The sequence below is a fragment of the Heptranchias perlo genome, chromosome 15 (genome assembly GCF_035084215.1).
Source record: "Heptranchias perlo isolate sHepPer1 chromosome 15, sHepPer1.hap1, whole genome shotgun sequence".
In the NCBI taxonomy this organism is placed as follows: Eukaryota; Metazoa; Chordata; class Chondrichthyes; order Hexanchiformes; family Hexanchidae; genus Heptranchias; species Heptranchias perlo.
In genome coordinates, this window is record NC_090339.1 from 30,120,521 (window position 1) to 30,264,639 (window position 144,119).

General features: G+C 44.7%; 2 protein-coding genes across 2 annotated transcripts in view; one reads left to right on the forward strand and one right to left on the reverse strand.

Moving 5' to 3' along the window:
• Nucleotides 1–16,942, forward strand: part of si:ch211-153b23.4 (uncharacterized protein LOC335392 homolog) — a 17,707-nt gene extending 765 nt beyond the window's left edge. Inside the window, exons 3-9 of the mRNA XM_067996999.1 lie at nucleotides 3,235–4,917; nucleotides 7,286–7,385; nucleotides 8,054–8,202; nucleotides 8,622–8,734; nucleotides 9,818–9,907; nucleotides 10,009–10,131; nucleotides 12,565–16,942. Of these exons, the coding sequence (XP_067853100.1) occupies nucleotides 3,235–4,917; nucleotides 7,286–7,385; nucleotides 8,054–8,202; nucleotides 8,622–8,734; nucleotides 9,818–9,907; nucleotides 10,009–10,131; nucleotides 12,565–12,735 (2,429 nt within the window). The 3' untranslated portion in view covers nucleotides 12,736–16,942. The remainder of the gene's footprint in view (nucleotides 1–3,234; nucleotides 4,918–7,285; nucleotides 7,386–8,053; nucleotides 8,203–8,621; nucleotides 8,735–9,817; nucleotides 9,908–10,008; nucleotides 10,132–12,564) is intronic.
• Nucleotides 16,943–30,979: 14,037 nt separating this feature from the next.
• srpx2 (sushi-repeat containing protein X-linked 2) lies at nucleotides 30,980–97,642 on the reverse strand. The gene is made up of 11 exons (XM_067997000.1): nucleotides 97,595–97,642; nucleotides 97,111–97,252; nucleotides 68,840–68,923; nucleotides 59,630–59,821; nucleotides 48,230–48,406; nucleotides 46,578–46,704; nucleotides 44,499–44,620; nucleotides 41,382–41,561; nucleotides 38,727–38,860; nucleotides 37,077–37,198; nucleotides 30,980–35,865 (listed from the first exon to the last, which is right to left on the reverse strand). Exons 2-11 carry the CDS (start codon nucleotides 97,181–97,183, stop codon nucleotides 35,685–35,687), a joined length of 1,392 nt encoding a protein of 463 aa, XP_067853101.1. The 5' UTR covers nucleotides 97,184–97,252; nucleotides 97,595–97,642; the 3' UTR covers nucleotides 30,980–35,684.
• Between the last annotated feature and the right edge of the window lie 46,477 nt (nucleotides 97,643–144,119).

Sequence of the window (144,119 nt, forward strand, 5' to 3'; positions counted from 1 at the left end):
TCACAGCCAAGTCTAACCAAGTTCTCACCAAAATCTACACACGGCACTTTTAAGCAGAGGTCGCTGAATATAGAGCAGGAGCCATGGTTGTTTTCGCCCTCCCTAGCCCAGGGGCTCAATTGTAGTGCCCCAACCTCTACCCCAGGTAAGATCAGCGAACTCAGAACAGAGCCTGTGACCTTCCTAATCTGTGTGACTGATTACAACATCGGGTGGTGCCACCCACAGGGGGCGGCTACACCTGATACTTTTAAGACGCTTAGCTACATGGGTTTACAATTCAAATGGGTATTTGTGTAAGTCAGGAGCAGGGTGGAGCTCCTGAAAACTCAGTTTTCTAATTGATGCAGGTAGATGGGCATAGCACCACTTCAGCCATTTAATTTACATAACTTTAAAACACATTGCGGGAAAAATTGGATAAGGGCCGTTTTTGGGCGGGAGTAGCGCAATGCCCTATTACCCTGCACCCAATGGCCGCTGCGCAGGCAGGACATGACTTCCTTCAGGCCTGAGGACTTACCTGCAATCTGCCTTGGGAATCAGAGAGTTGAACGATGTGAAATGCAATTTGCACTTTCTACCAGCAGAGGGAGCTCCAATCTCTTAAAGGGAGGATGTCTCTTAAAATTTCTTAAAGGTAGATGGTACCTGTTATTTTCTGAAAATAACAGTCTGCTGTCTGCACAGAGTTTGAATGGAGATCAGACATCGCGCACACAAAACACAGATGCAGGTCCCGTCCCTATGTTTACACACTGATGAGTTATGTTAAAACATTGAATAAAGGTTGCGCACCACTAAATCCTACATTCTCCAATCTGCATGCCAGACCTCACCAATCTGCCGATCAGAGTTTGTACCAGGCTTGCGAGAGTCCGTCCACCAAGGTTCTCTGCTGATGCACTAGAGACCTTGGTGCAAGAGGTGGACAGAAGGAGAGGCATCCTACAACCGCGGTGGGGTGGGGTGGGGTCAAGAGGCCCTCCAGACATATATCCAAAAGGCAGTGAGAGGCATTGGGGGATGAAGTCAATGCCAGGCGGACAGCACCATGAACATGGATACAGGGCAGAAGAAGTTCAATGCTTTGATATGAGTGGTCAAGGTGAGTGAGGTCAACTTTCAAGTAGCATCTCCTACCAATTGCACCACTAGCTGCATCCACTGCTCCATGCACTACACCCCCCATCACCCACCTAACAACAAACTCTATCAGTTCTCAACTCTTCCAATCAGATGCTTCCCCTCACCCTTACACATTACCACTGTTGCAAGCCGCCCAGCAACAACTCTCAGGCCACAGACACTGGCAGCTATTCAACCATGACAGGCACAACACCCAGACACACGTCCCGCTTTCTTGCAGGAGATGCTGGCACATATCAGGAGGCAGCAAATGGCAGTGGCATTTAGCCCCTCGAGCCTGTTTCGCCATTCAATGAGATCATGGTTGACCTGTGACCTAACTCCATCTACCCGCCTTAGCCCCATATCCCTTAATACCCTTGGTTCACAGAAATCTATCAATCTCAGATTTAGAATTCACAATTGAGCTAGCATCAACTGCCATTTGCAGAAGAACGTTCCAAACTTCTCCCACCCTTTGCATGTAGAAGCGTTTCCTAGCCCCGGCTCTAAATGTTAGGCTATGTCCCCGCATCCTAGTATTCAAGCCTAGGAGTCCTCCAAAAACAGTTACAAATGTCTCGGCTGCCATAAGCAATAATCCAGCCACTAACCTGTAAATCCTGCATGGTCCCTTTAAATAGCACTGGTGGGAGTCCTCCTGGCACTCTAAGACACGTTCAGATGGTCGGGGTTAAGACTGTGTGTTGAATTGAGCGTTAAGTCCCAAAATGGTGTCTCACTTTAAATCATCGTTGCACACTGACTGTTTCCATTTTCTCCTTATTTTACATGCAGCCGGTGTTTGTTACCTGCGCCTGCGCTAACTCCTATACCAAGATGGCGTCCAGCACACGTCAAACGCCGAAACAACTGGCCAATTTAGCGCCCATTCTCTCGTAAACGGCTGTAATTGTGTCTTCAGTGGGATAGGGCACCAATCATCACAATTGATGGTATGGAGGGGGCATAGACTTGTTTGTTTTTTTTAAAAAGTCTCCTGATTTAACCACTGAACAGCCTGAACATCAGCTGTTAACATTGTGCTAGCAAGATTTATTTTTTCAGACATCAAACTTCTGACATGAAATTTAAAAATACATTTTTTTTTAAATCCTGTACAGTGAGATCTCAGGCCTATTCATCTAACAATCTCCTCTCTTTCCCACCCCGCAACTGCAAAATTGTATTTAGGATGCTTTGACCTCTTACAAGTGGACTGCTTTGCCCTTAATATTAATCTTAATTTCTAATAAGTCAATCTTGTATTTTTTTTAAAAAAGTTATTTATAGTTGTAATTATAAATGGTAATTGAAGTTTGTTTTGTTTGGAAGATGGCTATTTGGTCTATTCAATGTAGTTTTCTTGTTTTGATGATGTAAGTGTGACTGGGTGAGTGTGTGTATGAACAAGTGTTGGGAAAACTAATCCTAAATGGAATAAAATGCCAATCAGTTGATAGACAAAAACTGCAACAAACCACAAAGGATCACATGCATCATATCAGTGGAGGAAGATAAGAAAGGATAATATCAGATTTAGTGTTGAGTAATGAACCAGAATTAGTTATCAATCTGACAATAAGGGAACATCTTGCATATAGCGACCATAATATGATTGGATTTGATATGGAGTTTGAAAGGCAGAAGGGGAAGTCATAAACCAAGGTTTTAAATTTTAAGTAAGGCAAACTTCGAAGGGGTAAGAAATGAATTGACCACAGTAATCTGGGCTGATCTACTATAGCACTAAAAGGCAATGGCTCTACTCCTGTAATTAAGCAACCATGGTCAACAATTGAGGTAAGAGACAGTATCAAATTCAAAGAAAAGGCTTACACAAATGTAAGAAAAAGTGGAAAGCATGCCGGCTGGGAGAGCTATTAAAATGTAATTAAGAGATACAAAAAGGATATATGAAAAAAATTTTTGCAAGAGGTATGAAAGTTAAGCTTTTATAAATATATTAAGAAAAAGAGAGTGATAAAGGGGAATGTGGGCCCATTAAAGACATATGTGCATGCTTGTGTCCAAGTATGTGTGCATGAATGGGTGTGAAACCTATGCACTCTCCTTTACTATTTTTTTCTGTTTGGTTTTCTGCAGGTATAAGGAAGTGTTCAAGGCATGCTACACTATTTGTGAACCTGTGCCTGACAGTGTCAGCTCTCTGGTGTGGATCCGGCCTTATCCACATCTTGATCGGGGAGAAGGTAGTTCAAGATGATGGGATCAGGAATGCTCTGGTCCCCGGCTATTCAGCTTTCGTCTTGGCACTTGTCATCATCGGGGTGGTGGGGTTAATCCAAAAGGAGTTGATCTTGGCTCTGATTGCTTTTGCTATCTCTCTTGCTACTGCCCATGAAATTGCCACATTATATGATCAATCTTTTGATTATTCCGCAGTAGCTTCAAATTATTTGATTGTGTCCTTTATAGGGCTTTACTTTGGGTTGGGTCGGGCTTCTGCCTTCCTAAGTAAAGGAAAAATCATTTTCCCAGGGACTGGCCTGTCCAAGAAAAAATTCCACCTGAAATCTGTGTCCCAGAATCTCAACACAAATGACACAGTGGTTCTGGGGCACATTACAAATATGCTATCTGCCAGCGTATTAGGTTGCCAGGTTTTGGGTGTAACTTCCAATCTGTTTGTTGGCCAGGTGCCCTGGCTGTGGACAGCAGGTGCCTATCAAATTGTTGTTTGTATTTTGTCTTACAGAGCCATTGACACCCTGACTGCTACATTCTTTGGTTTTACCTCCATATTAACATTTGCAGAGGGCTATGCTTTTCTTTACAGGCTCTGGCAAGATACCCAACCCTTCTCCCCAGTTCCAGTCCCTACTGTTCTTGCTGTCCTTTTTTTCACTTTGGCTCTGTTTATGACTAGTAAAAGCCTTGTTGATGGAATCTATTTGCTTTTTTTTGTTTCCTTTTGTATAGCAGTGGCGGCTCACCCCATTGGCTTCTTTCATGGTGGTGCACAAGGTGTCAGTGTGGCCATATTTGTGGCATCTGCTTGCTTAACTTTCATTTCCCTTTTCAATAGGCTTGGATCCTTTACTATTCCCACAGGAGAGGGGGTCGTGAAGGGTTTACTCACTAGGATGAATACATTAACTCTGAAGTCAGATAAAGACCCCCACAGCCCTTATTTGGGCTACTCCAGATATTCAGATGCTGAGATTCTAGCCCATGCCTGTAATGTTGTGGCTGCCTTTGCCATCACCGCATCAGTCAATGCTTCTGCACCTTTAGCCACGGTGGTCCTGCCCTGGGTAGTCATTCCTGGGGGCGTCCTGCAGATTTTGTGTGGTTCAATCTCTTTCTCTCGGGGTAAAACCCTGGAAAGTTCTGCTTTCATCCTATATGGTCTAATGTGGATAATCTGGGGTTTGACCAGATACGCTGGTCTCTATGGTTCCACTAGGGGGTTTGGTATCTCTGTCGGGATTATTTGCTTCCTGCTTTTTAATTGCTTTGTAGTGATAGGGACCATCTTTCTTAACATAGTGTGGCTTGCCTTCTCTCTCAGCTTTCAGTTGATCCTGATCAGCTTTCTATTGGATGCCATTAATTCAAATCCTTTTGGATATGACATTGGGGTTGCCATCATTTTTGGTTTGGTTAGTTTTTACTGCTTTCTAGCCACCCTCTTCAACCAGAGCTTTGAGAGCCCCCAGTTGCCCATGGGAATTGCCTGGGCGAAGCTGTGTGGGTTTGGGCATGGCAGCTCCATATGCCCTCATTTGCCTTCAAGAAAAACCACCTCAGTCACAAAAATTGCAGGTAAGATTCAGCAGAACACTTAAGAAAAATGTTAAGTACAAACTCTACCAATTCTTTTTTGTGTTCATGAACCATAATATGCTGTGGTAGGGCATCTAACGGCATCTGCCGTTAGTTAGACATGCCCTTGCATGTTTAGGTTTTTAATTTTTTGTGTGGCAAGTTGCTGAAAGTGTGAGCTGATAACATTGCAGCGAGGGAAACAGGGCATCTGGGACCTGAGTGAACAGGGCAACCAACAGTGTATCTCCTTACTCAATCAGATTGAAAGATTGCAAAATTAACAGTGCAAGGACTGAGAAGGAAGTGTAAATTAGAGTGGGTGAATTCAATGTAAAATAAGGTACAGAAAGAGAAATAAAGAGGGAACGAAAAATTGGATTAAGAGACAGAAAGGAAAAGTAAAAAAAATGTAAACATTTAAAATTTTATATTTTTAAAATCTCCAACAATTAAAACCTGAAGGAATGAGACTCCACACTTGTAATAGTTAATTTTCAATGCCAGAGAGGTTGACTGGCAGTAATTAACACTTATCACGGGTACTTAGACTGAAATGGACAAGACTTAACTTTCTGTGGCGAGTTTAGTTCGTACCTACCGCTCAAATACAGAAACGTCACCCCATTCAATGCATTTCAATGGTGAGCCAGTTGGCGAGATGCTTTTTTTGCAAAGCTAATGGCGGAGCAGCGCAACTCAGACAGCAACTTTTGGATATTTTGAGTTTAACCGTGAATCTGCCACTTGCCTGAAGTTGTTGTACTATTTGCACGTAAATAATGGTGAGTGCCATTAGCCTCATTATTTTGACAGCAAATTATGGCCCTATATCTTTAAGGATAGATAGTGAAACCTATGTTAACAAGATTATTTTCTGCATTGAAAGTCCTTAAATTTAACCTCTAAGGCAGGTAGCTGTACTCTGCAAATAACAATTACTTAAACTTAATTACTAGGCTGTTAGTTTAAAACCTGCTTTACTTTTGGTGTGTTTTCTAATCTATTTGAAACGGTTGTGAAATAACAATACACGAACATAAAAATTATTAGGAAGACTAAAAACACCAAAAAGGTATCTAGTTGTCTCTTGAACCTACGTGTACTGCCTACTTCAGTGACTTTCCCTGGTAACTTATTCTACAAGTCTATTAACTTTTATATAAATTATTTGGACATTGATATAAGAGAAATGAAAACTGAGTTTGGTGATGATACCAAATTTGGTGTCTTGGTAAACTGTAGGGAAGGTTACAGAAAAACAGACAGGTTAGCAGAGTGGAAAGGTATGTGGTAGATGTTATTGAGTGCATGGAAATGTGAAGTAGTACATTTTGGGAAAAGAACAGTAAAAGAAAAACACCCTAAATGGTAAGATGCTTTAGAATGGAGGAATAAAGAGGTCTAGGCGTGCAGATATGTAGATCTCTAAAGGAGGGAGGGTAGAAAAGGCCATTAAAAGGCAAATGAGATACTGGGTTTTATACATTGGACATTGAATATAAAAGCAAGGAAGTGATGTTACATTTGTACAAGACATTGATTTAGGCTACGGTTGAATGACTCCATGCAGCTCTGGGCACCCTATTATAGGAAGGATATTAGAGTAATTAAAATGTTACAGTGGAGATTTACTAGAATTGTAAGAATTATAGTTATGAAGAAAAACTTGAAAATTAGGCTTTTCCCACTGAAAAAATGACAGTTCGGGGGCAAATGTAATAGAGGTTTTCAAAATCATAAATGGTTTTGAGACAGGAAATAGTGAAAGGTTGTTTCCATTTGTTGTCAAATTGGTAACCAGGGGACATAGACTCAGGATTATCACTAGCAAAATGAAGAGGGATGTTAGAATTTTCTTTTCCACACAGGGTTGTTGGAACATGAAATTTTGTAGCACAATGTGGCCATAACATTATTTATAAGGTAATTAGATACGGATTTGAAAAGGAAGAATATAAAAGGACATGTGGAAAGGGTAAATCAATAGGGTTAGAGTAGATAGCTCCAGTGGAACAGTTCGCATTAACCCAGGTGTGATGGGCCAATGGGTCTCCATCTGTATTGTAATCTCTGATTCTTTCCATCAACATTTTGCCTGATTTCCAGTCTTTCTCCTAGCTTAATTTTTCACTTGTGCCCCTAGTAGTTAGCGCCTTTCACCATAATGATCAATTTACCAGGATTAATGTTGCCAATTCCCTTCATAACTTTCAGTTAGGACACCTCACGGTCCTCTATTCCCCCCCCCCCCCCCCCCCCCCGCCCCAAAATTTAATCTGAGATAATTGTACTTTGATATGACACTGCTCAATGTTTTCCAGCTTTATGATGGGTTTTCTTTACTTTATAACTTTGTTTTCTGCAGAAATTATGAAAAATGGAGGTGCATGTGGTATTCCAACAGACACCGTGTATGTGTTGGTGGCAGCCTGCAATCGCCCCGATGCTGTGGAAAAGGCTTACAAGTAGGAACTTTTTTGCTTTGGGTGTTATATTTTTGTGGGGGAATACTAGAGATCTTCAGCACTTGAGGTGGAGGGTCATCACAGTAATATATCTTGCAGGACACATTTACTACATTTGGACACTGAAAAGAGCAGTTACCTATCAGGAATGATTTGCTATTCTTATTTATAAAAACTGAGATTAGAAAATTGAACTACAGCAAATATAATACTTGCTTTTTTTTTCAACTTATTGCCAAACCAACATAGTGACATTGCAGCAAATCTCATTTCAATGCTCATTAGGTCAGTGTCAACTTATCCCAAAATTTGAGTTTGGAGCTCCAAGTCATCAAATGAGTGGATTGCACCATATATATAAAGCTTCAATCCATTTGTCGCAGGATGTATGTGCAAAGCAACAATATCCCTCAGATTTAAAAAGTGATCAAAACACCCATAGGAAGCCCAATGTTCCACTTACTTGATTATTCCTATTCAATAAATATTGTGGTATTCATGAGGAATCAAAGATAACCAAGCCAGTCTCCTCCTTAATCTCTACCACTTGTGTGTCAAATGACATACCCCATATAAGTTGCAACATTGATATTTTGAGATTTATAAGAACGGAATAGATGGACACAATATACGTGAGAGATTTTATTTCCTTTTTTTTATATGCACAGCACAAAGAAACAGGCCAAAGAGAGGCCAATGTCTCTATGGATCTCCAATTTAGCACAACTGGAGCCAGCAAAGCATCTGTTGAACCCTCTACTCTGGGACTTCATGCAGACAGTTTGGCCTTCGTCTATCAGTCTTGTCATCCCCAGAGGTAAGATCCCTTTGCTACTTTTAATATTCTCCCATCCTGATTTATTTTTATCCCCATCCTCTGTGTCAAGTGTCATTTTCCAGCACAAATGGCAGATGGACAAACTGTTCTTAGATCTCTCCTAGTGCTGCTCCTCAGCCAGCTTTTTGGAGGTATGAGAGTATGGCCTGGGAGGACTCACTAGCTGCATTTCCTTTCTCAGTTTGGTGAAATGCCTCACCTCTGCTCAAAATTTCCCTGTTTGCCAAAATAAGATCAGGAACATCCCGTGGATGCTCTCACAGACTCAAACCTTATTGTTGGAATCCATATCGTAGGGTGTCAATACTCCATGTTGCAAGAGCAATTTGTTCATGTGTCCAAATCTAAGTTAAATAAATGTGAGAGAATAATTATTAACATGCTATTGTCATTGAAAGGAGAATGGTTGAACTGCTTCGGACTGAAACATGCAGCTAAGTACATAGGAACTCCTCAGAGCATTGCCATTAGGATTCCAGACTGCGCTGTTACTACACATCTCATTGACCAGGTGCGATACTTATCTTTCTAAATAGCTCTCTCCTTATTGAGTGTGTATGCTTTAATTGGTGATTTTTGATATGTTTTATTGCCTTTACTTGATCGCTCAATTCAGTGGCAGCTTTTACAAAATGTCTGTACTTGTTTCAATGGGAAAGGCTCATATCTATGAAGCAATAGCTAGTTCTGGTCACATTAATGTTTAATTTCATGCAGTTATTTTCTAAATATCTCATAATTTGCAGTAAAGTGCTGTATGGTTTGAACTGTGGCAATACTAGGTGAACCTGCAAGGACACTGGGTCCTATTCCATTGTACGTAGCATTTAAGAGGAAATACTAGGCACCTCTGTCAATTACATACAAAATAACGCACATCAGAGCATGATTGTTAAATAGTAGGAAAGATAGTGGATTGAACTAATGTCCTATACAGTGAGGTTGAAGCTTATATTAGTCCTTTCAATCCTGTATGTGTGTGTGTTACAATATATTTATATATCTATCACTACTGCCCCATTTTTCAGTGTGAATAGGATGGCAGTGAAACAAAACTGAGAGAAAAAAAACTTACCACCAAGTTTCTGCCCTTTTGATTTTCGAGCAGGCCTCAATTTTGGCAGCCTGCACTCCTGAAAAGAGCTAGGAGTCCCGTGCATTTATTTTAAATCGGGGTTGCGTGATATATTTAGGACCCTGATGCAATTTTGGGCTTCCATTGGGCAAAACATGTGCTGCGCAAGCCTCAACCATGTGGAAATGAACATAGAGTGGCCAAATCAGTGGCCTTTAAAGAGACTGCTGAGGGCCATTTGGAAAACATGATGGTGAGTTTTTTTACAATTAGTGTGGGTTTGGAGGAGCATGAATTTCATCTAGACTTGATTCAGGCCTCTCCTAACTTCCACACTTTTCAGCAGAAGCCATTACATAATTGAGCAAGACCGTTGCTGATTTTCCTCTCACTTGCCAGGGTGCTGAGGTATTATTGAACCCTTACTGCCTCCCTGGCTGAAATCAGCACCGAACAAGGATTGAGTATGGGACTGGCTTGGTCTGTTATACTAACTAATCTCTTTTTGTACAAGTGCAGGTGGGGCCTATAGCAGTGACATCAGCAAACCCGACAGGAGAAGCAGACACCACTCACCACAATCAAGTCCATGCCAAACTTGGTGACAAGGTAGTGTTTGTTTGCAACATATTCTTTTGACTTCTAAGAATCATTTATGATGTGCAAAATTATAGTTGCTTACACATATAAAATTTTTATTCCTATTACAGGTTGATGGTGTATTGTGTGATGGACCTTCACCTGAGAATATTGCCTCTACAGTTGTGGACTGTACCAAGATAGAGACGGGGACACTGGGTTTCTTTAGAGTTGGTATCGTGCCCAAATCAGAGGTAAGATGTATAACTAATACTTTGAATATGTCACTTTGCTTTGTGTCAGCATGATTCGACTTGACTCCAATTGGATATAGAGACACTTTATTAACTTCACACAATGGTCAACTCATGCAAGTGTCTAAGCAGTAATTAACAGTACAGAACAAGAATTATATTACCCATTCCGTTCTGGGTAGAAAATGCGTCTACTTTTCACGCTTCTTGCTTCTACACTAGCAAATTCTCAGACTCCCCCAGTTATACCCCAAAGGAACGGAACAGCAGCAAAATACATCCAATCAGGTATTTTCCCAAATACTCCATTTAATTTACCCAACACGTACTTGTCCAGGTGAGACAGTGCCTTGTGGCCCCCTTATCTCTCTTAATCCTTAACAAAATGTTCCTCAATCCCTGCAGTTGATGGATCACTCTATAGGCCTTGAAGGTACTGGGAGTACCAGCTAGCTTCAGCATTCCAGAATGTCTGAAGGAGTAGGGGTACCAATATGTCCCTCCTTTAGTTTGCAATAACAAGATTCTCATGGTTATTAGTCATTCTGCAGCTGCAGTAGCTTAATTTAAAAGCAGTCCATGTATGGCACAGTAGTTTCAGATAATGCTTTGACTATATTTAACCCTTTCAAGCCTGGTTCCCCTAAATACCTTCTAACCTATATTTCCTTACATTTGATGTAACACGTTTGTTCTGAAATCAGCTTTAAAGCGGTTGTCTTACCATTAGGGTTCAATTACAAATCTTTAGACTTTTAAAATTAATTACAGATGAGGAAGGCCGTTTGACTCATCTTAGTTTATCCATCCCGAAAGACTCTAAAGTTCACCCCCATTTCATCATCCAATTGATTCTTAAATGCTTCCAGGATTTTCAGCCTCACCACCCTAATCCGTGTATCCATCACTCAGTGTGAAGAACTTCCTGATATCTGTACTAAATTTGTTTTTTACTAGTTTGAATCTGTGTCCTACTCTCATAATTTAGTTTAAAGTAATTTTCCAGATTTACTTGTTCCACAATATTTAGTGTCTTGTACATTTATACATGATCACTTTGCAGATGCCTCCTTTTGAGGTTGAAAAGTACAAGTTTCTCATAGCTCACATCCTTGACATTAGGATCAATCTTGTGGTTCTTCTCTGCACTGTTTCTATTGTTTGAATGCCTCTCGTGTCTGTGGTCCAGAACTGGGCATAGTACGCAATGTGTGATCTGACCAGAGCACCATTCAGTTTGTACTCTACTGATTTGGCTATATTGTTCAACATTCTATTGCTTTGTTGGTTAATGCTTTGCATTGGTTGAACATAATTTAACATTGAATCTGCTAAGACTCGTAGGTCTCTCTCAACTTCATCCTTAGTTATTTCAACACTGTTCAGAGAATGTGCTGCCCATTTTTTTCTCTTGTATGCAGAACTTTATTCTTGTCTGTATTAAATTTCACCTACCATGGTTCTGCCCACTTACATACTTTGTCCAACTCGTTCAGTAATTTCTGACTCTTCCAATTCCACTCAGCCACCTAGTTTGATATCATCTGCAAATTTCACCACTTTGCAATCAGTTTTTGAATCCAAGTATTAATGTAAGTTAGAAACAGTAGTGATCCCAACACTGAGCCCTGGAATACCCAAGTCAGTACCTCTCACCGCACCCCCTCCCCCATCCCCGCCTCCGCATTAGTTTCTACCCTTCAACCAATTTCTTATCTCTTCCCAAGATTTAACCTGAATGTCCACAGCTTTGAGCTTAATAGTCTTTTATGTGGAACTAGCTCAGCAGAGCCACTTGCTCCCCCAGCCCAACTGAATCCCAGGGAACAAGACACAATGAATTGCCACAACTGTTAAATGTGCCATGTTTGCAATGCCAACAAGCTCAGTGTATTCTTTTGCATTTACAATGGCTTCACAACATGTGTGTATATATAAGGGTATTCTTAAAAGTATAATTAATTGTCATTTTCCCCCCCTCCGTTCCTTGAGATGCTTTCTGCTGCTGGGGTACAGTCCAGTGGGTGCTGAGAGCTTGCCCAAGTGGTCATTCTTGATTGCCAACAGACTACTAAGGAGGCCATCACAACCAAACCCAATCCTACTGACATCCACACTGAATAGCAGTCAGGAGTGAGAACCCTGGCTATATTGTTTTCCTTTCTAGGTCAGGGACATTAAGTCTGGTTGTGGCCCCCAAATGCCCATGTCCCATTTCCCCCCCTCCTGCCACACAATTGATATTAGCTGACTCAGCAGAAACCAGGAATCAAACTTCTGGTGTGTAGGCGATGGCATCATATTTACTCGCTAAGCCATCAAAGGAACATTTTAAAATATATATTCTGAGTATAAACTTCCCTTCAGTCCTAGAAGTTTAAACGCTGTGTTTAGTATTTGCCTGTTAATGAGCTATTTACATTTTGATCCAAGGTCTTGCAGTTGTTTGAAGAAGTGCAGAAGAAACATCTAAAGGGCCATACCAATGGTGGATTCAACCAGGATCATTCAGACTTTGGTAGCACACTTCAGCAGCCACAGTCCACAGATACCTATGATAACCCTTCCTTCACAATGGAGGAAGAAGAGGATAAAAAGTTGTAATGTATAGACATTGTAAATAGTCATATTTGTGTTTATAGTTCATTATGCTTTTATAAACTCTAGTACCTGCTGAACAGCCACCTCACAGGTTCCTTTTTCTCTCCCCTTCCTTCTTTCTTGAAGACAGTAAGAGCACCCGACACACTCCAGTACCTCAGCCAAGTGGCCATTCTTAATGAGCCTAGACAGCATGTATGAATAAGCTGTTGAACAAGGGGGACAGGGAAAATACCACAACCTAGCGTGATCCTGTCCTTATCTACCATCAACAAACATGAATATTCCAGCAGGAGTTATTGGATAGCTATCAGGTGCAAGACCTCTGGCTGATTTTCCCTGTCTTAGCACAGGGCTGTTGCAGCTAACTGTAGTGCCCCTGCTGCTCCTCTGGTTGAGGTCAGATAACCCAGGACAAACTGGTGGTTGAACTATAGACATTCGTGGTCTGTGTTGATCAGTATTACTGTAAAGGTGGTACCTGTACCCACGAAGCTATTGGGGAAGCCTGAAGTTCCTTTTCAAACTAAAAGATTTTGATTTTCTGCTCATGGACTATGAATGGGTGATAAATATGGCACATACCTTATACATGATGGTTAATCTATAGAAATCAGGGAGTGTTAGAGTGCATTTAAGGGGTAGTGATGATGTGTTAAACTGAGAGCAGTTTATGCACTCTCTGAATTGCGAGATTATGTTATAGCCTGTTGGTCACTCTAATACAAGTATGTGTAATGTATCTATAATTTGTATTGCTTTAAATCAGAAGTAGTTTTATCATTGTTCACCAGGAATCATGAGGTATGGTGGTACATACAAACAATGAAGTTCAGGAAAAGACCCTTTGGTCCATCCAGCCTGTCCCACTCAATTGTGAGACCTTGTGTATCGTAACATATACACTCCCCACCCCACCCAAAACCACGGGCATCATTTTAGCACCCGCTATCGGGTGCATTCCTGGCGGGGGGGGCTCTAAAAATCGGGGAATCCCGGAGCGGGGTCCGGAGCCCAGCTCCAACCCGCCCACTTCCGGGTTCCCCACTGACGCGCCGACGTGCGCGTGCAGCCCCCGCAAATGGGAATCCCGCAGGCAATTAAAGCCAGCGGGATGCCACTTAAAAGTATTTACTGTGGTATTTCAGGTCATTAACTGACCTGATTAAGTGAATATGTGAGGAGGGGTGGGATTTTATAGACAACTGGGACTGTTTCCCATACTGGGGGAAACACTCCCAGTTGAAATGGACGTGTTGCAGCTATCAGCCTGTGGCAGCTGCAAAGGTCCATTTGACAGGGGGGGGGGGGGGGGGGGGGGGAGACCCTCACTCATTGCAGGAGGCCACTCTGTCACTTGGGACAAAGTTTGGCCTCCACCACCCTCCTCCTGACAATAAAATTCACAAACTTGCACACTCACCCCGGGGTCCAGACACATGTACCTACCTTGCGGACCCCCTCAGATGTACATCTTCCGGATGGGGGCCGCCGTAGCTGCAGTCATGACCTCCTCGGAGGGCGAACAGCATCACCAGCCTCGCCGGCCACGCCGTCCACCTCTGACACGTGGAGCTCCACAACACACTGCTGTGACACATCCACCTGCACAGCAGGAGGGAGGGCAACGGCAGAGAGAGATGCGTCGCAGAGGGCACTACCCTCGCCACAGGGTCTACAGACCGAGGCTCAGCTTCCTGGACCTCTCTGAGCAGCAGTGCACACGGAGGCTCAGAGTCACTCGACACCTACACCACTCTGCAGTGACAGAATGGGTGTCATCAGTTGTGGGTCTTCATTGTGATTCTCAGGAAAGGGCATTATTGCACAAACCAGACAAGATACGCAAAGACGTGGTGCCAATATAATATGTAATGTGAGTTGGTCGGAAATTCAATATAAGGAAAAACCATGACAAACCCTCAAACACCCTTGTGCATCCCCTTCATGCTCACAACACGTTTGCCTTACGCTGCCTACTGCACATATGTGATGCATGCCCTGTGGCTGCAGCACAGGTAGTGGCAGGTTGAGTGAGGCTAACTGTGAAAGAGATGCACGAGAGGGTGAGTATGACATAGAATCTTGAGATTGTATGAGGATTGGGTTGAGTGGTAGTGGCGGGATGAGTACTGGCGAGGTGAGTAAGTGCAGGTAAGATGAGGATGAGGTTTGAGTGGGTGTGAGGGGTGATGTGATAGAGTAGTGTTGGCAGTGCAGAAGGAGATGTGGGGTGGGGGCGGTGATGTAGCAGATGGAATGAGTAAGTGTACTCACTTTGGCTGACCTACTTAGGTCATTGGAGCACCTCCTGCACTGTATGCAGGTGGGCGATATGTTGGTGGTGCAGTTGACCTCCTCTGCCACCTCGAGCCAGGCCTTCCTGGTGGCAGAGGCAGGCCGCTTCCTCCCGCCCACCGGGGGTAATATCTCTGTCCTGCCCCTCCTCCTCACCCCATCTAATGATACCTGGAGTGAGGCATCATTAAACTGGGAGCAGCCTTCCCCCTGGGCTGCTCCATGCTGTAATTTTTCTATTTGTTGCAGCATCTGTCAGTGGAGGACTGCCCCTTTAAATAGAGCTCCTCCAGCTGACAGATCTTACTGCGCATGCGCAGCCCGCCCGACGCGCAGATCAGCAGTGGGGAACCCGGAAGACCAGGTAAGTGGATCCAATTAGGCTGCGATCGCGCGGGGGGCAGACTGATTTCACCGGGCGCGTTGCCCACGCGCCCAATAGACCCCCCCCCCCCCCCCCCCGCCGCGAACCCGCATCCCTGCTAACATCGAGCCCCATGTTTCCTGGGAGAGGCGAAAAACCAGATATAAAAACCCAATTTGGGGGAAAAAATCTGGGAAATTTCTCCCTGACCCCCCTAGGTGATCAAAACTAGTCCAGGAGATCTCTCTGGCCCTGATAATCCTATGCAGTACCTACATTTTTGTAAGAGGTGATCTCCACCCCAGCCAGAAACAGGTCCAGGTCATGCTTGAAGTGAGTATAGCAGCTCTTATGAAGGACCTCAGTGATATAATTTATATGACAGAGAGCGCCGTTTGCTGTTAGAATGTTGTGTAATGTGTTTATATTATAAATGTAGTTCATTGTGTAAAATACAAATTCTACAACAAAATGTTCCTCAGCAATACCACCATGTAAAGCACACTGGAGTGAACAAACTTCTATGCTCTCTCTCTCTCTCTCTCTCACACTTCAAAGTGTCAAAGCTGGAAATTTACAAGCACCTATCAATCTAGAAACTTTCTTCATTGATAACAATTAACTTCTAATTGGCCTCAACAATATTTTGAATTTACAGCCTTAAAAGGGCAAACCAGCTTAAATGCAGCTCCATCTTAGTAGCATGGAATGTGTTACATGGTATAATGCTCCTGTTCTAAAACAGTGCATCATTCAACTAACTAACCACTTGAGAGCTACCTGTATCCTTAAACTTTAAAAGCTGGTTTGGTCTGCTGTAAAGATCCTACATGAAATTAGTTTGATCAGTCTCAGACTAGTAATCTAGTGGTCATAAGCCCACAGGACAAAAGTGCTTCTAATTTGGCAATATCACTCGGAGGCAACAGAATGGTTTGTGAGAAATGGTAGGGGTTGTGCTGAAACATTTTGTTGGCGTAGAGTACAGGCAGATTTACCCTCTCTCTAAATGTGTTGTATCAAAGTTGACTAGGTGTGCTAAAATGGAAGGTGTTCCATTTCCCAATTCTAAAATCCCTCATCTTGATGAGCATTAAATTTATCAGAAAAAAAGTTAGTAATCTACAAGTCCATGTGACATGGGGGAAAAGAAACTTAATTTGAGTTTTTTTGTGGTGAACTCTACTGGAGCCCAAGTACTGAGACAATGGCAATTATCACATGAATCAGATCATGTTTCATTTTGATTTCATTCATAAAATTGGATTTAATGGTCACCGCATTTCAGTCGCAAAGAAGATTCTCAAAGAATTGTAATTTGTTAACAGATATCATATTTCCTGTATTGTCTTTCTCAGTATGGAGCAGTTAAACTATATGAAGAATCCATTACCCTGTGCTGTACCAATGGAAGTAACCACTAGATGATTTTGAGCCTGTTGTATAAAAAAACAAATTAAAATAGGAAAAATGAATAGGTGCAATATTTATTGTACCTTGTCTTGTACGAGCATTTTGTAATAAATACAGATTTTTCTAAACTTATAACTGTGAATTATTGTTATTATATACTTTCTGTCAGTGAAGTAACTGATAGGCATTGTATTACTGAATGAAGAACTGGGTTTTTTGCCCAAGCTATAGTATTTGTTGATGATGCTGAATCTTTACATCTTGATTTCCTCCAAGCCCTACAATGGATCGATGGGTTGTTGTTGGGTGTCCTGATGGTTTCATGGGCACCATCAGTGAAACCCTGTGTTTTTAGGAAAACAGCCACCTGGTGGATGTGTTGGGCCCTCTTGAGTTGTTCCCTCCTTTCCCTGGGGAAAGTGATCTGTTATACCCCTGGCAAAAAAGGCTGCAATGACCTGCTTCTTGCATCTGCGTATGGATGCCTGACTGATCTGGCAAATGTCACCAGTAGCAGCGCAAAAGTTCAAAGTGGTGGTGACTTCCACCACAACAGCAGGACTGTCCTGATGCTGAACCTAGTCTGCAGGCTCCAGTAGATAGTACAACTTGGTGTTAGCCTCCCTGCAGAAGGGTAGATGGTGAAAGTTGATCTCTTCAGACATGCCCAAGTAGTTGTGCCTGTGACATAAATCCTGGCTGACTGCAGCAGAGCCAGACAACTGAGGTGCAAACCCATCAGCCTTTCATCCCTCCACTAGAACTCTTCTACCTCCTCCAAACCATTATAAGTGTGATACCTCATGGGCCTGTATAATTCTCCTTAAAACTATGGTCAAGTTTGCCTTCAAATAAGATGATGACATTTCAATCCAGACCTCAATCATTTTGGGTGGTTGTTGCTTTCTTGAAAAGAACAAGCTCATAAATAGCAAAAAGTTTAGACTGATGCTTAAATACTACCAGATCACAGATATCTCTTGTTTAGGACACACATTGGGTCAGTGATTTACATTAATGTAAATGTGCTGGGAAGAATGCAGGGCGGGGGTCGGAGCAAGTATCAGCATTTTAATTGACTGGTTTAACTTTAAAATTAGCTTAAAATTAGTTGCATTACTTTTAAAACATGAGAGGGAACGATACAGTTGGGGTGATTTTAGGAGGCAAGTGCAGGTGCGTTGGGGGTGGGGGTGGCTCCGAAAATCGCGCAAATCCCATTCGGGCTCGGAAGCCGGCTCCAACCCGTCTGCTTCCGAGTTTCCCAGGAACCCACCTGTTTGCGCGCAGACGACCCGAAACCGGAAGTCCCACCGGCAATTAAAGCCGGCGGGATGACGGGTAAAGAGCCAAATGTACCTCATTGAGGTACTTAAGGCACTTTACCTGTGACAGAGTAAGTGATTAGAAAGTTTTTTAACTTAACCTGGGCGGCTTGCTCACCGCTTCTGATTCACTCCAGATCAGGGAACAAGAAACTAAATAAATTAAATAATAAAGCATACAATGAAGTGAAAACACTAAATGCACCTACCTTTTGAAACCTGCTCCGATATCCAATGTCTCCCGATCCGATGTCCCCCACTCTCCCCACAATGGCCCCCCCCCCCCCCAACCAGTCTTCCCCTCTCCTTTCCCCCCAGGTCTTCCACACTCCTTACCCCTCTTCCCCCCCCCCCCCCCCCCACCGGTCTTCTAGTCCAGCGCCAGATGACATCTGGCTCTCTCTCTTTCCTGCCGCCCCTCGCGTCGCAGCTCCTGATGGCAGCCAGCCTGTCGATCAGGCTAGCTGCCGGGAGGAAAACCCGGAGAGGACATTAACCACAATCAATGTGCAATCACGTCGGAAATGGTAAGTTTGGTTCATACGGGTTTGCCAATCACCACCCCACAGCTGCCAACCCACCTCCCTGCTAATATCGGGGCCGATATCTTTGGTTCAGCAGCTCCCATTATCAACACTGCTACTTCTAAGCATTCAAGAGGCAGCGAAGGAACTAAAAGGGGCAGAAAAGCCCCAAAGACAAAAGTGACATTTTTTTGTAGGCCTTAACCAAGACTGAGGCCTATAAAGGTAAGGAATTGGGATTGTAATGGAGAGAGAAGAGGCCTCAACTAGGTCCTGTCTGTACACTGAGAGAATTTTGAGGACCGCTGCCAGCTTTCTTCGAGGTCCTATAGAGTAGCCGTAAAAAAGGGCAGAAATCTACTGGGAATCTAGGTCCTGACTCCCTGCCAGTATTTTCATACAGCAGGCGGTGAGGGTGCTAGAAGCACTCGTCCCAGCAGGGGTAGGGGAAGGAAAATTCAGGCCAGGGCAGAGAAGCGATAGTAGGCCTCACTGCCCCAATTATGATGCTATCCTACCAGATTTGGGGTAGGAAAATCCAGCCCTCGATGTCCAAAATGGAAAGATGTTTAATTTCCTAGCAGCAGCATCCTTCATTCAGCAGAATTTTTTAAAAATTTGGAAGCCCCCTAATACTACAAATTGAAATCTTTCCTTAACTTTGCTGAAAATCATCCATTGCAGCCCTTCAATGCTTCCAGAATATTTTAGAGCATTTTGCACAATTCTATAACTAAACAACTATTTTCAGCTACAGGAAACTATAATACTTGTTGCAATATTTCAATATAAATATTTCTATTTGTTTAGACTAAATTCATTACATCTTAGGAATTTAAGAAATTATCACATTAAAATTTAAAACCAACTTTTGAATGTGAACTGAAGAGTGTTTAATATAGTTACAATTTTTAAAAAGGAAGACTGAGCGAATTCAGGTGAACATCTTCGCTCGGGATATTTTGGACTCTAATTAAGAATGAAATATATCTGAGTAAAGAGAAACTGGTCAGTAGTCAACAAGGATTTAAAAAATGGGTGATTGTGCTTCAGACCTCATGCAATTCTTTGACAATGTAACAGACATGGTAGATGGTGTCCCTCCTGGTTCAGTTCTGAAGCCACTTATTTTCGTTGTTTATAGGCCTAGAGGAAATGGTGTCAAAATTTGCTGATGATGCCAAAATAAGAGGTATAGTTCATTCTTTAGAAGACCAAAGGAAACTGGAAAGAGATATTGATAAGATGAACTAAAAATTGGTAGATAGAATTTGATGGCAATAAATGTGAGGTGATGCATTTTGGTAAAGGGAAATAGGCTCGGTAGAAAGGTGATAATTAGGTAACACTACAGGTATGATTTTGACCCCGAGCTGGGAAGGGGGCGGGGGGTTCAAATTACGGACGGAAAACCTGGAAGTATGGGTTTCCTGGACATCGTTACGATATTGACATGAGGACATTTTTTTTTGTCAGTTTGGTATCCGACTGGCTGGCCTGATTGACAGGCTGGCCTCAGTTGGATGGGAGAGCAGCCAGGGAGAAGACGTGTTCAGGTAAGTCTTCGAGTAAGTGTTTGTTTGTATGGATGGGATGGGTGGGCATGGAGGTCATGGGGTGGAGGGGAGTCAGTCATGGGGGGAGGGATCGGTGGTCAGTCACAGTGGGGGGGTGTCAGGATCGGGGGGGGGGGGGAAATCGGGGGTCATCGCAGGGTCCGCGATCATTGGAGAGGGAATCGGGATCCGCGATCGGTGGTGGGGGTTAATCAGGGGACATTGTCGTCGTCCGCAATTGTTACAGCGGGGTCAGAGATTGGGGGGGGCGGGTCCGCGATCATTGTGGGGTCACTGCAGGTAGGCTTGTTGGGCCTGGGGAAGCACTCCTGCTCCTCCGGGCCCACAACCTGTACTTGTTAGTTTTGGGCCTTCTCGCCTCCTTTCACATGGTGTAAAAGAGACGGCTCGGGAATCCCGGCCCCAAGGAATTGAAATTGGAAACTCTGGGAAAAATGGAGGCCCATAGTCTCTTGAAAGATTTTAATCACCAATCCACCTCCTGGGAGCGGGTTGGTCGCCGACCCCTCGTCCCGCCATGGTAAAAACCGGAAATGGGCTGGTTGGGGGCAGGTCCGAAATGGTTGCGATTTTGAATGCCCCCCCCCCCCCCCCCCCCGCCCCCAACCCACCTGTTTTTCCCTTTTATAATCGTGCCCTGTAACTGTAGAGTAATCCTGAAGGGATTTGCTTTGGACCTTGTGCTGTTCATAAGTCAAGCAAAGGAGGGTGTTATGATTTTGGGGTTTATGTTAGATATTCTACTTGGGTTCAGCATCACTGTCTTCTCCTGTAAGCAGACCTCAGGTCCCCTACGAACCAGAGCACACACTTATCTGTCCAATATCTGGGTAAATGACAGTGAGACATAGACGTTAACCAGATAATCACCGTACTCCAGTTTACAGGAATGAACCACCTGCTGCTGTTTGATTCTCTGCATCTTTGGTAAGCAAATTGAACAGACACTCAATCAAACTGAGGCATAGACTATAAACCAGGAGGCAATTTATTTAACATAGTGTTCAGTACAAACAATGCCTTTACTGTAATTTACAAACTTGCTATCCTTCTCAATATCATAGAATCATAGAAGTTTACAACATGGAAACAGGCCCTTCGGCCCAACATGTCCATGTCGCCCAGTTTATACCACTAAGCTAGTCCCAATTGCCTGCACTTGGCCCATATCCCTCTTTACCCATCTTACCCATGTAACTGTCCAAATGCTTTTTAAAAGACAAAATTGTACCCGCCTCTACTACTGCCTCTGACAGCTCGTTCCAGACACTCACCACCCTTTGAGTGAAAAAATTGCCCCTCTGGACCCTTCTGTATCTCTCCCCTCTCACCTTAAATCTATGCCCCCTCGTTATAGACTCCCCTACCTTTGGGAAAAGATTTTGACTATCTACCTTATCTATGCCCCTCATTATTTTATAAGATCACCCTAAACCTCCTACTCTCCAGGTAAAAAAGTCTCAGTCTATCCAACCTCTCCCTATAAGTCAAACGATCAAGTCCCGGTAGCATCCTAGTAAATCTTTTCTGCACTCTTTCTAGTTTAATAATATCCTTTCTATAATAGGGTGACCAGAACTGTACACAGTATTCCAAGTGTGGCCTTACTAATGTCTTGTACAACTTCAACAAGACATCCCAACTCCTGTATTCAATGTTCTGACCAATGAAACCAAGCATGCTGAATGCCTTCTTCACCACCCTATCCACCTGTGACTCCACTTTCAAGGAGCTATGAACCTGTACTCCTAGATCTCTTTGTTCTATAACTCTCCCCAACGCCCTACCATTAACGGAGTAGGTCCTGGCCTGATTTGATCTACCAAAATGCATCACCTCACATTTATCTAAATTAAACTCCATCTGCCATTCATCAGCCCACTGGCCCAATTTATCAAGATCCCGTTGCAATCCTAGATAACCTTCTTCACTGTCCACAATGCCACCAATCTTGGTGTCATCTGCAAACTTATTAACCATGCCTCCTAAATTCTCATCCAAATCATTAATATAAATAACAAATAACAGCGGACCCAGCACCGATCCCTGAGGCACACCGCTGGTCACAGGCCTCCAGTTTGAAAAACAACCCTCTACAACCACCCTCTGTCTTCTGTCGTCAATCCAATTTTGTATCCAATTGGCTACCTCACCTTGGATCCCGTGAGTTTTAACCTTATGTAACAACCTACCATGCGGTACCTTGTCAAAGGCTTTGCTAAAGTCCATGTAGACCACGTCTACTGCACAACCCTCATCTATCTTCTTGGTTACCCCTTCAAAAAACTCAATCAAATTCGTGAGACATGATTTTCCTCTCACAAAACCATGCTGACTGTTCCTAATCAGTCCCTGCCTCTCCAAATGCCTGTCGATCCTGTCTCTCAGAATACCCTCTAACAACTTACCCACTACAGATGTCAGGCTCACCGGTCTGTAGTTCCCAGGCTTTTCCCTGCCGCCCTTCTTAAACAAAGGCACAAGATTTGCTACCCTCCAATCTTCAGGCACCTCACCTGCAGCTGTCGATGATTCAAATATCTCTGCTAGGGGACCCGCAATTTCCTCCCTAACCTCCCATAACATCCTGGGATACATTTCATCAGGTCCCGGAGATTTATCTGCCTTGATGCGCGTTAAGACTTCCAGCACCTCCCTCTCGGTAATATGTACACTCGTCAAGACATCACTATTTATTTCCCCAAGTTCCCTAACATCCATGCCTTTCTCAACCGTAAATACCGATGTGAAATATTCATTTAGGATCTCACCCATCTCTTGTGGTTCCGCACATAGATGACCTTGTTGATCCTTAAGAGGCCCTACTCTCTCCCTAGTTACTCTTTTGCCCTTTATGTATTTGTAGAAGCACTTTGGATTCTCATGTCCCCTTTTTGCCCTCCTGATTTCTCTCTTAACTCTACTCCGGCAATCTCTATACTCTTCAAGGGATCCACTTGATCCCAGCTGCCTATGCATGTCATATGCCTCCTTCTTCTTTTTGACTAGGGCCTCAATCTCCCGAGTCATCCAAGGTTCCCTACTTCTACCAGCTTTGCCCTTCACTTTATAAGGAATGTGCTTACCCTGAACCCTGGTTAACACACTTTTGAAAGCCTCCCACTTACCAGACGTCCCTTTGCCTGCCAACAGACTCTCCCAATCAACTTCTGAAAGTTCCTGTCTAATGCCATCAAAATTGGCCTTTCCCCAATTTAGAATTTTAACTTTTGGGCCAGACCTATCCTTCTCCATAGCTATCTTAAAACTAATGGAATTATGATCACTGGTCCCAAAGTGATCCCTCACTAACACTTCTGTCACCTGCCCTTCCTTATTTCCCAAGAGGAGGTCAAGTTTTGCCCCCTCTCTAGTCGGGCCATCCACATACTGAATGAGAAATTCCTCCTGAATACACTCAACAAATTTCTCTCCATCCAAGCCCCTAATGCTATGGCTGTCCCAGTCAATGTTGGGAAAGTTAAAGTCCCCTACTATTACCACCCTATTTTTCTTGCTGCTGTCTGTAATCTCCTTACATATTTGCTCCTCAATTTCCCGTTGACTATTTGGGGGTCTGTAGTACAATCCTATCAAAGTGATCTCTCCCTTCTTATTTTTCAGTTCTACCCATATAGACTCAGTGGGCAAACCCTCGGATATATCCCCTCTCACTACTGCCGTGATGTTCTCCCTAATCAAGAACGCAACTCCCCCTCCTCTCTTACCTCCTGCTCTATCTTTCCTATAGCATCTGTACCCTGGAACATTGAGCTGCCAGTCCTGCCCCTCCCTTAGCCATGTTTCAGTAATAGCTATAACATCCCAGTCCCATGTACCCATCCATGCCCTGAGTTCATCTGCCTTGCCCATCAGACTTCTTGCATTGAAATAAATGCAGTTTAATCTAGACTTCCCTTGGTCTTTGCCCTGCTTTCTCAGACCATCTGTCCGGTCATGTTTTGTACACTCTCCCTTACTGCCTTTTGTTTCTGTCACCACTTTACTTCCTGCATCGGTTCCCATCCCCCTGCCACATTAGTTTAAACCCTCCCCAACAGCACGAGCAAACACTCCCCCTAGGACATTGGTTCCAGTCCTGCCCAGAGATGTTTCTCCTGAGCCAACGCTCAACATAAAATTAAACCTTGAAAGCAGTTGTTCACTTCTTGTGTGGCAAAACCCTACCTCGTATTTGGAATTGCCTGGTCTCTCTGCTGACCTCAGACAGACTGATGGGCTAAGTGCTGGCAATCTGAGATAAGGTCACACTTCCAGCTAAAGAGCTGTCCATCAAAGAGCTACAATGAATCATTGAGCCTTCCCCTTCTCACAGACAGAGCTGTTAATTCAAAATCACAACCCCTAGGATGATCCATGGCTTTAAAACTACTGAAATTGATAGATACTGTAGCCATATGCAACTTTTTAACTTAAATTATGGCTGCAGAGCTAAATGCAAATTTAGGAAATGTGACTACGGGTTATAAGACATTTTTCCTGCAGAGTAGCAGATTGGAATGAACTCCCAGCCTTGCCTTAGAGGGGGTGCAATGAAGGTTCACTAGATTGATTCCTGGGATGAGAGGGTTGTCCAATGAGGAGAGATTGAGTAGAATGGGCCTATACTCTCTGGACTTTAGAAGATTGAGAGGAGATCTCATTGAAACATATAAGATTCTAAGAGGGCTTGACCGGGTGGATGCTGAGAGGCTGTTTCCCCTGGCTGGAGAGTCTAGAAGTAGGGGGCATAGTTTCAGGATAAGGGGTTGGCCATTTAGGACTGAAGATGAGGACAAATTTCTTCACTCAGAGGTTTGTGAATCTTTGGAATTATCTACCTCAGAGGGTTGTGGCTGCTCAGTCGCTGAGTATATTCAAGGCTGAGATCGATAGATTTTTGGACGATAAGGGGATCGGGCAGGAAAGTGGAGTTGAGATCGAAGATCAGCCATGATCTTATTGAATGGTGGAGCAGGCTTGAGGGGCCATAGGACCTACTCCTGCTCCTATTTCTTATGTTCTTATAAACAATTGCTGGACATAAGTCAGGTTATGAAAAGCAGTAAAAGTTACAAGGATGGGTGTAGTCATGGAAGGTCAGTAACGTTGAAGAACACTTTGGTCAGTCCTCTTGGGTACTGGGCAAAGTCATCTTTGGAATGCAACTGGTTGGTGTTGAATAATGTAGATTATAATATTAAATTGATATCCTGGAGTTTATTCTTGAGAGTTGTTGGGAGAAAATGGTCTCAGAAATTTTAGAGTTTTTTCTGATGTTTTCCTCATGATTCATGTCCCTCAGGAGAGTAAATAAATTAGGGAAGATCTATGATTGGGCAAATTAGGTACAGTCCATCAGATGGAGCGGGTTTGATGGGCCAAATGGTCTTCTCGAATTTCATGTTTTCTCAAATTCGTATGATTTAGGAAATGTTCTTGGATTATATACATTTATGTAACTGCAACTTTATAAAAGTCAACTGTGCTTTTACAGAAAATCAGTTTTGATGGTTTTATTGGTGGAAAAAAAGAGTGTAATTCCAAAGGATCATGATAGAAATGACCCTATGAGACTGAATGAACATGTATAGATCAATTTTCAGATTGAAACTGAGAGCACACAATTTGATGAGGCAGATGAAAGTGTTGGGAGGGCTGGTCAAGTTTGAGCTTCAATTACAGAAATCCTCCTTTTGCTGTTGGACAACCCTTTCCTCCGTCTGCAGTAGGTAAATATCTATGTATGAAAACAGCTCACTGGATGTGACAGGTTGAATATAACGTTCTCTGTCTGTGCCATATTTGTCAATCAGGACAACGTTAAAGTGCCTGCTGGATAAATAATAGACTTGTCTGCAAAAGGAACCAGAAGAGAAGCAGAGGTTATTGAAGCTGCAAAACAACTTTTGTCATTTATAAGTACAGAGTATGAGTGTTTTTCATGCAACGAGAACTACTTGATGATGATAAAATGAAAATTAACATAATCTGTAAAATGCAAAATAAAGGAGGTAGATTTTCCTTATCTACGTACATTTTTCCTTTCCCTGGGCTATTTGCATGGCCCTGGAAAATTCCGGGGGGAATTCCCACCTCCTGGTTGGGCCTTGCACCTGAAAAATGAGGCCTGCAGTTGGGCATCAAGCTCCAAGTGGCTCAACCCATCCAGGAGGTGGTTAGAAATGCCAATCCTACCTCCCTTCAGCCTGCACTCAGGACCCTGGCTGGCCATCCAGTCAGCAGGACTCTGGGGGTAAGCCACAGCATCAGGTTCCTGCAGGGAGGTGCCCAGCAAGAAGGTTCCCAGAAAAATGAGGTGGGAATGTACGAATTCCCCTCTTGCCTCATTTACATTTCTGCAATGGGCCTGCCTTACTGTAGGCACTCGTCCAGATCCATTCCCCCAACCCCAGCAGAAACCCCAGAAATTGCTGGAGTAAAAGTCAGGGAAATCTGCAGGTACCTGTGTTTAACCTGTCAGGCTGCAGTGAAGTCGTTGCATGATGAAGTTTTAGATGCTTTAACTCCAATACCCCCATTCTACTATAGGGGTGCCTCCAATGACAAGAGTGCCTGTAATATAAATGACTTGACAATCCTTCCATTGCGCAGGATGAAACCATCCTACAGCAGAGATTTTGCTTCTTGCTGCCAATCAACAGCTTGTGCCAATCATATCTGTTGTCATTTCAGGATGCCCACCCGTACGGGTCAGCAGTGTACTTCTTCAAAAAAAAAAAAAATATCTGCTAGCAACCTGCCTCTAATTATTTATTTTAAAACATGGAGTACGGTAACCAGGAGTGACCTGCTTCTTGCATCTGCGTATGGATGCCTGACTGATCTGGCAAATGTCACCAGTAGCAGCGCAAAAGTTCAAAGTGGTGGTGACTTCCACCACAACAGCAGGACTGTCCTGATGCTGAACCTAGTCTGCAGGCTCCAGTAGATAGTACAACTTGGTGTTAGCCTCCCTGCAGAAGGGTAGATGGTGAAAGTTGATCTCTTCAGACATGCCCAAGTAGTTGTGCCTGTGACATAAATCCTGGCTGACTGCAGCAGAGCCAGACAACTGAGGTGCAAACCCATCAGCCTTTCATCCCTCCACTAGAACTCTTCTACCTCCTCCAAACCATTATAAGTGTGATACCTCATGGGCCTGTATAATTCTCCTTAAAACTATGGTCAAGTTTGCCTTCAAATAAGATGATGACATTTCAATCCAGACCTCAATCATTTTGGGTGGTTGTTGCTTTCTTGAAAAGAACAAGCTCATAAATAGCAAAAAGTTTAGACTGATGCTTAAATACTACCAGATCACAGATATCTCTTGTTTAGGACACACATTGGGTCAGTGATTTACATTAATGTAAATGTGCTGGGAAGAATGCAGGGCGGGGGTCGGAGCAAGTATCAGCATTTTAATTGACTGGTTTAACTTTAAAATTAGCTTAAAATTAGTTGCATTACTTTTAAAACATGAGAGGGAACGATACAGTTGGGGTGATTTTAGGAGGCAAGTGCAGGTGCGTTGGGGGTGGGGGTGGCTCCGAAAATCGCGCAAATCCCATTCGGGCTCGGAAGCCGGCTCCAACCCGTCTGCTTCCGAGTTTCCCAGGAACCCACCTGTTTGCGCGCAGACGACCCGAAACCGGAAGTCCCACCGGCAATTAAAGCCGGCGGGATGACGGGTAAAGAGCCAAATGTACCTCATTGAGGTACTTAAGGCACTTTACCTGTGACAGAGTAAGTGATTAGAAAGTTTTTTAACTTAACCTGGGCGGCTTGCTCACCGCTTCTGATTCACTCCAGATCAGGGAACAAGAAACTAAATAAATTAAATAATAAAGCATACAATGAAGTGAAAACACTAAATGCACCTACCTTTTGAAACCTGCTCCGATATCCAATGTCTCCCGATCCGATGTCCCCCACTCTCCCCACAATGGCCCCCCCCCCCCCCAACCAGTCTTCCCCTCTCCTTTCCCCCCAGGTCTTCCACACTCCTTACCCCTCTTCCCCCCCCCCCCCCCCCCACCGGTCTTCTAGTCCAGCGCCAGATGACATCTGGCTCTCTCTCTTTCCTGCCGCCCCTCGCGTCGCAGCTCCTGATGGCAGCCAGCCTGTCGATCAGGCTAGCTGCCGGGAGGAAAACCCGGAGAGGACATTAACCACAATCAATGTGCAATCACGTCGGAAATGGTAAGTTTGGTTCATACGGGTTTGCCAATCACCACCCCACAGCTGCCAACCCACCTCCCTGCTAATATCGGGGCCGATATCTTTGGTTCAGCAGCTCCCATTATCAACACTGCTACTTCTAAGCATTCAAGAGGCAGCGAAGGAACTAAAAGGGGCAGAAAAGCCCCAAAGACAAAAGTGACATTTTTTTGTAGGCCTTAACCAAGACTGAGGCCTATAAAGGTAAGGAATTGGGATTGTAATGGAGAGAGAAGAGGCCTCAACTAGGTCCTGTCTGTACACTGAGAGAATTTTGAGGACCGCTGCCAGCTTTCTTCGAGGTCCTATAGAGTAGCCGTAAAAAAGGGCAGAAATCTACTGGGAATCTAGGTCCTGACTCCCTGCCAGTATTTTCATACAGCAGGCGGTGAGGGTGCTAGAAGCACTCGTCCCAGCAGGGGTAGGGGAAGGAAAATTCAGGCCAGGGCAGAGAAGCGATAGTAGGCCTCACTGCCCCAATTATGATGCTATCCTACCAGATTTGGGGTAGGAAAATCCAGCCCTCGATGTCCAAAATGGAAAGATGTTTAATTTCCTAGCAGCAGCATCCTTCATTCAGCAGAATTTTTTAAAAATTTGGAAGCCCCCTAATACTACAAATTGAAATCTTTCCTTAACTTTGCTGAAAATCATCCATTGCAGCCCTTCAATGCTTCCAGAATATTTTAGAGCATTTTGCACAATTCTATAACTAAACAACTATTTTCAGCTACAGGAAACTATAATACTTGTTGCAATATTTCAATATAAATATTTCTATTTGTTTAGACTAAATTCATTACATCTTAGGAATTTAAGAAATTATCACATTAAAATTTAAAACCAACTTTTGAATGTGAACTGAAGAGTGTTTAATATAGTTACAATTTTTAAAAAGGAAGACTGAGCGAATTCAGGTGAACATCTTCGCTCGGGATATTTTGGACTCTAATTAAGAATGAAATATATCTGAGTAAAGAGAAACTGGTCAGTAGTCAACAAGGATTTAAAAAATGGGTGATTGTGCTTCAGACCTCATGCAATTCTTTGACAATGTAACAGACATGGTAGATGGTGTCCCTCCTGGTTCAGTTCTGAAGCCACTTATTTTCGTTGTTTATAGGCCTAGAGGAAATGGTGTCAAAATTTGCTGATGATGCCAAAATAAGAGGTATAGTTCATTCTTTAGAAGACCAAAGGAAACTGGAAAGAGATATTGATAAGATGAACTAAAAATTGGTAGATAGAATTTGATGGCAATAAATGTGAGGTGATGCATTTTGGTAAAGGGAAATAGGCTCGGTAGAAAGGTGATAATTAGGTAACACTACAGGTATGATTTTGACCCCGAGCTGGGAAGGGGGCGGGGGGTTCAAATTACGGACGGAAAACCTGGAAGTATGGGTTTCCTGGACATCGTTACGATATTGACATGAGGACATTTTTTTTTGTCAGTTTGGTATCCGACTGGCTGGCCTGATTGACAGGCTGGCCTCAGTTGGATGGGAGAGCAGCCAGGGAGAAGACGTGTTCAGGTAAGTCTTCGAGTAAGTGTTTGTTTGTATGGATGGGATGGGTGGGCATGGAGGTCATGGGGTGGAGGGGAGTCAGTCATGGGGGGAGGGATCGGTGGTCAGTCACAGTGGGGGGGTGTCAGGATCGGGGGGGGGGGGAAATCGGGGGTCATCGCAGGGTCCGCGATCATTGGAGAGGGAATCGGGATCCGCGATCGGTGGTGGGGGTTAATCAGGGGACATTGTCGTCGTCCGCAATTGTTACAGCGGGGTCAGAGATTGGGGGGGGTGGGTCCGCGATCATTGTGGGGTCACTGCAGGTAGGCTTGTTGGGCCTGGGGAAGCACTCCTGCTCCTCCGGGCCCACAACCTGTACTTGTTAGTTTTGGGCCTTCTCGCCTCCTTTCACATGGTGTAAAAGAGACGGCTCGGGAATCCCGGCCCCAAGGAATTGAAATTGGAAACTCTGGGAAAAATGGAGGCCCATAGTCTCTTGAAAGATTTTAATCACCAATCCACCTCCTGGGAGCGGGTTGGTCGCCGACCCCTCGTCCCGCCATGGTAAAAACCGGAAATGGGCTGGTTGGGGGCAGGTCCGAAATGGTTGCGATTTTGAATGCCCCCCCCCCCCCCCCCCGCCCCCAACCCACCTGTTTTTCCCTTTTATAATCGTGCCCTGTAACTGTAGAGTAATCCTGAAGGGATTTGCTTTGGACCTTGTGCTGTTCATAAGTCAAGCAAAGGAGGGTGTTATGATTTTGGGGTTTATGTTAGATATTCTACTTGGGTTCAGCATCACTGTCTTCTCCTGTAAGCAGACCTCAGGTCCCCTACGAACCAGAGCACACACTTATCTGTCCAATATCTGGGTAAATGACAGTGAGACATAGACGTTAACCAGATAATCACCGTACTCCAGTTTACAGGAATGAACCACCTGCTGCTGTTTGATTCTCTGCATCTTTGGTAAGCAAATTGAACAGACACTCAATCAAACTGAGGCATAGACTATAAACCAGGAGGCAATTTATTTAACATAGTGTTCAGTACAAACAATGCCTTTACTGTAATTTACAAACTTGCTATCCTTCTCAATATCATAGAATCATAGAAGTTTACAACATGGAAACAGGCCCTTCGGCCCAACATGTCCATGTCGCCCAGTTTATACCACTAAGCTAGTCCCAATTGCCTGCACTTGGCCCATATCCCTCTTTACCCATCTTACCCATGTAACTGTCCAAATGCTTTTTAAAAGACAAAATTGTACCCGCCTCTACTACTGCCTCTGACAGCTCGTTCCAGACACTCACCACCCTTTGAGTGAAAAAATTGCCCCTCTGGACCCTTCTGTATCTCTCCCCTCTCACCTTAAATCTATGCCCCCTCGTTATAGACTCCCCTACCTTTGGGAAAAGATTTTGACTATCTACCTTATCTATGCCCCTCATTATTTTATAAGATCACCCTAAACCTCCTACTCTCCAGGTAAAAAAGTCTCAGTCTATCCAACCTCTCCCTATAAGTCAAACGATCAAGTCCCGGTAGCATCCTAGTAAATCTTTTCTGCACTCTTTCTAGTTTAATAATATCCTTTCTATAATAGGGTGACCAGAACTGTACACAGTATTCCAAGTGTGGCCTTACTAATGTCTTGTACAACTTCAACAAGACATCCCAACTCCTGTATTCAATGTTCTGACCAATGAAACCAAGCATGCTGAATGCCTTCTTCACCACCCTATCCACCTGTGACTCCACTTTCAAGGAGCTATGAACCTGTACTCCTAGATCTCTTTGTTCTATAACTCTCCCCAACGCCCTACCATTAACGGAGTAGGTCCTGGCCTGATTTGATCTACCAAAATGCATCACCTCACATTTATCTAAATTAAACTCCATCTGCCATTCATCAGCCCACTGGCCCAATTTATCAAGATCCCGTTGCAATCCTAGATAACCTTCTTCACTGTCCACAATGCCACCAATCTTGGTGTCATCTGCAAACTTATTAACCATGCCTCCTAAATTCTCATCCAAATCATTAATATAAATAACAAATAACAGCGGACCCAGCACCGATCCCTGAGGCACACCGCTGGTCACAGGCCTCCAGTTTGAAAAACAACCCTCTACAACCACCCTCTGTCTTCTGTCGTCAATCCAATTTTGTATCCAATTGGCTACCTCACCTTGGATCCCGTGAGTTTTAACCTTATGTAACAACCTACCATGCGGTACCTTGTCAAAGGCTTTGCTAAAGTCCATGTAGACCACGTCTACTGCACAACCCTCATCTATCTTCTTGGTTACCCCTTCAAAAAACTCAATCAAATTCGTGAGACATGATTTTCCTCTCACAAAACCATGCTGACTGTTCCTAATCAGTCCCTGCCTCTCCAAATGCCTGTCGATCCTGTCTCTCAGAATACCCTCTAACAACTTACCCACTACAGATGTCAGGCTCACCGGTCTGTAGTTCCCAGGCTTTTCCCTGCCGCCCTTCTTAAACAAAGGCACAAGATTTGCTACCCTCCAATCTTCAGGCACCTCACCTGCAGCTGTCGATGATTCAAATATCTCTGCTAGGGGACCCGCAATTTCCTCCCTAACCTCCCATAACATCCTGGGATACATTTCATCAGGTCCCGGAGATTTATCTGCCTTGATGCGCGTTAAGACTTCCAGCACCTCCCTCTCGGTAATATGTACACTTGTCAAGACATCACTATTTATTTCCCCAAGTTCCCTAACATCCATGCCTTTCTCAACCGTAAATACCGATGTGAAATATTCATTTAGGATCTCACCCATCTCTTGTGGTTCCGCACATAGATGACCTTGTTGATCCTTAAGAGGCCCTACTCTCTCCCTAGTTACTCTTTTGCCCTTTATGTATTTGTAGAAGCACTTTGGATTCTCATGTCCCCTTTTTGCCCTCCTGATTTCTCTCTTAACTCTACTCCGGCAATCTCTATACTCTTCAAGGGATCCACTTGATCCCAGCTGCCTATGCATGTCATATGCCTCCTTCTTCTTTTTGACTAGGGCCTCAATCTCCCGAGTCATCCAAGGTTCCCTACTTCTACCAGCTTTGCCCTTCACTTTATAAGGAATGTGCTTACCCTGAACCCTGGTTAACACACTTTTGAAAGCCTCCCACTTACCAGACGTCCCTTTGCCTGCCAACAGACTCTCCCAATCAACTTCTGAAAGTTCCTGTCTAATGCCATCAAAATTGGCCTTTCCCCAATTTAGAATTTTAACTTTTGGGCCAGACCTATCCTTCTCCATAGCTATCTTAAAACTAATGGAATTATGATCACTGGTCCCAAAGTGATCCCTCACTAACACTTCTGTCACCTGCCCTTCCTTATTTCCCAAGAGGAGGTCAAGTTTTGCCCCCTCTCTAGTCGGGCCATCCACATACTGAATGAGAAATTCCTCCTGAATACACTCAACAAATTTCTCTCCATCCAAGCCCCTAATGCTATGGCTGTCCCAGTCAATGTTGGGAAAGTTAAAGTCCCCTACTATTACCACCCTATTTTTCTTGCTGCTGTCTGTAATCTCCTTACATATTTGCTCCTCAATTTCCCGTTGACTATTTGGGGGTCTGTAGTACAATCCTATCAAAGTGATCTCTCCCTTCTTATTTTTCAGTTCTACCCATATAGACTCAGTGGGCAAACCCTCGGATATATCCCCTCTCACTACTGCCGTGATGTTCTCCCTAATCAAGAACGCAACTCCCCCTCCTCTCTTACCTCCTGCTCTATCTTTCCTATAGCATCTGTACCCTGGAACATTGAGCTGCCAGTCCTGCCCCTCCCTTAGCCATGTTTCAGTAATAGCTATAACATCCCAGTCCCATGTACCCATCCATGCCCTGAGTTCATCTGCCTTGCCCATCAGACTTCTTGCATTGAAATAAATGCAGTTTAATCTAGACTTCCCTTGGTCTTTGCCCTGCTTTCTCAGACCATCTGTCCGGTCATGTTTTGTACACTCTCCCTTACTGCCTTTTGTTTCTGTCACCACTTTACTTCCTGCATCGGTTCCCATCCCCCTGCCACATTAGTTTAAACCCTCCCCAACAGCACGAGCAAACACTCCCCCTAGGACATTGGTTCCAGTCCTGCCCAGAGATGTTTCTCCTGAGCCAACGCTCAACATAAAATTAAACCTTGAAAGCAGTTGTTCACTTCTTGTGTGGCAAAACCCTACCTCGTATTTGGAATTGCCTGGTCTCTCTGCTGACCTCAGACAGACTGATGGGCTAAGTGCTGGCAATCTGAGATAAGGTCACACTTCCAGCTAAAGAGCTGTCCATCAAAGAGCTACAATGAATCATTGAGCCTTCCCCTTCTCACAGACAGAGCTGTTAATTCAAAATCACAACCCCTAGGATGATCCATGGCTTTAAAACTACTGAAATTGATAGATACTGTAGCCATATGCAACTTTTTAACTTAAATTATGGCTGCAGAGCTAAATGCAAATTTAGGAAATGTGACTACGGGTTATAAGACATTTTTCCTGCAGAGTAGCAGATTGGAATGAACTCCCAGCCTTGCCTTAGAGGGGGTGCAATGAAGGTTCACTAGATTGATTCCTGGGATGAGAGGGTTGTCCAATGAGGAGAGATTGAGTAGAATGGGCCTATACTCTCTGGACTTTAGAAGATTGAGAGGAGATCTCATTGAAACATATAAGATTCTAAGAGGGCTTGACCGGGTGGATGCTGAGAGGCTGTTTCCCCTGGCTGGAGAGTCTAGAAGTAGGGGGCATAGTTTCAGGATAAGGGGTTGGCCATTTAGGACTGAAGATGAGGACAAATTTCTTCACTCAGAGGTTTGTGAATCTTTGGAATTATCTACCTCAGAGGGTTGTGGCTGCTCAGTCGCTGAGTATATTCAAGGCTGAGATCGATAGATTTTTGGACGATAAGGGGATCGGGCAGGAAAGTGGAGTTGAGATCGAAGATCAGCCATGATCTTATTGAATGGTGGAGCAGGCTTGAGGGGCCATAGGACCTACTCCTGCTCCTATTTCTTATGTTCTTATAAACAATTGCTGGACATAAGTCAGGTTATGAAAAGCAGTAAAAGTTACAAGGATGGGTGTAGTCATGGAAGGTCAGTAACGTTGAAGAACACTTTGGTCAGTCCTCTTGGGTACTGGGCAAAGTCATCTTTGGAATGCAACTGGTTGGTGTTGAATAATGTAGATTATAATATTAAATTGATATCCTGGAGTTTATTCTTGAGAGTTGTTGGGAGAAAATGGTCTCAGAAATTTTAGAGTTTTTTCTGATGTTTTCCTCATGATTCATGTCCCTCAGGAGAGTAAATAAATTAGGGAAGATCTATGATTGGGCAAATTAGGTACAGTCCATCAGATGGAGCGGGTTTGATGGGCCAAATGGTCTTCTCGAATTTCATGTTTTCTCAAATTCGTATGATTTAGGAAATGTTCTTGGATTATATACATTTATGTAACTGCAACTTTATAAAAGTCAACTGTGCTTTTACAGAAAATCAGTTTTGATGGTTTTATTGGTGGAAAAAAAGAGTGTAATTCCAAAGGATCATGATAGAAATGACCCTATGAGACTGAATGAACATGTATAGATCAATTTTCAGATTGAAACTGAGAGCACACAATTTGATGAGGCAGATGAAAGTGTTGGGAGGGCTGGTCAAGTTTGAGCTTCAATTACAGAAATCCTCCTTTTGCTGTTGGACAACCCTTTCCTCCGTCTGCAGTAGGTAAATATCTATGTATGAAAACAGCTCACTGGATGTGACAGGTTGAATATAACGTTCTCTGTCTGTGCCATATTTGTCAATCAGGACAACGTTAAAGTGCCTGCTGGATAAATAATAGACTTGTCTGCAAAAGGAACCAGAAGAGAAGCAGAGGTTATTGAAGCTGCAAAACAACTTTTGTCATTTATAAGTACAGAGTATGAGTGTTTTTCATGCAACGAGAACTACTTGATGATGATAAAATGAAAATTAACATAATCTGTAAAATGCAAAATAAAGGAGGTAGATTTTCCTTATCTACGTACATTTTTCCTTTCCCTGGGCTATTTGCATGGCCCTGGAAAATTCCGGGGGGAATTCCCACCTCCTGGTTGGGCCTTGCACCTGAAAAATGAGGCCTGCAGTTGGGCATCAAGCTCCAAGTGGCTCAACCCATCCAGGAGGTGGTTAGAAATGCCAATCCTACCTCCCTTCAGCCTGCACTCAGGACCCTGGCTGGCCATCCAGTCAGCAGGACTCTGGGGGTAAGCCACAGCATCAGGTTCCTGCAGGGAGGTGCCCAGCAAGAAGGTTCCCAGAAAAATGAGGTGGGAATGTACGAATTCCCCTCTTGCCTCATTTACATTTCTGCAATGGGCCTGCCTTACTGTAGGCACTCGTCCAGATCCATTCCCCCAACCCCAGCAGAAACCCCAGAAATTGCTGGAGTAAAAGTCAGGGAAATCTGCAGGTACCTGTGTTTAACCTGTCAGGCTGCAGTGAAGTCGTTGCATGATGAAGTTTTAGATGCTTTAACTCCAATACCCCCATTCTACTATAGGGGTGCCTCCAATGACAAGAGTGCCTGTAATATAAATGACTTGACAATCCTTCCATTGCGCAGGATGAAACCATCCTACAGCAGAGATTTTGCTTCTTGCTGCCAATCAACAGCTTGTGCCAATCATATCTGTTGTCATTTCAGGATGCCCACCCGTACGGGTCAGCAGTGTACTTCTTCAAAAAAAAAAAAAATATCTGCTAGCAACCTGCCTCTAATTATTTATTTTAAAACATGGAGTACGGTAACCAGGAGTGACCACAAAAGACCAATAGGTTCAGAGATGTGTTTCTTAATGTTTATGATTATGTGAAAATTCAGTAATCATTCTACCTTAAGTAACCTTACCAATGGGTTCACCATTGATTTTCCTTATTTAATCAAATGGATCGCATTTAGAAAGAGGATTGATTTTAAGTAAGCAGTGCAATTCTCTTGCAGAGCTTCTAAGCTATCAGAACCAACTTCATTTTAATGTTGATCTATCAAAAATCCAATCTGCATCAGTCTCTTACCTGAGTTGTTCAACAATTTCTAAAGAAAGCGGCTGTTCCTTTATACGTCCTATTACTCTTGGTGGATTTCCAACCAGTTCTATTATTGTTACATGCCTCGGTTCCAGACCACAGGCAGCTTCCTGAACAAGGACAGAAACAATATGATTCAGCAAGAGAGTCTAGTTAGTAATAGAATTTCATTAAAAAACTCTAATTTTTTAGACTTCAACACTGAATCCTCATTCTCTATAGAGACAATATTCTCTTGACAGTCCCTGTCCCAGGAAAATATCCAGTACAGTAACAATTATCTTCTAATAATTGTATAAAATAGGAAGATTAAAATTCAAAAAATCATGGTTAGAGATGTCCATTGTATTAATTAATCTGTGACATGATTAATTACAGTCTCTAAAATTATCTACAGTGATAAAAATACCAGAAATGGTATTTTGCCAAGCCGCTCCCCACCCAATTATTTGGATTTACCTGTTCCCCAAGTCTAGAATCCTCCCCACCCTTCTCTGATGCAAGACACCTTCCCATCCACCCATCAGCTCATTCCTTCTGAGGGAAATCCCTCCTCAATAACCTCCGCAGACTCCCTACCTGTCGTGGCAGCTCCTACTCTACCAGCTAGAATCAGCCATTTGCCACGCGTTTGAGAAGTTGGGGAATTCCTGTCGTTACGGATCTTGCCTGAGTATCTAGGTAGTACAGCAGGAGCAGAATCCTCCATACCTGCTAGGAGACGGTGATAATGTCTGGTGAGGGTTGCCTCCCTAGTCTCTCTACCCATCTCCTATCGTAAGTCCCCTTCCTAATCTCCTTACCCTGTGATTCTGCCTCCTATTCCCCCTCCCATTGCACAACTCTTCCTCCCATCTCCTGTGTCTGCCTCTGTTCTCTATCATGCCTACCTCACCAACATGACTGTGTACCTGGAGATGGTCAAGGAGCAGAATTAAATCTGAGCACTAACAACTAGGTGGATCCAGTACAGAGGCACTTAGTGCAGGAACTGATCAACTATCTCCTCTTCCCATCCATTTTAGAAAAAAAGAATCCTGGATCTTTTGGGACAAATTTAAAGAACAGGGATCACTGAACTTACTCTATGGTGAATTTAAGTTCCTCTGTCAGTTTTCACACAGTGGAAGGGTCACACTATTTGTTCTCCCTCCACTCAGCGGTCTGTGAGGAGCTTTTATTTTATAAGAAGGATCACAAGGTTTTGTCAGTTTGAGAAAGAAATAAGGCTGACTTTGAGCCTGCGGCTCAGATGGTACCTATATTACTAATTGGAAAACTAATTAGGCAAATCTCTATTTCAACATTTGTGTCTGCTGAATAGTATCACTACACTTTGCTACAAACAACATCTTACTGTAAGTTTATTTGAAAAGCTCATCTTAGAGCTTTCATTTGATGTTATCAGTCCATTTTCACACAGGGTGGTGGGAAGAACAGGAGGAGGCTGCAGCAAGTTTTTGTAAAAGGCAGTTGACTTTCTACTGTAAGAAGCTTTTCTAAAGGGGCCTCTTCTTCATGAAAAAGTGTTTGGCAAATTGCTCGTTTGAGAAGATTCATACATAAGCAATAGACAGCAATATAATTAGAGGGTTATCCCTACCTAGCAGGGTTGACGTTCAGATCCTATTTACTGACCTGTAGCATGCTTATTTGCAGCCTGTAGTACATATCAGATGCACTCGGAGAAGATATGATGAGGAGACGCTGCATTTCATAAAACTGGTCCAAGAGAGCAGCCACTGAATTCACATCAACATTAATCTGAATTGCTGCAATTTTATAAAACAAGCAAAATGTTACTATCCAGGTCACACACATGACATGTTTTGTCAATTTTCAGGAAGCCGGCTAAATAGACTGCATGCAAAGATGGAGCCAAGGGGGTGGTTGCAGCAGGGACAAAGTACTCCCTATCTAATGTCCAGTTATGTTACACAGTTGCTATGTGCTGATTTCATTTGTGCTGAACTTACCTTATTAACACTGCTGGGCAGATTTAGCAACAATGGAACAATTGCACACATACAAGAATTCTTCATGTGCTGTTCCCCAAAAGTCATGATGTTCCCCATCCATAGTTACTGCAAATTTGCATTTGCAATGTTATGATTCCAGCCAAAACCTTCCCTGAAGTCATCAATGGCAAAAGAGAGAGCAAAACCCGCCCATGCCCAGAATCAAAATGGCAGTTCAAGTGCTGTTGGAGGAAGCCCTATGAGGTTAATGGGATAAAAGGTGACATGAAAATGACAATAAAGTGTGTATGTGTGTCTATAAAATGTGATTAGGAAACATGCAGTACCATGAGTACAGGGGGCAATCTCAGTATCACCATGGCAGGAAGATATCAACTGGAGACTAGGCACTTTCCCACAGGGAGACAGAAAACACTGATGGAACAATTAGCTCCTGACCGCCATAGCACTCAGTTCAGATCTGCACTGGATATCAGATATTTTGGATCAGGTCACTGGCTACCCTCTCAGCTGCAGCTGGCACTTGGAATGGTGAGGCCAAGGAAGAACAAGAGTGGAATGTATCCCAATCTTTATAAAATGTGACTGCAGGAGGAGATTTGTGCTCTGGGACGAAGTGTTTCAGTCTAAAGAAAGAGACCATGTGGGGGGTTTTCAACTGCCGTCCACAAATGGACAGCTGGCAGAGGAAAATCTGGTCGAGGCATTGGACACCCATTTTCCGCATGATTCAATTTTCAGGCAGCTTTCAAATGACCATCCAGCACTTCTGTCCAAAACAGGTGGGAAACCGTTTAAAAGGATGGCATTGGGCTCTACCTCCAACCCTGCCAACTGCTATACATTTTCAGAGAGGTTGTGCATTGCTTTACTATGAGTTTGATGCTTTGCTAGCATTCTTCTTTTCATAGTAGGACCCCTGAGATCATTGTCAAAATGCTCTTCAGCCCGAGACTGACATTCTCTTAGCCTCTACTCAGGAACCTCCTTTGCCACAACAACCACCTCTTCCTCTGCTTCCTTGTGGGTCGTGCAGCACCCAGTGCCCACTCCTCATCTAGGTTATTGACATTCCACCACCCCCCACCCACCACCACAAGTGACTCTATCTGGGCTGGTGAGTGTGAGTGAGAGGGTGAATGATGGTGTGGGTGAATTTCTGTTGGCTGTCCATGCTGTTGAGAGTCCAGCCATTGGGTCAGTTTCTCTCTTTAGCCATTTGTGTGGAACATTATCAAAAGCCTCTTAGGAGACTGGGATCTGCAGTTGCCTGTGTCTGTTTTGTCTGGGCCTATTAGGAACATAGAATTGTGTTATTTAAGACACTCAAATCTGACAGAGAGAAAGAAGAAACTTTCATTCCTTCAGGCTGAGATTCTTTCAAACATAGATTTCACAGGTGGACTGCCAGAACTCTAAACAAAAGCTCCACCCAGGCCCCACCAGTCCTTCTTCCTTTAAATAAAGCAGCATGGTTTTATAGCTATTTTATTGTTGCTAATTTCACTGATGGTTAATGAAACTGCATAAAGTTGGGCTAAATGAAGTAATGGAGAATAATATTTGTATTTATATAGCTCGTTATCAGCTCAAAGCTCTTCACATCCAGTGAATTATTTTTTGAAGTGCTGTGACTTTTATTATGTAGACTATGCCTTTAAAAGTTATAAGAATGTTATATGGTACTACATACCTACAGCCACTCCTTTTAAAGGAGAAATGCTCCTTGGTAAAGAATGTTAAAAGACAGATTCCAGATATATTTTGGTTTTAATTCTAAAAAGGAAATAAAATTGCCAAACGTTCATGCTATAGCAATTATAGTGTATATTGCAGATCCACCATGATGGTCGGTGTGATTCTGCTGCAATAGAGTCCCTATCAGGCTGTTTCTTTACTGAGCCTATTGAAAAGCCTCCCTATATGGTGATACTTAAGAGTATCAGTAAAAGTCCTATGTGGCTCTTGAAATGGAGGAAATTGCTCCAAGACCTTGCTAAATTAGAACTGGTTAGTTCAGTATCTGTGTGTATTATAGTTATCAGTGTGCAACTGGTAGCAGTTATAATATTGAACAGTGAATTGAACTTGAGTATTAAGAACATAAAAATGATGTTTAAAATGGCTACTGGTTGATGTGCTGTGAACAGAACTTAAATTATGTAGACTATCTGTGTGAGCAATGCAGTTATACTTCACTTTATCTCCAATTACATTGCAAGAAGCTGCAGCACCATCGTAGAGACCTTAGAGCTTATTTCCTGTGGATGGACATGAAATGCCACATTCCCAATATCTAATTAAATCCACTTACGTACACAAGATGGTTTCGCTCCTGACCAGCTTCGATTAAACAGGCACACCCTTTTGAAGATACCCTGACGTTCGTAGCCTCCCTCACATGTGTACGTGCAGGTTGCCCCGTAGTTATTGCCAGCAGATGTACAAGTGATGTAACCGTTGTTAGGGGACTTCAGGAGAGGACACCTTCTAACTGTCAATCATCGAAATAGATAAATATTCAAATTGTAGAAAGTGAGAAACACACTGCAGATGCGTAAGGTGATTGGTAGAGTTACATAGGAATACAGGATTGGAAGAGACCATTGCAGTCCATCTGGCCAATCCTTAAGTTTTAAAAATAGCATACCCCACTCTATCTCTTATATCTCTAGAACACCATTTACCTCTACTTCCTCCCCAGGCAGTTGTCCCATATACTGTCTGCGTATAGTAACACCACTATTCCTGGCCAGTATGGAGATGATTGGGTAATTCCCCCATCAATCACGTTTGGAGACCGCACTGTTGTAAGTGACTAGGATTGATTTTACGCACATAATATGTAACTATCCTCCACTCACTGCATTTTGCTGGAGAAATAATCAATTTGTAATATGTAACCTATTCTCTACTCACTGCATTTTCCTGGAGAAATCACCCTGCTTTTATCGGGAGAAGTTGCTATAGTTTCGGTTATGAGTTCTGTTTGCTGTAGTTCGCAGGACTCTTTTTAAATAGACTCTGTAAATAAACTTTGTTTGCTTTGCTGTTTGCTAAGTAAATAGATTTTGTTTGCTGTATAATAGACTGTTTGCAGTAAGTCCTGCCGTAAGTCCCGCCCCATCTCCAATTCATCGGCTGACACAGTGGTGTCAGTGGACACTCTGCCATATATTCACCACCCTCTGTTAAATAATCAAATCCAAACTGCCTGTTTATCTTCCCTCTTCTGAGTCTGAGGTCATGTCCCTTTGTTAGAGACTTTGTGATCATCTCAAACATACCGCTAGGGTGCAATTGTCTTGAATACCTCAGCAAGGTCTCCCATGAGCCTCATTTTCTCCACAATAAATAATCCAGAAGGTTATTATAAGATAGAGATTATTGTTGGTAATTTTATGGACAAATTCTTAGCTTTATGACATTCTTCTGTCTACTATTTTAGCAGAAGCATTAATCAGTTCATTTTAGACAAGCTGACAGAGGAATGTCCTGCAGACAGGTTAAGCGCTAATCCACTAAAACCGGCAACAATAATTTCTAGCCTTATATTAACTAAATATACAGTAAGGTTCCCCTGATGGCTTAGTGGATAAATATCCTGGCTGGTGTGTCACTGAGCCATACAGAACAAAAAAGGTTCCATGTTTGATCATCAATCTGTGCTGAGCTATCTAATGCCTGCCAAGGCAGCAGTGTGGGTACTACCTAAGTACCCTGGGCTAGGAGGAGTAAAATCAAGGGGATTTCCACTCCAGATTGTTACCCAGTGACCTTTCTGGAAAGTGCAAATGTATGGACATCAGGAGAGAGCAGAATTAGGCTCAGCTTTCACGACTGTGTTGTATGATGGCACCAACATTAATAAGTGACATTCTTAGGAGTTGTTCAGTTCAAATGAGCCATGCAGGGAAACCAACATTAGAGAAAGGAGAAGAGGAAGAGGTTTACACTGGGCCTTCCAAGCCCCTGAAATCGCCCGAGAGGGGTAACTGATCATGGAGAGGATCAATTATCTTTGAAATTTCAGCAAATTGTTCCCTTTGAAGCAAACAAAGCTATTACCTGCAGACTGTCTTCAGTCCCAGGGCCACTCCAGCATCTGCCAGCAGATTGGGCAGGCAAATTGAAGAGTCCCTACTGGAGTATACGGCCTGCACTAAACATGTAAATGACCCCAGCCCCAGGATTTGGGATGGGGGTGTGTGGCCCTGATTAGTCAAAACAGCCTGGTGTCACTCTCTGTGTAGGCTCACGCATGAAGAAAGGCCACTTGGGTGAGATACTGGCTGCCAGAGTCTGTGCAACCATAACCAAGCAAGGGCCAGCAATCAGGAAAGCAGAGGGACAAAAGGCAGAAGCATTGGAGGGAAAAAACATGCTTCCACCATTTACGATAATAAAGTTCCTAAATACCAAACATCCTCCTACTCTGAACTATCTCCAGAGCTTCAGGTTTCTTTTAATCATATGGAACCCACCTTATGTCAGAGTTTTTCTGAGTTCAGAACTTCACCAAGCCTGAAATGCACCAGCCAGTGGCCCCAATCTCACCTGCTTCCTAATTTCAACCACCAATAGAGCAGCTCCTCACTGAAAAATGATTGCTCCATCTTATGGGTATAAATCGCAGTAGAGGGGCTAGTGAGTGAGTCTTCCACCCGCTGCCCTCCACATCTCGCAGTGCATCTGGGGAAGTTCTCAGCCTACACTTGGAATTCTGCACATTACGCCACCCACTAGGTCTAGTAGAACCCAAGCCAGCTGAGAACTGACATAGGTTTACACTGGGCCTTCCAAGCCCCTGAAATCGCCCGAGAGGGGTAACTGATCATGGAGAGGATCAATTATCTTTGAAATTTCAGCAAATTGTTCCCTTTGAAGCAAACAAAGCTATTACCTGCAGACTGTCTTCAGTCCCAGGGCCACTCCAGCATCTGCCAGCAGATTGGGCAGGCAAATTGAAGAGTCCCTACTGGAGTATACGGCCTGCACTAAACATGTAAATGACCCCAGCCCCAGGATTTGGGATGGGGGTGTGTGGCCTTCGCTTTGAGCAGCCAGGAGTTCCGCTCCACTGCATTTGTGCCGGTGGAGTGGGCCCATCGGAATTTCGGCCCCGCCATTCTCTGACTTGTATTTCCGTTTGAAATTGATATCTTATTTTCTCCTTCCAATGCTCTGCTTCTCACCTTATCTGCTTTTCACTGCTTACACAAACTCTCAGCCGGTCTCAGCCTGTCTTTCTCTTAATCGCTAGTTCATATGACTGTACATTTCCAACTTTCTCTAATGTTGGTTTCCCTGCATGGCTCATTTGAACTGAACAACTCCTAAGAATGTCACTTATTAATGTTGGTGCCATCATACAACACAGTCGTGAAAGTGTTAAAATGAAGAGAAGTAATGCATTTAGTAGGTAACCTACCATGAACTGTGACTGTGAATTTGCAGGAAGCTTTGTTCCTTTCTCTGTCATAGGCCACATAGCGAATAATGTGTTCACCCTTTCCAAACTCAGAACCTGAGGGTGGTCCTTTCAGAACTAATCTGTGAAAGAATGACAGGGAAGAGAAGAGGTTTATTATGTGTCCGTTAAATCTAAACAACTAATAAACTTTTATGTTCACACCATCAAAGCCTGAGGCGTGACTCAACAGTGTATTATCTTGCCCAGTTGCTGGCTTGCTTCCATGTATGTAAACAAGGACCCTGCTTAGCAATATCCAATATGGAAGCAGAAAAATTTAAATGCTGCAGCTGCTGGTCTATTAGGATAAGTGTACGGAGTTAATTGATCTCAGCCGGGGAAGGGGAGGGGAGGGGGGAGTACAATTGGCCTCAAAGCCCCTAGGCTAGAAAGAAGTCAATTCTGCCAGGAGTCCCACACCAATCCTTGCTGGAAAATTCATGTGGGTGGATATGGGTTGAAGACCAGAGTGGGCCCAGCTGTGACAATCCTCATGGTCTAGTCATCTGCCAACATTTAACTATCTAGGCTCAGACATGAAGAATGATCACTTGAGAGAGATACTGGAGAGGCACTATCTAGATACCTAGACAAATAACTGCTTCCAGAGGCAACATGACCTTACGCATGAAGTAATCGAAGAAATAGTGGAGGGAAGGGCAAAATGGTGAATAGACAAAGAGGGGAGGAAGGAAAGGATGGAGGAGAAGGAAGGAATGAAGGGAGGGGAATAAAGGGCAATTATAATGTGTTATATCTATTGTATATTAAAATTGGTGAGTGGGTCGCAACATACCATTTCAAAATACATTGAAAAGACCTGTTGACGAGAAAACCCATTATAAATGTATGAACATTTGAATGCAATACCAGCTGGTGGTGCAATTTGGTGCTGCAATTATAGCAGCTTTCAATGTTAAATGTCAGGCAACGTTAGCCGCTAAAACAACAGCTGATAGCATAGTGAGAATTAATAATAAAACGCAGATTGAGTCCGCCTGCAGTTGCAGGTTATGAGCCACCGAGTGTCACTGTGGAACAGCCTAATTCTTAACCTCCATTGTTTTAGCCAGCAGTCATGTTGGAATAGATAAGTAACGAGGTAAGCAGTTAGCTTTAAATACAATTTTTTTCAATGTAAAAAATTTATGTGATCCCTAAATGCTCTCCTAGACTTATTTTGATCCAACCCAGCCGACATATTTTCCTTCTTGGATCAATTTTCCCCAATAGTCCACCCTTGCTCCCTTCACACCTACTGAAAATGCAAAAATAACACAATTTTTTAATGCCCCAATGAGTTGCTCGCAGCATCATCCAGGAGATTAATCTTTAAATCCTGGAGAGTTCAGGACAATCCTGGAAGGTCGGTAATCCTATGACGTACGCCCAGCAACAACATGCTCCCCCAGGCTTGGCCCACAATCCTTGCACCCCTGCAACTTCTCACAGCCCTTTGACTCCCTGCTTTGGTAATTGTCCTATGCCCCTTTCACCTGTTTCTCCTTAGAATTATTTCAGTTCCGCCTCACCAAGAACCATTGAATCCTCTGAACAACCCCCACACATCCCAGCAATTCTGTACACCCCCACCCCCCACACTGACCAGCTTTTTCAGCCTTTCTCCCTCCCTGCTTGAACAGCATTTCATCCCCTGCCCCTTTGCCCCTGAGCAGGACAGTGAATCGATCCAGACTTCTCCCCACTCCTCCCAAGTCTCTCCACTGAGTAAGGCTACTGGCCCGCTGCTCCTCCCTCCTCCACAGAGCATCAAAATGGGCCCTGGGATACTATTGTTCCCCCATCACTAATCATCCACTTAGCCTCCATCCCCTCCTCTTCCTCTTCTCCTTCCCTTCTCTCCCTCTCCCCTCCCCCATTCACCTTCCCTCATCATCCTTCTCTCCCCATCTTCCTCACCCTCCATCTCTTATCCCCCTCCCGCTTGACTCTCTGTGTGCAATCCCATGGAATGTTAACCAGTTTTAAAAATGTAATGTCAAACACTGCAAACTGAGTCTGGTGTCTCACACTAACTTTGTGCTGTGTTTATCAGCCACATCCTTTATCCGCGGTGAGTCCCAGTATACTCGTGTCGTCAGCTGCCCTGGTTCTGCCACCTTCTCCCGGGGCCCTGGGCACTTTATCCTTGGAGGTTCATAATCTGTTAAAATTAAGAAATTGACAATTAGTTTTTTTTTTGTTTTCCAAATGTTTCCCTGAATCCCACCCGTCCTGAAGGCAGTGACCAATGCTGGGCGTTATTCCTCAGGTGCCAAAAGCTCTGTAGCTCCACCTCCAAGTATTCATTTCTCATGTGGGGATCTTGACAGTGAGTGATGTGTGAACTATTCAATGGAGGGGGGCATCACTGGCAGCTCTGATCCAGTTCTCACCTAATGGCCCCCACATGCAGTTTTAGAGCAAGGCCTAACTGGATATTGATCAGGAGTGTAAAACTCAACTGACTTTTTGCTTCGCTAGTCCAGAGACACTAATGTCAATTGTAACAGCCCCATCAATGTATGGCTGAGATCACCTAACTCAGCACAGGCCATGGATCAAGCCTGGGATCTTCCTGGTATATGTGGCTCACTTACGTATAATATTTCAAAAATATATATTTACTGGACTGAGACGATGAAGCCAATTTTGTTTTTAAATAAGACAATTTATGTAATCAGTTACGCTTTCTGATGAGACAGTCCTGGGGCAGTTAATAAAAGGTCTACCTTTGGAGACCTGGTGGCTCAGCTGGTTCTTCCCTCTGACAGATGCCAGACCAGCCAGCTGATTTGATGGGGAATTCCTCTTTCTGGTTCAATGTTAACTTAGTTTGGCCGACTTCAACTCAGTTCCCAGTGGGCACAGGCCCACAATAAGAAAACTGCTCCCAAATCTGCACCAAATTAGCAATCTCGCTCTAAGTGGGTACGAGAATGGCTGGGATTAAAAGTGGGAAAATGCACATCAGTATATTAAGGCACATTGACGGGGCAGAATCAGAGAACTTTTATTCTGCACCTGACCATTTTATATTTGACTTGGGATTATTTGATGCTGACACTGATTGATAAAAAGATTTTGACACGCACAATTCACCAAAAATCTGAAATTTTGAAAAAGCTTTGAAACTTGTTTAAATAAAGAAAAAATGGCTAGAAATTACTCCTTGGATCAATTTTCATTACTTTTTTTATCATGTTCCTCTGTCCACTATTTTAACAGAGATGTTAACCCATTTATTTGAAATAGGTTAATGCCTGCCTTAAAAGGAATGTCATACGAATATATTAAGCATTCCTCTGCTAATATCACCAACAGTAATTTCTAACCTACAATTATCAGTGAAATAATACCAGTGAGAAATTCCAAATGCAATGAGGAAATTTTGAAAACACACAATGCTGCTACAGAGACTTCTTTGGTGAGGGACAAACATCAGCTCTTGAAAACTTCACCGAATTTCTGGTATCCATTTTTACAACATGCTTCTAATTAAAATGTGCGTGTAAAGTAAAAGCAAGGTAAAATGCTGAACAACTGTGTTTGAAGCATAGGGCCAGATGATCCTATCAGAAATTAGTTATTGACACAACTTAGAGTAAAATGCATTCTTTTCTTTTATCCCCTTATAAGCCGCAAGAATTCAGTAATTACAGAGCTAAGTGGCTTCCAGTCCGATTTACCTACACATAAAGGTTCAGTCCCACTCCACTGGCCATTCTCCAGGCACACTCTTGTTCTGTCTCCTTCCAGTTGGTATCCTTGCTCACATATGTATTCACACTGGGAATCCATACGTGTCCCCTTGGAGCATACGTACGATCCATATGGAAATGTTGGAAGTGTGTGACAACGCACCTCTGGGAAGGAAACAGACAATATAAGTTTTGAAGTGGTACAATTGGATGACCAACACTGTTGTGTGGAACAGAGATCATTTATCCCAGTTCACACCGTACATAAAATTCGCGCAATGTCACGCCTCTTTTGTGAATTTGTGGGGTTTCCGATCTAGTTCATTCTGCTTACAGTGTCAACAAAGCAGAGAGTTAGTTTATATGAATGCATAACATTCCTGAACACTATAAATGTTTTGAATCAGGATCATATACGACATAATGCAGAAAAACAATTGGATCATTATTATTGATGTTTCCATTTATCAGCAATGCTGTCATATAGGTTGAACAGGATCTTGAGGTAAAGAAACTGGCATCAGATCTAGATTCATTAATAATGTGGTTATGCACATTTTGCCACACAAATCCTGCTGCTGGGGGTAATACACTTCAAAATTCCTCAGTTGCACTGGTCAGATTACACTCATCATACACAATGGACACCCTGGCTACCTCTGAAACTTAGAACATCGCCACGCTCTGTGTCAGGTATGGCAAACCTGCCTACACATACACTGTAGAGTTTTCAGTTTCAAAGGAAGTTGGAAGTCTCACTGTGTGCAGCCAGTATAATTTAGTGTGCGGGCATTTACCCTCTAGCACACTGTCTGCTTCTGGCAGTACATAAGGGTAAATCGTGGAAGTAAAAAGAAAGAAAACTGCAAATGCTGTAAATTATGAAACAAAAACAGAAAATGAGGGGAATGCACAGGACTTCAGTTAGCATCTGTTAAGAGGCAAGACAGGTTAACATCCTGGGTATAGCCTTTCATCAGTAATGGAAGCTGGAAAATAAGTAAGTGCCCCTAGTATGGATGAAGATAAAAGAGAGAAGATAGGGAGAGATAACAGATACTCCAAACACAAAGAAAAAGCTAATAAAGAAAGAAAGAATTTGCATTTATATAGCGCCATTCACATCCTTAGAACATCCCAAAGCACTTCACAATGTAGGCAAATGTGGCAGCCAATATGCGCACAGCAAGGTCCCACAAACTGCAGTAAGATAAATGTCCTGATTATCTGTTTTAGTGGTGTTGGTTGAGGGATAAATGTTGGCCAGGACACTCCCTGCTCTGCTTCGAATAGTTCCATGGGATCTTTTCCATCCATCTGTTTTTGTTGAGTGATCTACAAATTGCATAATAGAAAACTGTTGGATAATACAAAAGATTGACCTTGAATTTCCTCAGGATTTTGGGTTTACCAGGGCTGTTATTGGGGTGGGCGATTGATCGGCTGCTGTAAGGACACCGGCCTTTCTGGTAAAGGGGCAGTTAAAGGCCTCTTTCTCTGGACTTGCCCGCAGTTCTCCCAAGTGGTTAGCCTCCTTTGCAAAGTTCCTCTCCCCCCACCACCTTGTGGATGCCCCAGATGTGCCACTACTGGTGCAGGTGCCCACCCAGGAATATGGATGGAGTCAAGGCACCTTGGGCCCACATACTGCACCAGAAGCACTAAGATTACAGTGGCAGAGTAGGATGGTGGATTTTCAGGACCATTATCTCAGTGAGGCAATGCAAGGATTTTAAAAAGAAAAGAACGTGCAAAGACATGGGAGAGGCCCACACAAGGGAAAAGGCACAAAAGTGAGGGAAATTAAAAAAAACCTGCAGACGCAAGAGGTCCGAAATGAAACTGACGACGCTGAAAACAATAGTTCCGTCAACTCCAAAATGAGAAAAAAAGACCAACACCCTAGGCACAGGCCTTTACTCTACCACTAGAACTGTGTTTGACAAAGGGTCTACACCTAAATTATCAACCCAGCCCCCCCCCCTCCCTCCAGATGCTAATAGACCCCACATCACCATCATCCCTGCTGCACAGAAACAGAGAGATATAGCTATGTTCTGAAGTTACCAAAGTCAGTGTTCAGGCTGGAGGGCTGCAAAGTGTCCAGGAGAAAAACAAGATACTGTTCTGAAGCTTGCATTGAGGATAGGAAAAGCAGTAGTGATAGTCATTTTCTTAGAATTGGTCCATTAGCAGTTTCCATGATTCCCAGAACCTGTCCAGGCAAGGAGTGACATATTCTTGTAGCCTAAGCTTTGTTTTATTGAGAAACCAAGGTGAAGGGTTAAGGCCTATAGTGCAGGACACCACCAATGCTGAAAGCAATAATGGATAAAAATTCTGGCTGATAGAAAGATTTCCACCAGCACAAAGTGAAAGAGCAGAGCCCAAATTTGGGATCAAATGAAGTCACTAGGTCCCTGCTTGAATAAAACAACACGCAAAGTGGGATTGGGTGCCTGCCTGTGTTCCTTGTTGTCACACAGAATGTGCAACAGTTTCATTACGCCATCGAATATTATGCAACTGATGGCCATATTGGCCAACACGCAAAATCTTGACGTTTACCCTGCTGTGCGCTGAGCAAGCCCATTGAAACTAGGCATTTAAAGATCAGTTAGATTCTGGCCTGGATACCAGGCACCATAGTTTTAAGTGTTAGGTTCAGTGCTGCACTCATACTAGATTTGATAGAAGAGGAAAAAAAAACCAAAGCAGGGATGCTAGGGAGATCAGATTGTACCAGAGCTGCACTGCCCAAAGCCACCATCACTCAAAGTACCAATCTCTACAAGCCCAATCACAACTACCTGGCAATGACAAAGGAGAACTGCCCCACAGGCTTAGATTCAACAGGAAAAAAGAAAGACTTGCATTTATATAGCAGCTTTCATGACCTCAGGATGTCCCAAAGTGCTTTACAGCCAATGAAGTAGTATTGCACTGAAGTGTTATGCCATCTGTTGCAAACAGATTGGCAAACAACCTTAACCACAGGGTCAGCACTGCCAGTGGCTCTAAAGGTCACCACCATGTTCAACTTTTGTAGAGTACCAGAGGGGACATCTGCAAAAAAGCCAATTTTGCGGTCTATAGATTTAGCAAACCGGTCACTAACACATCATTCAGCAGTGTCAGCTTTTCCCAGTGAATAGGGACAGCTGCCTAATCTTGTTGCGTTGCTCGATTCTCCAAAGTATAGGAGGTTATTTATGCTACTCACGTGGCCAACCATGTCCCTGGACACAATTCCTTAGCTTACATGAACTGAAAGATCCTCCACTCCATCAGTGTGTAGCTGATACAATCAACACCAGATCATGCAGGTAAATGCCAGTGCCCCAGGCAGAAGTCACAATTCTTTCACAATGAGACAATCATGTGCCACACTTATTTAGATATGGTTATGACCCCCTTGCATGAACCATGGACACAAGTTGAATGCAGATACAACAAGGCTCATGCAGTTACCAAAATCATCTTAAAGCATTATTAAACGAATCTTGAAGCAGTGTTTCAGAAGTCTCGAAAGATTGTGGTACCTTACAGTACAGCACCACTAGGTTCTCCAAAATTATCATTTGACACATTCAGCATAACTGTATAGGTGTCAAAGGATGAGTGCAAATAGTCAGTGCATCGTCCAGCTACTTGGTAATAGGACATTTGGGATGTGTTATTTTCACAGTTCTCTTCAAATTTGACACCATCTTGGTCATTTATATCTAGGTCTTTGGATATTGGAGACTGTATTAACACTTTTGGGTGACCTTTTCCCAGGCATTAAGCACAGCTTTCCAGTAGGGAGGGTATCCTGGCATTCCAAACAGGGCAGCTCACCTGCTCTGCACCTCATGCAGCAGGACCTCTACTACAGCAGCCACAGGATCTGGCTGCTCTTCAGCTGTGAGGTTCAGACTGCTCTGCCAAGCTCTTCAGGGACATCACCTTGCTAGGTAATACTCCTGGCTCAGCTCTGCTTAAAGACACTGCTGCAGCCTTTTAAATGCTTGCAGCAGTGCTCTCAAATTCCAGCTATGCGGTTGCGAGCCATCAGACTCTGCTCACATTGCAGAGGAGCCTGCCATAAATATTCAAATCAGAGCCATACCAGAAGTCAAGATGGAAATGGTCTTAGGTTAAGCGTCGGGCTGAAGTCCCATCACACTCTGTTTCCACCCCACTAACGCCATCATTGGAATTTTTACCCTTAAAAAAGACTGTATAAATCATGAGTAGTGATTAGGTAACACCAAGTTTGAATTTTGAAAGTCTATTGATTGCAGGAAGAAAGAAAGACTGAAGGAGGTAACCAGTTCTGCAGTTCTCCCTGTGCCACACAAGCAGAAAAAAGCAACATATCAGTAATTGTCCACATAACCTTTGTTTTCAGTTGAGGGCAGAAGAAATATTGTGACAGTGGACCAAAAGATGGGGAGATAATAAAACACCAATCCGGTCAAACATGAACATTCTGGAATGCTATCTCGGTTTTCTTGTGGGGAAGAGACAGCAAGCTTTATGATCCTGCATTGATTTCCTCTTACTATTTGAATTACATTTCCTCATTTATCTGTTCTGGTTTCCTCTTTGTCCTCCATCTCCTCTGCTTTTTAATCTGCCTCTTTCTTTAGTCTTCACTGGGCGAAGATCAGACAGATGACTCATGAAACTCGGCAGCTTCAAGGCCATAGGGTTAGAACAAAAGGAAGCACCAGTGACTACATGAGAGAGATGATGTGTGCCTAGGGGCATGATCAGCACAAGCTGTATAGAAGAGGCTTCCTCACAGTCCTAGTGCCTGCAAACTTTAGGCATCCATTTTATTTGAAGTCTGGTCGAAGCTGGGGATAAATCTGGAAAAGATTTGTTCTAAACTTCCTGTTCTTTCTCCTCCTCATACTTAGCAACTCATGCATAATATTATACTAAGCAAGATGCCTCAGGACAACAATTTCAATTGAGGTTTGAGCTGCTAATTAGTGATGCATTTCACCTTGATGTGATACTTTGTAAAGAAAAAATTATGTATCATCTATCCTGTAGAAAATAGAAACCAAATTTAAAGCCTGAATCAGACAAAACAAATCTCACAATTTTCTTCCCTTCTCTCCGGAAGGCACTGATTTTTTTTGTGGTGGATACAATTCCATAAGTGCCAGAAGCGTTTGTACCTTGGAACTCTTTAATGTTTGAGCTAGGACAGTAGGTTCTGGCAGACTATTCGGCCATAGAAGGCAACACAGCTGAACGAAAGCAACGCATGACATCAACATGCCAGCAGGGATCATTAGGTAGTGATCAGGAACAGGAAATCCAACTGATTTCTTCCCTCGCTGACTCATGGTTGCTGAGGGCAATTGTATCTCCCAAACCGCTGCCCTGGTTGTCTTTCAGTTGATATGTTAAATTGTGTGCTTCTATTTAAAGAGTGAAGATCTGATCTGATATGATTGGGGAAAACCAACTAGGAGAAGGAACTATGCATGAGGGAGTTAAATTAATATCAGTGGAGATATGCCATTTGCCCTAGTAATCCTGCTAGCTGAACATTAATTTAGCTCCTCATGCAATTAGTCTCGTGCTCCTTTTTATATTACAGAAATGCCCGGTGTCACCTAACCACTATTTCTTGATTTGTTTCCTCTTTTCTATGCTTTTTTCCAACCTTGTTGGTGTTCTGCACTGTGGGCCTTAGTATCTCAACAATAAAATAAAAATTGAACATTACATTTTTGAAACAATCAAAATAGGTGTGCAAAACATGTGATCACCTGCACTTTCTGACATCCTCTCCCAACATACTGACCTGGGTGCTCTCTCAATAGTGCAACTACACAATGATGTGATAAAGGCCAACATCATTAACATGGTGGTATTTCAGGGCTTGTGAAAAGCTTTCTAGCTCGCAGTTGAAGAATTTGTAATGTCTTCCCTGGATCTTTCAATTATGCCTGATGAGCAATGATAGAGGGAGGCTAATATGAAGGTATTCCAATTCTGAAGAAGTGTTTTCAGTGAAACATTAAATTGCCTTTTCGGATGCTGACAGATCTGGATTTTCTGATTTTATTGCAGTATTTGAAGTCTTTTTATCTCAGGGGTATATTACAACTGCTGTGTTCTCCCCATTCACATATAGGAACTGATTGGGGCATGGTGTCCTCTATTTGCTTTTTATGCACATGTATAAAGACCATGTATAACTTCACTACAAATAAGTGAGCACAAGAATCTTCCCCACTGTTGCGTATCCTGCCATGTGGTTAATGTTTTCAGTCTTTCCCTTAAACCATAGAATTGGTCCTGGAACATATTCAGAATGTCTGACTGCAATGAATGGCCTCTATTGTTCGGCTACATTGGAGTATGCGCTGATGGAGTTCCAAATTGCAGTTTTTTGGGAATCATCCAAAGATTTTGCCATATTGTCCAAATAAAACTTTACTGTTTTCTTTCATTTTCGAAGACAGTGAACAAAGAGAAACAAGGACCCAGACTTTGCTGTCAAAATAACGGTGAGGCTAATGGTGCTTGCCGTTATTTCTGCGTAAATGGTACAGCAACTTCAGGCAAGGGGCAGATGCATGGTTAAACTCAACTATCCAAAAGTTTCTGTCCGAGATGCATTAGCTTTGTGAAAACGGCATCTTGCTGTCTGCCTCACCATTGAAATACATTGAATGGTGTGAAGTTGCTGTATTTTACATACATTGGATGTACAGCACAGAAACAGGCCATTCTGCCCAACCGGTTCATGCCGGTGTTTATGCTCCACACGAGCCTCCTTCCTCCCTACGTCATCTAATCCTATCAGCATATTCTTCTATTCCTTTCTCCCTCATGTGTTTATCTAGCTTCCCCTTAAATGCATCAATGCTAGTCGCCTCAACTACTCCTTGTGGTAACAAGTTCCACGTTCTAACCACTCTCTGAGTAAAAAAGTTTCTCCTGAGTTCCCCATTGGATTTATTAGTGACTATCTTATATTTATGGCCCCTAGTTCTGGTCTCCCCCACAGGCGGAAACATCTTGGAGATGATTTTAGGGGGTAATTGCAGGTGCGTTTGGGGTGGGGGGGGGGGCTCCGAAAATCGCGGAAATCCCATTCGGGTTCGGAAGCTGGCTTCAACCCGCCGACTTATGAGTTTCCCAGGGACCCACCCATGTGCGCACAGGCGACCCAAAAACGGAAGTCCCACGGCAATTAAAGCCGGCGGAATGACAGTTAAGGAGCCAAATGTACCTCATTGAGGTACCTAAGGCACTTTACCTGTTACAGATGAAGTAATTAGAATGATTTTTAACTAACCTGGGCAGCTTGCCACTGCTTCTGATTCATGCCTGGTGAAACCAGGCGTGAAGGGCCGGATCAGGGAAAAAGAAACTAAATAAATTACATAAAAAACCAGACGGAAGTGAAAACACAAAATTAACCTACCTTTGCAACCCTGCTCCGATGTCCGATATCTCCCATTCCGATGTCCCCCTCTTCACCCCCCCGATGTCTCACTCTTCACCCCCCCGATGTCTCACTCTTCACCCCCCTGATGTCCTCCTGATCTTCCGCTCTCCCCCCCCGATCTTCCCCTCTCCCCCCCACCTCCGATCTTCCCCTCTCCCCCCCACCCCCGATCTTCCCCTCTCCCCCCCCACCCCCGATCTTCCCCTCTCCCCCCCCACCCCGGTCTTCCAATCCAGTGCCAGATCTTCCACTCTCCCTCCCCCATTCTCCCGGTCTTCCAGTCCAGTACCAGACGACGTCTCGCTCTCTCTTTCTTGCCTCCCCCCCTCCCCCTTACGTTGCAGCTCCTGAAGGCAGCCAGCCTGTCAATCAGTCGGAAGCAGTAAGTTTTGTTCATGTGGGTTTGCCATGCGCACCTTCACCCCCCCACTGCCAACTCACCACCATTACAAAATTGAGCCCCTTCTCTACATCTACCCTATCAAACCCTTTCATAGTCTTAAAGGCCTCGATCAGGTGACCCTTCAGTCTTCTCTTTTCTAGAGAAAAGAGCCCCAGTCTGTTCAATGTTTCCAGATAGGTATAACCTCTCTGTTCTGGTATTATCCTAGTAAATCTTTTTTGCGTCTTCTCCCGTGCCTCTATATCCTCTTTATAATATGGAGACCAGAACTGTTCACAGTACCCCAGCCGGCCCAGACTGCTGAGCCCAGGCCGAGATGGTGCAATCTCAATCCAGGCCCTCTCGGCCCAGGGCAGCTTGAGGTCATCCTCCACAGCCATCTGCAGTCTCCTCAATTGAAGGCCAGCAGCCTTCTACCACCCATGCTCCAGCCATGGGGATGTACCTTGTAGGAGCACTAGGAAAGGTAAAGGCACATGAACGACAGGCAGTAAGGGATGCATAAGGGTGAATAGTCTAATTTTGTTTGCATAACTTCATGTGTTAATTTATAAATGTGGATTTGAATTTGCATCTGGTGGTGGTTTTTATTTCTGCGATGAGCTGAGGGAGGAAGCAATGTGTCATCATAAGGAGGATGATTTGATGGTCACGTGGGAGAGAAAAGGTAAGGAATGTGGGACTGTTGGTGAATGGGGAGGTGTCATTGAAATTACTGGAATCGCTCATTAATAATCTGAACACGCTGAGCCCTGGCAGGTAGGGCCTGTCTACCTTGTGGCCTCCCTGACTCTTCATCCACTTCCTGCTGCACTTCCTCCTCCTCCTCCTCCATCTCTTCCTCCTCCTCCTCCTCTTCTTCTTCTTCCACTTGCTCAGGTTCTCGCCTGATAGGCGGTGGCTAGGGCTGTTCCCTCATAATGGCTAGGTTGTGCAGCATGCAGCATACAATGACAAATCTTTGTTACCCACTCAGCTGAGTACTGCAGGGCTCCTCCAGAATGGTCCAGGCAGCGGAAGCATTGTTTGCGGACACCTATGGTGTGCTCTATGATGTTCCGTGTGGCAGCATGGCTCTCGTTGTAGGCCTGCTGTGCACGTGTGCATGCGTTCCAGGCTGGAGTCATGAGTCACTTCATGAGGGGATAACCCTTGTCACCCAGTAGTCAGCCTTTGACTTGCCGTGCTGGCTGAAATACAGGTGGCATGGAGGACTGCCGCAGGATGAAGGAATGGTGACTGCTACCAGGCTAGCGGGCATTGACCTGCATGATGCGCTGTGTGTGGTCGCACACCAGCTGCACACTGAGGGAGTGGAATCCCTTTCTGTTCATGAATATGGCCAAGTTCAGATGTGGAGCACACATGGCAATATATGTGCAGTCAATGGCACCCTGCACCATGGGTAAGCCTGCAATGCGAGCTAACCCTCGAGCTCGCTCTTGCTGTGTGTCTCTGGCAAGAAGGAATGAGATGAATCTGTTTCTGAGTACGTACAAAGCCTCAGTGACCTCCCTCATACAGCAGTGCACTGCAAACTGTGAGATGTTGCTTATATCTCCAGCAGCAGCCTGAAAGGAGCCAGAGCCGTAAAAATTAAGCACCACAGTTACCTTGACAGCCACAGGCAATGCTGTCCTTGCCCTGCTCTGAGGCTGCAGTTGTGGCTGCAGCAGTTGACAAATTTCAGTCACGACCTCTTTAATGAACAGCAGCCATCTGATGCACTGGTCGTTGCTGAAGTTAAGGTAAGAGAATTGGTCCCTGAAGGTCCTTGCTGGAGATGGCCTCCTGCTGAGTGCCCTGTGCTCTCCCCCTCCTCCTCCCCCCTCTTCTAGCAGCGTGTCCTGCCCTACGTGGCCTCACTGCATGCTTCCAGTCATGTTCAATTCCCAGAGGAGGATCTAGCAGGCCACCCATGTATGGAAGCAACTTTTATCAGTACAATATTTTAAATACCACTAAGAGTACTGCAAGACCAGCCAGACCACTCTCTATAGAATATTGAAACTTTAGCCAAGTATAAGAAACTTCCAAAAACACTTTCAATTGCACCAGCAGCCAGAATAAATAATCCAGCAACTAACCTGTAACTCCTTCATGGTCCCTTTAAATTGTGCTGGTAGGGGGTCCTTCATGTTGTTTAAGTCCTGTTCAGCTGTGCGAGGTTGGCTGGAGCGCGGAGTTCCATGATGTCGTTGGCTGCTTCAAAACAGCGTTGCCCTCTGATTGGCATCATAATCTCCCTATTCTATATGCTGCTGGCAGTCGTTAGGTGCGCGTGTGCAAACACCTTTACCAAGATGGTATCCTGCACATTTCACGTTGGAAGTGTGCGTGCACTTCTCGGATGCCATTTTTGGGGCTTAGATGTCCGCGTAACACCTACAAAACGGGTGCTACACAGCCCAATTTCACCCACTTAATCTTCCTCTGCTTCAAATATTGATCCAATTTTCCCTTGAAAGATGTAATAGTGTCTGCCTCGACCATTCCCTGTGACAAAACGTTCAATGCTCCCAACAACCCTCTCTTTAAAGAAATTTCTCCTATCCTGTCTCCACCCTCCTCTTAGCCTTCTCTGCTCCAAATGGAAATAGTATCCCAGTATCTGGTCCTTCCTCATAACTATGGTTTCCCATCTCTGGCATAATACCGATGAATTTACACTGTGCATTCTCCACAGATTTAATGGCCTCGATATTAACACCCCCCAACGACCGGCGGTGGGTTTCGTGGTGTCTGAGTGTCCCGCTGTGGAGAGGTGGGACACTTCATTAACTTATTTAAATCGGGCTCCTACAGTGCAATTGGGAGCCTGATTTAAATTTTACAGTTGCTGCGCAAGGGGTCGGAAAACTCGGCAGTGAAAAAGAGCGGGAGCTGCCGGCGCCACAACGTAAGTGCCTTTTACAGCACTCCTTGTGGGCCCCTCAAAGGAGCCTTCGGCCACTCCTCTGCCGATTGCGGCCGATCCCATCCCCACCCCCCAAGCCCCAATCATCAACCTCCCCCCTCTCCAGCCCCCATGGCCTCTCTTCTCCACCCAACCCCCCCAAGCTCTGATTGCCGTCCTCTCCATGCTGCGATCGCAGCCGACCTCCCCCTCCCCCCAAGCTCTGAATGCCAATCTTCCCCCCTCCCGATTGCCGATTACTGTCCCCAAGATACCCAGCTGCGGACTCCTGCTGTTGGTTTTCCCTCCCAGCTGCCGACCAAGTTGTCAATTTGGCCGTTGCCAGGCGGGAAGTGCATCCAAAAAGTGATAATGAGATCCAGCTGTTAAGTCCCGGAGGACCTCCGTGTTCCCGGCCTTGCCGATATCTTGGCCGTTTTCAGCCACCCTACACCCTCCCCACCTCCCCTTAAATACCGGGGCCAATGACTTTCTATAATGGGGCACCCAAAACAGCACACAGTACTCTAATTGTGGCCCAACCAATATGTCATACAAATTCATCATTACTTCTTTACTTTTGTACTTTGTGCTTTTATGAGTGGAAGACTTTTCCAGACTCACCTTTGCACCTGCTGATTCCGGACCAGCGCCTGGTCACTCTACATTCAACCTGCCTTCGGCCTAACAGCCTGTATCCTCGGTCACAAAACATTTGACAACGTGTTCCCAGCATGCTGTTGTAGTTTGGACCCTTTGGTGAACGACATTCCACATCACCGTTTTCTATGCTTAATGGATAACACCATCTTGGCTCTGGAAAAAGTAAGTTCAGGTTCAAGAGAGCTGGATGTTTAGATTTTCTTACCCTTCTTCTCCTGAAGGTGGCAATTCAAGTTTGGGAATAGTTCCATGGAAGGAGGTACTCTCTGGTACCTCCCCAAGTGCCATTCTTTACGCCTGAGCTGAAATAGTAGTAGTAATAAATGGAGGACATTGCAAACAAGACTGAACCTGCTCTCACCTGACCTCCACAAAGGATGCTAGGCAATAATCAAAAGTTGGAATGCTGGCTGAGCTTGGTTTTTTCCATTTTTCCCCAAATGAGACAAATTGTAATATCTCTTCCTCAACTAGGATCAAGCCTGGGACCCATCTGCACAGCTCAGAACCACAGCGCAGGGTATAATTATCCATCCAGCTATCAGGACAACAAGTTGGACAAAGACTGTTTTATCCATTTAAATGAAGGTACAATAAAAATAACAAAGTTTTAGATGACAATTTTTATCAAACACCAAATTACCAAATCATTTCCTTTCCATTTATCTTCCACTTTGCCTCCAGTTACAAGTTTGTCTGACATGATTCATTTTTCTAGGTTAAAGCATGTCAACTGGCTACACTAGGCCTGAACAAGATATAATGCAGCACGAGAAAGGCAAAAATGGGTGAAAGGATATTACTTCTTCCAGTTCTGACGAAAGGTCATCAACCTGAAAAGTTAACTCTGTTTTTCTCTCCACAGATGCTGTCTGACCTGCTGAGTATTCCCAGCATTTCTGTTTTTATTGTGAAAGGATATAACTCACTGGTTAGTGTGATCAGTGACAGAGCCATGCACATTTGTTCCATGACATTTTCGGCACTCTATAAATGCAAGTTGTTGTTGTTGTTTTCTTTCCTCCTCCAATTTTCTACTTTCCTCTCCTGAAGGTGCTGACTCATTCTGAGGTAGGATTCACAAGTCCCACTTGCCTTCCAGTACCTTACCCAAGTGGCTGATCATCATGTGATGGATGTCAGCAATTTAATTAACCACCGGGCAGCAGCACAGTCAGTCCCAATCCTATCTTCACCAAACATTAATACAGATGCAGTTTCTAGCAGGAGGTAAAGGGAAGTTAATTTTATCCCTCTCCGTAGCCCAGGAGGCCAATTTCAGCTGTATTGCCACTGTAGAAGAGATCTGCCAGCTCAGCAAAAACTGGCAATTGAATCTGGGACCTTCTTGGTCTGTATAACTCTGTCACAGACGGTCTTTACCAACGGAATCATCAGGGAAGCAGAAGATGGCTTTTCTAAAAGTTTCTATATATTTTAGGGGACGTTCCAAGTGGATGTGGTTCCACATTGTGTCACAAGATAATTACAAAGGAGGAACACAATTCGGCCCATATTTGTTCATCCATCCAGAAGCACCCTACTGTCCCCCCATTGTAATATCTGAATGTTTCTTAAATGTATTTGGGGTTTTGCCTCCACCACTCTGCCCAAAAGGTCATTTCAAGTGTTGATCACTCTCTGTGCGAAGAAGAACTACCTGATATCAGTCCAAAAATTACCTTTTACTAGTTTGAACCTTGTCCTACTCCCATAATTTAATTCAAATTAATATTCCAGAATTACCTTTTCCATACCATTTACTATCTTATATACCTCTATAAGATCACCTCTCAGATGCCTCCTTTCCAGGCTGAAAATCCTGACTGTCTCTAATCTTTCCTCATATCTCAGACCCCCAACACCAAGGATCAGACTTGTGGCTTTTCTCTGCACTGCCTTGAGTGCTTGAATGTCTCCCTTGCGTCTCATAGAAATATACAGAAGTTACAACACGGATCAGGCCATTCAGCTCAACCAGTCCATGTTAGCGTTTACCCTCCACACAAGCATATAGTTCTAATCATTTTACCCATCATGTTCCCATATCACTTCAACCCCTTTCCCTTCATCCACCTATCCAATCTAATCTTGAATGTTGACATAATTTCTGTCTCAAATCGTTAACCCTGGCTTGCTGTGTAACTAAGTTTCTTTTGTCCTCTCTTCTAAATTTCTTTCAGTTAATCTTTATATATGGTTCTTTGTTCTCAACTACTGGAAACATTCTGCTTCTATCGACCCAATCCCATCCTTTCATAACTTTAACAGTTCTATCATATTGCCCTATAATCTGTCTTGTTCTAATAAAAAGATCCAATTTTTCTAACCTTCTTAATATTTGTATTAGGCAGAATCCTAATGAATCATTGTACTCTCTCTCAAGCCTCAGTATCTTTCCACTAGTGTGGAGCCCAATGCTGCACACAGTACTCTGAGGTCTTAATAATGTTTTATATAGGCTCATCATTACTTCTTGGATTTTATATTCTATGCATCTTATGACAAAACCTAGAACTGGCACAGTGCTCAAGGTGTAGTCTGACCAGAGTACTATACAGTTTGATTATGACTTCCTTTGACTTATATTCTGCGGTTTTGACTGTCATTCAATATTATATTGGCTGTGTTGATTGCTGCTCTGCATTGGTTGGACACATTCAGCGTAGAGTCTACTGAAATTCCTAAGTGTCTTTTCATTTCAACCGTTGCTATTTCAATACATTCATTAAGTACACATGTTGCTCATGTTTCCATCCTATCTGCTATACTTGAACTTATCTGCATTAAATTTCATCTAGCATTGATCTGCCCACATATTTATTTCATCCAACTCTACTTTTTGAACTGTTTCCTCCAATACCGCTGCCACTCCCAATTTGGTATTATCAGCAAATTTGACCACTATGCATTGAATTTCTGAGGATAGGTCATTTATGTAAATGAAAAACAATAGTGGTCTGAACACTAAGCCCTGGGCACCCTACTCAGTACTTCTCCTCACCGCTACCACTTTCTTATCCATTCCCAGGGTTTATTCTGAATCCCCACAGCTTTGAGTTTACCTAATAGCCTTTCATAAGTGGCATTGTCAAATGCTTTTTGGAAGTCTGGGTATGCTGTGTCTTAGGGGTTTCCACAGTATACTGGTCTTCTGAATTCACATTTTATGTTGCAGGGCAGTTTCACAGCACCAGTTGCAACGCCAAAGAAACTGTATTTGAACACTGTATTAAAACCACTGTGCGTGCATTATCTTGTGCAGTTACTCAAAAGCTATTTTGTGGTCAGAGACTCGTGACACGACAAAACTAGAGGCCCCTTTGGAAACCTAACCCAGCACTATAATAGAAATGCAATATAAAGATCACTTTATAATGAACGGTTTATACTGATATAAAACACATGGTTTAGCTTGGCTCCAGTACGTACACTCCTGATCATGATGTTTGGTGCCGAGTTTACCCCAGTTTCACTCTATTTACTGGTGTGAGTCCAACACTTCAGGTGGGTACAATCGTGACAGTAGCTCGAATTTGAGGATGGCACTGGAGCCCCTTTGCCAGCAGGCAGCTGTCAGCGAGGCTGCATTATTTCCACATCACTTGCAGCACTGGTGCTTTTTTTTTATATTCGTTCATGAGATGTGAGCGTCACTGGCGAGGCCAACATTTATTGTCCATCCCTAATTGCCCTTGAGAAAGTGGTGGTGAGCCGCCTTCTTGAACCGCTGCAGTCCATGTGGTGAAGATTCTCCCACAGTGCTGTTAGGGAGATAGTTCTAGAATTTTGACCCAGCGACGATGAAGGAAGGACGATATATTTCCAAATTGGGATGGTGTGTGACTTGGAGGGGAACGTGCAGGTGGTGTTGTTCCCATGTACCTGCTGCCCTTGTCCTTCTAGGTGGTAGAGGTCGCGGGTTTGGGAGGTGCTGTCGAAGAAGACTTGGCGAGTTGCTGCAGTGCTATCATGTTATCACCTTCTGCAAAGTTCAAAATTGAACAGGGGCCTGTGAGAGAGTGGAGCAGCTGGTGTGATTGGGCCTCAAATTCTGATGTTTTCTTTGCTGCTGAGGAAAATCCACTGAAATTCTAATACCTCATGCCTCCACCTCAAAGTAATCAGCAAAAAACAAACTTTAATTTGATTTATTTTGCCAACCATCTTTCCATCTCTCTTGAAGGCACAAAGTCCTGCTGGATCCTTCTCAAATGTAGGTTATCTGGTATCTATCTGTTAATAATAATGACAATATAGTGGGAATATTTTCTATGTTCTCTGTTACTAGCAAAACTTAAAAGCTTTCTTTAAGAACAGGTTTATGATTTTATTTGAAACAATGATCAGGGGAGATGTTCCCACTACATTTATGATGTCACCAACATTTAGCAACTTTAGGAGAACTCTCCCCTGGTCTTTATGGCCTAGTGTTACCCCAGTCAATGCCTTAACCCAAACCTTTATTTTAAAAATAGCTTTTGGTGCCTGGCTTCCGTTTTGGAAATATCTATCATTATACTGATTGAAGCCAGCATAAAAACGCACTGCTCTAGACTCTGAATTGGTACTAATATACTGTAAACCAGAAAGTGGATTAGCATAGATACAAGTGTAAATATCTCATCCTACCACCTGTGTGCAATGTGACCTGAATTGCTTTTTGATCCTGCTTATGGGCACATACGTCATATCACTGGAGTTTTGTTTATTGACTGTCCCACTAAACAGTGCTTTAAGTAACGCACTGTTAACTATAGCAGGTTATAGCAGAATAGCTCTACATATGTCTCTAGCCAGGACACATCTCCATTCTGTTTAATTTCCCATTCATTTCCTTTTCAGCTCCTACCCTTCTCATGTGGTAGCCCTTCCAAATGCCATAGACTATTTAAAATCTCAATAAAAACAGAAAATGCTGGAAATACTCAGCAGGTCAGGCGCATCTGTGGAGAGAGAAACAGAATTAACGTTTCAGGTCGATGACCCTTCGTCAGAAATGGAAGAAGTTAAAAGTTTAACAGTTTTTAAGCAAATACAGAGCCAGGGAAGGGGGGGGGGGAGAGGAAAGAACAAAAGGGAATGGCTGTGATAGGGTGGAGGGCACGGGTGATTAAATGACAATAGGGATGATAGTGCAAGGCAAGGAGGGTGGTAATGGGACAAGTAAAGAAACAAAAGATGCGTCTAGAGGAGCCGTAAATGGCAACAGCAGAACCATTACCAGCACTTGCTGTCCAAAAAAATGGCAGCAGGGGTTATGATCTGAAGTTATTGAAATCAATGTTGAGTCCAGAAATTTGTAAAGTGCCTAATCGAAAGATGAGGTGCTGTCCCTCAAGCTTGCGTTAAGCTTCATTGGAACAGTGTAGGAGTCTGAGGACAGAGTGGTCAGAGTGGGAGTGGGACTTAGAATTAAAATGGCAAGCGACCGGAAGCACAGGGTCACGCTAGCGGACTGAACGGAAATGTTCAGCAAAGCGATCGCCCAATCTGCGCTTGGTCTCCCCATTGTAGAGGAGACCGCATCGTGAGCAGCGAGTACAGTGTACTAAATTGAAAGAAGTACAAGTAAATCGCCTGGAAGGAGTTCTTGGGGCCCTGAACGGTGGGAAGGGAGGAGGTGAAAGGGCAGGTGTTGTATCATCTGCGCTTGCATGGGAAGATGCCGAGGGAAGGGGAGCGTGTGTTGGGGATTATGGAAGAGTGGACCAGGTTGTCGGGGAGGGAGAGGTCCCTCAGGAATGTTGAAAGGGGAGGGGAAAGAAAGATGCATCATGCTGGTGGTGGCTGAAATGGCGGAGAATAATCCGTTGAATGTTGGGGCTGGTGGGGTGGAAGGTGAGGACAAGGGGGACCCTATCATAGTTCTGGCAGGGAGGAGAAGGGGTGAGGGCAGAAGTGCAAGAAATGGGTTGGACACAGTCGAGTGCCCTGTCAACCAGAGTGAGGGGGAATCCTCAGTTGAAAGAAAAGGAAGATATATCGGAAGCACTGGTGTGGAAGGAGGCAGCGTCGGAACAGATATGACGGAGACAGAGAAACTGGGAGAATGGAATAGAGTCCTTGCAGGAAGCGAGATGGGAGGAAGTGTAATCAAGGTAGCTGTGAGAGTCAGTGGGCTTATAGAAGATATTAGTTGACATCTATCCCCAGAAACGGAGATAGAGAAGTCGAGGAAGGGAAAGGGAGAGTCGGAGATGGGCCATGTGAAGGCGAAGAAGGGGTGGAAATTGGAAGCAAAATTGATAAAATTTTCCAGTTCGGAGCGAGGGCAGGAAGCGGCACAGATACAGTCATCAATGTACCGGAGAAAGAGGTGAGGGAGGGGATCTGAGTAGGACTGGAACAAAAAATGTTCCACATATCCCACAAAAAGGCAGGCATAGCTAGGGCCCATATGGATTCCTATAGCGACATTTTCGGAGGAAGTGAGTGGAGTCAAAGGAGACGTTGCTCAACATAAGACCAAGTTCAGCCAGGCAGAGGAGGATGGTGGTGGATGGGGACTGGTTGGGCCTCCATTCAAGGAAAAAGTGGAGGGCCCACAGGCCGTCCTGGTGGGGGATGGAGGTGTAGAGGGACAGGACATCCATGGTGAAAGGGAGACGGTTAGGGCCAGGAAACTGGAAACTGTTGAAATGGTGGAGGGCACCGGAAGAGTCACGGATGTAGGTTGGAAGAGACTGGACAAGGGGAAAAAAAAGAGTTGAGATAGGAGGAAATAAGTTCCGTGGGGCAAGAACTGAATCGATGGGTCTACCGGGCGGCAGTCCTGTTTGTGGATCTTGGGAAGGAGGTAGAAGCGAGCTGTACTTCTTTCAATTTAGTATATTGTATTCGCTGCTCACTATACGGTCTCCTCTACATTGGGGAGACCAAACACAGTTTGGATGATCGCTTTGCTGAATACCTCGGTTCAGTCCTCAAGTGTGACCCTAAGCTTCCGGTCGCTTACCACTTTAATTCTCCATCCCACTCAAACTCCGACCTTTCTGTGCTCGGCCTCTTACCACTGTTTCAATGAAACTCAATGCAACCTCATCTTTCGATTAGGCACTTTACAACTTCTGGACTCAACATTGATTTCAATAACTTCAGGTCATAACCACTGCTCCCATTTTTTCAGACAACGAGGGCATAATTTTAGCCCGGGAGTGGGGTTGGAGGTGGGGCTGTGGAATTCCTGTCAGGAAACCCAGAAGTACGGGTTTCCCAGATGTCCTTACGGTTTAGACGTAAGGACATCGTTATTTTTCTTTTTTGCCGGTTTCCCGCCCGACTGGCCAGCCTGATTGACAGGCTGGCTCTCAGTCGGATGGAAGAAGAGCCAGGGAGAGAACGTGTTAAATTGAGTGTATTCGGTGGGGAGGGGGCTGTCAACGGGTGAGGGTCGGGGGTCACCGGGGTGGTCATTGGGGGGACCGGGAGTCATCGGGGGGTGGGGGAGGGGGTCAGTCATCGGGGGAGATTGTGGGGGGGAGGGATCGGGGGTCAGTCACTAGGGGCCATCGGGGGGGGGGAAATCGGAGGTCAGTCATCAGTGGGGGGGGGTTCACGATCGTTGGGAGGTGGGGTCACAATCGTTGGGGGGGGGGGGGTGGTCGCTGCTGGTAGGCTTGTTGGGCCTGGGAGAAGCACTCCTGCTGGTCCTGCAAACCTGCAGTTTCGGGCCTACTCACCTCTTCTCACATCACGTGAAGAAGGAGGCCCGGGAATCTCGGCCCCCAGAGGCTAAAATCAAAAAAGCTTTGAAAATGGAGGCCTGTAGCCTCCCTAAAAGTTTTTAATGTCTTATCCGCCTCATGAGAGCAGGTTGGTTGCCCACCCCTCCTCCTGCCCCCGTGAAAACCGGAAATGGGCGGATTGGAGGCGGGTTTTAGATTTTTGCAATTTTTACTGCCCCCAACCCACCTGTTTTTCCAGGCTAAAATCATGCCGCAGGTGCTGGTAATGGTTCTGCTGTTGCTATTTACTGCTCCTCTAGACCCATCTTTTGTTTCTTTACTTGCCCCAATACCACCCCCTTTGCTTTGCATAATCATCCCTTTGTTCATTTAATCACTCCTGCCCTCCAACCTATCACAGACGTTCCCTTTTGTTCTTTCCTCCCTTCCCCCTCCCCTTCTTTTCTCTGCCTCTCTACTTGCTTAAAAACTGTTAAATCTTTAATTTCTTCCAATTCTGATGGAAGGTCATCGAACTGAAACGTTAACTCTGTTTCTCTCTCCACAGATGCTGCCTGACCTGCTGAGTATTTCCAGCATTTCCTGTTTTTATTTCGGATTTCCAGCGTCCGCAGTATTTTGCTTTTGATTTAATATCTTATATTTGACTGATGAACAATAAGAATACACTTAGCCAGCCGGCACTCACTATCTGTAAGTACATGAAGAACGATCATTTGAGAGAGGTACAGAAGGATTGCTGGTGCCAAAGGAACCCCAAAATGAGTCAGCACCTTCATGAGGGAAGGGGAGAAAATTAGAGAGAAAATAATAGAAAGGAAGGTATCTATTTGTAACTAACTTTTCCTCATAAGTTTCCAAGGTTCTCGTAACAAAATAAATACAAGAGCATCCATTCTGATTTCACATATATAGGCAGCAGGACATTGTGATTAGACCATAAGAGATAGGAACAGGAGTAGGCCATTCGGCCCCTTGAGCCTGCTCCGCCATTTAGTGAGAACATGGCTGATCTGATTTTTACCTCAACTTCACTTTCCCGCCTTTTCCCCATATCCTTTGACTCCCTTGCTGATCAAAAATTTGTCTAACTCAGCCTTGAATGTATTCAATGACTCAGCCTCCACGCCTTTTTGGGGTAAAGAATTCCAAAAATTCACGACCCTCTGGGAGAAGAAATTCCTCCTCATTTCCGTCTTGAACGGGCGACTACTTATTCTGAGACTATGCCCCCTAGTTTTAGATTCCCCCATGAGGGGTAACATCCACTCAGTGTCTACCCTATCGAGTCCCCTCATAATCTTGTGTGTTTCAATAAGGTCTCCTCTCATTCTTCTGAACTCCAATGAGTATAGACCCAACCTGTTCAATCTTTCCTCATAAGACAATCTTAAAATATTTTGACTTGATTATGCCGTGAGATGCAGTCGAAAAGGTATGTGGTGATATTGCAGATATACGTCGCTACAAATGAGCAGCTTACCGCTATAATCTATGTAGTAACTGCTTCCAGTATATTGACCTCTGTAATCAACTTCAGGGCTTTCAGCGTAAGAATATCCAGACCCTGGAAAAAGAGGAACAATGTGATTGATGGACTTATATATCTCATTCTACATTCAGCTCCTGTTCTCATAGTGCTCAACTCTCAGCAATATCATATCGCAGTAGGACTTGTCCAGTCATACGTACTACCTTGAGGAGGTGATAAGCAGGCTCCCTTTGGGGTCATGTTGGCTCCAAGATGACAGGAAAATGGAATGAGAGATTAGAATTGAATCAATTCTCTGTGGCAAATTCTGTAAAATGATATCTGATCCAGGTAGATCTGCAGTAGGGTGCAGTTGATGACCAGCCAGCCAACCTGACTTATTGGTGAGGCCTGAAGGGGTGTACCGGTCACTTGGGATATGTATAGAAGGATGGCCAATGTCCATGGAACGTGTTGGCAGGCTAAGTGCAACTTCTTTCCACTGAGCTCCAGATAACCCTGCAATCCAATGTCCCAATGGAAAAGGTGATCCTTGCTGGTTAAGCCGCAGGAATCTTCCCAATGCTGTCAAACTAAGCTTTGAAATTTTAGCCAGTTATAATCCAGTGGCATCTCTACACATACATTTAATATGGGGATAGTTTCCATGGTTGCAAGGTACTCAGATTACCTTATAAAAAGGATTATCCTTTTTACACCGTAAAACCATAACAAATTGAAGTGGTACTTTAATATCCTGGAGCTCCAAAATGCTGCAGACACTCTCCCATTTACATTGTGGGGAGGATTCCACAGAAACAAACAATATCACATGTGCAAACTTGCACATGTGTAATTGTTTGTCAATTCTATTTGACTGGGAAGGTCCACAAAGTCACCAGGAAATTGCATCACAGATCAAAATGACTTGGCTGAATGCCCCTTCCACCAGCATGGCCAGAAAAAATAGCAGCTGACGCCACCAGCAGTAGCATTTGTATTTGCCACTATAGCACTCATGCTTTCAGAGGCAGCAAGGAAAACCATCTCTTTGAGGTGGTTCTTGGCACCCGAGGAGGCAGTCACACCATCTTCTTCACAACACTGCTGCCAAAGTCAAGGCTGCTGTCAGTAGCAGCACTGTACTGTAAAGGGGTTATTGTGACAAAATATTTCTGAAAAATAATCACAGTTCTGTTGTTTATTTGTAACTTTCATAGTAGCCATTCCAGAGACAAGCTCTAAATAGGTGATTCCTGGTACTTTTACTTTAGAGGACTGCAGCTCTAGAACAGGATGGCATTGTAGACCCATAAGAAATGCGGATCTATGAATCTGCCATCGGATTAAGTGCCTTTCATTGCACAAACTAAACACTGACAGGCAGTCCCACATTTGCGCTCTTCTGTAACCAAGGGGGAAAATTTTGATAAGGCCTATTATTGGGTGTGGGTAGCGTGATCCACTATTATCCCACACCCACGAGAGCTTCGACCTGCCTCAATACTCATCTGCAAGCTGTGTTCAAATCCAGGCCCTGCATGTCGATTCAATACAATTCGTACTTTCCAACAGCAGAGGGAGCCCCAATCTCTTAAAGGTAGACGGTACCTGTTATTTGCTGAAAATAACAGTCTGCTGTCTGCAAGGAGTCTGAACAGAGATCAGACATCACACACGTAAAACACAGAGCAGGTCACGTCCCTATGTTTACACACTGATGAGCTATGTTAAACATTGAATAAAGGTTGTGCACTACTAAATCCCTCATCCTCCAATCTGCATGCCAGACCTCACCAATCTGCTGATCTGAGTTTGTACCAGGCCTGCGAGAATATGTGCACTAAGGTTCTCTGATGATGCACTAGAGGCCTTGGTGCAAGAGATGGACAGAAGGAGGGACGTCCTATATCTGCTGGGAAGTGGGGGTGGGGGGCAAGAGGCATATGTCCAGACATATGCCCAAAAGGCAGTGGGAGGCAGTAGAAAACAAAGTCAATGTCAGGCGCATAGCACCACGAACATGGAAGCAGTGCAGGAAGAAGTTCAATGCTTTGACACAAATGGTCAAGATGAGTGAGGTCAGCTGTCAAGTGGTGTCTCCTACCAACTGAACCATTAGCCACATCCACTGCTCCACACACTACACCCCCCATCACCCACATACTAACAAACTCTTTCCATCAGAACTCAACTCTTCCAATCAGATGCTTCCTCTCACCCTTGCACATTACTACTGTTGCAAGCCGCCCACCCACAACACACAGGCCACACACACTGGCAGCTATTCAACCATGACAGGCACAGCACCCAGACACACGTCCGGCTTTCTTGCAAAAGGTGGCACATATCAGGAGACAGCAAATGGCAGTGGCATTTAGCCCCTCAAGCCTGTTCCGCCATTCAATGAGATCATGGCAGACATGTGACCTAACTCCATATACCCACCTTAGCCCCATATCCCTTAATTCACAGAAATCTATCAATCTCAGATTTAGAATTCACAATTGAGCTAGCATCAACTGCCATTTGCAGGAGAGCGTTCCAAGCTTCTTCCACCCTTTGCGTGTAGAAGCGTTTCCTAAATCCATTCCTGCACGTCATGGCTCTAAATGTTAGGCTATATCCGCATGTCTTAGTATTCAAGTATAGGAGACCTCCAAAAACAGTTATAAATGTCTCGGCAGCCAGAAGCAATAATCCAGCACTAACCTGTAAATCCTGCATGGTCCCTTTAAATAGTGCTAAATAAACCAAGAGCAGGAAGCTTGAGAAACTCGGCATCACCACCAGCATCAACCAAGCCTCCCCCCGGTACCACGGTTGCAACCACAGGGAAGTCTATCGTCAATTTGTCCGACCACACCCTTCAACCAGACGAAATCGAAGTTCTCAGCCGAGGGCTCAATTTCTGCCCCACCACCAAAATGGACCCCATTGGTCTCACGGCGGACACAGAGGAATTCATCAGGAGAATGAGGCTCCGGGAATTCTTCCACAAATCCCAAGGTTTCAGCAGCGAACCCAATGAGACAATCAACGATCCGGAACAGCAGACAGAGGGATCCGCGGTACAGCAACCGAAGAAAGAGTCAAACTGGACTCCTCTGGAGGGTTGCTGCCCTCAGCTTGACATGTATGCTCAAGCTGTCAGGAAATGCGTCAATGCCAGATTCATCAGCCGCACTCACAAGACAGTCCAGAATGTCACCCGAGCACAACGCAACGCCATCGACGCTCTCAAGACCAACCGCAACATCGTCATCAAACCAGCGGACAAAGGAGGAGCCATCGTCATACAGAACAGAACAGACTATTGCAAAGAAGCATACCGACAACTGGACAACCAGGAACACTACAGACGGTTACCCGCAGATCCGACCAAAGAACACACCCACCAGCTCAACAAACTGATTAAGACCTTTGATCCAGACCTTCAAAGCATCCTACGTGCTCTCATCCCACGTACTCCCCGCATGGGAGACTTCTACTGCCTCCCAAAGATACACAAAGGCAACACACCCGGACGTCCTATCGTATCAGGCAATGGAACCCTGTGTGAGAACCTCTCTGGATACATCGAGGGCATCCTGAAACACATCGTACAGGGAACCCCCAGCTTCTGTCGCAACACTAAAGACTTCCTACAAAAACTCAGCACCCACAGACCAATTGAACCAGGAACACTTCTCACCACGATGGACGTCTCGGCACTCTACACCAGTATCCCCCACGATGACGGCATCGCTGCAACAGCCTCAGTACTCAACACCAACAACAGCCAATCTCCAGACACCATCCTACAACTCATCTGCTTCATCCTGGATCACAATGTCTTCACCTTCGATAACCAGTTCTTTACCCAAACACACGGAACAGCCATGGGGACCAAATTCGCACCCCAATACGCCAACATTTTCATGCACAAGTTCGAGCAGAACTTCTTCACTGCACAGGACCTCCAACCAACACTATACACCAGATACATCGACGACATTTTCTTCCTATGGACCCACGGCGAAGAATCACTGAAGATACTACACGATAACATCAACAAGTTCCATCCCACTATCAAGCTCACCATGGACTACTCCTCAGAATCGGTTTCTTTCTTGGACACACGAATCTCCATCAAAGACGGGCACCTCAGCACCTCACTCTACTGCAAGCCCACGGACAACCTCACAATGCTCCACTTTTCCAGCTTCCACCCTAACCACGTCAAAGAGGCCATCCCCTATGGACAGGCCCTGCGAATACACAGGATCTGCTCAGACGAGGAGGAACGCGATGGACACCTACAGACGCTGAAAGACGCCCTCGTAAGAACGGGATATGACGCTCGACTCGTTGATCGACAGTTCCGACGGGCCACAGCGAAAAATCGCATAGACCTCCTCGGAAGACTAACACGGGACGCAACCAACAGAGTACCCTTCGTCGTCCAGTACTTCCCCGGAGCGGAGAAACTACGCCATGTTCTCCGCAGCCTTCAACATGTCATCGATGATGACGAACACCTCACTAAGGCCATCCCCACACTTCCACTACTCGCCTTCAAACAGCCACCCAACCTCAAACAGACCATCGTTCGCAGATAATTACCCAGCTTCAGGAGAACAGCGTCCACGACACCACACAACCCTGCCACGGCAACCTCTGCAAGACATGCCAGATCATCGACCACCATCACACGAGAGGACACCACCCACCAGGTACATGGTTCATACTCCTGTGACTCGGCCAACGTTGTCTACCTCATACGTTGCAGGAAAGGATGCCCCGGAGCATGGTACATTGGCAGACACTGCGACAACGGATGAACGGACACCGCGCAACAATCGCCAGACAGGAGGGTTCCCTCCCAGTCGGGGAACACTTCAGCAGTCAAGGACATTCAGCCACCGATCTTCAGGTATGCGTTCTCCAAGGTGGCCTTCGAGACACATGACAACGCAAAATCGTCAAGCAGAAATTGATAGCCAAGTTCCGCACCCATGAGGACGGCCTCAACCGGGATCTAGGGTTCATGTCACGCTACACGTAACCCCACCAGCGAAGAAAAGTTATCTGTTTTTAATACAATGCGTCATTCTCTCTCTTTCTCTTCCTTTCGGATGTTTCTCTCTCTCTCTGTCTTTTGTTCTGGCCGTTTGTATATTCAGTGGTCCTGTATGTAACACTTCTCTGTCTGAACACTTTGATTGCCTTGACAACGGGCAGTTGGAAAGATTATCTGTAATCACCAGGTATTGTTCTCTGACTATAAATGCGATAACCTTCAAGGAATCCCACACTCGCTCACCTGACGAAGGAGAAAGCCTCCGAAAGCTTGTGATTTTCAAATAAAACTGTTGGACTATAACCTGGTGTTGTAAGATTCCTTACATTTAAATAGCGCTGGTGGGGGTCCTCCAGGCACTCTAGGACACGTTCAGATAGTCGGGTTAAGACTGTGCATTGGGTTGAGTGTTAAGTGCCAAAATGGTGTCTATCACTTTGAACCAGTGTTGCACACTGATTGTATCCATTTTCTCCTTACTTTACATGCAGCCGGTATGGTATTTGCGTATGAGCTAACTCCTATACCAAGAAGGCATCCGGCACACGTCACGCTGGAAACGTGCTTGCTCAGCCAAGATGCATCTTGGCACCTCGAGAAGCTGCATAGTGCCGAAACAACGGGCGCTACACGGGCCAATTTAGCACCTCAAGTTTCCATATTACACAGTGGAGTCCAGCTGGCCTACAGAGGCTGGCACCTGAGGTCAAAGCCAATTGAGGCACAATGGCGCACAGAGGCCTCTCTCCTGAGACCAAAAAGAGGATAATTATAGAAGACCTTTTTGAAGACCCAAATTTTCAAACTTAACATTTCATTCATTTAAAGTCAGACTTAATTTTGGATTAAAATTGGGATCTGCTTTAATATATCTGACACCATTCCCTGCGGAAAAATTTCCTCTGCTGGCTATGTAGCAAAATCGGAAACAAATAGTTTCTAAAATGTTCATAAGTTTAGTACAAATAGTGCACAAAGGAAGTCCTCTCTCCCCCAGTATGTTTCAATGCGTCTGCAATCAGTCTCTTTTATGGGTCATAAATTTCACTTAAATCATTTCAGCAGTGTTGATATCACTGGACAGTGGCACTATAATAAGGAGCATGGCAACCAACTTGTGTTCCTCAATTTTACAATTAGCTAAGCCATACAGTCCAGGAAGGTCCAGTTTTGATTCCCGGTTCATGCTGAGTTACTGATCTCACCTGGGGTGGTGGTAGGGGTGCTACAATTGACCTCAGCACTTTGGATTAGGGAGGGGAAATTAGCCAGTGTTCCTGATCCTGATTAATATCCACAGACCCCTGCTGGAAGTGCATATGTGTGAACATCGTGTTTGCACAGAGTCAAGTATGATTGTGATCTGTGTTCAAGTAGCCTACCAACCTTAACTATCACATAAGTTATGGCCACTTGGGCAAGGCATCGGAGGGGGATCAATGTCTCTATAACACACCACAGCAAGGAGCTAATGTGTTCAGGAGAGGAGGAAAGGAGAAAAATATTGAGAAGAAAAAAAAACGTAAGAACATCTAGGAACGGGAAAAAGTCACTGAGCCCAACAAGTATGTCCTCAATTATTACCTTCTCACCATATCCCGCAATCCATTCTCTTTCCAGGAATGCATCTAATTGTCTCTTGAGCCACTTATATTATCTGCTTCAATGGCCTTATCTGGTAACTTAATCCACAACTTTGGATGAAAACACTTGCCTGACTTCCCTTCTTTCTCCTAACTTCCTATTTTAAAACCCCTGCCCTCAGTATTTGAACCTATTTCCACAATAATTGATTTGCCTTTTACAAATCTGTTGATTCCCTTCATAATTTTGAAAACTTCATCCAACTTGGTTTTGAACTGTCTCAGGATCTGCATAGAACCGAGGAACAAACGCGAATCAGTGCTTTCGGGAGACAGAAGAAAATTAGATTGCAAAGCCAGTTAGAGAAAAGTGATACTTGCTTGCTTTTCAGCTAACTGAGTGACAGGGTTTGTGAATATGAAAAATTATCCTGTGATTTATCAACTCATCCAACCTAATCCCTTAGTAAAGATAAATTTAAAAACAAGAATACTGGGGGGATTTTAACTCAGAGTGGGTTTCCAGCTTTAGCGAGTTGATTTTCCACCCGCCAGTGGTGGCTGGGGGCCTTCGGAAATTTTAAATGCTGCCAGTCTGAGCGGGAAGAGGGCACAGAGTGGCCGCCAGCTGCCGGAGATCAGGCGGCCCTTGACCACCCGCTGGCTTCCAGGTGGGGAGAAGGTTTGGGAAGGGTTTTGGTGCCTCTTCGTCCATCCCGACAGGAAAAAGGCTAATGTTTCTGAGATGACCTTTGATCAGAAGTGACCAAATTCCTTTGTTATTTTGTGTTGCAAACAGTGGCATTCAGGTCTGACTAAAATGATCTGTTCTTTAGTTTTGGCCCACCCTCTGTAAATGTAGGGCCGCAGGTCTGATCTTTATAGCATTGTTGGATCCACTTCAACCACTGCAGGTAATGGAATGTTTCAGATGTGCTAGGCCATGCCCTCTCGGAGTGAAATACATCATTATATCCAATAATGAAAGAGGAATGTCAGAATTCTTTTTTAATGAGCCTGTTTTTAACAGTTCTTTGCTAAGTATTTTTATAGTCACATAGCCAGCGACCCTTCTCCCTTGGGCAAAATAGTCAGAAAATTTTACCTCAAGTAATTTTCCAGCTGTAATGAGTGAAACAATGTTATGGAAAGATAATGTTCATGGAATACCATACAAATTAATTTTTAAACAGTGATTTTATTGATGTACTCACCATAAACTTTTAATTCTGGTATTTAGGAACAGCAAAATGAAAGCTGATTCAACAGACTTGACTGCACAGGGGGGCAAACGAAATGCAGTTTTTATAGGGGATTCGATAGTTAGAGGGATAGACTGGCTTTTCTGCAACCATCGACGTGAGTCCCACATAGTGTGCTGCCTCCCTGGTGCCAGGGTAAAGGACATCACTGAGAGGGTGCAGAACATTTTGAGGGGGGAAGGAGAACAGACAGAAGCCGTGGTCCATGTAGGAACCGATGACATAGGAAGGAAAAGGGTTGAGGTCCTGCAGTCAGAGTTTCAGGAGCTCGGGAGGAAGTTAAAAAGCAGGAACTCAAAGGTAGTAAGCTCTGGATTACTCCCAGTGCTACACACTCCTGAGTATAGGAATAGTAGGATAAGATAGGTTAATGTGTGGCTGGAGCAATGGTGCAGGAGGGAAGGCTTCAGATTCCTGGGGCATTGGGACCAGTTCTGGGGCAGGAGGGGTCTGTTCAAGATGGACAGGTCGTACCTCAACAGGGCTGGGACCAATGTCCTCGCGGGGATGTTAACTAGTGCTGTTGGGGAGGGTTTAAACTAATTTGGCAGGGGGATGGGCACCAGGATCAAACATGAGAGAAGAGAAACAAGGTGCACAGAGAACTGAGAGGGACAAGTAGCACTAGAGGAAAGAATAGTTCAGAAATAGGAGGGATCAGACTGGGGGCAAATGCGAGGCAGTCTAAGATGAGATTGGAGTGTATAAATGCATGTAGCATGGTAAATAAGCTGCAAGCTCATGTCGCCACATGGGACTACGATATAGTGGCAACAATAGGGATGTGGCTCAAAGAAGGGGAGGATTGGGGACTTAATATTCCTGGCTACAAGGTATTCAAGAAAGATAGGGAAGGAAAGGAAGGAGTGAGGGGTGGCAGTATTGATCAAAGAAACTATTAAAGCACTGGAAAGGGATGATGTAGTTGAGCAGTCAAAGACAGAATCTATTTGGTTAGAATTAAGGAACAATAGAGGAGCTATTATGCTAGCGGGTGTATACTATAGGCCACTAAATAGTGGGAAGGAGTTAGAGGAGGACATTTGTGGCTGCATGTAGTGACACCACTATTCACGGCCAGAATTGAGATAAGAGGGTAATTCCCCCGTCAATCATGCCTGGAGACCGCACTGCTGTAAGTGACTGAGAATGTATTTACACACATAATCCTACACTCATTGCATTTTGCTGGAAAAGTCACCATGCTTTTATCGAGAGAAGTTGCTGCAGTTTCGGTCAAGAGTTCTGTTTGCTGCAGTCTTTTTAAATTAATTTTGTAAATAAACTTTATTTGCCTTGCTGTTTGCCACGAAAATAAATTTGTTTGCTTTGCTGTTTGCTGAGTAAATAGACTTTGTTTGCTGTAAAATACATTGTTTTCTGTAAGCCCTGCCGTAAGTCCCACTCCGCTTCCAACTCATTGGCTGATACAATGGTATCAATAGACACTCCGAACATTTGCAGGCAAATTACAGAAAGATGCAAGAACTATAGAGTAGTGATAATGGGGGACTTCAACTATCCCAATATAGACTGGGACAGTAACAGTGTAAAGGGCAAAGAGGGGGAGGAATTCCTGAAATATGTTCAAGAGAACTTTCTGGAACAGTGTGTTTCCAGTCCAACCAGGAAGGAAACATTGATTGATTTAGTTCTGGGGAATGAAGCGGGGCAGGTGGAGCATATTTCAGTGGGGGAGCATTTGGGGGACAGTGATCATAGTATCATTAGGGTTTAGAATAGTTATGGAAAAGGACAAGGAACAATCAAATGTGAAAATGCTTATCTGGAGGAGGGCAAATTTCAGTGAGTTAAAAAGGGATCTTGCCCAGGTGGATTGGAATCAGTAATTGGTAGGCAAAACAGTAATGGGAGGCCTTCAAGGAGGAGTTGGTTTGGAAGAGTTAGACACATCCCTATGAGGAGGAAAGGAAGGGCATCCAAAGCTAGAGCTCCCTGGATGACTAAAAATATAGAGATTAAAATGAAACAGAAAAGGAGGCTCAAGATGAATGTGAGGATCATAATACAGTAGAGAACCAGACTGAATACAAAAAGTACAGAGGAGATCTAGAAAAGCGATTAAGAGGGGCAAAGAGAGAGCATGAGAATAAATTAGCGGCTAACATAAAAGGGAACGCAAAAATCTTATATAAACATATAAATAGTAAAAGGGTAGTCAAAGGAAGGATGGGACCGATTAGGGACAAAAAAGGAAATCTTCTTGTGGAGGCAGAGGACGTGGCTGAGGTACTAAATGAATACTCCGCATCCATTGTCACTAGAGACAAGGATGCTGCAACTGTAGCAGTAAAGGAGGAGGTAGTAGCAATATTGGATAGGATAAAAATGGATAAAGAGGTACTCAAAAGATTGGCTGTACTCAAAGTAGAAAAGTTACCCGGTCCGGATGGGATGCATCCTAGGTCACTGAGGGAAGTAAGGGTGGAAATTGCAGAGGCTCTGGCCACAATCTTCCAATCCTCCTTAGATATGGGGATGGTGCCAGAGGACTGGAGGATTGCAAATGTTACACCCCCGTTCAAAAAAGGACAGAGAGATAAACCCGACAATTACAAGTCAGTCAGCCCAACGTCGGTAGTGGGGAAACATTTAGGGACAATAAACCGGGATAAAATTAATTGGCACTTGGAAAAGTATGGGCTAATAAATAAAAGTCAGCACGGATTTATTAAAGGAAAATCGTGTTTGCCTTTTTTTTAATTAGTTCATGGGATGTGGCCGTCGCTGGCAAGGCCAGCATTTATTGCCCATCCCTAATTGCCTTTGAGAAGGTGGTGGTGAGCTGCCTTCTTGAGCCACTGCAGTCCATGTGGTAGATGGTGGAAAGGCTTTGGGGAGTCAGAAGGTGAGTCACTTGCCACAGAATACCTAGCCTCTGACCTGCTCTTGTAGCCACAGTATTTATGTGGCTGGTCCAGTTAAGTTTCTAGTCAATGGTGACCCCCGGGATGTTGATGGTGGGGGATTCGGCGATGGTAATGCCGTTGAATGTCAAAGGGAGGTGTTAGATTCTCTCTTGTTGGAGATGGTCATTGCCTGGCACTTGTCTGGCGCAAATGTTACTTACCACTTATCAGCCCAAGCCTGAATGTTGTCCAGGTCTTGCTGCATGCGGGCACAGACTGCTTCATTATCTGTGGGGTTGCAAATGGAACTGAACACTGTGCAATCATCAGCGAACATCCCCATTTCTGTCCTTTTGATGGAGGGAAGGTCATTGATGAAGCAGCTGAAGATGGTTGGGCCTAGGACGCTGCCCTGAGGAACTCCTGCAGCAATGTCCTGGGGCTGAGATGATTGGCCTCCAACAAACACTACCATCTTCCTTTGTGCTAGATATGACTCCAGCCACTGGAGAGTTTTCCACATGATTCCCATTGACTTCAATTTTACTAGGGCTCCTTGGTGCCACACTCGGTCAAATGCCGCCTTGATATCAAGTGCAGTTACTCTCACCTCACCTCTGGAATTCAGCTCTTTTGTTCATGTTTGACGAAGGCTGTAATAAGGTCTGGAGCCGAGTGGTCCTGGCAGAACCCAAACTGAGCATCGGTGAGCAGGTTATTGGTGAGTAAGTGCCACTTGATAGCAGTGTCGACGACACCTTCCATCACTTTGCTGATGATTGAGAGTAGGCTGATAGGGTGGTAATTGGCCGGATTGGATTTGTCCTTTTTGTAAACAGGACATACCATGGCAATTTTCCACATTGTCGGGTAAATGCCAGTGTTGTAGTTGTACTGGAACAGTTTGGCTAAAGGCACGGCTAGTTCTGGAGCACAAGTCTTCAGCACTACAGCTGGGATGTTGTCGGGGCCCATAGCCTTTGTTGTATCCAGTGCACTCAGCCGTTTCTTGCTATCACGTCGAGTGAATCGAATTGGCTGAAGACTGGCTTCTGTAATGGTGGGGATATCGGGAGGAGGCCGAGATGGATCATCTACTCGGCACTTCTGGCTGAAGATGGTTGCAAATGCTTCAGCCTTGTCTTTTGCACTCATGTGCTGGACTCCACCATCATTGAGGATGGGGATGTTTGCTGAGCCTCCTCCTCCCATTAGTTGTTTAATTGTCCACCACCATTCACGAACGGTTGTGGCAGGGCTGCAGAGCTTTGATCTGATCTGTTGGTTGTGGAATCGCTTAGCTCTGTCTATAGCATGTTGCTTCCGCTGTTTAGCGTGCATGTAGTCCTGAGTTGCAACTTCACCAGATTGGCACCTCATTTTTAGGTACGCCTGGTGCTGCTCCTGGCATGCTCTTCTACACTCCTCATTGAGCCAGGGTTGATCCCCTGGCTTGTTGGTAATGGTACAGTGAGGAATATGCCGGGCCATGAGGTTACAGATTGTGCTGGAATACAAATCTGTTGCTGCTGATCGCCCACAGCGCCCCGTGGATGCCCAGTTTTCAGCTGCTAGATCTGTTCTGAGGAACTCCTGCAGCAATGTCCTGGGGCTGAGATGATTGGTGGTAGTGCCAGGCAACATGTTGGATGGTGTCCTCTGTGTGAGGACGGGACTTCGTCTCCACGAGGTCTGTGCAGTAGTCACTCCTACCAATACTGTCATGGACAGATGTATTTGCGACAGGTAGATTGGTGAGGACGAGGTCAAGTAGGTTTTTCCCTCGTGTTGGTTCACTCACCACCTGCCGCAGGCCCAGTCTGGCAGCTATGTCCTTCAGGACTCGGCCAGCTCGGACAGTCGTGGTGCTACCGAGCCACTCTTGGTGATGGACATTGAAGTGCCCCACCCAGAGTACATTCTGTGCCCTTGCTACCCTCAGTGCTTCCTCCAAGTGGTGTTCAACATGGAGGAGGACTGATTCATCAGCTGAGGGAGGGCAGTAGGTGGTAATCAGCTCGAGGTTTCCTTGCCCATGTTTAACCTGATGCCATGAGATTTCATGGGGTCCGGAGTCAATGTTGAGGACTCCCAGCGCCACTCCCTCCTGACTGTATATCACTGTACAGCCACCTCTGGTGGGTCTGTCCTGCCGGTGGGACAGGACATATCCAGGGATGGTGATGGAAGAGTCTGGGATGTTGGCTGAAAGGTATCATTCTGTGAGTATGGTTATGTCAGGCTGTTGCTTCACTAGTCTGTGGGACAGCTCTCCCAATTTTGGCACAAGTCCCCAGATGTTAGTGAGGAGGACTTTGCAGAGTCGACTGGGCTTGGTTTGCCTTTGTCGTGTCCGGTGCCTAGTGGTCCGATGCCAGTTGGTCCGTCCGGTTTTATCCTTATTATGACTTTTCGTAGCGAGATTTTACAACTGAGTGGCTTACTATGCCATTTCAGAGGGCAATTAAGAATCAACCACATTGCTGTGGGTCTGGAGTAACATATAGGCCAGACCGGGTAAGGACAGCAGGTTTCCTTCCCTAAAGGATATTAATGAACTAACTAACTTGATTGAATTCTTTGATGATGTAATGGAGAAGGTTGATGAGGGTAGTGTGGTTGATGTTGTGTATATGGACTTTCAACAGGCATTTGATAAAGTACCACATAATAGACTTGTTAGCAAAATTAAAGCCCATGGGATTAAAGGGACTGTGGCAGCGTGAATACAAAATTGGCTAGGGGACAGAAAGCAGAGAGTAGTTGTGAATGGTTGCTTTTCAGACTGAAGGGAAGTATACTGTGGTGTTCCCCAGGGATCGGTATTAGCATCACTGGTCTTTTTAATATATATTAATGACCTGGACTTGGGTATAGAGGGTATAATTTCAAAGTTTGCAGATGACACGAAACTCGGAAATGTAGTAAATAATGTGGAGGATAGTAACAGACTTCAGGAGGACATAGACAAACTGGTGAAATGGGCAGACACATGGCAGATGAAATTTAATGTAGAGAAGTGTGATGTGATATATTTTGGTAGGGAGAATGAGGAGAGGCAATATAAACTAAATGGTACAATTTTAAAAGGGGTGCGGGATCAGAGAGACCTGGAGGTGCACATACACAAATCTTTGAAGGTGGCAGGACAAGTTGAGAAGGCTATTTAAAATGCATATGGGATCCTGGGCTTTATTAATAGAGGCATAGAGTACAAAGGCAAGGAAGTTATGCTAAACCTTTATAAAACACAGGTTAGGCCTCAGCTGGAATATTGTGTTCAATTCTGGGCATCACACTTTAGGAAGGATATCAAGGCCTTAGAGATGGTGCAGAAGAGATTTACTAGAATGGTGCCAGGGATGAGGGACCTCAGTTATGTGGAGAGATTGGAGAAGCTGAGGTTGTTTTTCATAGAACAGAGACGGTTAAGGGGAGAATTGATAAAGGTGTTCAAAAGCATGAATGGTTTTGACAGAGTAAATAATGATAAACTGTTTCGAGTGGCAGAAAGATCAGCAACCCGAGGACACAGATTTAAGGTGATCAGGAAAAGAGCCAGAGGTGACATGAGGAAATATTTTTTTGCACAGCGAGTTGTAATGATCTGGAATGCACTGCCTGAAAGGGCGGTGGAAGCAGATTCAGTAGTCATTTTCAAAGGGCAAGTGGATAAATACTTGAAGGGGAAAAATTTACAGGGCTATGGGGAAAGAGGTGGGGAATGGGACTAATTGGATAGCTCTATCAAAGAGCCGGCATGGGCACGATGGGCCGAATGGCCTCCTCCTGTGTAGTGTCTGCTATGATCATATGAATAAAAGTCAAGTACTCAGCTCAGAAATAGAACTCCATTTCCCATCCCAGATTCTCCACTCCACCACCTTCCCTAATTCTCCAGTCTACCACTCTCCATGAAATTCTACTCTCCAATTATCCATGACTCTCCACCCCATGAGGGACTGCTCCAATGCTCCCCTTGTTACAATGATTACTTCTCAGACTATAAAGTGTGCGGCTGAAACTTTGGGTTTCCAATTTCTATCCAATTTTGCTCCAATTGCTACTCTTTTTAAATTATACAAAAATGAAAGCACCAAATTTGTGCAAAATTGATACTGAAAATTACTCTAGAACTGTGTACATTTGCATAATTAAATTTTGTAGAGACAAAAGGAGTGTGCACATTCAGACGAAAACTAAAAATTGCTCTATACACTCCACCCCTATGCACTAAACAGGTCAATATTATTCAGAGTAAAAACATTTGCATAGAAGTTAGCACAAAATTCACCAAAAAAACATAAATATAGTGAGAAAAACAATTCCTTTAGATTGTTGATGTAAACTCTGAGCTGAATGCAGTGAGCAGTATTCCATTATGAAAATGGCCCCACTAAGGCAGCACCATACCTTTAAAGGCCAAGAAAACCATTCAGCTCTGCAGAAAATATCCACAATGGATCTTTAACTATATATCATAGTATATATTTATTTTATTAAATGTCAATGCATCACAAGGACATTATTGTCCTTGAGAGGGTAAGGAACTAAAACAATGAAGATAATTGCAGGTATCAGGAATTTCAGGCATGAGGAAAGAAGGAAAGTCAGACAGAACTTTTATTTATATAAAACAGAATAGACGTGTAGTGTAAATTATCAGGGGTTATTGAAGTGGACAATATAAGTGGGTTTGGGAGTCAACCAGGTGCGTATCTGGAGAGAAAGGGTAGGAATATGGTCAGATACTGGTAGAGGTACAGGTAGGAATTTATCTACATAAAGTGGCACTATCCACAGGCATGGGATCAGCGTCTATATGTATGCAGATGGTGGCCGTGCCTTCAGCTGCCTAGGCCGTAAGCTCAGGAATTCCCTCCCTAAACCTCTCTGCCTCTCTACCTCTCTCTCCTACTTTAAGACAGTCCTTAAAACTTACCTCTTTGACCAAGCTACCCTAATATCTCTGTGTGTAGGTCGGGGTCAAATTTTTTTGATAATGCTCTTGTGAAGGGCCTTACGTTAAAGGCGCTATATAATTCAAGTTATAGCTGTTGTGTTATTGATGCCACTCAGCTCTACCCTTCCACTGCTTCACTCAACCTCACAATCATCTCTACGTTGTCAGAATGTCTGTATGACATTAAGTCATGGATGAGTCAAAGTATTCTCCAATTAAACATCAGGAAGAACAAAGCCATCATTTTCAGACCAAATCAGACTTAATCTGTGAATAGAACAATGTGGTGGGTCATTGCTATGGAACAGCTAATACATCTCCTGACAAAGTTATGAAATAATCTTTAAAATGTGTTCACTAGAAATGATGACTTCTGTTTAAATGGGTTCAGAAAACTTATGGCAACAGCTACTAAACTATTCAACAAATTTGGTTTGTTGCAGACAGATTTTCTGGTTTCCTGTTCACACCAGCCGTAGGGACCTTCAAGGTTTCTTCATAAAGCCAGTGAAATAAAAGTTCTTAAACACATTGACTATGGGGTTCCCTTGGTAGTTCAGTGAATAAATGTATGCCGAATGTGATACTAAGTCATACAGACCAGGTTATTCCAGGTTTACTCCCCAGTATGTGCTGAATTATTTGATGTCAGCCAGGATAATGGTTGGGACATTACAATCAGCCTCAGAGAGCCTCAGCTAAGGAAAAAGGAAAGAAAATGTCAGGGCTCCAACTCTGGATCGTTCACCAGGGTCCCTGCAAAAAAGTGTACATATATGGACATCATGTGAAGACAGGATTAGGCACATCCTTGATGTCCCTCATGCTAAAATAGCTTGCCAGCAATCAACAGTACATGTAAACAGTAAAGGCGATCTCTTTGACAGAGCAAGCAGAATGTATCTGTAAAGAATATGTGGCTGTAGAATTTTTTTTAAATTTCAGTAGGGAATGTAATCCTGAGAGGGATCATGTATGGCTGTGTTTTTAATTAATTCCACAATGAAAATTTCCACAGGAAATTTAAGTATTTACTTGCTTGGCCTTGCATTTAGCTTATTCCTCTGAGTCACTCGAAAATAATGCAATTGAAATTATCAGCTTCTACAGGAGGCGAGACAGGAGCTCCTGACTCATTCTGCAAAACAGTAAATAAACTGGTTTCCACTGCACATGCGGGGTCTGTCACAAACAAATGCTTCAGTCTTCACGATTCAGGGCCATAACTGCAGAAGAGTCCACTCCCTGAAATAACTGAATTCATAAATCTTCAGAAAATGTAAAGAAACAACTATGGTCTAAAACATATACAGTACATGTAAAGGAAGGAAGGGAGGAAGGTAGGAAAGAAAGATGGAAAGATAAACACTTATATAGCATCTTATCACATCTCTCAGGAACATCTCAAAGCACTTCACTTGCAATGAATTACTTTGAAGTGGGCATTGTCTATTGCTATGAAAGCAAACACAGCAACCATATGCACACAGCAAGATCCTGTAAAAAGCAATGAGATGAACGACAAGTTAATATGTTTTTGATGTGTTGGTTGAGCGAGGGGTGTTGGCCAGGACGCTGGAATAAATGTCTGCTCTTCTTCAAATAGTATCATGGGATCTTTAACATTCACTTGAAGAGGGAGATGGCCTCAGTTTTAAAGTCTCATTCAAAGAACAGCACTCCCTCAATACTACACTGGAATATAAAACTAGATTATATGCTAAAATCCAGGAATGGGGTTTGATCTCTCAACTTTCTGACTTAGAGGTGACAATGCTACAAAATGAGCCAAGCTGACCAGAGGTTAAAAAAAAAACTTTGTTTTTCCTGGCAGATAATTAACGCTCATTTCTGAACATTGTCAAAAAAGTTTTGAAGTTTACTAAATATTGTGGACAGAATATTTTATGTCATCCCAAAAAAGAAATAAAAAGTTGTGGATTCTAATTTCCTCACAATTTAGCAAGATAACAACTTTTAACCTACATATTAAACCCCAACACGAGCTCTCTCCTGGTTAACATTAATCGCTAGGGTTGCCAGCCAAGTCCAAAACAAGATGGGGGCAGAATAGGCCCGGGGCAGTAGTGGGAAAATAACATGGATTCTAATTAATATTTTGCTGTTGCTGCCACAGCGTAAGAACACAAGGAAAATCTTGGGCAAACAAAGGCTATTTGGCCCACTGAATATCACCCCTTTAGTATTGTACCTCTACTGGCCTAGCATCAAACTGCATTTCAAATGCCCTACTGTTTTAGTCTCTACAACCCTGCTTGGTCAATTATTTCAGACATTTAGGGCCCGATTTTACCAGGGGTGCGGGTTCCCGGCAGGTGGGCCAGCGGGCGCGTTAAAAACGCGCCCGGTGAAATTAGTGGGTTGCCCGCACGATCGTAGCAGGCAACACACTAATTGGATCCACTTACCTGCTCCTCCGGGTTCCCCGATGCTGATCTGCGCTTCGGGCGGCCTGCGCATGCGCAGTAAGATCTGTCAGCTTGAGGCGCTCTATTTAAAGGGGCAGTCCTCCACTGACAGATGCTGCCACAAACAGCAAAAATTACAGCATGGAGCAGCCCAGGTGGAAGGCTGCTCCCAGTTTAATGATGCCTCACCCCAGGTATCATTAGATGGGGTGAGGAGGAGGGGGAGGACAGAGATCTTCCCCCCGGCGGGCGGGAGGAAGCGGCCCACCTCTGCCACCAAGAAGGCCTGGCTCGAGGTGGCAGAGCGGGTCACCTGCACCACCAACATATCGCCCACCTGCATACAGTGCAGGAGGCGCTCCAATGACCTCAGTAGGTCAGCCACAGTGAGAACACGTAGTCTTTCCCCTACACTCCGCCTGCCACAACACTGCCCCCAACCCACATCTCCTTCGGCACTGCCAACACTACTCTGTCACATGACCCCTCATACCCACTCAAACCTCATCCTCAACTTACCTGCACCTACTCACCTCGCGAGTACTCACCCCACCACTACCACGCAACCCAATCCTCATACAATCAAATGGCTCTATACCATACTCACCCTCTCGTGCATCTCTCTCACGACCAGCCTCACTCAACCTGCCACCACCTGTGCTGCAGCCACAGGGCATGCATCACATATGTGCAGTAGGCAGCGTAAGGCAAACGTGTCGTGAGCATGAAGGGGATGCACAAGGGTGTTTGAGGGATTGTCATGGGTGTTACTTATACTGAATAAAAGAACAACTCACATCACACATTATATTGGCACCACTACTGCCATGTCTTCGCGAATCCTGTCCGGTTTGTGCAATAATGGCCGCTCCTGGGTATCCCTATGAGGACCCACCACTGATGCCACCCAGTGTGTCACTGCAGAGTGGGTGTAGGTGTATTTGCAGGGCTCTTCTGCGCAGACGACTGAGAGACATCGGGGATGTCCCCGGTTGCAGCCTGGAAGGCTGTGGAGCAGAAGTTCGGGAGGGCAGTGGTGACTTTGACAGCGACAGGTAGGAAGATGGTGCATGGGCCAGCCAGGAGCAGCTCGGCATGAAAGAGGCTGCAGATGTCCACGGCTACATGTCGAGTGACTCTGAGCCTCCGCGTGCACTGCTGCTCAGAGAGGTCCAGGAGGCTGAGCCTCGGTCTGTGGAACGTGTGGGCGAGGGTAGTGCCCTCTGCGACGCATCTCTCTCTGCGGTAGCCCTCCCTCCTGCTGTACAGGTGAATGTGTCACAGCACTCTGTTGTAGAGCTCCACGTGTCAGAGGTGGACGGCGTGGATGGCGAGGCTGGTGAGGCTGGTGATGCCGTTCGCCCTCCGAGGCGGTCATGACTGCAGCTATGGCGGCCCCCATCCGCAAAATGTACATCTGAGGGGGTCCGCAATGTAGATACATGTCTCCGGACCCCGGGGTAAGTGTGCAGGTTGGTGACTTCGACCATCAGGAGGAGGGTGGTGGAGGCCAAACTTTGTCCCAAGTGACAGAGCGGCTTCCTGCAATGGCTGAGGGTCTCCCCCCACCCCACCTGTCAAATGGACCTTTGCAGCTGCCACAGGCTGACGGCTGCAACACGTCCATTTCAAGTGGGACTGTTTCCCCCAGTGTGTGAAACAGTCCCATGTTTATCCAAAATCACACACAGTCCCTTAATCAGGTCAGTTAATGACCTGAACAACCAAAGTAAATACACTCAAGTGGCATCCCGCTGGCTTTAATTGCCTGCGGGATTCCCACCAGCGGGGGCTGCGCACACACCACCGCACGTCAGCGCGGAACCCGGACGTGGGCGGGATCGAGGCGCGATCCGGTCCCGCTCCGGGATTTCGGGATTTTCGGGGCCCCCCCGCCGAGAACGCACCCGGTAGCGGGTGCTAAAATCGGGCCCTTATTCTTCATAATATCCATTTTAACATTATTTTAAAGTATTTTAAACTTTTTTTCCCTCTGGTTCAACTTGTCTGTCACACTTTGAAGTAATACTCACCATTTACCCTATCTCAATAATTTAACATTTTATGAGCGCCAGTGAGGTCCCACTTAACCATTTTCTCTCTACACCATAGAGACTGAGGTTTTCCAATCTTTCCTAATAAATCAATCCCTTGGCACTTGGGACCATTTTTTGTTTCTCTTCTCTGTACTGGATCCAATAACTGTACACCGTTTTTACAGCATGGTGCCCAGAACTGAACACAATACTCCAAGTGAGGTCTGAACAATGCATTGTAAAGCTTTAGCTTAACCTATGTGGGCTTGCATTCCACTATTCTGACTATAAAATCTAGCATTTTATTTGGCTTTTTTTAATTGTTTCACTACATCATAAAACAAAAAAAGGGGAAAAAATGGATTTCTGTTTTACAAATCAGAGAATGTCTAGTTTCATCTTAGAAATTTTCAAACAAACTCTTGAAAATATGGATTGTCCAATTCAAAACTTGTCTGGTAGCAACTCTACTTTCTCTGTACTTTACCTACTATTGGTGCAGTATCCAGTAGGCTGCACCTAACTGTAATTTTAAACTTCCCCTTCATGGGCACTTGAAACTCCAGCAAATTATAGAAACCATAGCTCCTTTCCCCTACCAGGCTTTCCTGACATATCAATCTCCTCCATTCTGTTTCTATGGACGCTTGGGGGTAGTTTTAAACTAACCTGCCCGTCATGAAACCCACACGATTGATGGAATGCTGGTTTTACACCCCACCTAATATTACTCTCCACTGACTACATTGGAGAGTAAAGTCGGACAGGGTGCAAAATCAGTGTTGCACCCAATCTCATCAGTTTCCCATTGGGCGGGTTAGGTTAAAATTGCCTAATGCCCGTGACAGCAATGGCACACAGAATATTACTGCAGATGTCATCAATTGAGGTGATGCTGAAAGAATCTGTCTTTAGTTTATTATGGTGGAGTCTCCTATGGAGTGAGAGTAAAGCTTTTGATTAAAATTAAACTTCAGGCCAGTACTGATCAGATTGGCCCAAAGAAAGTTGACTGGGAGAGTTGGTCTGAACCTTTGCGTTTAACCCTGACAGTATTTACAACAGTCGGGGAAAATAACTGCAAGATGACTACATTTACGTTCAATTCCATTACGCAGTTTTAGATAAAGAGCATTTTCAATTGGAACTATAACCATGAATAAGCAATAGAGCAACACAAGATTTGTGTTTAATATTCTGTTTGGCTACCTTGGATTACAGTTGTAATAGTCTTTGATAAAGGAATACAATTTTTAGGAGAAAAGGTTTGACAACCCTTTAATTGTTTGATACAAATGGGATGTCGTAAATCCTATCAACATTGATAATTGCATTATTAGCACATGACATCATCCTGACAAGAATGACTTTTTTCCCTCCCAAGAGAAATGGATTTGTCAATTTTTTTATTTATGAAGACAGTGCCCTTTTAATTCAACAAACTCCTCCATTGGTACTTCATAAACATGTTGAGATGAGGGAGGTTTCGACACATTGTACAAGATGCAGATATCTGATGTTATCTCCGCTAAAAGCATTGTTAACTGTCTTCAGTGATGGAATGCAGATAACTGTAAAACTGTGCTAGCTCTATTAGAAGGATTAGGTATCGTTGTTTTCACAAACTGTCATATAAAAACATCCAATCTCAATTCATTTAGAATAAGCAAACAGATAACATTTCAAGAAATGCACTGAGACTCATAAATGGAGCAGGGTGGCTAGTCCTGAAATATCAGATATTTCCAGTTATAAATATCATGTAACCAGTCAAAGCATTTCTGAATCTGCCCAGGTTTTACTAGCAAGACTGGAGCTTTAGAAGAAAACTGTATATTTGACATATATGAGGCAACAGTTAAGGATTTTTTTTGTCTTGCTTGGATATCTGTGAAACATGGCTGTATGTTTTCTCAGCAACATCCTTGCTATTTCCATATTGCCAATTCTTGGGTAAGGTAAATGATTTTCCTTTACATTGATACACAATAGAAAAATGGATGACTGCAGCACACACTCATGGCACTATTGTTCATTGTGTTACATAACAACATAAGAAAGCACAGAATGAAAGAAAACCATTCGGCCCATCAAGCCCACTTCTTCCACAGATCATGTACAATTTTGCCTTCATAGACTCTGCCTCATCTATTTAATCTCCTGAGGTATCATTCAGTATAATTACTCTTTGATCCACAAAGGTAATCAAGGAAAACCCCGTTATTATTATTCAATATTCATTCACCCTCACATCTCCACTATTCCTCCTTGGCCTGCAGCCCCTCACAAACAATATTCTCACTCTACCTCCATCGCACCCTGAGCTCCAACTACGTAGGACCATCATGTTCCATTAGTATTTGATCTCAGACTGTAATCCTAAATTCACTCCCAAGCAGATATTTATTTAGCTCTATTTTTTTAAAAAGTTAACTGATTCAACCTCAATTGCTTTTACTAGGAGTTTGTTCCACATTTCCAATTGTGTGTGTGTATGTAGGGAAATACAAGGAGGAGCAGGGGCCAAAATTCAAATTCTTTTCTGCCAGTGCAAGTGCGATGAGGTGGACCTCATTGCTGCCAAAATAATGGCCATAGGTCCCATCCTAAAGTGCAGCAACAGGGTCATTTGCTTGGTCAGGGCGGGCCTCCTATATGTGTAAGGGCACTTCGGCGGTGCCCGCCCCAATCTACCACTGTAAGGTGGAGTGGCCCACAGATGCCCTTCCATAGGTTCCCTGAGAACCTTCCAGAGTTAAAGATTAAAACAGTAGAAAAAATCTTCAGTTCCTAAGGGAGCCTGTAGTGATTTTTAAGGCAAGATTGGAATCGATTGCTGTTGTCTGCACAAAGTCTGGGGTCCTTCTTGGGGGCTCCACAGAACACTTACAACTCTTAGCTGGTGAGAGCTCCATTGAGGCCTACCAATCAGAATTATAGGCCCAGAGTTTCATCCAATTTGAGAGGCGTATTCATTTGAAACCTGTGTCCTCTACTTCTTCACTCACGGTATAAGTCAAATAGCTAACATTATTCATCCCTCTCAGCACTTTTTTCTGCCCCCCCCCCCCCATCCCCTACCGCCCCCCAGCAGGCTGGGTTAAGATATATTGCTGCAACAGAGTAGAAGGAGCTTTACCCTATATTGGTTCATACTAATGTTGAGACTGACTGCCAAACTGGAGAAGAATTCCAGTCCCTAGCAATTCATCCCTCACTTTGATGAGCACAAAAAAAATTAACTTAAAAAAATGTATCAATTATTAAAGGTTGCAAATTTTTTGTCATTGTTGAATACATGGGACATGTCCTTTGTTCTGGCCCCAGTTTTCGAAGGAGGATACATTCCAGGTGCTTAGATTTAAGAAATTCAGCACCACTGACCTGGCAACTCAATTAAAACCTGAGAAAACTCAGCATACTAAATAATATCCAAGTATGTGAGGCAAATTTCAATCACACATGCATAGACGCACATGCACACACACAATGAAACATTGATGCTTTTACTTTATTTTCAATTTGTAATCCTATGGCTCCAATTTTAACTCAAGGCCAGTTTTCAACAGATAAGCCATGGTATGAATTAGAAACTCACCCACTGCTCCAGGAATGAGGCCAGGGGTATTTTCAATCCAAGTCTCATTTGAATCCCACAGCCAACTTCCCACCTGTTCCAGGCGAGAAGTAACGGAAAATTGCCGAGACCAGGTATGCGGCAGGATCAGCTGTCACGACTCCCACAATGGGGTGGGGGACGATATCACGGCAGGGGAAGCCTTATGGGGCCCAGAGGAACACTCCTGTTCCTTCTGGCTCCTCAAGGAAAGTAAAAAATAAATATTAACTTACCTCTTTGGGCATCTTTTGTCCTCGAACTTTTTTGCCGCTGGGTTGCCCTGGCAGGAAACATATTGTCGCTTCCTGCTCAGGCCACCAAATAAAAATTGCATTCACATCCCGATGACGTAATTGGGGCGAGACCTGTAAATGTTAAAGAGGACCCTGCAGGCTTTGGGAAGGTTTCCTTACTGTCTGCTCAGGTGAGCAGGTGACATCCAAACCAGTCAGCTCCCGACGGCTCCAGGGCAGGTAAGTAAGTTGGGTGATTTCAGCTGCCCACTCACCCAGTTTCCGCCTGGCAGGTAGGGTTAAAATCTCCCTGTGAGTTGAAATGTAGGAACGTAAGAACAGGAGTAGGCCATTCTGCCCCTCGAGCCTGCCCACCATTCTGTTAGATCATGGCTGATCTGTACCTCAACTCCATTTGTTCGCCTTAGTTAAATGTATCAAGGGAAATGAAGCTAACAAAAAACTATCAATCTCAGCCTTGAAAGTTCAAATTGTACCAGCATCCACAGCCTTTTGGGGGAGAGAATTCCAGATTTCAATTTTTTGTGTGTATTTTTTGGAAAGTTAGGAAATTGATTCCACGTATTAACCATTCAACAATAGCAAATGTCTAGGAACGTCTTTACAGGAATTTATAGAGTTCTTGGCCCCGATATTAGAGTGGAGGTGGGATGGCAGCGGGGAGGCGAATGGGCGCACGGGTAACCTGCCCAATAAAAAATGTCCGTTCCTCACGCGATCACAACTCAATTCGTGTCACTTAACGTGGCTTCCGAGTTTGCCGTCCGAAAGTTGCGCAACGGACGGACTGCGCACCCGCACCACAGGCTGTCAGCTGGAGGAGCTCTATTCAAAGGGGCAGTCCTCCAATGGCTTTTCCTGGAGTAAACACCCACACAGCACAATGGAGCAGCATAGGGGAAAGGCTGCTCCTAGATTCAATGATGCCTCACTCCAGATGTTACTGGATGGGGTGAAGAGGAGGAGGAATCTGTTTTACCGGTGGACAGGAGGAAGTGACTGGACGGGAGGAAGTGACCTGCCTCTGCCACCAAGAAGGCCTGGCTTGAGGTGGCAGAAGAGGTCACCAGCAGCAGCAACATCTCGCGCACATGGGTCCAGTGCAGGAAGCACTTCAATGACCTAACTAGGTCAGCCAAAGTGAGTACTCTTACTCATTCTCCTACATTCCGTCTTCCACATCACCGCCCCCACCCCCCCAACTCATTCTGCACTGCCAACACTACTCTATCACATCACTCCTCACACCCACTTAAGGCTGATCCTCAACCTACCTGCACTTCCTCAGCACTTCCTCACCTCCCCATTAGTCACCCCACCACTGCCACTCAACCCAATCCTCATCCAATGTGATGGCTCTGTCTCATACTCACCCTCTGATGCATTTCTTTCACAGTCAGCCGCACCCAAACCAATGCATTCATCAGTTGGCCACGTCACCATCAGTCACTCACACGTCTGTACTTGCTCCCCTTATAGGAGGAGAGCCCGGAATGCACAGGAGAGGGCAAGGACCGTGGGGGGGCTGCAACAAATCGTCATCCTCACAGAGGTGGAGCAGGAGGCGCTGGAGCTCAGCCGAACTCTCGAGTGCCTGTCCGTCGAGGATGCCGAGACTGGTACCTGACAAACATCTGGTGACACAACTTTAACATTCATCACACACAATATGAATTGATGTTAACATGCCTTGCCAACTTCAGCACCTCAGTATGCTCATTGCAACATGACACATCTGTGATCATGCTTAATATTGTCTTCTGTTCTCCTACACGGCCTTCAGAGATCGCTGTGACGGCAGAGGGCAATTCCTCAGAGGACCTGCCGGCCTCTGAGGGTGCACCGTCACATCTTTGTGAGCCATCCACCAGCGCAGATACTCACACCTCAGTGGGTTCTAGTCCTCAGATAGTTGGGTTGGCACCTGGTGAGTTACCACACACGTGAGCACGAACAGACACTGGTGGCAGGGGCAGCTGTGGAGAGTCCACGTTAGTGGGAGCACTCCTCTCCAGGCTCTGCTCAGCTGGACGCAGATACTGAACCCTGGGGGCCATCCTTTAAAAGGAGAATGATTGAGAGACAGCAGCGCATTTGCGAGGTACTGGAACAGGTGTCATACGCACTCTCCACAATAGCGCAGAGGATGGAGGAGTCCAACTCTTGCATGAGTGGAATGGTGGCACAGGTACGGGAGGGAATCTCTGAGATACTGTGACAGGGACGTGAGGGAATCTCTGAGATAGTGTCACAGGGACGTGAGCAACTCTCTGAGATACTGTCACAGGTAAGTGTGGGAATGATTGCAATGGAGCGAAGGCTAGCCCCCATTGAGCTTCCAGCCCGGCTCACAAATGAGTCCATTCAGGCCCTAACAACGGCTGTTCGGACTTTGTCTGAAAGAACTGAGTGCCCTGCTGCAATAAGTGACCTTTTCTCCCCATCTGCCAAATAAACATTTGAATGTGCAACTGGCTGCTGGCTGAAACACATCTGTTGCAACATGGAGTGTTTCCCACAGCATGGAAAACACGCTGAGGATGCTTCAAAATCGCACCCCTGCCTCATTGTGGAGAAAATTAAGTAGTTCAACTACTTAAACTATCTAAACAACTGTGTCAAGTATCATCCCGCCGGCTTTAATTGCCGGTGGGACTTCTGCATTCGGGAGGCGCACGCACACCCAGACATGTCAGTGGGGAACCTGGAAGTCTGCGGGTTGGAGCCGGGTTCCGAACCTGAACGGGATTTCTCTGATTTTCGGAGCCCCCCCGCCCCCAACGCACCCTCAATTTCCCGGGAAAATTGAGCCCCTTGTCACAGATTTTTGTGTGGCATGTGAAAAGTTACAAAGTGGAAGGAGAAGCTATGTGAATACCAAGCTTTAGTTAAAGGAGCTCGGTTTTCCTCATGAAAAGGTTAGACAAATTTATTTTTGGTTTCCAGAGACAGAAAAGCCACCATCTGTCGTTATAATGAATCTTAACAGCACAAAGTTAGAATAATAAACAACAAGTGTTCTGAATGAAAAACAAGACCAGGCCAAAGTTTGAAACCATCAATACGTCAACCAATTCAGAGTCCGGGAAGAAAACACACACATAAGAAATTAAAGGACAGATGAGGATTGAGCACAGCAATTCCCTGCCACAATTTATCTACGATCTCACAAATTTTAGCATTTTTATAGCACATCCTGTGTTGTCCGATAAGTGATTTTGTGAATTTAAGTTGTTAATTATTGTTCCCTTCCGCCCCCCTCCTGAAAATTATTTTATTAGTTAGCTAATTAAATTATGGGTTGACTTGTTTTCCCTCCTATTGGAAAGGATCAAATTACTTGTCAAAGGGCTACAATTTTCCAAACTGCCTGTACTCAGTCAATGAAAGCACACATTGAAATATGTTATAAAATCCATTACTACTAGTCATTCAGACCTCAAAAGTTTTTACTTTTCTCCTTTTCCTATACTCCTGAACCTCCTGGTGTCACTTGATGATCATTTTAATTCATTAGACCGTCACAGCTTTATAACCTCAATAAATCTCAGCTGTGTTCAATCAAAAATATTTTACAGCTAACTTTTTAGCTAATCACCCTTTGGCAATTCATCAAGCTGCAGTTGAATGGAAAAGCACCAAATCCTAAAGCACTGAACAAGAAAGCAAAGAGCTAGCAATTCTATCAATTAACACCCTTAACTGTTGGTTTTTTAATATAATTCTATTCGTAAGCATGTGGTTTTCTTTAGCGTTAATTATGAGTCATTGGTATACAAGCTAGAGAGAGAGAAAACATTTCTTATTACAAGACACCAAAACTAAGATTTGTCATGGAAATCTTCACTCTTCTCTAGTGGAATCCAACGGTTCAACTCAGTGTCAACTTAGAGGAGCCCTGTCGGCAGAACTGCTTCTCCAGGCTCCACAAGGGAAGTCCAGGCCTCTGCTGCCCTGAGCTCCCCTCCAAACCAGCCGCGGGACCCTTGGTGCACACACAACACCCCCACCCTCACAGTACCCCACAGAATGGCCAGTTACATGAGGCACCGGAGGGCTGCTGAAACCCCTGGAACAGCACATCAGAGGAGTCAATGGTTTCAGAAAAAACAGAGGAGAAACTTGGAATTAAATGAAAAAGTCTCCAACACTTAGACTCCCTCAATACCACAAGGAAAAGAAATCAGCAAAATTCTCTCACTTACCTTCGTATCCATATCTATATCCAACAGCTGCTCTCACAGATAGAGTGAGCAACAAAAAGAGTCTTCTCAACATGACTCGTTGAACTAATGCTTTGGTTCAAATTTGTTTGAAACTTCTGGAAATTTCGCAAGTATGTTATATCTATGAATGAGATTAAGAAAAGAATTCAGCTATGCCATAAAGTTATTGTCATATGGCAATGAATAACATCTACAGCACCCAAAGAGGATAATAATGCACAAATCATACACAAGAATTCAACAATCAGGACAGTCACCCCTTGCACAGTGGCTCACTAACTTTGTTTTACTCCGCTGAAGAAAGGTTCACTTAAAAACTTAAAGAATCTTCTCTAAACAGTAACAGTAGTAAAAGATTTTAGAGTAAATAGCAACTGGCAAAACAGAAAAAAAATCCTTAATGTTAGGTTAGGATGGAAAATTCTAATTCTTTTTCAAGGTCTGACAAAATATAATTAATTACCTTTAGATTATATTTCCATGCTACCGTACAATAGAAATTCCAGCTCTGAAGTTTGTAGAATGTGAAAAGCAGGGAAGCTGGCAAGAGGAGCTAATGACATCATTCTGTTGCATCCAGTAAGGGGCTTCGAGCAGCCCTTAAAGCTACACTGTCCATGCGTATAACATTGCCAGTAACTTAAATAAACGACACTGAAGAGTTGCTTTAATTGACTGCAAGGAAAATAAAACATTCTGTGCCGGATGTGAACCAAATACTTTCCTCATCATATCGCTTTAAGAATTTAAATGAGTTAACAAGAAGCAGCTTTTAAGTAAAGATAGCAAAATCTGGTAGAGTTTAAAAGTGTAGTACTCTGTATTGAGGAAAATATGAATGAGAGTATGTACGTGTTAAGCACTGCCACATCAATTGGATTGGATAAAATCGTTTTTAAAAAATTAACTTTTTTTCTTAACAGTAAACATCTTCCCAGAAATGTGAAGTATTTAGTAGGTGGAGCTGTCTCCATGGTAGTAATTATCTCTGTGAAAACTTTTTTCTGCCTTTTCCTGCACTTTATAATAGAGGTTGAGCACTATGCAGCAGTTGACATGGTCACAAACTGTCTGCCGCCACAAAAGCTGATCCTAAATACGATTACTGCTTGGCTCAATCAGTAACGTGCTTGCCTCTGAGTCAGAAGGTTGTTGATTCAAGACCCATTCTAGAACTCAAGCACACAATCTTTTGGAACTGTCCTTTGGATAAGACACTAAATCAAGGCCTACCCTATCTGCCTCTTTTGGTGAACCCAAAGGAGACACTGGGTTGCCCCAGTATCATCGACTAAAAAATCAAACAAAAGTGCCCCCTTTTTAGAGGGGCACAACTAATATCACCTAAATTATACAAAAGTCAAAGGAAACTCATCAAATTAAATAATAATATTGTTTTCTGTATCAACCATGCATTCCAGTCCCTGCGGTGCCCACCCTGACCTGTCTGAATGTTCTGGTTCAGATGGATGTTAGAGATCTCAGGGTACTATTTGGAGAAGAGCAGGGGGTTATTCAACTGTCCTAATCTCCTTTAACCAAAGCCACCAAAGACAGATTAACAAAGCATTTATCTCAGCGCAGTGCTATTAGTGAGATCGTGCAGTGTGCAAAATGGCTACTGCATTTGCCTACAACAAATAGTGCACTCTGTGAATGGCTTTGAGATGTTCTTAAGAAATATGATAAGATGCGATGTAAATGCAAGTTCTTTCTTCTTTCCTCTCTAATGTAACCACTTAAAAAAACAAGTAACAGTCAAATGCGTCAATTTTATTTTCTTCCCTAGTAAACGACAGGTTTGTGGAGATCATAGCAGTTGCCCCTCTCTCCTGGAAACTATGATGGCCTGGAATTTGCTTCAAAAATAACGGAGGGCCGAACAGCGCTCACCGTTATTTATGAGCAAATGGAAGAGCAATTTCCAGCAAGCATGCAATCTCAGTCAAACGTGAAAATCCAGAAGTTGCTCTAAGGGATTCCCGACTCATTTGAAAGCTGCGCAGGAAGGATAGTTTGCTCGCTGAACGAATGGACCAGTGCAAACTTGCTCTCCTGCCTAGCTGGAAACTAAGTAATCTCTCCATAAACATAGAAACATAGAAAATAGGAGCAAGAGTAGGTCATTCAGCCCTTCGGGCCTGCTCCGCCAATCAAAATGATCATGGCTGATCGTCTAACTCAATACCCTGTTCCCGCTTTTTCCCCATATCCCTTGATCCCTTTAGCATTAAGAAATATATCTATCTCCTTCTTGAATACATCTAATGACTTGGCCTCCACTGCCTTCTGTGGTAGAGAATTCCACAGGTTCACCACCCTCTGAGTGAAGAAACTTCTCCTCATCTCGGTTCTAAATGGCATACCCCATATCCTGAGACCGTTAACCCTGGTTCTGGACCCCCCAGCCATCGGGAACATCCTTCCTGCATCTAGTCTGTCTAGTCCTGTTAGAATTTTATATTTTTCGATGAGATCACCTCTCATTCTTCTAAACTCTAGTGAATATAGGCCTAGTCGACCCAATCTCTCCTCATACGTCAGTCCTGCCATCCCAGGAATCAGTCTGGTAAACCTTCGTTGCACTACCTCCATGGCAAGGACATCTTTCCTCAGATAAGGAGACCAAAACTGCACACAATACTCCAGATGTGGCCTCACCAAGGCCTGGATAACTGCAGTAAGACATCCCTGCTCCTGTACTCAAATCCTCTTGCAATGAAGGCCAACATACCATTCGCCTTCCTAAATTCTTGCTGCACCTGAATGCTCGCTTTCAGCGACTGGTGTACAAGGACACCCAAGTCTCGTTCCACCTCCCCTTTTCCCAATCTATCATCATTCAGATAATAATCTGCTTTTTGTTTTTACAACCAAAGTGGATAACCTCACATTTATTCACGTTATACTGCATCTGCCATGTTCTTGCCCACTCACCCAACTGGTCTAAATCACATTGCAGCCTCTTGGCATCCTCCTCACAGCTCACATTCCACCCCAGCTTTGTGTCGTCTGCAAACTTGGAAATGTTACATTTAGTTCCCTCATCCAAATTATTGATATATATTGTGAATAGCAGGGGCCCACGCACTGATCCCTGCGATACCCCACTAGTCACTGCCTGCCACCCGGAAAAAGACCCGTTTATTCCTACTCTCTGTTTCCTATCTGTCAACCAATTCTCAATCCATGCCAGTATATTCCCCCCAATTGCATGTGCTTTAATTTTGCACTCTAACCTCTTTTGTGGGACCTTATCAAAAGCCTTCTGCAAATCCAAATACACCACATCCACTGGTTCTCCCCTATCTATTCTACTAGTTACATCCTCAAAAAATTCCAGTAGATTTGTTAAGCATGATTTCCCTTTCATAAACCCATACTGACTTTGTCCAATCCCGTTAATGCCTTCCAAGTGTTCTGTTATCACACTTTTTATAATAGACTCTAACATTTTCCCCACTACTGATGTTAGGTTAACTGGTCTGTAATTCCCTGTTTTTTCTCTCTCTCCTTTTTTAAATAGTGGGGTTACATTTGCCACCCTCCAATCTGTAGGATCTGTTCCAGAGTCTATAGAATTTTGGAAGATGATCACCAATGCATCCACTATTTCCAGGGCTACTTCCTTTAGTACTCTGGGATGTAGATTATCAGGCCCTGGGGATTTGTCAGCCTTTAGCCCCATTAATTTCCCTAGCACTATTTTTTTACTAATATTGGTTTCCTTCAATTCCTCCCTCTCACTAGACCCTTGGTTCCCTAACATTTCTGGGAGGTTATTTGTGTCCTCCTTTGTGAAGACAGAACCAAAGTATGTGTTTAATTGTTCTGCCATTCCTTTGTTCCCCATTATAATTTCCCCCATTTCTGACTGTAAGGGACCTACATTTGTCTTCACTAATCTTTTTCTCTTGACATATTAATAGAAGCTTTTACAGTCAGTTTTTATGTTCCCTGCTAGTTTACTCTCATACTCTATTTTTCCCCTCTTAATCAATCTCTTTGTCCTCCTTTGCTGAATTCTAAACTGCTCCCAATCCTCAGGCTTGCCGCTTTTTCTGGCAATTTTATATGTCTCCTCTTTGGATCTAATATTATCCCTAATTTCTTGTGTAAGCCACGGTTGAGCCAACTTTCCTGTTTTATTTTTGCGCCAGATAGGAATGAATAATTGTTGTAATTCCTGCACATGTTCTTTAAATATTAGCCATTGCCTATCTACCGTCATCTCTTTTAGTAAAGTTCCCCAATCTATCATAGCCAACTCACACCTCATACTTTCATAATTTCCTTTATTTAGATTCAGGACCCTCATTTCGGATTCAACTACTTCACTCTCCATCTTAATGAGGAATTCTATCATGTTATGGTTGCTCTTCCCTAAGGGACCCCGCACAACAAGATTGTTAATTAATCCTTTCTCATTGCACAATACCCAGTCTAGGATCACCTGTTATCTAGTTGGTTCCTCAATGTATTGGTCTAGAAAACCATAACATACACACTCCAGGAATTCCTCCCCCACAGTATTATTGCTAATCTATATGTAGATTAAAGTCACCCATGATTATAGTTGTACCCTTCTTGCATGCATCTCTAATTTCCTGTTTAATGCCCTCCTCTACATCTCCACTACTGTTTGGGGGCCTATAGACAACCCTCACCAATGTTTTCTGCCCCTTGGTGTTTCTTAGCTCCACCCATACAGATTCCACATCGTGATTTTCCAAGCCAATATCCTTCCTCACTATTGCATTGATTTCCTCCTTTACTAACAACACTACCCCACCTCCTTTCCCTTTTTGCCTGTCCTTCCTAAATATTGAATACCCCTGGATGTTCAGTTTCCATCCTTGGTCACCCTGCAGCCATGTCTCCGTAATCGCAACTATATCATAACCGTTAATATCTATCTGCGCTGTTAATTCATCTCAGCTTATTGCCACGGTAAATAAGGTATGCAGGATTTTTTTTAGGTCTAAACTAACCTTTAACGGTGTGGTAAGTCTTAATGACTGCCAAACAACCTCTCCGACACTCAAAATTAACTTTTAAAAATGTGGAGGGAAAAATTGGATAGGGGCCGTTTTTGGGCATAGGTAGCATGATGCGCTATTGCCCCGCGCCCAATGACCCCTGCACAGGCAGGACGCAAGTTTCGGCCCACCCGAGGACTTACCTGCAATCAGCGTTCCATTCCAGGCCTTGCATGTGGAATCAATGCAATTCCCACTTTCCACCATGAGGGGGAGCTCAATCTCTTAAAGGGAGGATGTTTCTTAGAAATCTCTTAAAGGTAGATGGTACCTGCTATTTGCTGAATATAACAGGCTACTGTCTGCACGGAGTCTGAACGGAGATCAGACGTCGCACACGTAAAATACAGATGCAGGTCCCATCCCTATGTTTACACACTGTTAAAACATTGAATAAAGGTTGCACACTACTAAATCCCACATCCTCCAATCTGCATGCCAGACCTCACCAATCTGCTGATCTGAGTTTGTACCTGGCCTGCGTGCACCAACGTTCTCTGCTGATGCACTAGAGGCCTTGGTGCAAGAGGTGGACAGAAGGAGGGACATCCTATATCAGCGGTGGGGGGGGGGGGGGGAAGGACATATACTCTAAAGGCAGTGAGAGGCAATAGGGGACGCAGTCAATGCTAAATACATAACACCACAAACATGGATGCATTGCAGGAAGAAGTTCAATGCTTCGACTCGAGTGGTCAAGATGAGTGAGGTCAACTGTCAAGTGGCATCTTCTACCAACTGCACCACTAGCCGCATCCACTGCTCCATGCACTACACCCCCATCACCCACATACCAACAAACACTTCCAATCAGATGCTTCCTCTCACCCTCATACATTACCACTGTTGCAAGCCACACACCCACAACTCACAGGCCACACACACTGGCAGCTATTCAACCATGACAGGTTCATCACCCAGACACTCATCCCGCTTTCTTGCAGGACATGGTGGCGCATAATAGCAGGCAGCAAGTGGCAGTGGCATTTAGCCCCTCAAGCCTGTTCTGCCATTCAATTAGATCATGGTTGGTCTGTGACCCAACTCCATATACCTGTCTTAGCCCCATATTCCTTAATACCCTTGGTTCACAGAAATCTATTTATCTCAGATTTAACATTCACAAGTGAGCTAGCATCAACTGCTGTTTACAGAAGAGTGTTCCAAACGTCTCCCACCCTTTGCATGTAGAAGCATTTTCTAACTTCACTCCTGCACGTCCTGGCTCTAAATGTTAGGCTATGTCCCTGCATCCTAGTATTCAAGTGTAGGAGACCTCCAAAAACAGTTGTAAATATCTGGGCAGCCAGAAGCAATAATCCAGCCACTAACCTGTAAATCCTGCATGGTCCCTTTAAATAGCGCTTGTAAGGGGTCCTCCAGGCACTCTAAGACACGTTCAGATGGTTGGTGGTCGGGGTTAAGACTGTGCGTCAAGTTGAGCGTTAAGTCCCAAAATGGTGTATATCACTTTAAATTAGCATTGCACACTGATTGAAGCCATTTTCTCCCTACTTTACATGATTCCAGCGTTCGTTATCTGCGCCTGCGCTAACTCCTATACCAAGATGCGTCTGGCACACGTCACGCTGGAAATGTGCGTGCGCATCCAAGACGCCATCTTGGATGTCAAAGAGGCCGTGTAGCACCGAAACAATTGGCACTACACGGCCCAATTTAGTGCCTGTTGTAATCAGACTTGATTCTATGAAGTCTGATTACTTCCGATTTTAATTGTTGTTGGACAATTATATAAAAAAAAATTGTAATGTTTTACTTTTTCTGTCTCTTTTATCTCTGTCTTTTAATTCGATATTTCTTACCCTCTCTTTATTTCGCTTTCTCTAACTGATTTTAGATTGAATTAACTGTTGGAGCTTTCACTTCCTGGTTCTGACTCTGCGCGGCTTGTCAAGGATGCTTCAACCTGATTGGTTGAGGGGAGAGAGTGCTCCTATCCCCGCTCTCACAGCTCATAAAAGCCTGAGAGAGAACGTTGCACTTTTTGCAGCTCACTATTGAAATAAGTTGCTGCCCAAAAGCCCGCGAGAAGTTTGTGGGTGAGTTTGTAACTAACGAACGGCGAGCGATGTTCATTCGCTGCTCAGCGCAATTTCTGGGCCATTATCAACAGAAAGTAGCTGGTAATTTTCCCACTTAACTATTCTATTTAATCTCTCTTGTGAAGGCAATATGTAAAGTTTTATCTAGCTTTCTAGCGGGGGACTAGCTGGATCGCTCTTGCATAGAGCCGGCACAGACTCGATGGGCTGAATGGCCTCCTTCCGTGCAGTGACCATTCTATGATTCTATGATTCCAATATCATTATTACCACACTAGCTCACTTTGTTGTATTATTTTCCGTTTCTCTATGCAGTATAAGCACTCTCATTTTACCTCAGATTACTGCAAGTAAACCACAGGCTCATCTTCATTATCAGTCTTGCTGTGACATGCCTTCTTTTAACTTTTAACATCCAGATAATCAATATACCTGACTCACTTTAACATGTAGCTAGATTTAATTGCTCACATACTTTCAGTCCCATAACCTGTTGTGTACTGAACAATAAACAAACATTTGACTTTGACCTGAAGCTTTTTCCTGCTGAAAGTAGTTAGCTGCTTCTTTCAAGTTGAAAATCTTTCTTGATTTTGAGCTCATTAAACATGTCCTAATATTCCTTTAAGTCCCAATATCTGGCTTAATTTTCCTTGTGCTAAAGTTGGGCTTTATCTCCAATTCCTTACCTGCAATGAAAGAAATGGATGATTCCTACAAAGTCATTTTTCTCCTCATTGACAACATTCTCATCAGTCTTCATCCCTAAAGTGATTTTGATTATAGCACCTACTGCCTGTTTTGCCACAAGGTGGGCAGCAGTTCGGTGGATATTGTAAAATCACAATGGCTAACCTTATTACAGACATGCCAAACTAGAAAACCAACAAAAACTGACAGGAGTTACTGTGAAACCATTGAAAGAAAAACAGTTCTAAAAAAAACATTATAACAGCAAGTCTCCGTCAAGGTAAAAAAAAATCATTGTTATCAAAAGATATCAACAAATATTTATAGAATTTTGCATAAGAAGTAATCCTCTTAAACATTCCTTCCTGTTAAATGTGATCCACCTAATAATAATTGTTGGCTTTAATTCACTAGCAGTAATCATTTAGCACTGCCAGTGGTTAGTAGCAGAAATAACATTTAAAATATCTTATTCAGATATCTTATTCAGTCCAACCCGAGGCATTAACTTATCCTTTTTTCAGATTTTGATTGAACTGTTGTGCAATTGCAGTATTTTCTGTTTTTATACTAAACCTACTTTACTGCCTGCAGTATTATTTCCATTCTGTTTAAAAGGTCTGAGCCTCCCCACTCTTCCAAAACACCTCACCAAACTCGCAGCCTTTTAACTACGGGCCAGTTTTTGGTATTTTAACTTTCAGCCTCACTTAAATGCCGCCGGCCGACTTCCTACCCATTCCAGGTGGGAAGCGGCAGACATTCGTGTGGCCCAGAGACCGCCGCCAAGACCACATAAGTGGTCTGCCAGGCCATCCCGCAGTGATCGCCGCCATTGGGTGGGGGAGCGGCTAGATCACGTTGAGGAGACTTAAACTTTCCTTGTGGGGCCCGGAGGAGCACTCTTGCACTTCCTCACCCCACAAGGAAAGTAAAAAAATAAATTTAAAACTTGCAGAACTCTGAGGTACAGAGGGATCTGGGTGTCCTAGTACATGAATCACAAAAAGTTAGTATGCAGGTACACAGTGATTAGGAAGGCAAATGGAATGTTGTCATTTATTGCAAGGGGACTGGAGCATAAAAGTTTTGCTACAGTTGTACAGGGCATTGGTGAGACCACATCTAGAATACTGTGTGCAGTTTTGGTCTCATTATTTAAGAAAGGACATAATTGCTTTAGAGGCGGTTCAGAGAAGGAACACTCGCATGAGTCCTGGGATGAGGGGGTTATCTTATGAGGAAAGGTTGGATAAGTTGGGCCTGTATACATTGGAGTTTAGAAGAATGAGAGGTGATCTTATTGAAACATATAAGATCCTGAGGGGACTTGAAAGGATAGATGCTCAGAGGATGTTTCCCCTTGTGGGGAGAGACTAGAACCAAGAAACACAGTTTAAAAATAAGGGGTCTCCCATTTAAGACGGAGATGAGGAGGATTTTTTTTCTCAAGGGTCGTGAGTCTGTGGAACTCCCTTCCCCAGAGAGTGGTAGAGGCAGGGTCATTGAATATTTTAAGGCTAAGTTAGATAGATTCCTGATTAACAAGGGAGTCAAAGGTTATAGTAGGTAGACGGGAAAGTAGGGCTGAGGTCATAATCAGATCAGTCATGATCTTATCAAATGGCCGAGCAGGGTGAGGGGCCAAATGGCCTATTCCTGCTCTTAATTCGTATGTTCTTATGTTCGTAACTTACCTTTTTTTGCCTCTTCTGGCCTCAGTCCACTCCCTCACTAGGTTGGCCTGGCGAGAAACTCACTGCCACTTCCTGCTGAGTTCACCTAGTAAAAATTGCAGTTGGATCCCCATGGTGTCATTGGGACCTGACATGCATATGTTAAAACAAACAACCCGCCCCCGCCCCCTCCCCCAGCTTTGGATGGGTGTCCTTGCTGCCTGCTCAGGAGAGTGAGTGAAAATTGGACCAGGTCAGCTCTCAGCGGCTCCAGGGGTGGGTAAGTGATTTGGGCAATTTTACCCACCCACTTTCTGCCAATGCAAAGAGGTCTTTTGCATTCACCTGCATAGACAGTTTAACACTTCATCCACAAAAATGGCACCTTTGACAATGCAGCTGTTTCTCAATACTGCACTGAAGTGTCAGCCTAGGTTATGTTCTAAGTCCATTAGACTTAGAGGCAAAAGTGTTAAAAATGAACCAAGTTACACAGGAAAAGTTAGTGAAGGACATTGTTTACCTATAATTCTTAGCAAGAAAAAAAAACTATCATGGCAACATAGAAGACCCAAACATTGAAAGCAGCAATCAGAGTGGAATGAGAAACAGCAGGGAAACATTCACAGGAATTAAATAGAGCATAAAAGTAAATAATGCAATAGAAGGATTACTTTACAATTAAGAGCTTTTGCGCTTTTGACTCAGTTTCTTCCTTCCCTCGCCTTTGGTTACGTTCACCATCCTGGCATCATTATGACACAAAGTATTCTCCAATAAGCATAACTTCACTCAAATTAATATTGGTGATACCCTCAATCAATCAAATTGCAACCATTTATTTAGCCAAAAACATTCTAGTTGTAAAAAAAAACTATTAGCTAACATGTATTGTCTTTTCAGGTAAATTTAGCAGTCCCACGATTCCAACAGGGAACCATACTCGAAGAAATCTTGGGTTGGCACATGGGGACTAGAGTGTAGTAGCCCTATCTCCGACCCATGCTTCATTCAAGCACAGCTCCCTGCTTGGAGCATGAGACCACTGAATTTTAACATGATATCACAAGTTTTTTAAGGTTTGCTGATGGTGAAACTCCATTTTTGCAGTCTTTTCCAATAGATGCAGACATGTATTACAAGTTTTCAAATCCTCATATAGTGACACTTTGACACCAGAGTTTTGTTATTGTATAATAAATACTATTAAAAAAATTACAATTTTTTTCGATTCAGTGTTAAATTAATTGGTAACAAGAAGTGCTGTTCTCACTTGGTTAGTTATGCAATTTAATTCCAAATCATTCAGGTTAGTCCAAGTAACAAAACTGTCATGATGTAATTAACTGGATATTAAATAATAACTGTGGCCTCATTCTTGGTCTCCTGCCAGTCTGACCTATGTTTTGGCACAGAAAGAAATTGTCTGATCCCACTCAGCTGTCTGTCTTAAATTATGTCTGTGAAAGAACTCATGAGAAGTGACGGCAGAGCACAGCTTCCGTGCTACAGAGAAAATGCTGCAAGGGGATGTGAGTTACAACAAGCAATGTAAAGTGAGGTCAATCATTACTTTGATATATGACAACAATATGGATAAAGTTAGATGGCATGAACTGTCACATGTTAGCAGATCAACTGAAAAATCATCCAGGAATTTTCCAGTGAAGGTAGCTTTGGGCACTCACAGTTGCCAAACCGGGAGGGAGGAGAGAGGCAGACAGTTGGTAAACATTGCAGTCTAAAATTACATTGTTTACTTTATTATCTACTTTTATTTGACCACATTGTCTCCAAAGTGTCTCTGAATTACTGATCCAATGGAAATAAAAATAATGGATTCAAAGTTTCTCAACAAAAGAAGACACTTCTCGGAATGGATCGCCCACGGGAGGGGGTGGAGGGGGAAGGAATTTACATCAGCGTCCAAATTCACTGGGTTATCCTCTCATTTATGGTCTGGCCCAGATTGTGATCAGGGGAGGGCAAATGAATCTTCCCCTCACTTCCACCACCCACCCCCCCCCAACTGTCTGCTGCCAGTTTAGAGGTGTGCCTGGTGGCATGCCTGGGCTACCCTGGGGATTCCACCCATAATGGATTCCTTTGGCCCAGAAGAAGCCATACTTGCTGAGAGCAGGTGTGGATTCCATACAAGGCCTTTTCAAGTCCCCAACCATTTCAGTGATCAAAGCTAATTGATCCCAGAGGAGATAGATTACCTTAGAAATCTGGCATTTGTTTGGAGAAACATTAAATATTTTTGTCACCTCTTTGGCCTGTTAAGGGCCTCTGGCTCCCCCAGTTTGAATGCCAGGATGGTGCTCAGGCTTTCCGGCAACACTGGTTTTGACATAAAAGATCCATGACAGGGGTTCTCCCAATGACCTGGTCAACATTCATCCCTCAACCAACACCAACATCCCTCAAATCTGGTCATATGTCTCATTTGCATTTGTGGGACTAGGCTGCTGCATTTGGCTATATAACAACAGTGATTACACTTCAAAAATAATTTGTTTTAGAGCATTTTGGGGCATCCTGAGGATGTGAAAAGTGCTATATAAATGTAAGTTCTTCTGATAACATGGGTACCATCTACGGCATTTGCACTCGAGGGAAGCCTGTCATCCAGTGAAAGATATGCATCCTCTCCAGGTAATGCTTCCTTTTAACAGGAAAATTGTTGTCACTTTCCTGAGACGTGCCTGATGTGGTCAATGTCTCCTGGGTGGCTTGGAAGGATCCAATAACAGCTTTATGCGATAATAGCCTTCACCTCTATAGGAAACACTGTTCCTGAAACAGACGGGGGGAAATTTTAACACTCAAGAACGGGTGGATTGGGGGCGGGTGGAAAGTGAAAATCACAGTTTTTTTTGATCGTGACCGCAACCCGGTTCCAAAGTGCCCAATTCTGCGTTTAACATGGGCACGTTCGGATGCGTGTGTGCAACGTATTAGCCGAGGTCATGTTCCCAATTAGTGCCGGTGGGCAGGTCATTAGCAGGGCGATTAATGTAGTTAGTAGACGTCAAGTAGCTGTTCTTAAATTGAATGTCGCCTAACTTCAAATTTAATGTCTCCAGCATGGGTTTTCTGAAGCTCCTGAATCTCGCCAATGAAAGGAGGCGAAACTAAGCCGCTGTTCATGTAGGTATTGAAACTTTTAATTGCCCCATCTGAGTAAAAGCTCAGTTATTGCAGCTGGTGTCTCAGTTCCCTCTGGCAAACATTTGGCAGGGAGTTCTTGCATTGAGACTGCTTTTGCAAAATCTTTGGAGCCTTTCAAACTGACAAGATCAGAATGGACGCATTTGAGAGGATATCTGAGGAGGAAGAAAATGACCATCCACGGCAGCCATGTCGTGTTGTGTTGGGATCTGCTGGTGCACAAGAGCAAGATGTACAACAAAGATTTGGAGAACAGAAGAGAGAAGAGCTAAGTGGAGAACAGCATAGAGGGGAGCTGAGTGGAGAACAGCAGTGAGGGCAGAAGCAAAGCGGCCGAGGTCGCAGGAGGCACTTCCCACGTGAGAGGGTATACAGGCAGAGGCTGAGCTTCCTGGACCTCTCTGAGGAGCAGCTTACGCAGGCTTAGATTGAATCGCCAGGTGGTCGCAGACATCTGCAATCTCCTTGAAGAAGAGCTGCTCCCTGCTAGACCTGGTGGCTACACATTGCCCGTCACAGTAAAAGTACAAATGCCCTCAATTTCTTTGCCTCTGAATCCTTCTAGTGCACCACCGGTGACATCTTCGGGGTGTGTCAATCGTCTGCACATAAGTGTATAAGGCAGGTGATGGATGGGTTGTTTGCCAGGGGTCCGCTTCCGTGAACTTCCCCCATGACAACAATAGCCAGAATGAGCGGGTAGTCGGTTTCACCTCTCTGGCTGGCTTCCCACAGGTGCAGGCGCAATCGATTGCACACACATTGACAATCTGAGGACCATACATGAGGCAGGAGTTTTCATCAACCAAAAGGGCTTTCACGCCATCAATGCACGGCTGGTGTGCAACCAAAGAAGAGATTTATGCAGGTGTGCACCAGATTCCCTGGCAGCTGCCATGATGCATCTATACTGCACCAGTCAAACCTTCCAGCTCTCTTACAAACAGGAGACAGACTTAAGGGCTGGCTCGTTGGAGATATCCGATGCAAACTGGCTCATGACGCCTTTGAGGAACCCCACCAACGAGGCACAACAACACTACAACCAGAGCCACATGACCATCAGGCGTGCCATTGAGCAAGCCATCGGCATGTTGAAGGTGCGCTTCAGGTGCCAGGATAGGTTTGGAGGTGCCCTTCAGTACTCGCCAACGAGAATGTCCAGAATAATCGTGGTGTGCTGCATCCTGCACAACATAGCGCAGCAGAGAGGTTTACAGGTGGAGGGGACGAAGGTGCTCGTCAATCATCCTCTGATGGCGACAACATTAAAGAAGAGGAAGAGAATGAGGAGGAGGAGATGGAACAATATGAAGATGGGGCACCCATCACCAGACCAGGCGTGCACATTGCTGCCCGGGATGCCAGGGATGTCTTCATCTCTCACAGGTTCTCCTAGTCAAGAGTGAGAAAAAAGAGACACTGAAATAATCAATCCAGCTCCGACCACCACCAACCCCACCCCCAACCCCCCCACACTTTACACAAAACAGTCCTTCAACCACGCTTACACCCATTTCACATCCGCCCAATGGGTCGCATTATGTATTGGCATTCATCATGAAGCAAATGAAAAGACGACTTCACACTCAGGACGCAACAATGGGCAAGATGTGGAAGTGATACTGATTAATAAATTTTATGTGCCAATACTAAAAAAAGGAAACTTCACAACATAACACTTCTTCAAACACCCATGTATATACCCGTGGTGAATTTTTTTTTTATTCCTTCATGGGATGTGGGCGTCGCTGGCAAGGTCAGCATTTACCACCCATCCCTAATTGCCCTTGAGAAGGTTGTAGTGAGCCGCCTTCTTGAACCGCTGCTTGAACGGCGATATATTTCCAAGTCGGGATGGTGTGTGACTTGGAGGGGAACGTGCAGGTTGTGTTGTTCCCATGTACCTGCTGCCCTTGTCCTTCTAGGTTTGGGAGGTGCTGTTGAAGAAGCAATTTCTACAATTTCTTGAACTTATGCTTCCTACCACTTCTATGTGGTGCATCACCTCTGGCTTCAGCAGAGGTAGAGGCAGACTGCGTGGATCCCTGCCCCGACTGCTGAGATGCTTTTGGCTTATGATCTCTAGGTTTTGGAGCTCATGAGGGCCCCCCCAAAGACTGCTCCATCTATACCCGTAAAGGGGCAGAATCAGCCATCGGGAGAGGAGGCAGCATGTCGGGTACTGGTTGAGGGGGGCTGGCATGGGGCAACGGGTGAGACGTGGGAGCGCTTTGAATGGAGTTCCGACTTCCATGTCCCCTGTCGACATCATACCTCTCCTGGGCCAGTGCCACATTACTCCTACCATTCTGCTGGAGAGCAGCTCGGTGCATATCAGAGACACAGTTAAGGTATCTATCATCCTGTTTAGGCGGCAGACATGCTGGCTTCCAAAGGCTGCATGGCCATGGCCAGGGCTTGCGTAGACTCATTTGATAGCCGTGCTTGAAGCTCCATGGAGGCTGCCACTCTCTCCATTGCAGACATTCTCGCACTTACCTACGACAACAATCCACTAGTTTTAGAGTTGGACTCCCCATCCTCTCTGCTCTTGTGGAGAGTATGCATGGCACGTTTTCCAGTACCTCTCAAAGGTGCAGCTGCATCTCAATTATTCTCATTCTTAATGATGGCCCCGGGGTTCAGCATCTGTGTCCAGCTGAGCAGAGCTTGGAGCGGAGTGTGCTTTCTGACACGGACTCGCCACAGCTGCCTGCGTCTGCTTGTGCTTACTTGTGAATTGTGAATCACCAGGTGAAAACCCAACTAACTGTGTAAGAGGACCCACCCAGGTGCCAGTATCTGCACTGGTGCATGGCTGTATGTCCTGTGACAGTGCACCCTCGGAAAGAATAAAGCTCCTCTGAGCAATCGATGTCATGCATCTCCGCACATTTTTCTTGTAAGTGTGAAAGCAATATGTATTAGTCATGGCAAAGTAACAATCTAGGCAATTGCCATACTCAGGTTTCTCATAGTTCAGTTATTGATGACATAAAATCATCATGTGTGTGAAAAATGTTTAAGTTCTGTCACCGGGCATCTGCGGGTTCCCACTCTCTCGAGGGATGTGGATGTGCCACTTATCTCCATAGCATCCTCCTCTGCATGTGTCAGCTGGACAATTTGTGTCTCCCTTGCATTTTGCACACTCTTCTCCTACAAGAGGCGAAAGAACAGACCTGTGAGTGACTGAAGGTGACGTACTCACCCGATGGATGCAATACATTGGGTGAAAGTGACTATCAGACCGATTAATCACATTGCATAAGGATTGGGATGAGTGGCAGCAGTGGATGGATACATGAGGAGGTGAGGAAGTGCATAGAAAGTGAAGGATGGGTGCTGCTGATTCTTAAGTGGGTGTGAGGTGTTAAAATTGGATAGCCATGTGGTGAAGGATCGAATACTGGAGCCTGGTCTTTAGTTGCTTCCAAGCCTTTATTCATAGAGATTCCCCTTACACACACCCTAGTTAAGCTCTCCTATAAAAAGGATAAAGAGAGTCCCCAATTGATACCCACCACCTGAATATAATTAACACTCATTGATATAAATCATGCAATTAACATGAGGAGTGATGTGATGGAGTATGCTTGGCCTGACAGAGTGAGGTCGGGGGTGGGGGGGTTGCTGGACACCACAAGATGCAGGTGAATCAGCAACTGTACTCACTTTTCTTGACCTGGTTAGGACATTAAAACACTTCATGCACTGCAGCCAAAACTGGGGCACCATGCTCCTGCTACTCATCTCTTCAGACACCTCTAGATATGCCTACGTGGTGGCAGAACCAGGTTTCTTCCTCCCATTGCTGGGGTAAATTATTTCCCTCTTGGTCCACACTGCACCCAGCAGTACTTCAAAGGAACCATCTGTGAATCTGGGTGCTAGCCTTGCTCTCTTTGAATCCACTACTTCATTTCCTCTTTTCTCCTCTAAAATCCATTTTTGTATTGGCCCTTTAAATAGTGGATGTCAGATCGCATCATGTGGGTAAGCATTACGCCTGCTGTGCAGCTCGGAGACGTGAAACCCAGAAGCAAAAATTATTGGCTTCAATTAAGTTGCGATCGCAAATTTCGACACGCTCACTTCACTTCTGGGTTTTCACGGGTGGAAATCTTCCGCCCAGCCCCCTCCCTCCGGCTCTCTTCCCGGCTCCGTGTAAAAATCATGCCCATGGTGCCTTTAGGTCATAGTGTAGCAAATAGCAGAATTCTGTGGCGTGATATCTTGTGAACCAGGGTTGGCAAACATAGGTCTCCTCTCATATGTCCAGGTATGCGTGGAGGGACAGGTGTGGCTAAAATGCCTCACGGGTCTTTTTACCTTTATTTATTGACACCTCACAAATTCCTGTTCCTCATTTTAATTGGGAACCCCAAAAGGAATACCCATCCTCACCATTTTGTATGGTGTGATTTCAAAGCTTGCAGTAATAAAAAATAATGAAGCTAAGCTTTGGCATGGGAAAAGATAGATGACTGCTCAGCAAACCCAACAACTGCATAGAGAAAAATACAGCAAGTGTTATTTTAAAATATTTTTTAAAATAGAAATTACCTCCTGCCTTTAAGAGACCAACTTTAGCAGGTCAGGTCCTGGGACTTCTTCATTTATGGTCAAGCAAAATGCTGTGCCTTGCCCACGGTCACAAGGTTTGGTGCGGAGCTTTTATTTTTAAGGTATATTTACATGTTAAAATGAGGCTGCACATATCATTAATCGGGGCTATGATGGTTCAACACTTGGGCAAGGGTCTGGCGGATTACCTGTTGAATTATACCCCAGCAAGAGTCAACACCTTCAGGTGAGGAGCAAAAAGAAAAAAAGAGAAAACTGGTCAAATAAATTAAAAGAAAAAGCAGTGTGTTTATATATTCAGAGTTCTAGTCCATGGATAGAATCATAGAAGTTTACAACATGGAAACAGGCCCTTCGGCCCAACACGTCCATGTCGCCCAGTTTATACCACTAAGCTAGTCCCAATTGCCTGCACTTGGCCCATATCCCTCTATAGCCATCTTACCCATGTAACTGTCCAAATGCTTTTTAAAAGACAAAATTGTACCCGCCTCTACTACTGCCTCTGGCAGCTCGTTCCAGACACTCTGGACTTTAACTTTAATTTTCCCAACATTGACTGGGACAGCCATAGCATTAGGGGCTTGGATGGAGAGAAATTTGTTGAGTGTATTCAGGAGGAATTTCTCATTCAGTATGTGGATGGCCCGACTAGAGAGGGGGCAAAACTTGACCTCCTCTTGTGAAATAAGGAAGGGCAGGTGACAGAAGTGTTAGTGAGGGATCACTTTGGGACCAGTGATCATAATTCCATTAGTTTTAAGATAGCTATGGAGAAGGATAGGTCTGGCCCAAAAGTTAAAATTCTAAATTGGGGAAAGGCCAATTTTGATGGTTTTAGACAGGAACTTTCAGAAGTTGATTGGGAGAGTCTGTTGGCAGGCAAAGGGACGTCTGATAAGTGGGAGGCTTTCAAAAGTGTGTTAACCAGGGTTTAGGGTAAGCACATTCCTTATAAAGTGAAGGGCAAGGCTGGTAGAAGTAGGGAACCTTGGATGACTCGGGAGATTGAGGCCCTAGTCAAAAAGAAGAAGGAGGCAGATGACATGCATAGACAGCTGGGATCAAGTGGATCCCTTGAAGAGTATAGAGATTGCCGGAGTAGAGTTAAGAGAGAAATCAGGAGGGCAAAAAGGGGACATGAGATTGCTTTGGCAGATAAGGCAAAGGAGAATCCAAAGTGCTTCTACAAATACATAAAGGGCAAAAGAGTAACTAGGGAGAGAGTAGGGCCTCTTAAGGATCAACAAGGTCATCTATGTGCGGAACCACAAGAGATGGGTGAGATCCTAAATGAATATTTCACATCGGTATTTACGGTTGAGAAAGGCATGGATGTTAGGGAACTTGGGGAAATAAATAGTGATGTCTTGACGAGTGTACATATTACCGAGAGGGAGGTGCTGGAAGTCTTAACGCGCATCAAGGCAGATAAATCTCCGGGACCTGATGAAATGTATCCCAGGATGTTATGGGAGGTTAGGGAGGAAATTGCGGGTCCCCTAGCAGAGATATTTGAATCATCGACAGCTGCAGGTGAGGTGCCTGAAGATTGGAGGGTAGCAAATCTTGTGCCTTTGTTTAAGAAGGGCGGCAGGGAAAAGCCTGGGAACTACAGACCGGTGAGCCTGACATCTGTAGTGGGTAAGTTGTTAGAGGGTATTCTGAGAGACAGGATCGACAGGCATTTGGAGAGGCAGGGACTGATTAGGAACAGTCAGCATGGTTTTGTGAGAGGAAAATCATGTCTCACGAATTTGATTGAGTTTTTTGAAGGAGTAACCAAGAAGATAGATGAGGGTTGTGCAGTAGACGTGGTCTACATGGACTTTAGCAAAGCCTTTGACAAGGTACCGCATGGTAGGTTGTTACATAAGGTTAAAACTCACGGGATCCAAGGTGAGGTAGCCAATTGGATACAAAATTGGATTGACGACAGAAGACAGAGGGTGGTTGTAGAGGGTTGTTTTTCAAACTGGAGGCCTGTGACCAGCGGTGTGCCTCAGGGATCGGTGCTGGGTCCGCTGTTATTTGTTATTTATATTAATGATTTGGATGAGAATTTAGGAGGCATGGTTAGTAAGTTTGCAGATGACACCAAGATTGGTGGCATTGTGGACAGTGAAGAAGGTTATCTAGGATTGCAACGGGATCTTGATAAATTGGGCCAGTGGGCCGATGAATGGCAGATGGAGTTTAATTTAGATAAATGTGAGGTGATGCATTTTGGTAGATCAAATCAGGCCAGGACCTACTCCGTTAATGGTAGGGCGTTGGGGAGAGTTATAGAACAAAGAGATCTGGGAGTACAGGTTCATAGCTCCTTGAAAGTGGAGTCACAGGTGGATAGGGTGGTGAAGAAGGCATTCAGCATGCTTGGTTTTATTGGTCAGAATGTTGAAGTTGTACAAGACATTAGTTAGGCCACACTTGGAATACTGTGTACAGTTCTGGTCACCCTATTATAGAAAGGATATTATTAAACTAGAAAGAGTGCAGAAAAGATTTACTAGGATGCTACCGGGACTTGATGGTTTGACTTATAGGGAGAGGTTGGATAGACTGAGACTTTTTTCCCTGGAGAGTAGGAGGTTTCGGGGTGATCTTATAGAAGTCTATAAAATAATGAGGGGCATAGATAAGGTAGATAGTCAAAATCTTTTCCCAAAGGTAGGGGAGTCTATAACGAGGGGGCATAGATTTAAGGTGAGAGGGGAGAGATACAAAAGGGTCCAGAGTGTGTAGCTGCCCCTAAACTCAATCCACATAGAACTAAGGGGGGATCAGCTGATCTAATCTTCCAACACACTTTGTGATATGAAAAATAAATCAGCATCTGAAAAAGAATCAGTAGGTTCTTCTTAATTAGGCTTGTACCATCTGAATCCATGTATTGAAGAATAAATCACTTTTGTGCTGAGGAAGTACATTACAGCTGGGATCCACTCCCCAGTGGTGATGTTCGAGTGGGTCAGGACAAAATAAATTGGCACTTGGAAAAGTCCGGGCTAATAAATGAAAGTCAGCACAGATTTTTTAAAGGAAAGTCGTATTTGACTAACTTGATTGAGTGCTTTGATGAGGGTTGATGAGAGTAGTGCGATTGATGTGTGTATGGACTTTCAAAAGACGTTTGATAAAGTACCACATAATAGACTTGTTAGCAAAATTAAAGCGCAAGTGATTAAAGGGACAGTGGCAGCGTGGTTACAAATTGACTAAGGGACAGAAAGTAGAGTATAGTGGTGAACAGTTGTTTTTCAGACTGGAGGGAAGTATACAGTGGTGTTTTGAGGGGTCGGTATTACCACCACTGGTCTTTTTGATATATATTAATGACCTGGACTTGGGTATACTGGGCATAATTTCAAAGTTTGCAGATAGCACAAAACTCGGAAATGTAGTAAGCAATGAGGAGGATAGTAACAGACTTCAGGAGGACACAGACAGACTGGTGAAATGGGCAGACACATGGCAGATGAACTTTAACACAGAGAAGTGTGAAGTGATACATTTTGGTAGGAGGAATGACGGGAGGCAACATAAACTAAATGGTACAATTTTAAAGGGGGTGCAGGAACAGAGAGTTGCTGGGATATATGTACACAAATCTTTGAAGGAGGCAGGACAAGTTGAGAAGGCTGTGAAAAAAGCATATGGGATCCTGGGCTTTATTAATAGAGGCATTGGGGTCGATTTTAGCACCCGCGATCGGGTGCGTTCCTGGCGGAGGGGCTCCGAAAATCGGGGATTCCCGGGGCGAGTTGGGAGCCCGGCTCCAACCCGCCCACTTCCGGGTTTCCCACAGACGTGCTGACATGCGCGCGCAGCCCCCGCATGTGGGACTCCCGCCGGGAATTAAAGCCGGTGGGGTGCCACTTAAGCTATTTATTTTGATATTTCAGGTCGTTCACAGACCTGATTAATGAGATATTTTAGGAGGGTTTGGATTTTACATACAACTGGGACTGTTTCCCGTACTGGGGGAAACTCTCCCAGTACAAATGGACGTGTTGCAGCCATCAGCCTGTGGCAGCTGCAAAGGTCCATTTGACAGGTGGGGGGGAGACCCTCACTCATTGCAGGAGGCCACTCTGTCACTTTGGACAAAGTTTGGCCTCCACCACCCTCCTCCCAACAGTAAAATTCACCAACTTGCACACTCACCCCGGGTTCCAGAGACATGAACCTATTTGCGGACCCCCTCAGATGTACATCTTCCGGATGGGGGCCGCCGTAGCTGCAGTCATGTCCTCCTCGGAGGGCGAACAGCATCACCAGCCTCGCCGGCCACGCTGTCTACCTCTGACACGTGGAGCTCCACAACATACTGCTGTGACACATCCACCTGCACAGCAGGAGGGAGGGCAACAGCAGAGAGAGATGCGTCGCAGAGGGCACCATCCTCGCCACAGGGTCCACAGACCGAGGCTCAGCTTCCTGGACCTCTCTGAGCAGCAGTGCACACGGAGGCTCAGAGTCACTCGACATGTAGTCGTGGACATCTGCAGCCTCCTTCATGCCGAGCTGCTCCCGGCTGGCCCGAGCACCATCTTCTTACCTGTCGCTGTCAAAGTCACCACTGCCCTCAACAACTTCTCCTCCGCATCCTTCCAGGGTGCCACCGGGGACATCGCCGACGTCTCTCAGTCGTCTGCACAAAAGAGCCCTGCAAATACACCGACACCCACTCTGCAGTGACACAATGGGTGGCATCAGTTGTGGGTCTTCATTGTGATCCTCAGGAAAGGGCATTATTGCACAAACCAGACAAGATTCACAAAGACGTGGCAGTAGTGGTGACAATATAATATGTAATGTGAGTTGCTCAGAAATTAAATAGAAGTAAAAACCATGACAAACCCTCAAACACCCTTGTGCATCCCCTTTATGCTCACGACACGTTTGCCTTACGCTGTCTACTGCACATCCGTGATGCATGCCCTGTGGCTGCAGCACAGGTAGTGGCAGGTTGGATGAGGCTGACCGTGAAAGAGATGCATGAGAGGGTGAGTATGAGTTAGAGCCATGAGATTGTATGAGGATTGGGTTGAGTGGTAGTGGTGGGATGAGTACTGGCGAGGTGAGTAAGTGCAGGTAAGGTGAGGATGAGGTTTAAGTGGGTGTGAGGGGTGATGTGACAGAGTGGTGTTGGCAGTGCAGAAGGAGATGTGGGGTGGGGGCGGTGATGTGGCAGACGGAGTGTAGGGGAATGAGTAAGTGCACTCACTTTGGCTGACCTACTTAGGTCATATGTAAGGAGTCTTACAACACCAGGTTATAGTCCAACAGCTTTATTTGAAATCACAAGCTTTTGGAGCTTTCCTCCTTCGTCAGGAGCTGTGGCAGAAGGGTCAGTAACCTGGTGTTGTAAGACTCCTTACATTTGTCCACCCCAGTCCATCACCGGCATCTCCACATCATGGCTACTTAGATCATTGCAGCGCCTCCTGCACTGTATGCAGGTGCGCGATATGTTGGGGGTGCAGGTGACCTCCTCTGCCACCTCAAGCCAGGCCTTCTTGGTGGCAGAGGCAGGCCGCTTCCTCCCGCCCGCCGGGGGGAAGATCTCTATCCTCCCCCTCCTCCTCACCCCATCCAATGATACCTGGAGTGAGGCATCATTAAACCTGAGAGCAGCCTTCCCCCTGGGCTGCTCCATGCTGTACTTTTTCCTATTTCTTGCAGGATCAGTCAGTGGAGGACTGCCCCTTTAAATAGAGCTCCTCCAGCTGATAGACCTGACTGCGCATGCGCAGTCCGCCCGACGCGCAGCTCAGCAGCGGGGAACCCGGAACAAGAGGTAAGTGGATCCAATTAGCCTGCGATTGCGTTCGGGGCAGACTGATTTCACCGGGCACGTTACCCACGCGTCCAATCGCACCCACCCCCCTGCCGCGAACCCGCCGCCCTGGTAATATCGGGCCCACGGAGTACAAAAGCAAGAAAGTTATGCTACAGCTTTATAAAACACTGGTTAGGCCTCAGCTGGAGTATTGTGTTCAAATTACACTTTGGGAAGGATGTCAAGGCCTTAGAGATGGTACAGAAGAGATTTACTGGAATGGTATCAGGAATGAAGGACTTCAGTTATATAGAGAGACTGGAGAAGCTGGGGTTATTCTTCTTAGATCAGAGAAAGTTAAGAGGAGATTATTTAATAGAGATGTTCAAAATCATGAAGGGGTTTGATCGAGTAAATAAGGAGAAAATGTTTCGAGTGGCAGAAGGGTCAGTAACCAGAGGACATAGATTTAAAGTGATTGGCAAAAGAACCAGACGTGACATGAAGAAAACAAATGTTATGCAGTGAGTTGTTTGATCTGGAATGCACTGCCTGAAAGGGTGGTGTCAGCAGATTCAGTAGTAAATTTCAAAAGGTAATTGGATAAATAAATGAAAGGAAAAAATTTACAGGGCTTTGGGGAAAAAGCAGGGGAGTGAGACTAATTTCATAGCTCTACCAAAGAGGTGGCACAGGTACAATAGGCTGAATGGCCTCCTTCGATGCTGTATCATTCTATAAGTCTATGATTCTATGACTTCCACTCATCCCCGTGACACTGCCACAATTCCTACTCAGTTTCCTGGGTTGGGTTTCATCCAGCACTTTTTTTTTATTCATTTATGGGATGTGGGCATCGCTGGCAAGGCCAGCATTTATTGCCCATCCCTAATTGCCCTTCAGAAGGTGATGGTGAGCCGCCTTCTTGAACCGCTGCAGTCCATGTGGTGACGGTTCTCCCACAGTGCTGTTAGGAAGGGAGTTCCAGGATTTTGACCCAGCGACGATGAAGGAACGGCGATATATTTCCAAGACGGGATGGTGTGTGACTTGGAGGGGAACGTGCAGGTGGTGTTGTTCCCATGTGCCTGCTGCCCTTGTCCTTCTAGGTGGTAGAGGTCACGGATTTGGGAGGTGCTGTCGAAGAAGCCTTGGCGAATTGCTACAGTGCATCCTGTGGATGGTACACACTGCAGCCACGGTGCGCCGGTGGTGAAGGGAGTGAATGTTTAGGGTGGTGTATGGGGTGCCAATCAAGCGGGCTGCTTTGTCCTGGATGGTGTCGAGCTTCTTGAGTGTTGTTGGAACTGCACTCATCCAGGCAAGTGGAGACTATTCCATCACACTCCTGACTTGTGCCTTGTAGATGGTGGAAAGGCTTTGGGGAGTCAGGAGGCTGGTCCAGTTGTGTTTCTGGTCAATGGTGACACCCAGGATGTTGATGGTGGGGTATTTGGCAATGGTAATGCCGTTGAATGTCAAGGGGAGGTGGTTAGACTCTCTCTTTTTGGAGATGGTCATTGCCTGGCACTTGCCTGGCACGAATGTTACTTGCCACTTATCAGCCCAAGCCTGGATGTTGTCCAGGTCTTGCTGCATGCGGGCACAGACTGCTTCATTATCTGAGGGGTTGCGAATGAAACTGAACACTATGCAATCATCAGCGAACATCCCCATTTCTGACCTTATGATGGAGGGAAGGTCATTGATGAAGCAGCTGAAGATGGTTGGGCCTAGGACACTGCCCTGAGGAACTCCTGCAGCAATGTCCTGGGGCTGAGATGATTGGCCTCCAACAACCACTACCATCTTCCTCTGTGCTAGGTATGACTCCAGCCACTGGAGAGTTTTCCCTCTGATTCCCATTGACTTCAATTTTATGAGGGCTCCTTGGTGCCACACTTGGTCAAATGCTGCCTTGATGTCAAGGGCAGTCACTCTCACCTCACCTCTGGAATTCAGCTCTTTTGTCCATGTTTAGACCAAGGCTGTAATGAGGTCTGGAGCCGAGTGGTCCTGGCAGAACCCAAACTGAGAATCGGTGAGCAGGTTATTGGTGAGTAAGTGCCGCTTGATAGCACTGTCGACGACACCTTCCATCACTTTGCTGATGATTGAGAGTAGACTGATGGGGCGGTAATTGGCCGGATTGAATTTGTCCTGCTTTTTGTGGACAGGACATACCTGGGCAATTTTCCACATTGTCGGGTAGATGCCAATGTTGTAGCTGTACTGGAACAGTTTGGCTAGAGGCGCGGCTAGTTCTGGAGCACAAGTCCAGCCGGGATGTTGTCAGGGCCCACAGCCTTTGCTATATCCAGTGCACTCAGTCATTTCTTGATATCACATGGAGTAAATCGAATTGGCTGAAGACTGACTTCTGTGATGGTGGGGATATCGAGAGGAGGCCAAGAAGGATTATCCACTCGGCACTTCTGGCTGAAGATGGTTGCAAATGCTTCAGCCTTGTCTTTTGCACTCACGTGCTGGACTCCACCATCATTGAGGATGGGGATGTTTGCTGAGCCTTTTCCTCCCGTTAGTTGTTTGATTGTCCACCACCATTCACGAATGGTTGTGGCAGGACTGCAGAGCTTTGATCTGATCCGTTGGCTGTGGAATCGCTTAGCTCTGTCTTTTAGCATGCATGTAGACCTGAGTTGTAGCTTCACCAGTTGGCACCTCATTTTTAGGTACGCCTGGTGCTCCTAGCATGCTCTTGAACCAGGGTTGATCTCCTGGCTTGTTGGTAATGGTAGAGTGAGGAATATGCCGGGCCATGAGGTTACAGATTGTGCTGGAATACAATTCTGCTGCTGCTAATGGCCCACAGCGCCTCATGGATGCCCAGTTTTGAGCTGCTAGATCTGTTCTGAATCTCTCCCATTTAGCACGGTGATAGTGCCACACAACATGTTGGATGGTGCCCTCAGTGCAAAGACGGGACTTCATCTCCACGAGGACTGTGCGGTGGTCACTCCTACCAATACTGTCATGGACAGATGCATCTGCGACACGTAGATTGGTGAGGACGAGGTCAAGTAGGTTTTTCCCTCGTATTGGTTCACTCACCACCTGCCGCAGGCCCAGTCTGGCAGCTATGTCCTTCAGGACTCAGCCAGCTCGGTCAGTAGTGGTGCTACCGAGCCACTCTTGGTGATGGACATTGAAGTCCCCCACCCAGAGTACATTCTGTGCCCTTGCTACCCTCAGTGCTTCCTCCAAGTGGTGCTCAACATGGAGGAGGACTGATTCATCAGCTGAGGGAAGACGGTAGGTGGTAATCAGCAGGAGGTTTCCTTGCCCATGTTTGGCCAGATGCCATGAGAATTCATGGGGTCCGGAGAGAAAGTTGAGGACTCCCAGGGCCACTCCCTCCTGATTGTATATCACTGTACCGCCACCTCTGGTGGGTCTGTCCTGCCGGTGGGACAGGACATACCCAGGGATGGTGATGGAAGAGTCTGGGATGTTGGTTGAAAGGTATGATTCTGTGAGTATGGCTATGTCAGACTGTTGCTTCACTAGTCTGTGGGACAGCTCTCCCAATTTTGGCACAAGTCCCTAGATGTTAGTGAGGAGGACTTTGCAGGGTAGACTGGGCTTGGTTTGCCTTTGTCGTGTCCGGTGCCTAGTGGTCCGATGCCGGGTGGTCCATCCACTTTTATTCTTATTGTGACTTTTTTTAGCGAGATTGTACAATTGAGTGGCTTGCTAGGCCATTTCAGAGTGCAATTAAGCATGTACAGCAGACTCCCGCTGGGATTCCCACCACTAAGAAGGACCCTGCCATTGCCTGGCTGCAAAATCACAACAGTGCCACTGCAGCACAAAAGAGGCAGGCGGGCAGTTAACAGGGCAGTATTGCCCCAAAGATTGGGCAGATCCGCTGCCTTGTCGCTCTCAGCAAAGACTGAGGCCCACAAAACAAGACAAGCGGGGCCAGGATGGAAGGAGAAAAGGACGTTACGCTGTCCTTTTCCTCCACAGGGAAACCTCAGGGCTGTTACCACCACTTCCAGGGGCTTATCCCACCTTCTCCGTAGCAGCACCGGGAACCGGTAACAAAGCAGTCGAATGGGAAGGAAATCCATTGGGGACCAGGACTCTGCCATCATTTGCATGTGGCAGGCAGGGAAGAAGTGGCCAGTGGCGGTCCCGGCAGGGGCAGGGGAGAGAAATGCAAGTCGGGGAGGTGAGACGGCAGTAGATCTCACTGCCCATACTTTTCATCATGGAGGAGAATCCAGCCCCACATTACTGAAAATGAACCTCACTGGTAATACCTTGGGGCTACTGCCTCCTGGTGTTGAGCTAGGGAAATGGCAGCATGCATCAGATCGTACCACATTTAAAAGTATTGGCCCAGGAATTGCTCATAAAATAACGGTGAGGCAAACAGGGCTCGCCGTTATTTCAGGGCAAATTGAAAAGCAAGATGCGGAGAGCGCACTTGCGCAGTCAAACGCGGAAATCTGGAAATTGCTCTTCCATTTGCCGGCTAAATGAATGGACCAATGCGAACTTGATGCACTGCCCAGCTGGAAACTAACTAATTTCTCCATAAAAAAGGTACGCTGGTTTTTTTAGGTCTAAACTAACTTTTAACAGCGTGATAAGTATTAATGACTGCCAAACAACCCCTCTGGCACTGAAAATTAACTTTTAAAAATGTGGACTCTCATTCCTCCCGATATTAATTGTTGTTGGGGACATTTAAAAAAAGATTAATTTAAAATTGTTTTTTTTTTACTTATTCTTTCTGTCTCTATTACCTCTGTCTTTTAATCTTACCCTCCCTTTATTTTGTTTTCTCTAACTAATTTTGTAGAGAATTTACTGATCTACCTGACACTTTCTGGTTCTTAGTCTGCGCAGCTTGTGAAGGAGGCGTTCACTTCCTGGTTCTTCCAGCTGATTGATTGAGGGGGAGAGTGCAATCCTTTCCCCGCTCTCAAAGCTCAGAGAAGCCCGGGAAAGATCGCTGCATTTCTTGCAGGAGACCACTGAAGCAAGTTGGCACCCAAAAGCCCGCGAAAAGTTTGTGGGTGAGTTAGTTACTTACAAGCAGCAGGTGACGTCCATTCGCTGCTCAGCGCAATTTCCGGGCCAATATTTCTTACCAGCTTATGGTGCTTGTGGGCTATGAGGCACTTGCTGCAAATTATTCTGCAATCTAAAACTCCCTGACGTATATAAGTCTTCACTAGATGGCAGTCTGACACATAAGCTATAATCCACAGATTTGAACAAAGTGTACTGATAATCAGTCATGTAGTCAAATGATTAGATTATGAGAGATTTTTAGAACCAAATTTGTCAATTCACTATTTACAATACGTAACTTTTCCTGCTGTTACACAGATGATTTAGTTTTAAAAAACTTTACTGGATTTTTTTTCCTTTAAGAGGGCTGCTTGCTCCCAGCTGTACAGTTAGAGTCATAGAGTCATAGAGTTATACAGCACGGATAGAGGCCCTTCGGCCCATCGTGTCCGCGCTGGCCATCAAGCCCAGTCTAATCTAATCCCATATTCCAGCATTTGGTCCGTAGCCTTGTATGCTATGGCATTTCAAGTGCTCATCCAAATGCTTCTTGAATGTTGTGAGGGTTCCTGCCTCTACAACCCTCTCAGGCAGTGAGTTCCAGACTCCAACCACCCTCTGGGTGAAAAAGTTCTTTCTCAAATCCCCTCTAAACCTCCCGCCTTTTACCTTGAATCTATGCCCCCTTATTATAGAACCCTCAACGAAGGGCAAAAGCTCCTTAGTATCCATCCTATCTATGCCCCTCATAATTTTGTACACCTCAATCATGTCCCCCCTCAGCCTCCTCTGCTCCAAGGAAAACAAACCCAATCTTCCCAGTCTCTCTTCATAGCTGAAGCACTCCAGCCCTGGTAACATCCTGGTGAATCTCCTCTGCACCCTCTCCAAAGCGATCACATCCTTCCTGTAGTGCGGCGACCAGAACTGCACACAGTACTCCAGCTGTGGCCTAACCAGTGTTTTATACAGCTCCATCATAACCTCCTTGCTCTTATATTCTATGCCTCGGCTAATAAAGGCAAGTATCCCATATGCCTTCTTTACCACCTTATCTACCTGTTCCGCCGCCTTCAGGGATCTGTGAACTTGCACACCAAGATCCCTCTGACCCTCTGTCTTGCCTAGGGTCTTCCCATTCATTGTGTATTCCCTTGCCTTGTTAGTCCCTCCAAAGTGCATCACCTCGCACTTTTCTGGGTTAAATTCCATTTGCCACTGTTCCGCCCATCTGACCAACCCATCTATATCGTCCTGCAGACTGAGGCTATCCTCCTCGCTATTTACCACCCTACCAATTTTTGTATCATCAGCGAACTTACTGATCATACCTTTTACATTCATATCCAAGTCGTTAATGTAGACCACAAACAGCAAGGGCCCCAGCACAGATCCCTGTGGTACCCCACTGGCCACAGGCTTCCAGTCACAAAAACAACCTTCGACCATCACCCTCTGCCTTCTGCCACTAAGCCAGTTTTGTATCCAAAGTGCCAAGGCACCCTGGACTCCATGGGCTCGTACCTTCTTGACCAGTCTCCTGTGCGGGACTTTATCGAAGGCCTTACTGAAATCCATGTATACCACATCCACTGCGTTACCCTCATCCACACGCCTAGTCACCCCCTCAAAAAATTCAATCAAATTAGTCAGACATGATCTTCCCTTGACAAAGCCATGTTGACTATCCCTGATTAATCCTTGCTTCTCCAAGTGGAGACTAATTTTGTCCTTCAGAATTTTTTCCAATAATTTTCCTACCACTGATGTTAGGCTCACTGGCCTGTAGTTCCCCGGTTTTTCCCTACTCCCCTTCTTGAATAATGGTACTACATTAGCGGTTCTCCAGTCCTCTGGCACATCCCCTGTGGCCAGAGAGGTTCTGAATATATGTGTTAGAGCCCCCGCAATCTCCTCCTTTGCCTCACACAGTAGCCTGGGATACATTTCGTCCGGGCCTGGGGATTTATCCATTTTTAGGCCTGCTAAAACCAGCCAATACCTCCTCCCGCTCGATGTTAATATGTTCGAGTATATCACAGTCCCCCTGTCGTATTTCTATGTCTATGTCGTCCTTCTCCATAGTGAAAACAGATGCAAAAAATTCATTTAGAACCCCTCCTACATCTGCCGGCTCCACACACAGATTGCCATTTTTGTCCCTAATGGGCCCTATTTTTTCCCTAGTTATCCTCTTACCCTTAATATACTTATAAAACATCTTAGGATTTTCCTTTATTTTGCTCGCCAGTGTTTTTTCATGGCCCCTCCTTGATCTCCTAATTTCCTTTTTAAGTATCCCCCTGCACTTTTTGTACTCCTCTAGGGCTTCCTCCGTCCTTAGCCTTTTGTATCTGCCAAAAGCCCTCCTTTTTTTCCTAATCCATTCTCGTATATCCCCTGACATCCAAGGTTCCCTGGAGTTCTTGGAACCACCCTTGACCTTTACGGGAACATGTTGCCATTGTATGGTCTCAATCTCCCTTCTGAAAGACTCCCATTGCTCCGATGCGGATTTTCCTACAAGCAGCTGATCCCAGTCCATTTTGGCCAGATCCTGCCTTATCCTATTAAAATCGGCCTTCCCCCAATTTAGAACCTTTATTTCCGGCCCCTCCCTGTCCTTTTCCATGACCACCTTAAATCTCACTGAATTATGGTCACTGTCACCAAAGTGCTCACCTACAAGCACTTCTTCCACTTGGCCGGTCACATTCCCTAGAATTAGGTCCAGTACCGCCCCCTCTCTTGTAGGACTTTCTACATGCTGGCTCAAAAAGCTCTCCTGGATGCACGTTAAGAATTTTGTACCCTCTAAGCATTTTACACTCTGAGTATCCCAGTTAATATTGGGGAAGTTGAAATCCCCCACTATTATTACCCTATTATTTGCACAAATTTCTGAGATTTGCCTACATATCTGTTCCTCTATCACCCCCTGACTGTTTGGGGGTCTATAGTACACTCCCATCAAAGTGCTTGCCTCCTTTTTGTTTTTAAGCTCCACCCATATGGCCTCATTTGAGGAACCTGCTAATATATCATCCCTCCTTATGGCAGTAATTGATTTTTTAATTAATATTGCGACCCCCCCTCCTCTTATACCTCCCCCTCTGTCTCGCCTGAAGATTCTGTACCCCGGAATATTGAGCTGCCAGTCTTGCCCCTCCCTCAACCATGTCTCTGTGACAGCAACAATATCATACTCCCATGTGTTTATCAACACCTTCAGTTCATCCACCTTATTTGCAAGACTCCTTGCATTAAAATAGATGCCATCCAGCCTTGCTCTTACATATTTGCCCTGTCTTCCAAGCTGACTTGTTTTTTTCTCAATATTTGGCTGCATATCACCCCCTATTGTAGCTCCACTCTGTATCCCATCCCCCTGCCAAGTTAGTTTAAACCCCCCCCAACAGTGCTAGCAAACCTCCCCGCAAGGATATTTGTCCCGCTCTGGTTCAGATGCAACCCGTCCGACTTGTACAAGTCCCACCTTCCCCAGAAGCAGGCCCAGTGATCCAGGAAACTGAAACCCTCCCTCCTGCACCAACTCTTTAGCCACGCATTCATCTGTTCTATCCTCCTATTTCTATACTCACTAGCCCGTGGCACTGGGAGTAATCCAGAGATTACAACCTTTGAGGTCCTGCTCTTTAATCTGCTACCTAGCTCCCTAAATTCTTGATGCAGGACCTCATCTCCCTTCCTACCTATGTCATTGGTCCCAATGTGGACCACGACCTCTGCCTGCTCCCCCTCCCCCTTGAGAATGCCCTGAAGCCGCTTAGTGACATCCATGACCCTGGCACCAGGGAGGCAACAAACCATCCTGGAGTCACGTTTACGGCCACAAAAACGCCTGTCTGTTCCCCTTACGATAGAATCCCCTACCACTATAGCTCTTCCACTCTTTTTCCTCCCAGCCTGTGCAGCAGAGCTACCCCTGGTGCCAGGAAGTTGGCTGCTGCTGCCTTCCCCTGATAAGTCATCCCCCTCAACAATATCCAAAGTGGTATATTTGTTTGAGAGGGGGACGGCCACAGAGGACCCCTGCACTGCCTGCCTGCTCCTCTTACTCTGTCTGGAGGTCACCCAATTACTTCCTGCCTGTACAACCTTTACCTGCGGTGTGACCATCTCACTAAACGTGCTATCCACGATGTTTTCAGCATCGCGAATGCTCCATAATGAATCCATCCGCAGCTCCAGTGCCGCAATGCGGTTTGTCAGTAGCTGCAGCTGGATACATTTCCCGCACACATGGTCGGCAGGGACACCGGAAGGGTCCCTGATTTCCCACATAGAGCAGGAAGAGCATAACACGAGGCTGGGCTGTCCTGACATGACTTACCCTTTAACTAATTAATTCAAATTAAATGAATCCCACCAATTTCACTTCAATTAAAAGGTATACTCAAGGGCCCTTGCTGAACAGCAGTCCCCCACTACACAACAGAGACCCTAGAATCCACAAACTCTAACCTTAGACAAATTCAGCAGGAAAATACTCACCAACCAATCACTTACCTCTTCCTTGGTGACGTCCCACTTTGGATTACTTTTGGCTTCTTATTTATCCAGGAGTTAAGTCCCTGAAAACAAAATATAAAAACGAACCTACCCTTTAAATTCCCTCTACCCCCCAAAAGGTTAGAGGAGGTGGGAGGGTGGGAGTCACTACTAGTGTAGTGTCTCGGGTTTAGCAACCGCTCCACCTATATACGGGTACCAATGAATTGGCCCCGCCCCCTGCCTTTGAAAAAGCCCGCGAAGCTCTTTCTCCGCTGGGGAAAAAGACTCACGTAGGTGAGTTTAATTACTCACCTCAGGCCTCCGCTGCTCCCTTTATCGACTCGCCAATCACCTACCCGCTGTCCTGTGACGTCAATCCTTGTTTTTTTTCACCGATTGCCTCTCTGCGGGTAGGCCCTCGAGCCTGGGCCTTTAGTAGTCTCCGAGTCCCGCGCTCTCTCCTAGGTCCGCTCCCGCCTGTAGCTCCGCTCCGAGTGTGGGTAGGCCCTCGAGCCTGGGCCTTTAGTAGTCTCCGAGTCCCGCGCTCTCTCCTAGGTCCGCTCCCGCCTGTAGCTCCGCTCCGAGTGCGGGTAGGCCCTCGAGCCTGGGCCTTTAGTAGTCTCCGAGTCCCTCGCTCTCTCCTAGGTCCGCTCCCGCCTGTAGCTCCGCTCCGAGTTCATGATGTAATGAGACAACTATCTCTCTCCTAAACTTCTACTTGTGAAGTTCAGATTGAGATATGCCTGAACTCATCAGTTTTGATATATTTAAAGATTCAGGCCCTGAAAATGCATGGGACGGCACATCTTGTCTTCTGTCCCGACATGCGCTCGCCCTGGACCTTGCCACTGACCCTGCCGAAACTTGCTGGGTTGGGGGCTGTTCCTACATTTGCTTGCCACTGGCGAGCATCCTTACCACTAGGGGCATACCTGAGGTGCCCGCCATCGAAGGAAGGCATGGAAGTCTAGCCTAAGTGCCTGGGCCAGGATGGAGTTCCCCCCACCGGAAATAAAGTTTAGCTGCCCCTTTATAAAAAGGATTGCTTTTTAAAAAAAATTTAAAATTGCTGGCAAATCTTGGGGATCCAGGCTACAATCCAGGCCTGGACGCCTATGTGGTCACCATATCTGCCCTTTGGTCTCCTGGCACACCTGGTCTCACTTGGTCTGACCTGGCATCCCTGCACTGACCATATGCCACGTCGTAATGAAGTCTCAGGGTATGGTAGGCCTGGGCAGAAGCTCCGCCCCCACAAAACCATGCCAGAAGGTTTGCCACAGATCTGAAGTCGATGTAACCTCGTTTACGGCCGGTTTGGCATACACCCACCAAATTTGCGGCGAATGTATGCCAGCATGGGAATGAATATTTTAGGAACCAGTACCCAGCTGATCTTGAAACCTGAAGTTGCTTGAATTTGGCCTTGGTTTCCCTGACCAGTATCAGACATCTCCACCCTTTTGTGGCTGCTGAAATTCCGTATCTTCTATCAAAAACCTTGCCATTATCTCTTCAGTTATTTCAATTTGTCTACCCCTCTGTACAGACAGATTATAGAGTATGCAGAACAGAGTAAACATTTTGCATATCAGAGGGCAATCCCAAACAACAGATGCCTTGCTTCAGGATGTTTAATATTCTTTTCTATTATACTCTATGTTGGCCAATGCGTTTGTTTATGCCTGTGCTATGCCTCTCTTTGAGGCTGGCACATAGGTGTCAAAAGCTATATCGTTAAACAATGGCCATTATCCTAAAGGAGCCGGTGGATTTGAAACTGATTGCAGTGGTCATCTTAACTACCGCTGGTAGAGTTGTACCATTCGGGTATCGGGAATGGAGGTTTAAAGGTCTCAATGATTATAACATTATTGTTGGTATCTGTGATGAGATTGAGGCACCACACACTGCTGCTCAGTCAATGCCAAGTAATTGATCCTTGGCTGGCAGATCCTCTCAACAGGAACTTCTAAGCTTCTGAGCCGATGGGATCGAGTGTCTGAGCAGCGGTGATTATTTTTTTTATTATTCGTTCATGGGATGTGGGTGTCGCTGGCAAGGCCAGCATTTATTGCCCATCCCTAATTGCCCTTGAGAAGGTGGTGGTGAGCCGCCTTCTTGAACCGCTGCAGTCCATGTGGTGAAGGTTCTCCCACACTGCTGTTAGGTAGGGAGTTCAAGGATTTTGACCCAGCGACAATGAAGGCGATATATTTCCAAGTTGTGATAGTGTGTGACTAGGAGGGGAACGTGCAGATGTTGTTGTTCCCATATGCCTGCTGTCTTTATCCTTCTAGGTGGTAGAGGTCGCGGGTTTGGGTGGTGCTGTCGAAGAAGCCTTGGCGAGTTGCTGCAGTGCATCCTGTGGATGGTTTACACTGCAGCCATGGTGAGTGAATGTTTAGGGTGGTGGATGGGGTGCCAATCAAGCGGGCTGCTTTGACCTGGATGGTGTCGAGCTTCTTGAGTGTTGTTGGAGCTGCATTCATCCAGGCAAGTGCAGTGTATTCCTTCACACTCCTGACTTGTACCTTGTAGATGGTGGAAAGGCTTTGGGGAGTCAGGAGGTGAGTAATTTGCCGCAGAATACCCAGCCTCTGACCTGCTCTTGTAGCCACAGTATTTATGTGGCTGGTCCAGTTAAGTTAGGGCAACATTAATTATGACTAAATATAACTCTTGGACTTTGAGGTTATTTCACAGGGGCAGAGTGGGATCAAAAATCAGTGGGTCATAATCCCGACAGTATAACATTGGCATCACACCTACTGTTGCTCTCTGGCAGAGATCCCCAGGAGTTTGTAGGGACATGGAGAGGGCACCTCATTAGCATGGGACCAATGGGCACCCATGCCACAATGGCTGCATCTTAGGGTCCCCAGAGAAAGAAAGAAAGAACTTGCATTTATATAGTGCCTGTCAAAACCTCGGGACGTCTCAAAGAACTTCACAGCCAATGAAGTGTAGTCACTGTTGTAATGTATGCAAACGCGGTAGCCAATCTGCACACAGCAAGGTACCATGAACCAGCAATGTGATAATTGATGGGATTATCTGTTTTTGGTGGTGTTGGTTGAGGGACAAATGTTGGCCAGAACACCAGAAGAACTTCACTGGTCTTTTTCGAAAATTGACATGGCATCTGCAGAGGGCACATTAAACTTAGTTTAATGTCTCATCAAAACATAGAATCTCCGATAGTGCAGCACTCCCTCAGTACTGCACTGAAGTGTCAGCCTAGAGTATGTGCTCAAGTCTCTGAAGTGGGGCTTGAACCCACAATCTTCTGACTCAGGCAAGAATGCTACCACTGAGCTGAGCCAAAGACCACATCTGCCTCCTATTTCAGCCTCTGTGTAAGGGTGCCAATACTAATTTTTTAAAACTCCCTATTCCTGGACTCCCCCGGTGTGGCCATTTCTGCCCTTCTGGAGACCAGTGTTTCTTATCTGACTTGGCATACCGCCTTCCATTCTTACATCGGGATCCTTATGGGCCGTGGAAGCAGAAACTGACAGTGTCTGGAGTCTGTGCCCAGCTTCATGCCTTCTGACTTAGCTCCAACCCTTACACGGCTGAGTGGGATTTCCCAACTGAGATCAGCATCTGGCATATCTGGGTCTCGGCTGTTTTCCATGCCATTCCGCTGGAGTCCTTCTGGAGATCCGGCAGGATTTCAGCAAAACAGCTGAAGAAGTTCATCCCCATGTTTCTCACTTTCTGTAGCCATATCCGCTTCCTAATAATTGGTCTAATTGGTGCTTTAGTTAATGTGCGGACCACCCTGAAAATCCATGGAATTTGTTAGGAATAGGGACTAGTTGGATTACCACCAAGGATAACATACAGCAATTGGTGGGAAATGTACAGTAACATTACTGCAAACAGAAGGTTCTTAGAGAAAGCAGAAAAATTTGGACTGAAATTATGAAGTTGAGAGCAGTTTTATCCTTTGCTAACAATGCAATGTTAGTCTCTGTCTTAAAGAGTTAATTAGTATCTACTTGTGTAAGAACTCTGGGTTTCAACATCCCAATAAATATATGCCAAGGAACCAGACGAACCTTTACCACTTCACCTTAATACCTCAATAAGGAACGGTCTGGGATTTACTGCCAGCTTAGGTCTATAAGTGAAAGGTACCTAAGTCTTACACCACCCAGTTCAGATTGAATTTGACTTTCCTGACCAACCCTCAATTAGGATACCCACAAGCTACTGAGTGCATGAATGAACCCTTTCTTACCAAATTGTCAAAGAAGTCAAACAAGAAGTCATACACCAATAATTACTACAAGTTCATACTTATCACTACTTTCATTCAAATATTGAGTATATAAACAATTAACATATATAAATATTTATAGACTAGTTTACCTAGCAGTTTGAATAACAAATAATTAATAGACAGAGTAACTTAACAAAATGCATAGCAACGGTTCTAAAGGAAAATTTAGTGTATCACTAATTCAGCATTAACTGGATCACTGATTACCAAATTATAGTTGAGATCAGCATCTGAGACTACTGTAAATTGGTGAGATTACTCTAGGAGTAAACTCCTTAGATAGCTGACAAGTTAACAGCATTGGATAGCCAATCTACTGAATAGATTAAAGTCTATGTGTTGCTAATTAGCAATGTTTCCAGAACTTATAGGACCTTGTCCTTATGAGCGGCGTGGTTATGTTGCTCTTCTTCCCCTGGGATGGCGGCGTTAGCTTCTGAAACATAAAGCTGATGAGTTCCTTCGGTGGCGGCGTTATCTGTTCCACTTGGGTCCACGCTTCCGGCTGAATCCACCTTATGCACAAATGACATTAGCAAGCTGGATTAACTGTCACCTTCCTTGACCTCAGACACCTGTACAGTTAGGTGACACGCTTATTTCTGCCTGTAACTGGATCATATAGCCATACAATCTGACTTTCATAACCTCTTACTCTCTGTCCTGAATATACTTGCACTTGTAAAGGCACCCTTCCACATCTGCTAGGTAAAGGTTACTACAGAAGAAGACAAAGAGAATCTTCTGCTAACTACAAAGAGATACTGCATCTAACAAACACAAAGAGAATCTAATGAGAGGTGTGTCAAGGACTGTAGGGAAGTCCTGCTTTCCCAATGGTTCATGGACCATTGACTGGACGATAGTTCAGTCAACGAAAGTCACACTTACTTGGTAGTTTTGTTAATCAAAGTGATTATTTAATGATTTGAAAAGTGCACACAAGCATGAAGCAAAATCAATCAATACATATTCTCTTACTCTACCCATTATACACTTGGTGGTTCACAATATAATTATTTAATGATTTAACAATTCATACAGATATGCATGAAGCAAAGTAAGCAAGTAATACATACAACCTTTTATAAACAACCAAGGGTTTCACATCAAGACAGTTCAGAAGTGATCAACTTCTCATGTCTTGAGGTTCTTTTTCTTCTTGTTGGTGCTTCCTCTAGGTGAGCTTCGTTGGGCTCCACCTAGCTGCAGCTCCTCCGACTGTTGACTCTCCAACTGTTGACTGAGCAACTGGTGACTGTTGAAGCTGCTATGATGTCCTATCTTATATGTGTTTTTTTGCAATTAGGGAGTGTTCAAAGTTATGAGAAGTCCCACTTTGGCCACTCACCCACCATTGTATTAATGATGGATGGTTGGCTGGACCACTCAAAAACCGTGTGAACCCTTCTTTGGCTTCTTGACTGTGTGAATCCAGGTGCAATTATCTTTCTCAAGGATTTCTTATCACAGCTTATCCAAGTCAATTATTATGAGAACCAAAGTTGTTTTTGAGAATCTTTATATCGTTGTGAGAATCAAAATTGTTTTGTTCGAATCTTCTCAAAGCTTCTGTACAACTGTCGTTCTTATCAGTTGTTATTGAAACCAAAGCTTGTTCAATTTTTCTGCACATTTGCAGTTTTAAACTGATGTCCGAATGAACAATTTTAAACTGATGTCCGGATGTCCAAATGAGCAAGTTAAATTCACAATGTCCAAAAAGGGGCACAGTTAACCCTTTCCTTCAAATGTAATGTCTAAATGCTCAAAGGGGCAAGTTAACCCTTTCCTTCAAAGATAACGTCCAAACATAATGTCCAGATACTTTGAATTCACAATATTCACACGAGTTTTAATCACAATGTTCAAGGGGTTTTAACCCCTGCCCTACATTTAAAGAAAAATTCCTTTCCATATGATTATCTAATCTGGGTGACACATGTGTCCGGAGGGTTCACCTCTTTCGGAACACAATCCAAGCAATTTACAGGGCATTTTCCCTATAGTGGAGAAGTACTTAGTTTCAATGGATCAACTGATTTGATATATAACTTAAACTCTTTCAACTACAATCGTTGAAAACAAGAAATGGAACTTCATGGCAAATATTTGCTAAGTGATGAAACTGCTGGTAAACATGGTGATTTAATCGATGATCTGCTCTGAGGGAGGCTTAAGTAATAAATCTTGCGAAACCTCAACTAATCACATGGTAAAAATGAGTGTCAGAAATATTAGCTGGAAACAACCAGTTTTATACCCCATCCAATGATACCTGGAGTGAGGCATCATTAAACCTGGGAGCAGCCGTCCCCCTGGGCTGCTCCATGCTGTAATTTTTCCTATTTCTGAGGAAATTAGGTAGGATCACATAATACAATCTCAACACAGCATTATTTTAGTAATGATGATGTTAGCATGTTTCCTTCCACCAAATTTTCTCTTTATTTACCTCCTGAAGGCTCTGATTTTTGTTGAAGCCTTTTGCCAAGGGCATCAGCAGCCCGCTGGTACCTCACCCAAGCTGGGGCATTCTTCATGTGCGAGCCTAAGACATTATCAGCGGGCAATTTGGCCACAGAGGAATAACAGCCAAGCCAAATTCTACCCTCACCTGACTTCCATCTGCATTTACTTGCAACAGTGGTCACTGGCAATCAACAATGAGAAACTTGGCTGATTTTTCCTTTCCCTATCCCAGGAGCACTGAAGCCAATTGTAGTGTCCCAACTGATGCCCTAGCTGAGATTGACCAACCTATCACATTCTGGGAATCAATCCTGGGGCCTTTTGATTGCAAGGCTTAGTGCTACCTTTAACCATGAAATCATCATGGAAACTGTTGCTGTATTATCTTATATTTATAATTGTTCTGATTAAATGGGAAATTAGTTAAATTATTGTTACCTATGCCTCATCGACTTGTATCACTACTTATTTTAACATTATGCTTTACTTCATTTTCATTTTCTCTTCACTTTCCCCAATCCCCACCTCATATACAGCCATCATAAACCACAGCTGCAATCCAGAACTCAAGCTGTTACATACTCACATTGTACTGAGGTTTGTAAGTGAAACAGTGGGCTCGATATTACCAGGGCGGCGGGCTCGCGGCGGGGGATCTATTGGGCGCGTGGGTAACGCGCCCGGTGAAATCAGTCTGCCCCGCGCGCAATCGCAGGCTAATTGGATCCACTTACCTGGTCTTCCGTGTTTCCCGCTGCTGAGCTGCGCGGCGGGCGGACTGCGCATGCGCAGTAAGGTCTGTCAGCTGGAGGAGCTCTATTTAAAGGGGCACTCCTCCACTGACTGATGCTGCAAGAAATAGGAAAAATTTCAGCATGGAGCAGCCCAGGGGGACGGCTGCTCTCAGGTTTAATGATGCCTCACTCCAGGTATCATTGGATGGGGTGAGGAGGAGGGGGAGGACAGAGATCTTCCCCCCGGCGGGCGGGAGGAAGCGGCCTGCCTCTGCCACCAAGAAGGCCTTGCTCAAGGTGGCAGAGGAGGTCACCTGCACCACCGACATATCGCCCTCCTGCATACAGTGCAGGAGGCGCTGCAATGACCTAAGTGGGTCAGCCAAAGTGAGTGCACTTACTCATTCCCCTACACTCCGTCTGCCACTTCAATGCCCCCACCCCACACCTCCTTCTGCACTGTCAACACTAGTCTGTCACATCACCCCTCATACCCACTCAAACCTCATCCTCATCTTACCTGCACTTACTCACCTCGCCAGTACTCATCCTGCCACTACCACTCAACCCAATCCTCATACAATCTCATGGATCTATCTCAAACTCACCCTCTCATGCATCTCTTTCACGGTCAGCCTCACTCAACCTGCCACTACCTGTGCTGCAGCCACATGGCATGCATCACATATGTGCAGTAGGCAGCGTAAGGCAAACATGTCGTGAGCATGAAGGGGATGCACAAGGGTGTTTGAGGGTTTGTCATGGTTTTTACTTATATTTAATTTCTGAGCAACTCACAGCACATATTATATTGACACCACTACTGCCACGTCTTTGCGAATCTTGTCTGGTTTGTGCAATAATGCCCTTTCCTGAGGATCACTATGAAGACCCACACCTGATGCCACCCATTGTGTCACTGCAGAGTGGGTGTAGGTGTATTTGCAGGGCTCTTTTGTGCAGACGACTGCGAGACGTCGGCAATGTCCCCGGTGGCACCCTGGAAGGATGCGGAGGAGAAGTTGTTGAGGGCAGTGGTGACTTTGACAGTGACAGGTAAGAAGATGGTGCTTGGGCCAGCCGGGAGCAGCTCGGCATGAAGGAGGCTGCAGATGTCCACGACTACATGTCGAGTGACTCTGAGCCTCCGTGTGCACTGCTGCTCAGAGAGGTCCAGGAAGCTGAGCCTCGATCTGTGGACCCTGTGGCGAAGGTAGTGCCCTCTGCGACGCATCTCTCTCTGCTGTTGCCCTCCCTCCTGCTGTGCAGGTGGATGTGTCACAGCAGTGTGTTGTGGAACTCCACGTGTCAGAGGTAGACAGCGTGGCCGGCGAGGCTGGTGATGCTGTTCGCCCTCCGAGGAGGTCATGACTGCAGCTAGGGTGGCCCCCATCCGGAAGATGTACATCTGAGGGGGTCCGCAAGGTAGGTACATGTGTCTGGACACCGGGGTAAGTGAGCAAGTTGGTGAATTTTATTGTTAGGAGGAGGGTGGTGGAGGCCAAACTTTGTCCAAAGTGACAGAGTGGCCTCCTGCAATGAGTGAGGGCCTCCCCCCCCCGCCCCCACCTGTCAAATGGACCTTTGCAGCTGCCACAGGCTGATGGCTGCAACACGTCCATTTCAACTGGGAGTGCTTCCCCCAGTACGGGAAACAGTCCCAGTTGTTTGCAAAATCCCACCCCATGTAAAATATCTCCTTAATCAGGTCTTTAAACAACTTGAAATACCTAAATAAATAGCTGAAGTGGCACCCCACCGGCTTTAATTGCCTGCGGGAGTCCCACATTCGGGGGCTGCGCACGCACGTCAGCGCGTCTGTGGGAAACCCGGAAGTGGGCGGGTTGGAGCCGGGCTCCCGACCCGCCCCAGGAACCCCCGATTTTCAGAGCCCCCCTGCCAGGAACGCACCCGATAGCAGGTGCTAATATCGAGCCCTGTGATTTTGAGACATGCATCCACCAGGCCAAAGAACTATCACTCATTTCAAGTGAGACTCACTTATTTTGGTTAAAATCTTAACCTATTTTAATGTATCTCAGTCCTAAAAGTAAACAAAGCTCCAGTTTTAAGCGGATTTGCAATCTATCTCACTCTCTTTAATTACAAATCTCACTCCTAACATACCCCTGATGTTGACAGTTCTGCTTCTACTCCCAAGTGACAGGTAGCTACATGACTCAGCCAGGCAATCAGATGTACATTCATCTCATTACAGTTTGGGTTCATTGTGCAACATTTCCTATTCAACAGCCTGATAACCATTGTGGTATGTGTATTGGTTTTTCCCCACTCTGCTAGAAGCACAGAATCATCTCTGCTAATCATAACAGGCGTTGCATGCTACCATCTTGTTCTGTGACAGGCTGAGCTCACAGCTCATTCATACAGGCCAGAAATGCAATTTTTAAGTTGGTGACCTATACAGATCTTCTCCAACTCCAAGGAAGATCAGCAGCCCGAAACATAAAGTCACTGTTGCAAATTGGAAATATGTGCAATTGCTCCAGTGTTGCTACTGGTGCTCTAATTCTATCCTGCAATAAAACAGTGTTAAATTAGGGTTCTTGGCAAGTACAGTGACCATAGGATACATCGCCCAATATCGCACCTACCCAATGACTAATAGTGTTACCACTGAGCTAAACTAACACTTATATGTGCACATAATAAGCTCTAACAATGAATACACCATTGCTATGTTTCTTTCACTTTACATGAAGAATTACAGTAAGTTAAAAAAGTTTTCATTAAATGTACAACAATGTTGTCACTAAGCTTATTTAGTGTTTTGCTATCAATACACTATAGGAAAAAAAATCACACTTAAGCTAATATACTTTAATTTTGTTCAATATGTCTCTGGTGCAATACTCAAATCATATTCACTGCTGCCATTATACAGTGGCAGACTTTTACAAGTACTTTACCCTAGTAGTGTTATATAGTTGAAATGTTCTCTCTAGATATGTATTCAAGGCTGAATTTCTTGTTGGTTAGAACAACAGTTTGATGGCTAGACAGGAAATTACAGTGTTTCATGCAATAAATGTTGTTTCACTCAGTTGTTTGATGTTAAGTTCACTGCTCAGATTGGATGCATCCTTCAGTAAACAGTTGACGAGAGAACAGCTAATTAAACTATTTTAGTTCGATGTACCAGTCAGCTTATTGCACTATTGCCTACATTTGCTAGTCTCATGACTTGTGGAAGTTTTTTGAGATTAAATCAGTTGCAGAACGTCTGAACCTATCTTGTGAAATGCTGCACACGGGCAATTTAAACATGTGGAAAGCTACACTTAAAATTTCCATGTGAAATGTAAGAATTAAAACACTTATGCAAATTAGTGGATTTGCGAGTAAATTGAAAGCCTTTGTAAAGTTATACTAGAAGGCAGCCGGACTTTTACACAGGGATTTTGGCAGGTGTGAGAAGTTTGTGTACTATGGTCATTTTGAACTTTGAAAAAGACCTAGGAGTACAATTACAGATATTGGCTCCTATATTCCTCTCCCTGCAACCCCACCACCCCCCACCCCCTGGTCTGGAATTCTAATCAGGCACAGGTCACCTGAAGTGATCTGACCTGAATCTGCCAGGATTCATGGGTTCAGTGTATTAGCGTGGCCCCGATGTGCCCCCAACATGGGTCTGCCCCCTTTATGAGGGGCTTGAGAACATTTTAAAATTTTGAAATATTTGGGGCCCAGGCCTCGACCTTCAATGTGGACCCTACATCTGCCGTTTGGTAGGCAGATACAGCTGCTTTCGCTAAGTATACCAGCTTGCTAATGCCCTACCATGCCAGGGAATGGGAGTCCCCTCCCCTGGCCATGCCCCATCTTACATCACTAAACTTGTTTGAGGCAGATGAAGGCTCCTCCCCTAACAATGCTCCGCAGTGTAACTGGGTCCCGGCCTAATTCATGGCCTTTCCACCGTACTCCTACCAGACCTACAGCGGAAGTACTCCAAGAGGACATCAGATTTTCAGCCCAAATACTTAATTTTTGTCACAAACTCCATGTGGTTGATTTCAATTCTTTCATTTAATTTTTGTGCTTATTATATTTTATATATGTCTTTTTGCTTCTGCACATTATTTTATTTGTAAATAAATCTGGAACAGTGGTTTAGCGTATATAAGTGATCTGATGTTGACAGGATGTTGTAGTGGGTGTCATTTGTATTCTCCAATATGCAATTTACTGAGATTGGGTTAATTGCTAGAGATGAGGAACACTAATCCAAATATGACAGTGCATAAAAATGCAGGCTTCAGTTTATAGTTTGGTTTGCTTCATTCAGCTGTTTACTTGAAAAAGACTCTGAAGTGGGACTTGACCCCACAACCTACTGGCTCAAAAGCAAGAGTGCTACCACAGAGCCAAGGCTAATACTATGCTAGTTGGTCTCCAAGGGCAGTTGCAACCAATTTCTGCCCCTTGCCAACACAGGCAGGCTCCCCAACAGAGGCCAAGAAGCCTGCCAAAGTTATGCTAATGATCCAAAGGCTGAAACATCAGCCAGGGTCAGGGATAAATCTTTGTGACAGGCAGAACTCCTACCATACTGAAGATTAACCCTAATTAAATAAAAGCAGTATAAGAAAACAAATTATACACACTTTCTCATAATATTACTAACCTTGTTTGGAAAAGCATTATACAGATTTTTCTTCTGAACAAGGCATTCTGTTCTCTGTTATTAGCATCAACAGGCTTTTGGTAACCTTGTGCAGGTAATGCACCCTTGAGTAATGAGAGAGCCTGCCTTTATTATCAATGAGGCCCAATAATGGCAGGTATTGTATGTTATCTGGAATGTGCAGGGAGTGAAACAGATGGCAGCTCCATGAGACAGAGAGAACGATTGATGGGAGGCCTCATGAGTGCACATGGCCCTGTAGAACTAATGTGTTAATAACATATGTAAGTTGAGATGTAATCGTCCATGTTAGAATGTTTCTCGGATTGAGGCTGGACACACTCAAGTGATATCAAGGACCATCAAGTGTGCACCTTGGAACCTTGTCGGTGATAAGCTTTGCCGGGTTGTATCTAAATGTCTATTTAGTATGTTATAATTGTACACTTGTGATTTAACATCTTTGCTACTTATATTTTAACTTCTTAATAAAGCTTTTATACTTTAGAACAAAGCACCACTAGTCTCTTTGTGCAAAGGACCGATCCTTTAACAACATGTCATCAATGATGACGAACACCTCGCTATGGCCATCCCCACACCTCCACTACTCGCCTTTAAACAGCCACCCAACCTCAAACAAACCATCGTTCGCAGCAAATTACCCAGCCTTCAGGAGAACAGCGTCCACGACACCACACAACCCTGCCACGGTAACCTCTGCAAGACATGCCAGATCATCGACATAGATACCACCATCACACGAGAGGACACCACCCACCAGGTGCACGGTTCATACTCCTGTGACTCAGCCAACGTTGTCTACCTCATACGTTGCAGGAAAGGATGCCCCAGAGCATGGTACATTGGCGAGACCATGCAGACGCTGCGACAACGGATGAACGGACACCGCGCAACAATCGCCAAACAAGAGGGTTCTCTCCCTGTCGGGGAACACTTCAGCAATCATGGACATTCAGCCACCGACCTTCGGGTAAGCATACTCCAAGGCGGCCTTCGAGACACACGACAACGCAAAATTGTCGAGCAGAAGTTGATAGCCAAGTTCCGCACCCATGAGGACGGCCTCAACCGGGATCTTGGGTTCATGTCACACTACACGTAACCCCACCAGCGAACAAATGTTATCTGTTTTTAATATAACGGGTCATTGACTGTCTTCCTTCTCTCTCTCTCTTTTTTTGGGGGGGTTTGTATATTCGGTGGCCTTTTTAGGTGACACCTTTCTGTCTGCTCACTGTGATTGCCTTGGCAACGGGCAGTAATCACCAGGCATTGTTCTGTGATTTTCAAATGCGAAGGATTCGAAAATGTCATTTCCATACCGTTCACCTGACGAAGGAGGAAGCCTCCGAAAGCTTGTGGAATTTAAAATAAATTTGTTGGACTATAACTTGGTGTTGTAAAATTGTTTACAGATTACTTATAAGCAGAGACTCTAGGCTAAAGTGTTTAGAAATTTCTAAAGTGAAAATGAGACACGGGGTAGGGGGGGGAGTCAAATTCCACCAGAAATTGTCGCAAAGTTGTTGGAGTAATTACTGGCGTTGGGAAGCCGGAACAATATTCTGGTTCAGGCCTCATTTAAATACTGCTGGCGAACTGTGGGCACCAAACGAGCACCCGCTGAGGCTCACCGGTTGCAGGAGGGTGGGAGACAGATGATCCCCTGAGTCCCGCAAAAATAAAAATTGAAAATTTTGTTGTCCATTTTTTGGGTGGCCTCCGGCGGACTCTTTAAGGACTTTTGGTTATACCCCTCAAAGCATGGTCAGCCTATTTGTCCCTGAAAATTGTAGTCAGGGTCCTACAACTAGCATGGAACCCTGATTTGCATACTTAGGCAACCTCCTGTGTGTACTTCAAGTTGTCCCCAGAAACTGCAAATTTAAGAAGGTCCTTGAGGTACAGCTCGCCATCTAGAATCAACACGTTATATCGTATGTGATCATCTCTGTCTTCATCGCGTAGATTTAGGTACAAATATTCCAGTCCCCTCCTTTTCTTGTGCTTTTCACCCTGGAGTTCAGCCATGTTTCAGGTGGGACAGCTGATCGTAGGGTTGGCAACTCTAGTTGGATGTATTCCAGAAGGTTTCATCACATGGCCTCCCGCCTCTAAAACAATTCAATGTCCCTCCAACTTAGATCTAATTGCAAGTTACTCCCATTTTGTGATTACCTGTTAGCCCCAATCTAATCCAAAATATACCAGAAAATTAGGTACTGTAATGAGACAAGT

Bases quoted from the DNA above. Each gene is read 5' to 3' on its own strand.
- srpx2 (XM_067997000.1), bottom strand. From the start codon at position 97,183: ATGTTGAGAAGACTCTTTTTGTTGCTCACTCTATCTGTGAGAGCAGCT. The intron at 59,822-68,839 runs GTAAGCTGCTCA...TACTTTTTCCAG, and splicing joins TTACTACATAGATTATAGCG to AGCCAAGATGGTGTTATCCA. The intron at 48,407-59,629 runs GTGAGTCTGGAA...TTTCCTTCCCAG, and splicing joins CGGAATCAGCAGGTGCAAAG to AGGTGCGTTGTCACACACTT.